Here is a 143,993-nt window from a genome sequence, read left to right as displayed (position 1 = left end):
AAAAAAGTAAAAGTATAAGAAGTAAAAGTATATCCAAAACCAATAACAATATGATCTAGTATAGTATGTTGATTTTTTTTAAAAAAAGGTCATATTGTAGTATTCCCCAAAATGCTTAAAAATGTCATTGATACATATAATCCAAAAATACCCTCAGAAAAACAGCATATTATAGTGTGTCACAAAACTGAAAAACCCCTGCACAGTATATTGTGCCCAAAAATGTCATAGTATGGTATGCCAAAGTGTTGTAGCGCTGGTGTGGTTAATAAAAACATGCATGGTAGAAGGTGAGAACCAGTTGATGGTTTATTTGCTTGAATAATAGAAAACAATTCGAGATGCTGTTGCTCATTTTTTTCACTTTATTAAGAATGGAATACAACAGCAGGACAAAAAGTCATAAGAACACCAAAAAAGTGGATGACCGATCAAATATCAAAGGGACCAAAGACAAAAAAATGTGACATTCTACCCATCATGTAAATATAGCCGTGCAAAGATTCAAAGTATTTCAGCAATTCTGATACAATCAAGTGGTTATCTCAAGAAAGTATTGTATATATCCCATCCACGCTGTCTGTATCAATGGGACATAATCATTAGCTGAGAGTGCTTATGGGGATGGGATCTATTTGATTAGACTAGGTCCAGCTATTGATCAGGGATCAGCCAATAACAAACACCACAATATTTACAGTACAGAGATTAGAGGCAATCAAATGATTAGTTTAGTTTATTGTTGATTGTTGGACTTATATAGTGGTATAGAAAAATGATGTTACATCGGCTCTCTGAAGTATAAGTAAAAAAGAAAGCATATTCACTAGCAAATGATTCATAATAAATAGTAACATAACGCAAAAACATAGCAAATATTAGAAAAAAGCATGTCAGTAGAATAAAACAGACCAGCTATTTGAATGCTCTATGGAAAAAGTAACAGCTACGGTACACATACAAAAAGCTCAGGGTCACCGGGGACTGAATGCTATCTTGCATCATTTACATCTGTGCTTTGTAAACAGAATACTAGGATGAGTCATTTTTCATGTAGAACAAGCAAACCTCTGCAAAACAAAGTGACTCTGCACTTTTTCTAAGTTTCTCTCTTACATGCACACGCTCACACGCGCTAACACACTGCTGTCAGTCCGACAGACAGACAGACAGACGGAGGGAGGGAGGGTTTGAGTTCATAGACAGGAGGAGGATTCACTGCACTGTGATGTTAGGGAGGGACGGGGTTAATAAGAGTTAGTGTTATAGTTAGTGTTCGCATGGACCTCGGTTAAAGGAAGCAGGGCGAAAACAAAGAGAAGCATCAAAAAACACCCAAACTCATGGATAGAGGTTATGTTAGAGTAAGAAAACCTTATTCGTCAGGAGGAACAAAGCCAAACGGAGCATGGTTAGAAGCAGGAAAGGAAATGGGGGTGATGTGAACTACTGTCTTTCTTTATGGGCCATAGTTAGCACCCAGGCGTTGCAGATGTTATATTATTTGGTTCAGTAGTAGCTGTGTGCGTCCTCTCTGGCCTTGTGTCCCTCTCCTCCGTGTCTCCTGTGGCCGTGGCGTTCGTTGTGCTGATTGTGGTGGTGGCGTCGGTACCGGTGTGACCGCCGGGCTGAAAGTGGAGGAAACAGATGGGTTTCATGTGGTACTTATACTGTAAGAAATACACAATATTATCTATTTCTATCTGTCTTTAACTGTTTTTACTCTGTTCATTTAGGAAGATTTTAAGGAACCATACATTTGTACTATGGACTTTTGAAGCTGAACAACAAATTGACACTTTTTTTTTAACGTAAACTCTAAAATTATTATTTTTTAAGGATCCATTAAATTTGTGGCCAATATGTATTGATAAACTATGTAATGGTGACACTGTTTTCTGTACAGTGGTGGAAGGAGTATTCTGATCCCGTATTTAAGTTAAAGTACTAATACCACACTGCAGAATTACTCCATTACAAGTAAAAGTACTGCATTAAAAACTTACTGAAGTAAAAGTACAAAAGTATCAGCATCAAAATGTATTTAAAGTAACAAAAGTATTCGCTATCCAGAATTGCCCCACTTCGATTGTCCAAATATATTATTATTTTTTATGCATTTATGTGAGCTTTAATTTACTGTTGTCAAGATAGGGCTCACATTAACTACTTAATATACTTTTATGTGTTGTAATATTATTGTTGTTGTTGTTATTATTATATTATGTGCTGTATTTTATACAGTCTATGGTTGTAATTAATAAAAATGTGTAATAATTTTTAAATTGATTATGTTTTTATGTTAAATTTTCACCTGAAAAGTAACTAAAGCTGTCAGTCAAATGTAGTGAAGTAAAAAGTACAATTTTTGCCTAAATGTAGTGGAGTAGAAGTATAAAGTTACATAAAATGGAAATACTCAAGTAAAGTACAAGTACCTCAAAATTGTACTTATGTACAGTACTTGAGTAAATCTACTTAGTTACATTTCACCACTGTTTCTATATGACCTCAAACATATCTTGTTATTTTTGCCCTGCAATTTTGTGTTGTCAGTCAGCCGACCTATACGTAATAAATACATCTATAATAAACAGTGTTGCCTGAATAAAGACACTGAGACCCTTAAGGAGAAAAATGCCCCCATTAAAAGTCATTAAAACCCAATTATTATTATGAAATCATGCATTCTATTATATCAGGCTCTTCATCTAGAGCCTAGGCTTAAAACTCAGAAAATTAATAAATATTTGGTAGTTATCATCGTTCATTATAAGAAGGTGAAAAATAACAATCTATAATTTTATGCCGTTTTTTCTTTACACAGACATTTTTGTCGTCTGAGGACATCAGGTCTGAGCAGAACTTTTTTTTAAGTGACACACGAGTTGAAATAAACACTGAGGACTCACACTTTGTGCAGATAATCCTGGGTCTCTCCCAGCTCCCGTCGGCCCGGCAACGAGCAGTGGGGATGTGACGCTGGAAGAAGCCTTCAGAGCACTGGTAGCGAACCACTGCATGGATGTCATAGTGTGACCTCCGCCGACCTATCAAATGGGCGTTCTCCACTGCGGGCGGGGTCCCACACAACACTGCAGAATAAAATTAAACCATATAAATCATAACGATAAAGGTTGTAATCTTTCGGATGAATTTTAGCTTCAGATGCTAAAAGTTTGACGCTCCATGATGAAACACTCAGTATAATAGTTTCCCTTATTATAGATCTGTAGTAAATACAAGTTCTTCAGCAAATTTTAGTACACTTTCTATCAGTGGTGGGAAAAGTATTCAGATCTTTTACTTAAATAAAAATATTAATACCACACTGTGAAATTACTCCACGACAAGCAAAAGTCCTGCAGTCAAAAATGTAAAAGTACAAAAGTATCAGCATCAAAATGTACTTAAAGTACAAAAGTAAAGGTACATGTTATGCAGAATGGAACCACTCAGCTTGTTATATATATTTCAAATATATATTCAAAATTTCACAAGAACTATCTCCTACTGAACACCTCAAAGACTAAGGAAATGATCATAGATTTCTGCAGGTTCAAGCCCCCTCTTCTGCCAGTGAATACCTGTGGGGTGGACATGGAGGTGGTGCCAAGTTATAAGTACTGTATCTAGGAGTATACCTGGATAATAAGTTGGACTGGTCCCTAAACACTGAGGCTCTCAAAAAGGGACATCTTAAGGAAGCTCAGATCTCTTGACATCTGTAGTAAGATGCTGCAGATGTTTTATCAGTCTGTGGTGGTAGTGTGTTGTTTTATGCTGCAGTCTGCTGGGGAGGCAGCATCAGACACAGAGATGAAGGCTGTTGGACAGACTGGTCTAAAGAGCTGGTTCTGAGGTTGGAGCCAGGTTGGACACACTGGAGGAGGTGGTGGAGAGATGCACTGTCAAGATTTTCGAGGCCATCCTGAAATACCCAGATCATCTGCTGCACAACACTTTTATGGACCAAAAAACAGCAGTGGACGGCTCCTCTCTCTCCGTTGCAGGACGGAGAGATACAAAAGATCCTTCGCTCCTACAGACATCAGGCTGTCTAATTTTTCAAGAGCTAACAGACAAACTGAATTTCCCCTCAAGACTAAATAAAGTAATTTTGTTTTGATTGATTTTAATTTGATTTGATTTGATTTGAGATTATTTGCAATGATGCATTTTTGTAAGCAGCATTTTACTGCTGTCCAGGCAGGGTTCATTTTAACTACTTCATATGTTCTTATGTGGTTTAATTAATAAAAATGCATAGTCATTTTGTATTGATCACAAATGAATGTTTTTCCTGTTAAATCTTGACCTGATTTAACTGAAGCCGGCAGCTGAATGTAGTGGAGTAAAAAGTACAACATTTGCCTCAAAATGTAGTGAAGTGGAAGTAGAAAGTTACATAAGATGGAAATACTCAAGTAAAGTAACTCAAAAATGTACTTAAGTACAGTATTTGAGTAAATGTACTTAGTTACATTCCACCACTGCTTTCTATAGTATTGCAGGTGTGTTTGCCTCTAGGTGGCAGCCTTGTTGCTGAGTATGACGTGTGGAGAGGCCAGAAGGAGGTAATGGGTCTCTGCAGCAGACAGGGAGAAGAGCCAAACCACAGAGCCATGAGACCACAGCCAGACAAACAAACACTCCTAAACTACTTAATCCTTTTCTCCATGTCCTCCACCATCTTTATCCACCCTTTTCTAACTCCTCCTGACCATCCTCTGTTCCTCCAGTGTGTCCCAGTCTTTAGCTTTCCCTGCATCCTACAAGCTCAGGATGCATTTGTATTCTGGTCGGGTCACAAAGGGAAGGTGTGGGAGAGTGTTGGAAATCCTGGCGAACCTGGCTCAGAGGAATCTTATATTTGTGAACAAGGCAGTAATTGGCAATAACTGCATCTAACATTTCTGCTGTCTGGACAAGTGTAAGTGAGCCCCGAGGAGAGGGAGGCGGCAATAAGAGGAAGATTGAGATTGATATTGCTCTCGAAAATCAATACAGGCTTGAGACTGAATCGCAATCTTCACTTAAGTTTGTGTTTCTCGTCAATTTTTTGGAGCATCTGCCACTGTGACCTTTAATGGAGAAAAAGTGCAAGTGATGCGAAACGGATTCTGAAGTCTGAATCACAAGAAGTGATGATGAGCAGTGATGACTAACAGGCGGCCAGCTGGTCGGCGATAACACACAAGCAACCACATTGTATGAAGAGAAATCACTGCTAATGACTAGATTAAGCTTTGATTTGATGAGATAGTCACACGGAACCTGAATATTTGCACATTTTGTGTGTTTTTGGTCACATTGAGTCCAGTACCTGTGCCTTTCTTGCAGATGTAGGGCAGGTTGTAGTTGCAGGGCACGTCGTTCCACTTGCCGTCCTCATGGGCAATTGTCACCACACAGTCCTCCCCACCCGCAAAGAAGTTATCTGGCTGGCTCTCCCTCCAGTTCTCATAAACCTGTACACATTAAAACAAGCTGCTTTCATCTGTCTTTCAGAGACTCCAATCTTCTCCAAATGAACACTTTCGGATGAATACCATTTGTAGGATTACACATGAGATCTTGCACATAAAAAGGGGACAGAGTTTTAATTTAAATGCTAAGAAATAAAATTCTTTGAAGGTCTTGAAAACAAATGTTCTCTGTCAGTTCCTTTACGATGAGTAATTGGTCCTTTGTGAATACAAAACTTTCTGCCAGTGTTAGATCAGTTTTGGCTGGTTAACAAGAGATTTATTTACTTGTGTTTTTCTCTGCACTCTGGTTTGAAGAACGTCTGCCCAGCTCAGGATCTAACAACATTTAAATCATAAATCCTTCTGCTGATGTTGGAAGGCCGCTGTCTATCAAATCTGATCGATTGGTTTGAGTGTTACACTTTCAGTCAATAATAACTGAGGTTGTTTTTTCAATGCTTATTAAATCTCACAGGGATAGTTTGGATTTATTGAAATGGGGTTGTATGAGGTACTATAGTCAGTGTAATACCTGCAGTAGATGCTGTTCGTTGCACCCCAGTTCGGAGAAGCAGACAAGAGTATTAGCACAGAAGCTAAGCAATGTACTACTGTGGAGAGGGGCAGCAGCTAAATGGATTTAACCCACCTCAAAAAACAAATACTAGTTAAAGATTACACTATTACACTGGAATATTTTCCCTCCTATACTATTCTTTTTACAGCCCCTTTGGATGGGAAACTAAGGCTGTCGTATCCATGATCTATGCTCTTTTCAAGCCACCAGACTCCATTGATACAAACAGTAATTTTACCTCACAGAACACAAAGGTTGCTGGTCTACCACTGCGTCAACTTGTTAGTTTGTTTGTGTTACTGTGAGACTCTGGTCATAAAGGTTAACTTTCACCAAAGTCACACAATAGTACACACAAACAAAACTAATTGAGGGAGTGGTGGGCCAGCAACCTTCGTGTTCTGTGAGGTAAAATGACTATTTTTATCAAAGGAGTCTGGTGTATTTGACGAGAGCATAGAACAGCTTCAGTTTCCCCGTGACCTTAAACAGATCTCTTTTTTTTTTACAGTGAAGTAAAGTGGTAAAAATCTGATGTTGCTTTTTTTAGGTGGCTTATATACATTTTGCTGCTGCCCCCATTCACAGCTGTACATTACTTTGCTTCTGTGGCTGCCCTCCATACTGGGGGCATGCCGACTGCCATCTACTGTAACAATACTATAACTGTGTGTAAGTACCTCATTCAAACCCACTTCACTATCCCTGCAAGATTTTTTTAGGGGCCTTAAAACTGGATATTCTCACAAAATGGCACGACTCAAAACCGATCACTCACCAGATCGTTGCTGTCAGTCCACTGAAAGTCTTCCTCCACCGTGCGATCATTCAGACCAATCCAGGCATTGTCATGACCCAAACCTGTAAAAGAATAATACGATTGTCACTTAATCACTAAAACTTGGATATCCACACAAACTTAAACATGCTCTGGTCTCAAATCTGCTCGTTCTTGTTTATTCCACCATCTTTTTCTTTATCATTTCATTTGTGCATCCTTTAATTTGTAGCTTCCTTTCTATTATTGCTTTGTTTTCCTGCTCGTCCTGCAGCAATTAAGGAATCAGGAAGACTATGGAAGTAACTTAAACAAACTTTTAGTGAGTGTGTTAATTGTACATTTTTAGGACAGAAACACACACATACCATTGATAAACTCCTGCTCAGTGGCTGAGATGATGCTGCTGAGGTGGGCACTGTGCTCTCTGCAGTCCTTCTCTGCATCCTCCCAGGTGTGTCTGTGGGTGAAGTACCTGTGGGATCACACAGTATAAGTGGATATGAAAATACATATTTCACACATTAGGCAGCCTGACAAGTTTAAATGGTACAGAGTGCTGTGGTAAGTATATCACGGATAACTCCAGGGTATAAAACGGTAATGCAGACAGATGAGGCACCTGTGGTGGTTGCAGGTAAATATATTTATTTTAACAGCACAGCCCGTTTTTCATCATTTCTACCTGTAGCAGTGGCCGTGGAACTTCCTCCAACCGTGCTCGCAGCCTTCCACGTCTGCAAAGATGAAGAGAAAAGAGGAGGGGAAGTGAGAGAAGCCACAATAATTTCTTGAAGGGCACGTAAAAGTGCAGTTAAGTGCAGGAACCCGAAGTAAGATAAAACGGTCTGTGTAAGATGGGAGGAGAGAGGAAGCCTTCTTTTACCGCGTGTTGCATCCCATTTAGCAAATAAAGACTAAAATATATGACTCTAGCAACTAAAGAGGCTAAATACGCAAACTGTAATTACACGGGCTCGTTTTCAATTCACAGCACATGTGGCCCTCTCTCTGCACGATTAGTATTCATTAATAACACCAGAGCCTGTGGAATCATTTAGAACCGCAAAGGTTAGATATTCATTCATTCTCATTACTACTAGAGCACGACACACACACACACACACACACACACACACACACACACGGAGGACAGATCTGCAGCTGGAGGTGGCTGAAACTAGTGAGGTAATGAATCAGCGTTTGTGTGTACCTTGGTGTGAGCATGTGGTATGGGGGGGGGGGGGGGGTTATTAGTGGAACCTACCACACAGACACACTTGCAAGTTTTGCTTCATGCTCATGAGACTCGATTGCCTCCTTGTTGTTGTATTATGAGCTGTTGGCACCGTAGTGGTGGGTTGATTGCCGCCAAAGGCCTCTTTCATTACCTCACACTAATCCCAGATTTGCTGACTTTGATATCAGCTCGCCTGCATCATACTGTTTTACACGCAGCCAGTTTGACAACTTTAAGCTGTAAGTCCTATTTTTTTTATACATTTACTATAGTTTTGGAGGTTTTGTACACACTGTTCAGTCAGTACCATCTTTGCTTACGAGCTGTTCTGCATTCACTTGCCACAATCTGTCTTCAAAGTATGCATCTCTGTATTCTTTGTTTATTTGTCATAAAGTGCTTTGTGCAAGTGAATCAAATGATAAATGAATCAGATTATGACAATGTGGATGTATGGTGGCTCTGAATGGCCAAACAACTTAAATTTCAGTGTGTAAATGTCAGATCCTATTTATTTTGAAAGGTGCAACAGTGTCATATGAAAAATAGAGACTTTCCGTGCAAAGGCCTTTCATGTTTCATATCTTAGACTCAATGTGTGCATGTATGTAGGACACTGTGCAATCTGTGAAAATACTGACTGATGCTTGGAAAACAGTGTGTATATTGTTGTGCCTGCAGAAGTTTCAGTCAGTATCTGTCACCCTGCAGCCCTGTGACACACACACAGATACACTGTGTCTGCTAGCTGCTGAGAGATGCATCTTTGTGATATTGTGTTATGACATGCTGCGGCAACAGACGCTGCACACTGATCAGGATGTTCCCACCAGCACATTTTGCAACAAACCTTTCACTGCAAGTATCGGATGACCGGTGAATCTTTACAAGTTCACTGCTGTGGTTGCAGACGCGGCGATGCACAGAATGTGTTGATGCGGTATTCTCACTCTCACCTTTCTCACACGTGTCCCCTCCATAGCTGGGCAGACAGAGGCAGAGGAATGAATCAATCTTGTCGATGCAAGTGCCTCCATTTTCACATGGCTCCGACTGGCAGTCATCAACATCTATGAGGAGGAAGAAAAACAAGCTTGTGTCATTAGAGTTCAGTTTAAATGGATGTGTTCTGTTGAAGACATGTTGTTCGTTAAGAAAGAAAAACTGTGTGTGGGCGTTCTGTGTGCCATTCAAATGCGGACACAAGACAAGCTGGTCATTAGTCCTGGTTCAAACAGGGAAATGTTGGTGAGTACAGTGTCATAATTCAAACAGGGTGTGAGGAGAATACAGGCAGTCTTATCCCCTGTACAGTCCCTATTTGTCCTCATTCTCTCACAGAAGAAGACACTCTAAAAGCCTTTCAAGTGTTATTACATCCTCCTTTATGCATTTACAGATCATGAGGTTGACTTGATTTACGTCTAATCTCTTCTTTTGTTTCTCCTCCATTGTCTCCATTTACAAAAAGGCTGCATGAGGAAGAAATAGCATTAGCGTTCCATTGCTTTCCCTTTAAAGCAGTTATTGACATACATTTGGTGGGAGAGACAGCAGAGAAGAGGAGCCTGACCAGAGGATCAGGGTTCAAGCCCCCGTTTTGGCAGCTTCGCCCTGCTGAAGACGCCTGAAGCAACAACAGATCCAGCAGCTCCAGGGCTGCTGCGCTACGGCGCTCTCTAACCTCTCAGTGGAAAGAAATGCGAGCAAAAGGAACATTTCTCCACAGGGATCAATAAAAGATTGCTTTATCATTGTAAATGGAGAGGATGTAATCTTCTTGCAGCACTGTGGGGGGTTTCGGACCCAGAATAACAGATACACCCCAGGACTGCAGAAATCTATTAAAACTCACAGCGAGAGAGCAAAAAAAAAAGCTCCTTATAAGTTTCAGCTCACCTCGAAGTATTTCTGCACATTTCAGCAGCTACATAGTTTAAAGAAAAGAGCTGAAAACACTGAAAACGGTCAGTGGCTGTAAAGAGCCTAATGTGTCAGCCAGATCAAACTAGAATGACCTTTAGACGTTCATTTCAGACTCTTCTTGCTAAACCGCAGAGTTGGTTAGAACAGCACGGATGAATTGGTTTAACTAAGTAAGATTGATTTTAAATCTTCTCTAAAATCCAATTTTCTCTTTCACTTTAAGCTCTTACATCAGTTTATAGCTTCAAAATGTTTAAGGTTTGATTTAACTTTAATCTGACAGCAGAAACCGTCTGTCTGTTTATAAAAATGGCGAAGAGGCTGTTTTTTTGAGGACAGATACGGGAACTGAAACCAGAGATTTATGCTAATGCATTTCTCTCCAACAGGCTCCAAGTTGTACGATCGATCAAACAATGTCGCTTGCAAGATCAGATAGCAAATAAGAGCATAAGTAGCAGGAGAGTTTTTCAAATGTCCTTTTTCTTATTGCAGAAATAGACTTGTTTGCTAGCTTAGTTCATTGGTTTAAAACACTAAAAGCCACCCAGTAAAAGGAACGACACTGTGACAATTTTTTATCAATCTCAGATTTACCAAACTGTGGTAAAATTGTTGGAAACTGGTAAACAACTCTGATAACTTAAATCAAGGATTTGGTGTTTCAAATGTAGTTGTACCAACTATTTGATCAGAAATTAAATGGAAACCGTGTCTGTGCAACTCAGCTTTGATTCAAGTTATGAGATAATCTCTAAATGTTTCAGCAAGGGAAAAATTACTCTGAAAATCACACAGTGTGTGTGTTCAACCAGTAAGTGCAAATGTTGGAGTTTTTTTTGTTTTTGTTTTTTTCCAATCGCTGAAGAAAACAGGGACATGTAGTTACTCAGGCATCAAATTACATAGTTTGCTGTTGGGCTGCATGAATATTTTTTTATCAGTTCTGTAACCAAAACAAATTGTTGCCATTTCTTGCATACAAAAAATATAATCTAACTATATGGACTTAAGCAACATTAATTAAACACCAACATGATAAACAACATTTCTCCAGATAAAAAAACAAACAATTGCTATATCTATCTACCTGTCCACATACATCCCATCAACCCACAGTAGGACAGTTTTAAATAATTTGTGTCATAAATAGAATATCATATAGGATCCTGCAATGGGCTGCTCACAGGACTGTATATATGCATTCATGTGTGCTACTTCTGCCAATAAAACTTTAACATTACAATAAGCAATCTAATATTTACAGCTTACATTAAAGGCAACACACATCGATATACACTGTTATCATCAGCACACCCCGTCAGAATAATATGTTCGCTAAAATGTTGCTGACGGTCAAGTTTATAGCCCATAACTATAGTTTAATGAGGTTGTCCACACAGCCAGACCAGTGGCAGAGGCAGATTTGAAAAAATATATAAGGCAACAGCTACATACAGTGTGGCAGCAGTGCACAAAGAGTTGCCCAGCATGTAGGGCACATTTTTTATTCTAATTCTCTTAACCCCTTGGTGTTTCGATGTACCGCCCTCAGTACAATGGACTCATTAGCACAAATTTTCAAATTGGTCCTCTGACCTCTCCGAATGCCAAAAATACAGAAATCTTTCTTCAGTTTTTTAAACCAAATCACAGCATGGATTTTTCTATGGTGTTCCAAAGGTCTTGGTGTATTGATGTAATATTCTTGAGGGATTTCTGACCACTTTTATCCATTCTCAACATATATACAGTGGGTACGGAAAGTATTCAGACCCCCTTAAATTTTTCACTCTTTGTTTCATTGCAGCCATTTGCTAATTTTTTTTCTCATTAATGTACACTCAGCACCCCATCTTGACAGAAAAAAACATACATGTAGAAATTTTTGCAAATTTATTAAAAAAGAAAAACTGAAATATCATATAGTCATAAGTATTCAGACAGACCCTTTGCTCAGTATTGAGTAAAAGCACCTTTTTGAGCTAGTACAGCCATGAGTCTTCTTGGGAATGATGCAACAAGTTTTTCACACCTGGATTTGGGGATTATCTGCCATTCTTCCTTGCAGATCATCTCCAGTTCTGTCAGGTTGGATGGTGAACGTTGGTGGACAGACATCTTCAGGTCTCTCCAGAGATGCTCAATTGGGTTTAGGTCAGGGCTCTGGCTGGGCCATTCAAGAATGGCCAGAGTTGTTACGAAGCCACTCCTTTGTTATTTTAGCAGTGTGCTTGGGGTCATTGTCTTGTTGGAAGGTGAACCTTCGGCCCAGTCTGAGGTCCTGAGCACTCTGGAAAAGGTTTTCTTCCAGAATATCTCTGTACTTGGCCGCATTCATCTTTCCTTCAATTGCAACCAGTCGCCCTGTCCCTGCAGCTGAAAAACACCCCCACAGCATGATGCTGCCACCACCATGCTTCACTGTTGGGATGGTATTGGGCAGGTGATGAGCAGTGCCTGGTTTTCTCCACACATACCGCTTAGCATTAAGGCATAGCATAGCATAAGTTCAATCTTGGTCTCATCAGACCAGAGAATCTTATTTCTCATAGTCTGGGAGTCCTTCATGTGTTTTTTTTGGCAAACTCTATGCAGGCTTTCATATGTCTTGCACTGAGGAGAGGCTTCTGTCAGGCCACTCTTCCATGAAGCCCCGATTGGTGGAGGGCTGCAGTGATAGTTGACTTTCTGGAACTTTCTCCCACCTCCCTACGGAATCTCTGGAGCTCAGCTACAGTGATCTTTGGGTTCTTCTTTACCTCTCTCACCTCTTCTTCCACGTTTGCTCAGTTTGGCTGGACGGCCAGGTCTAGGAAGAGTTCTGGTCGTCCCAAACTTCTTCCATTGAAGGATTATGGAGGACACTGTGCTCTTAGGAACCTTGAGTGCTGCAGAAATTCTTTTGTAACCTTGGCCAGATCTGTGCCTTGCCACAATTCTGTCTCTGAGCTCTTTGGTCAGTTCCTTCAACCTCATGATTCCCATTTGCTCTGACATGCACTGTGACCTGTAAGGTCTTATACGTGCCTTTCCTAATCAAGTCCAATCAGTTTAATTAAACACAACTGGACTCCAAAGAAGGAGTAGAACCATCTCAAGGAGCATCAGAAGAAATGGACAGCACATGAGTTAAATATATGAGTGTCACAGCAAAGGGTCTGAACTTATGACCATGTGATATTTCAGTTTTTTAAAACATTTGCAAAAAATTCTACATTTCTGTTTTTTTCTGTCAAGATGGGGTGCTGAGTGTACATTAATGAGAAAAAAAAATGAACTTAAATGATTTTAGCAAATGGCTGCAATGAAACAAAGAGTGATATTTTATATATATGTATTCCACCAAATGTGTGGAATAAATGGTATCAACCCAAAAACAAGTTATGAGACATAGTTGAACATGGACTTCAGAAAGCCATACTTTAATGTTCTGAACCCACATACACCTTAAACGGTTTATTTATTAACTAATTAAGTCTTTTTTATTAGAGATGTATGACCAGAACAACTTGACACATTGTGTTGAAATTGCTACATTTTAACCTTCAGATGCTGTACACCACCTCTATATGGTATTTTTTGTTGACCTACTATCTCCCCCTAAAAATCGACTTCACCTCAACCCCCAACTCTCAATAAAAGGGGGGAAATGATAAGGGTTAATTAAAGGCCTCCCTACATGGCACTTCATCATGTTTCTTCCACTGGAAGGACATCCAAATGTAAGATGAATAGATCCAAAGATATTCTATGTATAATAATAATGATAATAATAATAATAACATACATTTACAGTAACTATTACGCTTGGTGCATGTTAGAAAAGCTACAGGCTAGGCTTGTGTCCACCTCCCACGTAGCTGAGATCAAAGACACTCTTTGCAGCGACCCAGTCTGACCACACTGTGAGTATTTGTGGCTAATGTGATTGATTGAGTGTCAGCAAAGTGGTATGTTCAGGAAGAATGTGTCAGGCCTTGAGGTGTTTGAGCTCGCTGCAGCACGGAAAGAGCACTCTTTCTAAATATGCAACACAAGTATGCCAGAATAGTTTTTCACCAATGAGACTGCGTACATGCCTGAATCGAGATTGTGATCTTTTAATGCTCAATCCTTCAGCCCTAGTTTGTATAATACCAAAACCTAACATGTAATTTGAAAAACTGTCGTACAACTATGAATGCCCCCCGAGCTAATTATGACCTTGAGTGACCTCTCGATGTGTTAGTTAACAATAAACACACACCACCAACTCTCTGTCCATTAAAATCCGCCCAGCTCTTTGTTGTTCAACATAAAAAGTCTGATCCTCTCGTCCCTCTCATCCATTATGCAGAGGGGAAGCTGCTCCTCAGAGAGATAATACTGCAAAATCTGCAAATCCATAACAAAGCCCTCCAGCATACCCACGCATCAGCTGCTGGCTGTCAGCGTGACTGTCTATCCGTCCGTCTTTCTCTGAACAGACTAAACTTGGCACTCAGTGAGTATAAAGGTGTTCACAGCCTGACACAGATAAGTATGTTACTGTATGTGGTTTCACTTGGTCATAAAGTCACCTCTTCCTCAAGGAATTGCTGCCTTACACTCTGAGCATGTGTTCAGGAACAAATTAGGACTCTCAAGGCAGATTTATACCTCCATGTCCAAGAGTCACAGTCACAGGCTCTGTGCACGTGTCCCCGTAGAGACTCAGGAGCTCAAAGTGTCTCTGTATTAGGGGCACAGTTTGGTTTTAAAGCTGGAGCTAGGTATGCATGGATACAATCTTCAATCATGTAATCATCTGTAAGTAATGTCTTAAATACCCAGAAAAACAAGCTATATATCACATTAATTAATTAATTATTAATAAGATCCTATTTAAAGCAGCATTGATTTACAACACAGCACAGAAACTAAAGATGCTCTAACTTTCATCTCACTGCGATTTTAAAGGCCCTGCACACCCAGAAAGGTGATTTCATTTATTTTGATGCAACTTCTACTCAAGTGGAAGTTGGGCAGAGATGTTAATAACACGATGTCAGCAAACTACATGCACCAATAATAACGATTGTAAATTGTACCACACAGCTTGTGCAAAATAAGAATGAGGGATAAGTCAAAATAAGCCCTTTCAACAGTCACTGTAGTCGAAGCACCAAAAACATCAACAATGTTTCAAAAGAAAGATTCTTTTTTTTTTTTTAAACAGATATGGTTTTGATTTATTTATGTTTTTGGTGAAGTCAAGGGAATATCAGTGAAACTGTTGTTCAGTTGTTTCAATGAGATCTCAAACTTTTTAAATTTGCCTAAATCATGTTTTTTTTTTTATTTTGCACTCAAGGGAAAATCATTCAAAAGGATACTGGTTTATATAATTTTAAGGCTGGCTTTCATCTGTTTTTGCAAATAAACTCTTCGAGGCTTTAGATCAAGGCCGATGATACAGTGGGAACAGACTGACAGCATGTGGGTGAGTTTTGTGTGTGGATTTCGCTGCAGTCCATGGCTGCTTTTCATTTGGCCACTTGTTACATGGTGGCACTCAAATGGTGAGTGCACTGGTTGCCAATTGTTTAAGGTGCAAACCATAAAAATGCCAACGTCTGTTAAAAACACTCAACACTCTCTCTCTCCTGTCATTTCCTGTCTGGCTCTACATTACTACCAACAAAAGGTAAGAATGCAACAAAAAAAGCAGCTCGTGAGGCAACAGTGAATCTATACAAGCTGGTCAAACTGCAGTGAGTAGTTGAGATGCCGTGTAAAACTTATATTTAATCGTTTTTATAGACAGTACATCACCTTTTCCATTTCAGCTAAAATATCCACATTGTTTAATAGTCTGTTTTGTTTACAGTGCTGTTGGTATAAATTTTATTTACATGCTGCATAAAGCCATCGCTTAAAGACAGCATAAGCAGCATCTGCGGCACAATTGGAGTGCACACAGTAACCACAGTGTCAGCTGGTCGTCTGCAGATGTTTATCCCTACCTTGGAAACACAGGATCACATCTGGCTCCCTGACACCATTATAACATAATAGAGTCACACCTCAGACATGACCTTACCATGCTACAGATAGGAAAAACAAAAGAGGAATCAGCACAGAGACACAGACAGCGAAAGGTAGAGGAAATTGCATGTAGATAAAGAAGAATTGATCTGGAAGATTTTGAATCTAGATTCTGTCAGTCGCTCTTTGTCTTGTATTCCATGCAGGTCACAAATGGTTACGTGCAACATAGCAGCCTCTTGGCCCCGGCCTCCTGTAGCAAAATGTTTTAATCTGCTCTGAAGGTGTAATCACAAACAGTGATCAGCACCTCTCAGCCGTCTCTACACCTGCACGAGGATGTTATTAGCTCCTTCTGTCAGCAGCATATCATCAAACTCTATGAAGTCCGTTGGGCATAAAGGCCTTCAGGTGAGGAACAATTGATTGGTTTCTGGTGCTGATACGAATCTGGGATTTCCGCCATTCAATGATTTTTCTTTTCCAATGACAAAACTAAGAGAGGCCTTGACTTGATTCCAAAGCCTTTAGGTGTTCTTGCAGGGACAAGAAATCAATTCAGCTCAACCTTTCAACTGACTGTCAGGAGATCTTGTTCTTTCCTCCACTATATGAAACTACTACTGTGGGAATTTTGTTGAAAAAAAACAAAAAACTCGGCAGTGAAAGCTACCAATATTTTGACCTTGAAGGGCCAATATCATCACCCTACTCTGATCCTAACCTTTGACCCCAGCCTTCAGTCAACCTCCTCCCTCAAAGTGACGGACAGCTCCACCTTTGACCTGCCAGTTGGATAGCCTTACATCAATATGTACTAAGGCCAATATGTGGGTACATTCATGTGTGTGTGTTTGTGTGGGATGTGTGCAATGATCACTCACCAATCTCACAGTTCTCCCCTGTGTATCCTTGTGGGCAGTAGCAGCTGTAGCCCGTTCCCTGAGGAAGGCACTTTCCTCCATGCAGACACGGGTTTGTCACGCAGGGCTCCACCTCGTCTACAAAAGACAGACGGATGGGGGGTGGAGGGGGAATGTTGGGATTCAAAATGAGGGAATTAATTAGTCATACTGTAAAGAAGATTGCCTTTTCTGTTGGTAAACCTAATTTATTTTGGCGAGACAAGTGTATCTAAGCTCATCAGCTGATTAGAGCTTAAACGGACAGTTCACCCCAAAATCAAAATACATATTTTTCCTCTTAACTCTAGCTATTTATCAATGTGGATGGTTTTAGTGAGAGTTGCAGAGTGTTGGATATATAAGCTGTAGACACGTCTGCCTTCTCTCAAATATAATGGAACTACATGAAACCTGGGATGGACATTTGAAGCAAAAATACTATACAATATTGACCTGAAACTATTCTGCCGTTCTTCAAAGATCCGGCAAGTGAAAAATGAATGTGATGTTTTATGTCACATTATCTGAAAATAAACTGTTTTCTGTATAGTTGAAGTGGAGCTTTTCCAGATGAGCAGCGTGAGTCTGTCACAGACAGACAGGACTGATAAGAAACATGTGACATACTGGACACTGGCCAAGCTCAAAATGTTGTATACAATATAAAGTTACTAACAGTAATTATTTCTGAATGCTGCATATAAGAGACTCACTTTTTTGCCCAGAAGCTAACAGTTTGATGGATGGTTTGAGTGTGACGACCAATCAGAGGCAGTATTTCTGACTACATGGCAGCTCTGATCTCAAACGCACTGTGCATTGGCCTATGTTTTACATTTAGACAAGTAAGTTTTCCTATCAAGCTAACATCTCAGTAGCATCTCGCCCATCTCACAGCACTGTAGCAAATTATATACTTCCTTTGTTCAGAAAAGGGCTAAACTGAATGTGCCACACAGACATGACGATGATCACATAAACTATTGGATGTTTATAGTCTTATGACCATTCAAAAATCATGACCCATTCCTACTCACTGTCTTGCTTACAATCTTGAAATAATTTCAGAAAACATTGGATATTGAGTTTTTCAACGTTTTTTTGTTTTTTTTCCAGCACACCAAGCCAAGTGCCATTTTGTTCCAAGGCAGACATCTCTATGGCTGATATCTCCAACACTCAACTCACACCAAAACAACCTAAACTGATAAATTACAGCGTGACTGCTAAGTGTTAAAATATGTATTTCTGATTTTAGGGTGAACTGTCCCTTTTAGTATAGTTTATGCCATGGTGACCCTCTAAACACAATTTCCCTCACCACTGCCGGGGGTTTTGAATAAAAATAAAATAAATGCGTGACTCATAAAAAAAACATGCCTGCCTAATTTTCCATCATTGCAGCTCAGCCAGAACCAGCGGTTACAACACATGCATATCCATTTCACACTCTGTCTCTTTTCAAAGAGATCAGAAGCCAGAGAGCCTCAACCTCGCCATCCACTCACAGCCGCAGTTGTCATGGTTACCATATGGAAAGCGAGGCCTAGGCTCACTCCAGCGAGCGTAGTGGGCAGCGTGAGAACTTCAGACATTAGCCACCCTCAACAGAAATGAGCAGACCTCCCGCTGTGCGCCTCGGCCCCTTTATTCACCCCCTAAATGTGTGCGTGTGTGTGGTCTCCTTCCACAATTACAGATTTCCATATCAATTGACACACCACCACGTGTTTCTCCCCTGGGCCGCTCATTATAGCAACTTAAGGTCTTTGAAAACCACCACTCGTTCATCCCGGCCACAAAAGCTCGGCTGTGGGAGTCTTTGTTCTGCCAGCTCTCTCTGACACTGAGGACTGCTTAGGAGGGGGTGGTGTGTGAGGTTGACGTTGTGTGTGTGTGTGTAGGTTTGTGTTTACACAGTACGATGAGCGAAAATCAATACCATGGCTATGATTAGCCTTGAAGCCGATCCTGTCCAATATCTAGCCAGAGGCAGACATCTCAAGCTCACATCCTCTGAATTATCAAGATGCCGACTGCTGTGTTAGGCAAAATAAATATGATTAAAAATAAAAGATTGGGGGTTTTCAATCACAAGAACAAGATTTCTCAAAAGCGCCAGCTCCATAGATTTATATTAAGTTTTGCGAGCTAATCCTCTGCTCGTGGTGCGAATTCTGCTGAAGTCAGGTACTAAAACCAGCCATGCATTTCATTTAATGTACATCAGTCCAGGTCGAAACGCACTCGCACCCTCTGCATCAGTCAAGGTCATGGCACTGCTTGACAAATACCAACTGTTATGACAAGAAGCAGATTTACTACAGCATGTGTGTGTGTCCATGTGTGTGTGAAAGATAAACCTTGTGCGATTGGCCGTTCATTAAAGCGAGTGGTGCAGAAAAATCAATAGTCTGTAGAAGGAGCTGACAGAGTGGACTGTCCCTAGCTCTGCCGACACCACCGGCACAAACAACAACAATAATCTGGCAACAGCAGAATCCAACTAATACGTTTACAGAAATGGGACAGTAAGGGGATAATACGAGCCGAGGCAACACGGATACCTCAAAGTATTACTCCACACATCAAACATAGCCTTTGCTTCGAGTAATAACAGCCTCGGACACAGTGGAAATATGGTTTACATTGGAAATATGATTTTCAGATAAGCGCTTTCACAGGTGGCGTTGGCATTTCTGCGAGGGCAAGAGAGCACGAAGAGGAAAGTGGAAACAGAGAAACCATCTGTAACTTATATAATAGAGAAATAAGTGAAAAAAATCTGTTTAAAGTCACAACCCCTGGGCCTGAAAAGGGAAGCCAATGCTAAAGTGCATAAAACCTGTATTCGTTCCAATAGCCAGCAGGGGGCGACTGCACTGGTTGCAAAAATAAGTCAAATTGCATAGAAGTCTATGAGAAAATTACTTCTCATTTGATTTATTACCTCAGTAAACATGAGTTTATGGTCTCTATCACTTGTTTTGCGTCTTCTTTCATGCAGCATGATATCCCTTTTAGAGTAAAATAGACAATAAAACAGGGTAAACTTTGGGGCCAAGTGTGTTTCTGTTCATGAAAGGTAATTGTTACATTTTGGGTCGCTTAAAAATATCTCTTTTGTACTAAAACTACTCTTAAGGAGTCAGCTATTCATATTGAACAATGACGTTAATTTAGCGTCCTTCCAGGTGCTGCTGCTGCTGCTCTGGTTGCATAAAACCAAGATCGTTCCAGGCTTCAAAACCCAAAGTCCACAAACCAATGGGTGATGTAACTGTGTCTATGTCAATTAATTTGATACAGTCTTTGTTTCTTGCACCGTGTGTCTGCATGCATGCGTTCATGTTAGAGAGCAATGTGCTCGTCTACTGAAGGTCTTTAGACTTTAACCTGAGGCTTCTCTTTTTTTCCTCTCCTCTTTCATTGATTGAAGTGATTGATGAAGTGCTCTCCGTGATCCAGTCAGGAAAGAAAACACTGACCACCACCATGAAACCAACCACAAGGGATGGCGCTGGAGCTGAGAGAGGGAAAGAGAGATGAAGGCCAAATATTCTGGTCTTCTTCTGTTTGTGTAGCAAAGATATCTCTGTATGTGTTGTGTGTTTATGGCCTTCTGCCTGCATGGCTCCAGGGTGTCAGTCAATCAATCAACCCTCATACTGTACACCAGAAGCCTGGGTGGTTGCCCTCGGCTTCTTGTCAATACAGTTTACAGCTGTTTTCCATCTGCAGACTCCTCACACCCCGAGCAGGCACATGAGCCGCTTTCAAAGGAAGCAAAATAAATCACCATAGAAATGTGTGATAGCATGATGCCTGCAGGGCTCTCAAACGCTGGGTGATAGGATGTTCCCCGTATGAACTCTCATTATCAAGCGAAAAATAAGTAAACCAGGTGGCCAGCCAGGAGCTTTGCTGAGATATACCGTGCTGCAGACTTAATCAACAGATTGTGTATGGTGGCAGGAATGCGGTCTGGTGGGAATAAAAGGTGTGTAGCCGAGGGAGTACACACTGAGCTTTTTGAATAAATATGCCAGTGGCGATGTCAGGGGAGGAAAGGAAAAGGCAATCTTTAAGGCGAGTTCTATTTATTTACAACTTGGGTGTTTTTTTCATCGGCCTTCACTCCTATCGGTTATGATAACAGGGGACCAACTGAAGAGCAAAAAACACAAACAAGTCGGACGATCAGTCAGACTTAACAGAAGAAATACTGTTACAATTCTTGTCATATTACTTTCTATTTTGAGTAAAGGTTTATAAAAACTTTTACACAACTCCTTATGCCTTATAAGGGTTATATGCCAAACTATTTCTTGGCAGAAAGTGGTAAATTCCTGCTGGATGCCTTTTAACTGATGCCAGTTATAGTCCAGCACAAAGTCCTTGTAAAACAATAAACTGTTGTATTTACACTTTGGCTTTTAGATACATGATAATTAGTGCGCTTAAGGACTACTGTTAGGCAGATCCAGGCTAGCTGTTTGTGCTAAGCTAAGCTAACTAGCTACTTGCTCTAGCTACAAATGTGTTGGACAGACATGACAGCAGTAATGATCATGTCATGGCAAAAAAAGCAAACAAATGTATATATTTACTTTCCTTTATCAAGCAGCTCGGCTCTGATTTGAGAGGTATTTTGACCATCGACGACTAGCTTAGCGCCAGTGATTGTAAGCGCAGTCTTCACAGTGAAACAGTGTGGTTCCTATCTTCTTACTGTTGCCAACAAATGATGTTCAAATCTAGGTTGTATGAGGTTCTTATCCACAGTCAGCACTTCCCCAGTTTGTAGAAGCAGGAAGGAGTACTCCCTGTGTTCTTTGAGGTAAAATGACTGTTTTTGTCTATGGAATCTGGTTGCAGCAACGTAAAGAGGTGGACTATGGATAAGTACACCATAAAACCCTACTTCAACTGTCCCTTTAAGGCTGGCAAACCAAAATAGTACTTTTTTCAAATAATAATTTTCTTTTGAATAAAGCCTGCCAACAGGATGACAAAACATCTGAAAAAGCCATACAATGCTGACCTGTCGGGCTGAGAGTTATGGTGCTGATGTTGACTCCCCCTCTGTTGCTCTCCTCCTCCATATTGCCAGGTAACAGGGCCCCTGACCCTACAGCGTGAGACCAAGCAGACTCCTCCACGTCCGCTGGTACCGGCAGTAATGCAGGAGGATAATCCAGAGAGCTGTTCACAACGGCTTTTTCCAGTGGGACCCAGTTCAGGTGGTTAGTGGAGCTGTCCTGGTCAAAGTGAGGAGACGGAGACGGGTCTCCTGATCCAGAGGTTTGAAAAGGGGAACGGGGTGAGGATGGTGAGGTCGAGAGGGAAGGGGTTTGGGAAGTGGATGGAGCGGGGGAGGAGGGAGGTGGAAGAGACGGAGATGGGGAGGGAGACTTGGGTTGAAACAGGGACTGAGATGGGGATGGAGATTGGGATGGGGATGCAGTAACAGACGTTGATGGTGGAGATACGGAGAGGGGATCTGGTGAGCTTGATGGGGACAGGGTTTCTGCTGGTGAGGTGGACGGGGATTCAGATGTAGATAAGTCAGTTGTGGTCATCACATCGAGCTCCAGAGCATTAGCAGTAATAGTGGTGGTCATGGTGGTGGTGGACTGCCCCCTCCTGTGACCCCTCTCTCTGGACCTTTCTCTGGATCTTTCTCTTGGTTTGCTTGTCCCAACTGGTCGACGTGAAACTTGTATCTCCCCTTTTGCTTCCGCTCCAGTGATTTCTCCACTCCCCTCATCCTCTCCTTTCCCCTTTTCCTCTCCTCTCCCCTTCTCCTCTCCTCTGCTCCTGTCCTCTCCTCGGTTTTTCTTCCCCCTTCCTCTGCCTCCTCTACCGCTGCCTCTGGAGGTCACCGTCTCCTCCCTCTTGTCGCCCGGCTGGGTCGTGGTCTCCGATTCAACACGGATCCAAGTTTCTACGCTGGATGAGGCGCTTCCGGGTGCAGAACTGGAGGTGGTGGAGGTGTGTGTCTCTGAAGTCTCCCGGCTCTTGATGCTCTCTGTAGTCATAGAGCTACTGGAGGCGGCCAAAGTAGATGCCAGACGAGTGGGAGAGTCTTCACTGGCTGGCGTAGAGTTTTCCCTCGTGGGACCGCCGAACCATGAACTTCCCCATGAAAACAAACCTGCAGAGGGCACAAAACAAACAAAAAACAAAAGAACGATAGAAGTCAGGGGTGCAATTATTGCAGACAGAGAGAAAAGAGCAAAAAGAGAAAGCCAAGAGTGACGAACAAAGCAAAAATCATCTTATGGATTCTCTCTGCTTTGCCAAGGGAGACAAAACAAACACATCTAAGCTGTCTGAGCTGTCCGTCAGCTGTTTTTTTTCTATCACTGCGCTCGCACCGTCTACACTTCAATATGATCAACGTCAGCAAGCCAACCTCTGTGGACACTGTGAAGAAAAACATTTAAAGAAAAGCTCTGAACATTTGCCTCTGCAGTATATTAAACATCATTGTCACAGGGATAAATATAACCAGAAAACACTGGATGGATAAACAAAGGTGAGCTGCATTGAATTGTTTGCCAATTAGCAGAAGCTGCTTGTTTGAAAGGTTGAACATTCAGCACTGAGTCTAAGTGTGAGCTTTCAAAGCAAGAATTACACCGCATGTCATATCAGGGTTGTGTTACCGACCAGTTTCTGACTTGTAAATGTTGTTACGTCAACATCGAAGTCACAATTACAGCTAATTAAGTTCCCTCTGAAAGCTCGCATATGTTCGACTTGAGGCTTTACTTTATGCAACTGTTCATTTAAACAGCCACTGTTGTCTACAACAAATAAATAAATAAAGATAGCGTTTTTCTCTCTTAAAAGATTATGTCTCTTAAAAGATTTAGGTCTACTACAAAGATGCTGCTACAGTCAGCACAATTTGTTGTTTCTTTTCTTGTTGGTTCTTTGCAATGGGAAATTGCAAATATGTTGGCAAATGTCGTCTTCTTTCTGACACATGTCCTCCATCTGTTACTGCAAATAAAAGTTAATGAAAGTAATTTAATGTTGTTTCTTTAATTTTTGGATCATCACAAATAGGCTGTGTTCTAAAAGTAGAGAGTAGTTACACTGAGAAAAAATAATGTATAGAAATAACATAAACATGTTTACAGTTGATGAAAATATGTTTTGCTAATCATATAATTGCATCATAGCCCGCTGGATCAGAGTCGATTTGGATCGTGAGGTGCCTAGAGACTCACAGCTCTACTGGACACATAAAGACACACACACACACACACACACACACACACACAGTCATGCCAAACAGAATGAAACTAAACTACCATCCCAGCCTCAGATTGAATCAACAACTTAACAAACACTGACTGGAGATGCCTGCCATTTTGACAGCACTTTTGTCCACATAAAACAAATAAAGACTCGTAAACCTGCTGAGACACGGGAGAGCAGAGTGCAGGTTAACAATTTGAATTTCAATCTTTTTCCATCATCGGCGTGTTGAGAAGAAGCCTGATGTTTTCAACCTTGCACACCTTTGCCTCAGTGTTAATAATTGCAATCCAGTTTAAGACGGATATGGCTTCTCTGCATGGATACAACAGTATCTCATTACATATGCATATGTCTTATACAGAGACATTGATAAATGATGATTTGTTTAGCTATTACTTGTAGCTTTGGCATGAAATCTGCTCTGCTTTTAGTATTTCATGTTATCCTTTATATTTTTAATTAGAATATAATTTGCTTTTTGTAATTTTCCACAGATTTTTAACTATTCACATTGTATCCCGTTGCGATGGAAATCACAGCTGGAGCTCGTCAGCAGCCACACCTGGTTTCGATCACAGCATGTTGGTGCCCTCCAGGAGCGCCAGTCTGAGACACAGTGAGACTTCAACACAGTTTTTGCAGAAGACAGAGTTGATGCAGGACAGACTCCCTCTTTTCTCTCCACAGCATGCCGGGGGTGCAAGGCCTCTGCTCTCCCAATTACCCCTTATTAATTCTGTGTTTCTCTAATGAACTTCATTCCTGGGGCTTCTTTGTAGTGTAATTAATGTTCCATCCTGTTGTGTTGCCCAACTGATGTTTCCGCAACATCACAGACCCGAGCCAATTAGTGTCCCTCAACAGAAATATGTTCAGAATATAAACACACACTGATATCAAGCCTTCTGGATGCTTGATAACTGAAATCTGCGGCTTTGACTCCATTCCAGAAAGATACATTTTTATTAAATAAACCCAAACATATATATTTTGCTTTCCCTTCTGTGAGTTTTGCATTTTTTCCAAAAGCTCTTAACCCAGATAATAGGCAGTATAAATCCACTCACTTGGTGATGCTGCCCTGGATGGATTTGATCCCTCATCTGTCTTTTTTGCTGTTGTCTCCTCCTCCACTGTCTGTCCACTTGGTGCTTGGGTTCCTTCTACATCTTCGGTCCCCGCCAGGTAATTCCAAGGCTTCCAAATGGACTTGACGATCTTTGAGATCACCTAATGAAGGGAAGTGAGTTGGTTTAGTGAGTTTAGTGGGGCTGCTTCAAATCTGAAAATGAAAGCAGCAAGCTCGGGTATTTTTTGGTCTCCATAATAACCTTACAGCATTTAATATAATATGTAATTCAAGCGGTCTGAAAGAAAAACCAGACTTCTGCCCCTCCTCCTGGCTTTGTTTTCAGGGTCTAAAAAACCTAGTCCCTGATGGGAGACTTTGTCCAATCACAGGTAGTGTTCAGGTAGTATTTTAGAGTGATGGCGTTTCTATTGGTTGTTCTACCTAATGCAGATGTGTGTGACTCCTTTAGATCAGGGGTAGGCAACCTGCGGCTCCGGAGCCACATGTGGCTCTTTAGGCCAGCTGCAGTGGCTCCCTGCAGCTGTGATAAAAAAAAATCATACGACGTGAACAGTTATTTCAGTTTTCCCTATAAACGGTATTAAAACTTCTACAGCCTGGCACCTTAACATCTATATTTTGCCAACTTCAAGTCCAGTTTTGAGTTTCCCTAGCTAGACGAGCTTTCAATTCCAAATCTCCTGAGATATTTCTTTGGTGTCCAGCCTCTCATTTGCACTTGGCTCCTCGCTGCATTCTGACAAAATCATATTAATAAATGTTAATTATTACTTATTAGTAATGTTGGTAGGCTAATTTAGAGGACTTAGAACTTAGTAGGCTGTTACATCTTCATTGTGAGGCTCAAAATAAGGTTTGCGACTCCGTTCTGACATTATTTCTCTTTTTTTCCCAACAATTGCTCTTTTGTAAGTAAAGGTTGCCGACCCCTGCTTGTCACTGCAAAAACACCCAAAAAAGGAAGACATGCAAGACACATTATCAAAAAGGGAGTCTGACAAGAAAAATAATAATACACGTCAATATCGTATTGAAGAAAGAATATTTTTAATACTTAAGCCTTCTGTTAACCGTAGCGAAGGCCTCTCAACTGCAGCTAATTCAAGTTCATGATTATTTAGCTAGCTAGAGCATGAAGGGCTTTACAGGCCACAAATTTGCAAAGAAAACAGGACGTTCATTCTCATAGAACTGCTGCTATATTATGACATTGGGATTACAATCATGATTGAGATAATTGAAATCAATGACTCATATAGGTTACTGTATGAAGCATGTGCATGTGTCTAGTGGGAGTCTTCGGACAGAGATACAGGAGGAGGGTTGCATTTACAAATTTAATTTTTTTTGCCTTTAATCTCAGACTAACCTTCTTCTCAGCGGGGGTAGGGTGGACCGGCGGTCGGAGAAACTGCTCTGAGTCGGGGCCAGGCTCCAGTGGTTCTCCCCAGTCTACGAGGGTCTGTCCTGGGATTAGCTGGAGGGTCACAAATGACCCTGAAGACTCTGAGGACCAGGGGTCGGAGGCTGACGACACAATCAGTTGGATTTTTATCACCATCATCATTCTTCATTGATCAATACACATCATTAATACAGCAGCCTTACAAGTATTGGGGCTGTGAAGGGAGGCCTCCTCTTCTAGGTCAACCAATCCTGTCCAGTTTGAAGGTGAAACATCTGAGGATCCTGCAAGGACATGTTTAAAAAATAAAATATTTTATTCTTGGTCAGTCTTACTGTATTTGTGATCTTCTGTTTAATTAGATGGTTCATGTTCACAGATCTGCTAATCTCAGACAAATGTCAAACCTCTGGTAGTGGAGGTTTTCTGTATCGTCTCGTCGGGACTTCCTGTCCCTGCGGAGTCAGAATCACTTGAACCTGCGAGGTAGCTCCAGGGCTTCCACAGGGAGGTGTAGATCTGAGATATAGAGCCCGAATTCTTCACTTTACCTGCGAAACAAGTTAAACAGATTTGCTGTTCACATGGCTATCACTGAAGGATTTTACTCAAAGCTTTGCTGTGTTTTCATTTCTGCAGAAAAATGGCCAATATCAGTCAACAAAAACATCAAGATATCTGAGTTCAGCACATCCTGTTCCTGTTTTCTATCCCTCCCACTGCTGCTGTCAATTCAGCAGTTTCACAGATAGATGTCGGTGGGATAGATAATGTGAGTCAGAATTCATTGTTGCCATAGCTACAATAGTGGCAATGACAGTTATTGTTAATGTGACTACAATAATAGCACTCAAGGGTTTCACAGTAACATAAATATCGGTGTTAGGAGAGAGATGGAAGCATTATCAATGTGTAATTATTAGTTTTTTGTTGTAATTTTTCTTCTTCACATTTCGATTTCATCTTTATATGAATCATTAAATCATATGATTATGAAAAATTATTGAGATTATGCTGTTTCACTGTATTCTTCTTTAGTAATGGTTTATCCATTCGTAATGACTGAATTGAACTAATTTTCCATTAACAACATGGATTTACTCTAATGGTACCATACCTCTGTAGCAGTAAGCATCATACAGCGCCGTGGTGTTGTCAGTGGTGCTGTTCGGTGGGACGATGCGGACTCCCGGGTGGTTCCCTCCACAGTCGGGGCGAAGCCAGGTCACCGGGTAGCGGACGCTGCCATCAGACAACCAGCCCGGGGCGCAGCTGTCCAGGCCGGCCTTCCAGGCCAGATAAAGCTGCCCCACTGTGGCCAGCTGGCCCCCAAGGGACACACAGCGGTCCGAGGCAGAGGACAGAGACAGTCTGCCTGGGACTGAGGAGTGAAATACTTCACCTGGAGGTCAGAGACATGAGACAAGTTGTCAAGAAGCAGTTGACACCTGAGTTGGACACTAAAACTATATTTCTAGGCTTTGAAATCAAACACATTACTGTAAATATATAATGGTACTTAAGGGATAAGGCTTCTGGAATTCTATAAACCCCATGAAAAGACCAAAACCAACAACATAGTTCCCTACTCTGTGTGTGGCCTAAAGCCCATTGGTTGTAACTGAAGACATACATCCTTAAAAACAAAATGAACAAATGCATCTTTTCATTTTTTAAATTAAATTACCACATTGTGGTTGTATGCCTCCGCCAACCAGCAAAGATGCAGTTTACATCCATCTGTGTCCAGACTCACAAATGACAGCAGACAGTGCTTCAAATATAGATCTTGTTGCAAAAAAAACTACACATTCTAAAACATGGATACTTCACACATATTTCCAACCTAGCAGCAGAAAATCCATACAACCATCACAGTTTCAAGGTGGGCAAAATAAATGTGTAATGTGGTCAGTCTGCCCTTCTGCTCCTGAGTTATGGTGTCAAATAATAATCCATAAGAGTTTTTCCCAACATTATTATGTCAATGTAAAGTTGACCTTTGACCATCATAAATTTATGCTATTGGACATTCACGCGAAGTTTTGTCATAACCGGCATATAAATTCTAGAGTTGTGGCAAAAAAAAATATTTTGTGAGGTCACAGTGACCTTTGACCACCAAATCCTGTGGACGTTTGTGCCAAATTTCAAGAAATTACCTCAAAGTCTTCCTGAAATAACATGTTCAGGAGAATGGGACAGACAACCTGACTATAAAATGCCTCGGAGGAATAAAAAGGCTCAGTAATTTGCTAACACAGCTGGACGCTGCAGGTTTCGGCAAAGGTTACTCACAGGTGTAATTGGTGCATTTGTCTGGGACTACTTACAGGTGTGGATAAATACACATTCATTATTTATTTTATTTTCTCTGGATTTAGAAAGAAAATAATATCGCCTGTCATTTGAGATTGTAGCAGAAGATGATGCAAACATCAGTGTTAAAGCCAAATGCTGTGTGTGTGTGTGTGTGTGTGTGTGTGTGTGTGTGTGTGTGTGTGTGTGTGTGCGTGTGTGTGTACGTACCATCCAGTTCCTTTGCAAAACAGTACACATCAAAAAGCTCTTTCGGGTCCCTTTTCCCATAATTCCTCACTCCGGCTGAGTACTCCTTGTGTCCATAGCAACCAAGCTCTGGCGATTGGACAGAGTAGCTGTGGAGACGAGCGATGTGTGAGTCGTAAATGGAAATAAACCTCTGTTTTACTAATCACATATGAAATAACTGGCAATGACTTGTGGGCAGTTTACTATATGAATTATTATTTCAGCTCACTTTTATAATGGTTATTCTCATGAAGACTTTAGATGTCAGTTAAGAATAAATTATTATTTGTATTCCCTTTCAAAGGTCGAGAGATTAGAATAAATTAAAATACAATTAGCGATGAAGAAAAAACAGTGGTAAAAAGAAGAATACAAAGGACAAGCAGATGAAGTTAAAACACAGAAGAACTGCATATTAATGAGGTGACAGAGGACCCAAAAAGAGAGGGGACAAACTGTACATTAAACAAATGTCTTTATATTGAAGAATAGCATAAAAAAAACATATAGCATTGTTTACAACTTCTTTACGGATTAATCATTTAAACAAAAGTTATTTGGGTTTTGTTGTTGACAGTTGAGTTAGAAGATTAATTCTACGCTCATGCCTACTGCACCTTTTACCTTCGCATAAAGACTGGAAACAGGTCGCCATTCTCTATCTAAAGATAACAAAATCTGACTACCAGCACCTTTACAGCTCACTAACACATTACATCCTTTAGGGCTGAGCGATATGGCCCACATCTTTTATCCCAATGTGGTTATTTCACATCCCAATGATGATATATATATATATCACAATATAGCATTTTTTCTGGTTATTCAGTCAATAAATAGTAAATGGATTGACCACTAGTTTTTTGATATTGCGATAGAAACCATATAGAAAAATATATGGCAGGAGCAAAGGATGAAGTCAGGTGTTGTATAAAGAGTGACAAAGTCAGCAAGGTGAGGAGGTGAAAGGATGCCCAAAAAACACAGGATTTTGTCCCGTGAGAAACCAAAACGATGACATGTAACTGGTCACATACATAAATAACAGATAAAAATGATTTTAACCCAAACCATGATCTTTTTCAAAACCTAACTAAACTGCAACCATTTCACAATGTGAACCATGTGTTTAAAACTGTTACGTTTCAGTATAAGTATGTGTAGCCATGGGTAGGAGCCCTAATTTATGTAACTCTAAAGAAATCTGTCGTCTCTCTATCTGTCCTGTTTGATAGCAAATAATGATCTTTGGGGTTTGGACTGGAAATCCAGCAAAGCAAGCCATTTAAAATGTAAAAACCTGGATTAATCAGTTAATTGAGAAAATAATCTGCTGATGAATCAATAATATATACATCCTTTATTTAACCAGGTAATAGCCTCATTGAGATTAAAAAAATATATATCTTTTTCAAGAGAGACCTGGCCAAGAAGGCAGCATAAAAAAGAGACAAGTTACAACATTAAACACAGTTATCACAAACATTAAATACAAAAAAATAAAGCCATCACAACAACACTGAGTGAGCATTATAAATATCATTCTTAGTAGCAGCCCTGCTTCAAAGGAGAGCCAGTCTCTGCGGCTAGTGAGCAACAGTACAAAGGCAGGACAAGCAGAAGAAAGTGAGTGAACGTCTCCTCACCGGACAGTCTGATCATCCAACCAGCCGGCTGCACAGCTGGCAAAGCCGTCATAGTACGCTGCCCACAGCTGGGCCGGTGTGGCCATCTGAGCGGAGTTTTCCTGACAGGCCCGCTGGGCATCGGCAAATGAGAGGGCGTACCGGGTGCTCGGAGCCTGGTAGTGAAACACCACACCTACACAGGTAGACACGGGGACAGGTGGTGAGGCGTTTGTGAATCGATTTGAGAGATTCAACAACACAGCCATTTTAAAATCAATCTAACACTATGTGAGGTTCGGCTGAATTTTCACAGATGGGCACACAGAAAAATTACCACTGGTATTCAGTCCAAACTCTTTAATTAAAAGAATTACACAATTAGTCAAGTGGAAAGCCAGATAACAAAAACAACACAGACAGAGAGCGGTAAGCTACATTAATTAAGTCAGTCATTATGATACTGATATGGCGAATCAATGTTATTAATGTTTAATTAAATAAAAAAGCTGGAAAGGGTTGGCAGGGCTGCTGTTTCCGAGCTGCCATTATCTATCTTACACTATAGCACAACAAGCCCGGAACGCTATAAAACACAAAAATCAATTAAGTTAGAAGGAGAATTTTAAAGCCTTTGAGTTGATGCTGCTCAGTCCATCAGCAGAGTTTCAGAGTTTAAATGTGTCCTCTGGGGAGCTGTGGTACTAAAGTTTTCTCACAATGAAATCTCCCTTCAGTAGCTGCTGCACTTACCAGAGACCACCAGGGGCACAGCGTCTCTCTCATAGTCGTTACCCATGACAACCTGACAGAGGTAAGTGCCTGAGTCGTTGGTACGGAGACTAGAGATCTCCATGGTAGCATTCAGAGGATTGGCAGTGTATCCTGGCAGCGCGATGCGGCCGCTGAAAGCCTTATTCACCTTGATTACATCACCTTTGGCACACAGAGAGAGGTTTCTTTATTATCAGTCCTGCAGATTTTGGATACATAAATTCAGTGGCGGAAGAAGTATTCAGTTCCCTTATTAAAGTAAAAGTACTAATACCACACTGTGAAATATCTCCACTACAAGTTAAAGTCCTGCATTCAAAACTTAGTACAAACTTATCAGCATTAAAATGTACTTAAAGTATCAAAAGTAAAAGTATTCGTTATGCAGAATGGCCCCACTCATATTGTTTTATATATATTGCAAAATATATTATTGAATTATTATTATTGATGCATTTTAAGCAGCATTTTCAAGCTGTCTACATAGTATATGTATATATTAATGTTCCTTAAGTTTTTTTGATTTTAGTTTAGTTTAAATTGTTAATAATTTTATATTTCTACTTGTTTATATTGTCAATTGTTAATGCCTTATTATATTTTTGACTTGTTTATTTGCCTATATTTCTAGTTTATACTGCTGTTTACTATTTATTGTTTTTTGCTATCCACTTTGCTGCTGTAACACTTGAAATTTCCCCATTGTAGGAAATCCTAATCTTAATTTTATTGCGTATAAGGTAGGGCTCATTTTACCCAGTTAATATTGTTATATTATAATTTAATTTAAATAAATGTCTAATCACTTTCAATTTAGCACATTTTTATGTTAAATCTTGATCTGAAAAGTACAAAGTATATAGTTACATAAAATGGATATACTCAACTTAAGTACAAGTTCCTCAAACTTGTACTAAAGTACAGTACTTGAATAATGAATGTTAACATACAAATGTCTGCCAACCACACTTTAGGATAATTTCCATGAATGACATTTGTTGTTGTCTTTATTTTTCTCAATTGGAAATCAAGATTCAGCAACACAAAGCAGATCAGCTCTCTTGTTTTCATGAGTTAAATTAGTTGTTTTTTTCTTACTCTACTTTTAATTGTTCCTTTTTTTAAGCATTCACATTTGACGCAATGGAGGAAAGAAAATTAAAAGTTTTCAGTAATTATGTTTAGTTTGAGTGGTTCAGTTTAAAGTAATGAACTGCAATCTAACTTGCCCTTACAATTGTAACTTCTTAGAGCTTGTAGAAGCCTGAACTGAGAAGTAAGTTTAACATACCCTTGATATCTAACAGTAAAGCAAAACAGTAAAGGAGCATTTATAAGTACAGTGGAAAACCTCTACTTAAAGGGTTTATCATCTTTTAATTCCAGTAGCTGCTGTGGTCAGCTTGTTAAGGTCTTAATCACCATTTCGCGTTAGATTAATTCATTAAATATCTCAAGCTGAGGAGAGCTGCAGAGACTAGCTTGTAATTGTCTGTGAACATACACACATTCATTTGATCCACTATAATTATGAAAATATTGTTGAGAGCACTTTTAAGTGCACTTTCTCTGCACTTGAAAATGTTTTAGAGTGGAGTCATGAATCAGCAGCTGAACCAGATCATCTTGTCTTTGTTTCACCTTTAGCCGAAAGCACAATCTGCTCCACAGAAGCGTCCTCTCCTTCTCCTTCTGCCGGTACCCTCATACGAGTCCACAGGAGGTGGGGAGGCTGGCTGGAAGAGCTGGTCTGGAGGGTGAAGACACAGGGGAGGACAGCTTTGCCTGCCAGCGTTTGTTGCACCGTAGGATGGGTGATCCTACGCATGTTCACGATGGAGGAGGCTGCACCTAGAGAGGACGAACGAGAGAACAAGACATAATTACATGATGCATTTAAATATGTTGTTTTGCTGACAAGGGAAGAACACAATGCATAATATATTGCATATTTCTGCTTTTTGACAGACATGAATAGGTGTGGTGTTTGATTATAGGGTAAATGCTGCACTAAGCAGTAGAGGAGATGTGCAAAAGTGTAGGCTGAGGTATCTGCTACAGTAACAAGACCTCAGGGATTCATTAGCAATTTCACACTCATGTTTCCACACGAGAACCAGGAACTGGTTTTTATCGCTCCAGCAAAGAATCATAATGCCAACCTGCACCAAGGATCCCAACCACTCACACACAATTAGCACATACACAAACAAGAGTGGAAAAACACACACTAGTGACCACAGCAACAGCCTTCAACTTAATTATGTCCTTTAATCTCTAACCGAGTTTTCTTCACATAAATGACTCAAACGTCACTCAAACTAATTAATTTAAAGCATCAATGTAAAGCCAATGTCACTGTGAGAGGTGGTTCATCGTTCTGCTGATTGATATCAGCGACTTCATCTGGTTGCCATGACATATGGTCCAATGTAACCATGACAACAGGATCACCTGTACAGAGATTATCCGTAACCAAACATTTCCTGCCTCTTTATGGCTTCATCCTCTGTGCACCTCTTCTATTTTATTTTTTAAATAAATTTGAAATATAATTATTAAATTATTTATTTTTTTAAATAGTTCTTACATAAAATAATATTTATGGATACAAAAAAATGTATTTATTATATATTTGTATTTTATTATTTATTTTTAATTTTTGAGGGCTGATACTATAACTGATTTTGACTGATTATCGATATGGTGGCTGACATAAGTGATTTTTTAAAACTGGAATGAAAATGGACCTTTCCTATGCAATCAGATGGCTGCATTTTATTAAAGAATATTAACATGATTCATTATCATATATATATGAATATAATATATTATATGCATTCAGTATCAAATAAATAATTATCAAATAAAAATAGTTTGTTATTGTGTTATTAGTCACTTGCTTGCCATTTAAGTAAAAAACAGCTAAATTAACATTATTGTGACTTTATGACTCAGTTGCTGACCATTTAAATCAAGAATAAATTAGAATAAAATAAATAGCTACATGAAACCATAAATCACCCCAAGCATATTTTTTTCTGCATTATATGTGTAAGGTTTTCATATCAGCAGATATCTGACAACATGTAAGCTGACACTGACATGTTGAAATCTTCATAAACGGCTATAAAAAGGACCTTGAGTTCTATTTATTTATTTGTTGTTGTTCAGTTTTATTTATTTTGCAAAAATATGATTAAAAAAAACAACAACTGCTATATACTTATTAATAATCCATAGGAGAAAGTTTGAGAGCTTTTTCTGCTCACAAAAATCAAAGCCTTACATGGACTGTGAGGCGAGGGAGTCTCTGGCAACAGAACAACAAAAAGACTGAAGACATAATTACAAAGCTTTAACAAGCTTAAAGCAAATTTGCTCAAGGATTTTTCCTTTGTTTTCTTTTCTGGTCGTCTTCATTCAAATTCACACCATTAGACTGATGCACCAATTTGTAGAAAACTAATATGAGCGTAACAAGAGAACCTATGTGTAAGAAAACACAACCAAAGCCTTATTTGGAATATTGCACATGGTGGAATTAAATCCCCGAAAGATATTTCCATCTGCATTTAGATTGGACAGCTTTCACAAGCTGAACCCCCCGAGAGCATCTCTCTGTGCTGAAAAAAAGCCTGCGCTGCCTTCCCCCCAAATCAGATGTAATCACAGAATCACAAATACCAGGGAAAAACATGAGAGCCAGAACAAGGCAGGCAGCAGGAACGAGAGAAGGATGAAGTGAAAGGCAGGAAAAAGCAGAGATGAAGATGGAGGAAGGAGTCTAAGAAACTGATTTGAGAAAATTGAGAGACTTTGGATGACAAGTGCACCCTGTAGCATGGCGGTGACAGATGGGACAAAAGAAAAACAGCCTAAAAAGAGGGAGAGAGAGCTGGAAGTGACATGAAAGGACACTCTCTATCATTAACAGATGCCGTCTCTTATTCCTGTCAGTCCTCTTCTACAGTCCAGTGAGCTGTCCAACGAGGTAAAGAGGCTTTCAAGGCCGATATCAATGGTTCTTAAACTGAATTGACTGTGTTGCACACAAGTATATACTAACAAATACTGCAGCAACATAAAGCTCTGTATAACTATGGATAAATAATCATGATAAAAATCATAATTAAAGGACTTCTTACTAGCTTTTTCTGGTCCTTTTACCTTCATCTTATAGTCTTCCTTAGCTTGCTCAGTTGTCCAATTGTTGAAAAGCACAGGCAAAACAAATATTTTTTCCTCCTGTAGAATAAACAATATTGTTTCACCTTGTAGTTGGTTCAAAGCTCTATAAAAAGCTAGTAAGTGGACAGTTGATTATAGGGTGGGAGTCACCCATTTGTCCACCTGAATCTTTATGCTAAGCTAAGCTAAGCTAAGCTAACTGTTTGATGGCAGTAGTTTCAGACCTGGGCCTGAAAAATGAGGCCAACACGGAAAGTGGCAAAAGCTGCATTTCTTCAACTGGCCACTTGAGGTTACCTCCGAAAGTGAGTAATTCCCCATAGACCCCCATCTCATATGCCCAACTTTACAGCAGAAATAAATATGTTTTCAGTAGTGGAATGTACTTAAGTACATTTACCTAAATACTCTACTTAAGTACAATTTTGAGGTACTTGTACGTTACTTTAGTATTCCCACATTTGTAACTTTATAGTTCTTCTTCACTACATTTTAAGGGCAAATGTTGTACTTATTACTCCACTACATTAAGCTGACAGCTTTAGTTACTTTTCTGGTAGAGATTTAACATAAAAACATGATCAATTTGAAGAGATTACACATGTTTATAAATTAAACCGCATAAAAGTATATTAAATAGTTAAAATGAACCCTACATTGACAGCAGTAAAATGCTGCTTACATAAATGCATCAATAATAATAATAATCTAATAATCTTTAGAACATAGAGTACAGTACTTTTACTTTTGATACTTTAAGTACATTTTGATGCTGATATTTTGTGCTTTTACTTAAGTAAGTTTCGAAAGCAGGACTTTTACTTGTTGTGGAGTAATTTCATAGTGTTGTATTGGTACCTTTACTTAAGTAAGGGATTGGAATACTTCTTCCACCACTGCATGTTTTACGGTTTGATAATAAAAAAATAGTAATGTTTAAATGCTGTATTACTAATTTGTCTGTTCATGACAGTTGTAGGGAGTACATTTTATTGTTACTCACCAGTTTAAATTCTAGTCTATTGTACAGGCATGAGAGTGGTATCATTGTTCATCATCAACCTCTGTAAGAAAGCACATAAAACTGTTTCCTACTCCCTCAGGAAGAAATACATTATCAGGCTTATAATGTGATCCCATGACTTACATGCCATCCCAGCTAGTAAAACAAAGAACAGAGACGCTTTGATTAGCATTAGACCTGGTACTGTAGTGTGCAGCTCTATCGTTACAACCTAAACACTGAGCTGTCCGTGTTTGGTATATTGTGGTACTTTATTGACTGCTTAAGGGTAACTTTGTGGTGAACCTGAAAATCACTGACTCAAAAGAGAAATAACTCAGAAAATAAAGGTTTTAACAGCTTTTACAACAACATAAAACACTGGGAGTAACAGCATGTTCCAATCCTGTTTTTTGTTATATTTTATTAGTAGGTAGGTCCTTTGTTTACTTTTGTGCAACAAACACGGAAGGAAAAAGAAAAGAAATGTGGAGTAATACTTTTCTGCTGTCTGAAAATAATTACCAGCAAGGTAATGTTTTAATTTTGGAACCAAGTGATGCAGTTTTTTTTTATTTTAAATCCAGGCTGACCAGCAACCATCGTGCATGCCAATTGCAGGAAAAGTAATTAAGGAGGGAAACTTATCTTTACTACAGGCAGTCAGCAGGCTGCATGTGGGACCTCAAACCTGCGATACTATCCACCAGGGACCTGCAGCTCTGAGATGTTTTGTCTTTTTGTTCCATAATTGTGAATTTTATGCATAGTTGTAATGGAACAGATGGTCGGCTAAACTTGCAGAAATGGGTTTGGAGGTGTTCCAGCTCAGTCCCAGCGAGCATGTCTGCAAACATCCTCAACATGTCAGCTCTCTCTTACAGCACTCAAATTAGTGCAGACCTGTCTTGTGTATTCATGTCTATGGTAAAAATTAATGCAGGAATGGATGGTTTTTTTTCTGAATTCTGGTCTGGCGCCTCCTTCTCTCTTTCTGTCACTGAACCCACTTGTGTGTCAACAGTATCTGTTATTAGATCACAAACTGCTGTTTATTTTAGCAGCACCTGATGCAGTAGTTTCATGGAAACGAGCGGAGGTGAGAGACAGACGACTCACCTGAGCCTAAATGGAGCAGCAGCGTCAGAGCAAAGAGGATCTGCGGCCCAGCTGCACATATAGTGAGCGCCATCCTGATCCTGCAGAGAGAGAGAAGGGTAGAAGTTAACAGGAGGCAGAAATGGAGAAGGAAAACAGTAGAGGTGGGACAAAAAATCGATACAGCATAGTATTGCAATATTTTGCGTGGCAATATTATGTCGTTTCATGACTGCCAAGTACCGATATTTTCACAGTATTTTTATCTTTTTTTTCCGGAGGCTGTCGCGGCCTCACTTTAAGGAATATACTGGAGATACTAGGTATCATATAAAACTAGAAGATCTAAGGAATCTATAGGCACAATGTGCGTCATGTACATATTTTTTTATGTTTCATGGTGAATTTTATTTTGTAGACACAAAATGCAGTTAAACAGTTAAATTACAATATATTGTATCGCAATACTCACCATATCGCAAAATGCTTAAAATCGCAATAATATCGTATTGTGACTCAAGTATCGGGATAAAATCGTATCGTGGGGCGTCTGCTGATTCACACCTCTAGAAAACAGAGTAGGTAGAGGCTTAAACTAAAGGTAATGTTTTATATACTATTTTAAAAGACCAGTGTTTGTTTCCCCATTAAAACCAAAAATCAGCATTATTTTAAATTGGGTGTAACTCCAATTCCAGATAAAATGTGAATGAAACAAAATGCGATAATTTGCTAATCCTTTGTGACACTGATGCAATGGAAAACTGTACAAAGACAAGACAAATATATGATATAAAATACAAAACTTCAGGATGAAACACTTAAAGTTACAGTTTCATTGAACCCTAAAGTGGCCCCAGTGGATTCACCCGTGCTTTGCATTGTAGCTTGCTGCCATTGATCTGTGAGTGTGTGTATGGATTGGTGAATGTGAGGCAAATTGTATACAATTACAACGCAATCCAGTTTTCTGTCAGGTAAAGCAGTTTGGTAATTCTCATGTTTGAACAGACGATGGGCAGCTGGCTCCTGTGTGTGCTGAAAAAAGCTCTGCAGCTGTTTGGTTTACAAAAACCTTTTTCAAAACTAATTAGTCCAACTAAAATCCAAAGCACCAGCCTCTTCTAACTCTGTCGGTGATGTTCAAACACACACACACACACACACACACACACACACACACACACACACACACACATACACACACCAATACATGTCACTCATCTGGAAGAGCTGCCTAAAAGGAAAGCAGCTTTCAGATAGCCACCATCTACAGGTGTTAAAGCCGCAGCATGAAATCTCACTGACACAAAAACAAATGCTGTTCAAATTCTCATCTACTGTAAGTCATTGCACTGTGGCCACACCTGTAAAACAAAATACCCCAAAATGGCCTTGAACACTGAATACTTGAAAAGTAATTCTCGGGTAAATGAGGTAATTTAGCAGCGAGCACACAGAATCACAGACAGGGACTGATAATGTATCACATCCATTTTATTTATAGGTGTTATAATATCTTAAGAAATAAACAATATTGCATCTGTAAGGGTGCTTAGATAACCAGACACAGTTCACTGGCTTGTATTCAGTGCTTTTACATTTACATCTTTCACACTCACTACCACCTGAGCTACAGCTGTCTATTTAACCGACACCGATAGTGTCATCCAGTTTTCTACCTGGTTTAAACATGACTATTGGCTCTGATTTCAGAGACACATCTAAAGAGGAAAACATGATTGCATCTTATGACAACCACTTCAATATTAAAAGATTGGATGAAGTTTTAGTGCACTGCAGTGAAGAGGTGATTCTGGTGCATTTCTACTGCACAACATAGAGGAAATCCTACCACACATCAGAAATGAGATGCTGACTTTGCCAGAGGATTTGGCTTGGGGCCCGAAGCTTCTCAGCTCAATGGAGAGACAGCTGAGACAGAGCTTTATTGCCCCGTACTGATATTAAAATGAAGACGAAAAGGAGTGCATGCCATTTGAAGAAAACAAGAGTTGAGCAACACAAATAACTTTGAATTATCATTCACAAAATACTGGTTTAGACAGGCATTATTAACAGAGGCTGACAATAGATTAGGGCTGGGCGATATGGCTGAAATCTTCTATCCTGACACAGGTCATTTCATATCTTGATAATCAAATATCACTTTATAGCATGTCTGGTAATTCAATAAATCATTAATCCAAATGAGATAACAACATGGTAAAGCCTTTTTTTACACACCATACTCCATGTTGAAGAGAATCTTTACAAAAACAAGTTTACCAGCAACAAGTTTATCAGTTTGAATATAAAAATATCCTGTATAAGGATTAGCAAAGTATCACACCACGTCCCAAGTTTTTTGGAATCGGGGATGTAAAAAATGTATATGTGACACATTTTTATACTGTTAGGTAATATATTAGATATATTAGATCAAACCGCCTAGCCCTTCTATAGACCGTGTGAACATTTTTAAATAGTTTGAGTCAAAATTTGTCCAACGTGTTTGGACTATCTAGATTGCAGTTACATAAAGTAAATAATTTATCCAGGAGACCAAAAGACCTCTTAGCATTCACCAAGGTAACAGCAACTTGTCCCACCAGCATCCCTGATGCTCAGAAAGAAGATTATGCAACACCAGTTCAGCCCTTTATAAATTACAGGAATAATGGTCGCTCTCTTCTCTGACCATGTGAAAGAGCAGTAAAACCTTCAACCGTATAAAACTGGAGCGTGTGAGGCAAAGAGAAACATTCCTCTGGGATAAGTAAAGCGCTCTGTGACACCTGCCAAACTATACTGTCATTAAACAACAATTAGTTGGTCGATTTTTAATGGTGGGCTACCAAGTTGGTGTCTGGACTCTTGTAAAAAAGGGGTATCCTGGTGTGGGTGAGACCCCGCTGTGCCACACACTTTGAGGCATCCCATCTCTGAAGATGGGTTAGGACCTTGTGATGGGCTGTGACAGATTGGGGTCGAGCCATTGGACTCCTTGCATGTTGAAGGCCTGAACCATTGGTGGAGCTAGCTGGGTGGGTGACAAGAGATTTCTAAAGGCTTGGAGAGGGTCATGACACCAGCGAGGTTGCCCAGTCTTGTAAGCGGAGAGCGTTAGAGTGTGTTGTGTTGGAGGGCCTGGGACTGGCAGCGGCCCAGCAGCCACTATCCACAGCCACAGAATACAGAGTTCAGCCTATGGACATCTCTATGGATGCCATACAACATACGACACTGAGCTCTATAGACACCAGCCTTTCAAAGTTTTACCAGAGGGGATTTACAACATACAGTGCACTGGCCATGCAATCACACCAGCCGCATACTAACCAGCACCACCTTTTGTTAAGGAGGAGACATCAGATGTCGTGGACGCCTCCCTCTAAATCGCCCCTCTTCACTTTCACAGGCACAGCTGTGTCTTGAGGAGAAAAGAGCCAGAAGTCTCTAAAATGCTTCAGTGGACTTCAATGTGGATGTCCATCCGACACATTTTCACGATGTTGTCTGAATAGAACGTATTCTCGGCTCATTGTAGGAGCCGACGAGCGGAGTGACAGAGATCCAAAGAGAGCTAACAGACAAGGCTGGCAGACCTACATCACGGCTCAGCACTAAGCTGTCAATCTGCTGAAGCAAGAGACCAACTGGCCTCATGTTCATCATGACGCAGGCAAGACGGGCCCCTCGACCCAAATCTCCTTCAGTTCTGCAGTTGGTGGGAAAATTGCTTGAACAGAGAAAAAAAACCTGAAAAGTGCGGAACACATCATGTCAGCTGCTGCTGTGGTGATACGATAAATCGTGTTTGTGATCACAGCAGGACAGCTTTATGCTTACAATGCTGCCATCATGCTACACTGAAGTGTGTGTGCCTGTGTGTGTGTGTGTTCAGACTGCAGGTTTACTTAATCAGGCCAGGTTGGGTCCCATGTTGATTCATGACACACACACACACACTGCTGTAATGGTACAGCTACTATAAAGCGCCACATCAAACCCCAGCCAATGCACAAGGTACAGTGGGTCACTGAATCTCAACTTCTGCATTCATGTGCACAAAGCATGAACACAAACACTGCATTACACTACACAAAGACACACACTGACAGCTGGCTCGCTGTTAAAGACAACTGATAAAAATAAACTTCATGTTGTAGTGAATTGACTCACATTAATGCAGTTTACAAAGATCACAGAGCAAATTTAATAAAAATAATAGTTTTTTTAATGGGTCCTGGATTTCAGACAGAAGTACTTCACAATAACTGTCGATTTTGCTACTTTTGCATTTTATAAGCTAACTTTTCTAGTTAATTACCTCCATGAGTTGGGTTCTCCAGCTGACTTTTTAATCTTTCCAGCTGGTTCACTTTAAACAATAATTGTCCTATTATGCATTTGATAGATACAGTACATGCACGTTATGCTCAAAGCAGTCTTTTAGCATCATAAAGCTACATGTTTCTGGCAAAAACCCAGCATCCTCACCAGCTGACGATCCATGAAACTAATAAAATGGAAGCACTGGTCTGCAGGGTAGAGCTAGTTAACCCTAAAGAAAAATTAAAATCAAACCGTGATAACCGTGATAAAATAACCCAGTTTGGACGCTTACCCTCAACAAGGTGTTACTGTCATTATTTAAGTTATCCAATCATGCTAAAGATCGCAGCTTATGTTAGAGCATATAAACCACATAAAATTAAGACTGTAGCATGTGCTTTAGGCTACATCTGCATTTTTACCGGACTGTACTAAACTAATGACAGGACCATGGAAAACAGCCACATGACCGTTCTTCTGACAAAAACACTTTGTTCAAGCCCATTTGCATCTTTTTTGTTTGTTTTGGAACAGAGATCATATCTCATATCTCTGAGATCTTTTTTATATGCAATATTTTTCTTTTTCCAGTCTATAAAAAAAGAAACCATAATATTTTCTGTTTCTGCTTGGCAATTGACAGAATGTTGTTCTCCACCCAACAGAAAGGAGCTCAAGCTCTTGTCGCCCCTTGGGAAAATGAATTTCTGACGGAGGAAAAAAAATTTCAAGAGCTTCTTTTGTATTTTCATAGGAAGTTTCAAACCCTTTCTTGGGCAACAGCACAATGACAAGAGGAAGTAGCAGAATTAATGTCTAAAAATATAACGTAGCTTAAGAGGAGAGGCTGAGGACTTCAGATAAATCTGTACTATTAGACTTCAGGACACAAACAGAGCCAGTTCTACTGTAAGGAGTCAAACCGTCAGTCTTGTATCCCCCTCCTGGGACCTGACAGGAGAAGGTGATTTCTCTCCTTCCCTTTTTCTTTAATCATGTCTCACAAAACTATTACCTCCAGAGAGCGGCGGAATGAACAGCAGAATAACAGCCCTGGATGAGTGACAGACAAAGTGGTGAGCTGGAGGAGGAAGAAGATGAAGGAAGGAAAATGAAAGGAAGGTCATTTTATCACCATCGTGACAATACGACTCTGCCATGATAAAGGCTCTACAGAAGCGCCATAATTTGTCTTAATGTGCTTTTTTTTTGCGAGAAAAACGCTGCATCCCAAATAGATTTGTGTCTGATATTTACACTTCTGTGCATTTACAGGCGCAATCCACTTTAATGAATTGTAAAGACAGAAGAAAATACAGTGGTGGTATGTTGCAGTAGCGATTTGGGACCATAAAGGAGATGTTAAACCAGAGTGCAAGAACATTAATTGCTTAAGAAATAAAAAACAGAAAAAGAGGAACGTGAATCAGGTATTAACTTCCTGCTCCCTTTATGCATCATGCACACACACACACACACACACACACAAACAACCACACAGACACTTATTGTGTACTGTGTGGTGACTAATCACACTCAAAGCAACTAATGACTCATGCAGCTCTGGCCTTGGCTTCAGATGGAGAGAGGACTCTGGAAAGCTGGTCTCTCCGATTCAAGATTACACACTCCTTCCTCTCACACTGACACCATTGATCTCACTGGGCATGGAGACAGAGGTTATTTAAACTGGCTCGCTTAGGAGAAGCCAAGTTAAGATTTGGCTGTATATGTGTGTGCAGTAAAGCGCAGAGAGGATTCAGATCGCTCTGAAGGATTCTTAACAGACAAGTTGAATAAAAAAGAGACAGAGACTTAAGCTTGTAGAAACTGTAGTTACAACTTTTCTGTTCTTTACGTTAATTATTCAGCACTTAAAAGCCACCTAGGAGGGAATATACTTAATGCATGTCTCACCATTCGGTACGTACCTGTGTGAGATTGACAGCTCTTATAACATCCATCTGTTAGCGAGCTTCCTGTAGAGCTGTTAAGCTGCTATGGAGCGACACTCTACAGACCTGCAGCAGATGATCTCAGATATGCTCATTTTCTCTCTCCACCTTTTCATTCCCAGGCTCTTTCTGGCACCGACGGATGTGTGTTTTTGTTGCATGTGCAAAAGGTGTAGGTGTAGGTATATGTCTGTTAGCCAACTGCAAGTTGGACAACAAAAAAAAATCAATTTAAATGCATTTGATTAACATATGAGAGAGCCGCACTATTTATAAGTGAGCACATAAATATGTGAGAAGCATTGTAACAGCTTTTAGAGGAAATAGAAACCAGCGAGCGACCTCTGCGGAATCAATCATGGTTTTTTTCTGTAGTGCATCAAAAAGGATCAAATCACGTATCAATTAATTTTTTTATTTATTCATCTTTTTTACCAGTGAAGCCTTTACTAGAAAATTATTTTTTTTATCTTGATTCACTTAAAGGACTTCAGAGGGAAAAAAACAAGCCAATTTGTTTTCTATAAAGGTCGTAAAGAATTTGTCCTTGGAGTGATTTTATTCTAAGATAGGCCATTTCTACCTTGAAAGATCAAAAAACTGGTGAAAAGCAAATGTTCATAGAAAAAGAACCCTCATACTATGAAATTATTAAATACATTTTGAGACATTATATTTTTAATTCCAGAGATGCTTTTTCATTCCATTTTATAGTATTTATTGTGCAGTACTTTGCACAGGAATGCAAAAAAAAGTATGAGAGTATGAAAATGTCTTTTAAACCTGCATTAATTCAATAATGGCTTTATTTAAGTTGATATGGCAAATGTATTTATATAGCATACATATTAGTATCAACATCTAAGTTTTTTTTATATGTGCAAAAATAAAAACAGAACATTTCCAGAACACATAATGCAGAAAACGATGCTTGGGATGATTAAAATGGTGTTTGTCAGTTGTTTGCAAAAAAGGAGACATATCAAGTGCAAAATACGGTCATTTTCTCATAGACTTCTATACAATCAGTGTTCTTTTTGCAGCCAGTGGAGTCACTCCCTGCTGGTCATTACAAAGAATGCAGGTTTTATTGCATTTCCGCACTGACTTCACTTTCAAATACCATTTCAATCATTTGATCCTTTTGTATTATAGAAAAAAATCATCAGAGCAGCTTAAAATAATGATGAAGTGCACATGTGCTGTAAGTAAAATGTTTGTTTAAGTAAATAGAAATATTGAAGGGAATAATGATTTTAGGGTTAGAGGTCAGCTATACATAGCCCTGGACTTTCTAAGTGGCCTGTAGACCAGCTGTGTGATAAAGACAGCAGAGGTCAGAGGTGAAGGTTCTGAGGTTAGCGCTTTGTAGCAAAATCAATAAAGGATCAGGTGCATGAGACACAGCTATCATCTTGAGTATATCACACACACACACACACACACACACACACACACACACACACACACACAGGCCACAAACAACCACATTTTCATCCACAGGGAGAGGTGGTCGGAAAAACGAGTAGCTGTGAAATTACATGAAATAATAGACACAAAGTTAGACGTGGTGGTGGTGGTGGTGGTGGTGGTGGTGGCGGGACTTGGTCCAAGAATTCCTCATCTTTAATGATGTGCTGAGTCTGTGGAATATAAACTACTGTAGGTGAGGTGAGAGAAAAACAGAGAGCTCTGTCCTTCAAGTGTTAATCAGCAGCGCCAATGGCCAGAGAGGCAGAAACCATGTCCTCATTCTCACATCAGCATTTAACAGAACAGGAAAAAGGTGCTGAGTGTTTCAAACAGTGTGAGGAAAAAAACATATCAATAAACAACTCAGCTGCAATGACTATTAACTACCTTTTTTAAACTACTAATCATTGTAATCTTCTGTATTGCAGAGGTGGATAAAACTTTGGTGCTGCATTAGAGAGCTTCTTCTCAGCCAACTGTGAAGCCAAACATTTGTCTTCCACCAGTCAGTACCTTAGAGAAGAGCCTCTGGCCAAAGACAAAGAGAGGGACCTTTCTCTTTGTGTGGGTGAGCTGTTCAGCCATGGTCTCATCTACGCTTGTAATGATTGGCCTGGTGGGCTGCTTTAGTCCCTCCCAGGCTAAAGACTGGAGTTGATTGATGGATTGGTTTGTCCAATCCCTTTTGGGTTTTGGCGGCTGGGGATCACTCGGGTTTCAATATTCCAGGGAGAGAAGGAGACATTACGTTTCTTTCCAGCAGCTCAAAACACAACTATTCACTGCTCTTTTTCCATTTGACAAATGTTTGTGGTCGGACCATTGGGCTCTGAATTTTGGGAGCTGTCCAGTGCTGAAAACGTGGACAGTTTTTAGCTCTAGTCACTGTGAAGTCATTGTTAGTCTAAAGCCCATTCCCCTTCTGGCTGTAAACGGACCACAAAGTTCAAAGAGATCATAAAATTCCCACTTTAGTTCACAGTCTGGTTCACAGTTGGATCTGTTTATGAACTACTGCGAGGACACACTGCAACAAAGAAGTCTTGAACATTTTTTGCTGCATTTTTACATCACTACCCATCACATTCTGAGTCAAATAAAATCAACACATTTTTGGAACAGCATAAAGCAACAAGCCTGTGGCAGACTCAGAGGTGAAGCGTATTTTGATCGTCACTATAAGCGAGCGATGGGGCTTATTAGCATTTTTATGGCACTATTCTGTTAGCTATTAATGCCGTATTAGAGAGGAGCAGACCCCATAATCACCTGAGTGACATATTCCTTTGAGCACTGTTATACCGTAGAGAATCATTTCAAACCCTGGCTGATGAAATACCTTCATTCTACCGAAAATACACATTCAGTAAGACTTGTGACTCACTTATGACTAGGAGGGATAAACACCTTATTTTCTTTTAATGAGGCAAAAAGGCTAATATCGATAAAGATATATTACTAATCTGCAGATTATTTTTTCAGTTGTAGTTAATAAAATGTCATAAAATTGTCAAAAATTAGTGGTGAAGGAAAAATCTCTACCTCATAATATCACAGTATTTTGCTTGGCAATATTGTATCAATTCACACCAATATTATATATTTTAAATTATATATATTTTTGATATTGCAAATAAACTTTCTGTACTAAACTTGTGAAAATAATCACTCTTTTAGTCCACTAGATGGTGCTAAATTGAGATGTTTTATTTAGTTTCAAATAAATAATTAAAATAAAGTAATAATTTTGCATTGATACCTGTACAATAGTCCACATGTTTGCATTCAGTTACGTTGGACAATGTAGACTGTAGTACAAACAGTTCAGCTTGTCAGTTGCATGTACAGTTTACTACATGTTTTATGACAGTGTTGGTCAGTCTGAAAACTTTCTCTTATGATGCAATAATATCATATCATGGGGTCTCTGGTGATTCCTATACTATACAATGTCTCTATAATACGCTACTATGAAAAAATCCACCACAATTTTCTAAGACTAGATGTGATGTCTAAAGATTAATTTGTTTTGATCGTCAGACAAACGAAAAAACAAAGATATTCAATATAAAATTATAGAAAAGCAGCAGATCAGCACATTTGAGAAGCTTCTTTTACAGATATCCAAACAGTTGCTGCAGTTTGTTTATTTATTGTATATATAGTGACAAGAATATTGCAATACAATATGTATTGACAGAGGTTACAATGCAATAAATTGCAATTTGTTAATCTAGTTTTAAGAAAACTGTCCTGGTATAAAGAACACACCATCATATGCATAAAAAATGAGAGAACGAAGTCACAAGAGCAGGATCTGCATTTGCATTCAGTGCAGTAACTGTAATATTATCGCACTCATTTTTGTGCTCTCTCTCTGCCTGGAATCTTTGGATGAAACTATTAATATACATTGTTTTGAGAATTGGTACCACAACACATACGCCCCTATTTATTATGCTGAATAAAATGCTTGCAAACTTCTTTCGTCCAACCAAATCCCAAAATGATCAGTATACTATCCAATAAACCAAATAAAAGCTTCAAATCTTGACAAATTCAAAGAGAAACAAGGGGAATGTTGAGCATCTTTGCTCGAACAATGACTCAAAATAGTTCTGTTCGTTTTTCTGTCGATCAACTAATCGGCAAATGGACTCATGGTTCACTTCTACAGTATTTCATCTATCTGAAAGCATCTAAAATTACTTCTTTTCCCATCTTGAACTGATGCAAAGTGACTCCTGGAATTGCAGACGTCTCCGAGGCAGACATGATAAACAACACAGAGGCTGATTGAGTGCAAAGTGTGCAGCAACAGACAGCGAGGCAGCCGAACTGAGCTCGTACTCTATTTTCGTCAGACCTTTTTCTTCCCCAGAACACCGCTCTCTGATCCCGCTGAGTGCAGTCATCTACATACACACACAACTCTACTGTATGCGTGCCGGGGCTTGTGGATGCCCTTTCAGATACACACTTGCACACATCCGGACAGAATGAAAAATGCATGCTGTAAACTTTCAGCTGGGTCTCTTCACCTTGTTCCTCACTATTCTCCTCTCTCATCATCCCACAGGCACTACATCCCTGTTATCTCTCACACGCATACATTTCCTGTATATTGTGGTGTTGCCTGGGTATTCACGAACCTGCTTTATGGGACTGACACACAGCTGGGGGTGGGTGCACTAACAAGGCCGGAGAAGAAAAAGACTTGGAGTTGCTGAATAGAAACAGAATGGGCTTTATTGGGCTGCAGGGGCTCTCATATTCTCAGACAATACAGCTCATTTGTCAAGGTGACCCAAAGTGTTCTGCTCCTTCACTGTGATTTGTACATGCCAGTGTTTGTTTACAGAGCAGCCAGTCATCAATACAAGACTTTCAAAGACCCGTTCACCTGCTTGGCACCAGATAATCACTCATTCTACTATGTGCTCGCTTTTTGGATCATGTTACATTTCCAGAGTTACTTCACAAGACAGAGACTTTAATATAAAGATAAAACACTGTGTGATCACTGATAATTCAGTTTCCATACATGGAAGCATCTTTGATGTCATGCCCAGGTGGGAGCAATATAGGATCTGATTTTGGCAGTTGTTCAACACATGTTGTTTGCTCACCAAAGCACTCTGATTTACATAATAGATTTCACAAACACCTGTTCAAGTGTTCAGATCTGCTTCCTCAATTGCACCACTCAGCAGAAGGCGCTCTCCCCTCTGATTTATTTCGATTTTTAAAAGATGTATATGTGCATGTAAAGTTCTTTTATATGAAGACATCTCCTGAGATGTAAAGGACACTCTAACAAGGTTACTTGGTGAGTTGATGATTTATGCATGTCTCTACATGGGTTGTAAATATAGACGAATATTAAAAGCTTTGACCTGTAAATAATTAAAGATATCCCAAACTGGTGCGATGTGTGTGATCGTGCGAGAGGAAAGGCGTTGATTGGATGTACAATGCATGTGCACATGATTATATTGCATGCACGAGGAATGTGGAAAAAAACTCCATAAATTGCAAGCTCTGTTGTTGAAAGTGCGTTTTTATATTGTAACCGAGACATGAACCCACTTTAAATCCTCCTCCAGCAGCTGAGCGGTCTCAGGCGCCTCCAGCCACCCGGTGACTTGAGATATCACACAGTGACCAAATGATTGATTTCATAAAGAATGCATGCGAAGCAAATTATTTCCACGCTTACCTTTTCTGGCAAAAAACACCGAGACGCGTCTCAATGGTGCAATCCTCAGGAATGTGAGCCTTGCGCCTCAGTGCAGGTGCTCTCCAAAACCTCCCCTTAGGGTGCAGAGACGGCAAAAACGACGGAACAAGGGTGAAACAGCACTTTGCAGAGGCAGGAGAGACCGGGGGTGAGTGTGTGGACTTTTCACTCCCTCTTCTCCAACGTTATCCTCTCCTCGCTCGCGGAGCTGCAGCCTTATGCGCCGTTCATGCTCTCACATTGATATCTGCCAGATCGGAATAGATGCACACACACATATACACACACACATACACACACACACAGCAAGCAAGGTGCTGCCTCCGACCCCCTCCTCGCCAGCAGCAACGCTGAGGGAGAGAAGCAAGATCAGTTTGAACAAAGAGGCAAGCGGTGACAGGCAGACGGCTCCAGCGCCCCCATTCAAAGAGGGGGAAACAGAGGGTGGCGGTGGTGGTGGTGTGGGTGGGAGAGGGAGGGTGGGGGGTGCAAGAGAGAGAGAGAGAGAGAGAGAGAGAGAGAAGGGGGTGCACTTTATATGACCATAATCCGATTCCTACATAAATCTCAAAGGTTGATCCGGTGTCTGTGAATTAATTCAAATGTACCCCTGAGCTTACAATGAGTCTGACCATCAGCTTATATCCTCATCCTCTGTTTCCTCACACACACCTTTAAATCCACTGTGTAATCACACATAACCTGCAGCCTTTCTGTTCTAATGAGACAAAAAATAAAGATCATACTGCATCTTCATGTGTTCAGGAGTAACATTTTGACTGATGCTGAGCTGAATATACTGTGACAGCTGCTGAGTGAAAACACAGCTGCATCTCACAACCCTGGCAACAGCCAACATCTCATCACTGCAGCGGGGTCAATACACACCAAACAGTCAGTCTTCATTAGCACATTATGAAGAAAGAAGCTTGTTTGTTGCTGGTGGCGTCTCGTCTGACCGCAGGTTCAGCTCCGAAACCGATTTCTCTCAGTGACAGAGTGAGCAGAAGAAGTAGGTGCAGTCTGTTGCTCAAGATGGTTTTGAATTATGCATCTTCCCTTGTGAAATGGAGGTAGGAGTTCTTAATGGAGCCACTAATCACAGTAATCACAGTGAATCCTAAACTAAAACCTCTATTTGAGGGTAATGCCTCATTTCACACATTCAAATAGTTTGTTTGTTTGAGGGCTTTCAGAGAGAATAAAGGTGGATTTTTCTTTTTAGTTGAGACACTAAAGGCAAAACAACATGTCCTCCAAACCATATGACTACACTGAAATTAGTGCAAACACGGCCTCATAGCTAAATGCAACATTTGCCGTTTCAAAGACGTTATTAACATTGCAAAACAGTTTCAGTCTTGTTATTATTAGGCAACAAAACCACTTCTTTAAGGTTAGGTAAAAAGGTACATGGTTAGGTTAAAATAGAGGGTCAAAAATGTCAAATAAAATGGACATAACTATGGAAACTAAGGAACTTGGTACACTGATGATGTAGACCGTGATAAAGCAGTAAATGTCAAATAGCAATGTTGAGTTTTCCAACATTTTATTCCTAAAAACATGACGATTTTGTTTATTATTTACGGCTGTTGACAGTGTTTTGGAGTGATAAATAAAAGATGTCTAAAATTCCCTCTGACTCTGACCTTTGACTCTAATATGCCAACAGAATGAAATGATTTTTGAAGCTGGCTTTATTCAATGCTCAGATTTCTGTTCTTAATTTTTTTGGAAATTAACATACATTTAAAAATTTCTAATTGGCATGTTTCAAAAAATAAAACATATTAACCTGCAGTGTCTCCCCATAAATTCAAGATTTCTCAGTATTGAAGAAATAAAGTCAAGACAAGTGTTGAAGCGTTGTTGTTTTATTTGCAACATTATTTTAATTTAATAATTTCACTCTAACTCAACTCAACTGCCTTTGGATCAGTCATCAGAAAATCAGTACAGCCAAACTTTTTTAAGCTCTATTCCAAATTCTAGTGGAAATATTTTCCACGGGCTGAATTTTCAGTAATGTGGAAAAAAAGAAAGAAAGATGCACAAGGCATTTAGAATACATTTAGAATACTATGAATACTCAGGCGCAGGCATAAATATGGGCTGTTTTGTTCAGGTAGAGCTCCCTGCAGCAGCTCCCTGAGGCCTTTGCAGTAAAACTTTCAGAGTTTAGTTCTTCTGCATCTTCTTCCGGTCCTCCGCCTGTTGTGTTCAGAGGGAATCAGAGACGCAGTGAGAGCCGGATGAATCCCCCACTGCCCTGTTTGTCTGTTTTTCCCATCACTCTCACAGCACCAATGAGGGCCCCGTCAACAAACTCGCCTGTAAATGTGTCTGCTTGTAAAACAGACGCACTGACTGGATCAGGAGCACCAGTGGCAGACCTTAAACGCTGCGAGTGTTTCTGAAAGTTTCTGTGACTTCAATTTGCATATATTTTCTCCTTCTGTCTCACAAAAGTATTACAAACGATTGTTTTTGGATGCCAATAAAAGCGAAGCCAAGAACTAACGGTTGCAACGGGATAAGAGGCAAACACAACTGTGTTTACAGACTAAATACGATTAAATATGACTAAAATATTTCCTCTGAGACATCAAGCAGCTTTGTTTAATCTGAATTTCTGCATTTGAAATGGAGATTTTAGGAGGATTCTTTTTTTTTCTTGTATTTTGTGCAACAAAGAATAACACAACCACCAAGGAATCATGATGAGGTATTTAGACGGTTGACTGAACTAACATTTGCCTTGAAGATGTTTCGCCGGCTCAGGCCTTGTTGTCACAAATAGTGTGTCTCGTCGAGTCACTCAGCACTGCACCCACCATTCTGAAGATTTATGTGTTGACGGGAAGAAAAAGCTTTTGTGTTAACCAGAGGTGCAGTTATTCATATTTGTTCTTTGTCAGCTCTGCAGGCTAGAACAGAGAAGGAGACAATGTCCATCAATCTCTGGAATATTTATGTCACAGGACCCCAAACTGTAAGTCTACACCATTCAATAACAGTAATGGACTGGATCAATACTTGTTATTGGAAACTCCCATACCTCTGTGGACTGAAAACAGATCGGTGCCAATGTGGGAAGACAGCCTGTCCTCAGCTTCAATTCCACTGGATCAATTTCCGGCTGAATTATAACAAGTCTTTCCCTCGTACAGTCGACCTTGTTTATCTACTCTCTCCTCAGTTGGCTCTGAATTCCTCAGAGATAGAACTACGAATATCCAGAAACAAACACTATAAAGATGTGTCATATTTATACCGGTGTCTTTACTTTGTGTGAAGTGTCTCCACTTCCTCAGTTTGTAAAAGAACTGCTGCATCACATTGCAGTGTTTCAGCACAGCTTCAATGCCTTCAGTCGTCTCAAAACATTGCAGTCTTCACACAAACAACACTGTCACTGTATTATAAAGATTTACATTAATGTTTTATCGCCTAACATCCATTTTTTATCCCGTTTAAGCTGCTCTTATTAATTTATATCAACATTGAATGAAGAAAATTGTCTAATTTCCCACAGATATATAACTCTGCAGTTCTGCTCAGCTTTTCAGATTTTTCAACAAGATCTCCAACCCAAACAACAGAATAGACCATTTGTCAATAACACCCATAACGCGCGGCTCACGATACCGTGGCACGTTCTAAAAATAGCATACAGTTCATTATACATACATGTATGGTTCGCGGTTGCAGTTATAGTGAATTTAGGCTACAAAACCACTGACCTAGGTTTAGGGCAGAAAACTTCCTAGTAAGACGTTATAAAAGAGTGTTTTAACAGTAAATAAATGTATATAAATGCTGGAAGTAAAGTAGTTACTAGTGTGACGTGAGCCACAGAAGTTAGGTAAAAAACAAAGATACGTTAAAAGTAATTTACTTTTTTTTCCGCCAGGACATGTTCTCCTGGGTGAAGTCTGCCGTATGTTGAATCCATCCAGCTCACGACCCAGTGCAACATTTAAACTCCGCATCACTACTACGTAGCATTATCACTACTACGACATCAGCAAGATGGTAGCAGAGGACAGTCTAAAACTTAAATGGGAGTCTTATTTTGCTGCCTGTTTAAACATCCTATATTGATGTTTTTGAGGGGAGTTTTGGTTTTGGTTTTTACAGCATGCAATTCAAGTTTGGCATTTTGGCCAACAAGTCTGGTTTTTTGAAAGACAGAAGTGACTATATTTGGATGAGAAGGTGGAGCTGGAGAGGATACACAGGATACCAGCCCAGCAGGCCCAGGTATCGTTAGCATAGCAAATGCTAAGTTACCAACTAGCGCTAGTGCTAGATAGCTAGCATGGTTAGCAAGGTGCAAAAAAATTCACATTAACTCTGATATTAATTGGGATTCTAATTTTGGTTACCAAAAATTGGCTAGTGTCTTTAAGTACAACCCAAGGAAAGACAAGTTCATGGGTATTTAAAGGTACACAGTGCCATGGGATTGTTAAGCCGTAGTTGTTGTCCTCACACAAGAATAACTATAGAAAAATAGCCAATCCATTCGCTGATAGTCTTTTTTTGCTTATGTAGGTCATATAGGCACCACTATTAAATTGAGACTCCATAACCAGTTAAAAACTCAGCTGCTTCAAGGTCAGAAATGTATGTTGTTTCACACTGTATGGCAGTACTGTATATATTTTGTTGTGCATCATTTTGCTACAGTTCTTTATTGAAGCTGTATGTTTGAGAGAAATATTCAAAGCTGCAGCAGAGAAGATACAAGATATTCTAAATTCTGAAAATTAAACACATATTTCACTGTTGGAAGTGAAAGTGGATGTCTGAGCATGTTTATGCTCAACATATATGAGATTTAACTTTAAATTACAGTGCTTTACAGAGTATACTGCACATGCACAATGCTCATAGTCACTAATTCATGCTCTCTCACTCTCACACACACACACACACTCATGCAAGGCGGCTTGGCTCAGCCTTAATGCGAGCTGTGACTTTTAGAAATGTCAGGCGGCTCGCCAAAGAGACAAACAATGTCAATCACTCTCCAGCAAGGGAGCAGCCATCCACACACAATGGAGAACACACAATGCACAGGGGAGGCAGGATGACGACGATGACACAAAAATGACTTCTGGATCTGTAGAGCTATTATAGCATCTTAACGGGAGCAAAATAAGAAAGCCAAGTAACACGCTGGCCTTGGTAGGAAACAGAGAGTGTAATGAGGCTTTCAGTAGCAACATGATTTCTTCACTCTGATAGAGATGTGTGCTATGTTTCGGCTCCGGTGTTTGCTTATAATTTGCTGGGGAGACTCCTTCGTCATGGGCTGGCTTTTATGGTGATGCTGTTAATGTGGAGAGATCAAACAAGCCAGTAACCGAGCCACATAAAACGGGAGGAAACAGGAAATCTCCCAGTAGACAAGTCTAAACTAAACTGGATTTTTATAAACTCAGCAGTTGTTCAGACCCGGTTTGGCTATCATGCTGTGTTTAAGTGTTTGTGAGCCAAGAGGCACCATCTGTGTGGCAGCAGAGCAGTTAGGGAGGAAGTTGGGGAGACATGGCGGGCATAACCACATGGGATACCTCCGCACTGTCTAACCACAGGCCGACTAGTTAATGTTTGCTTTGGCCTCATTTTTAAGATTCATGGAAGCATGTAGATTGTCATTACCATCATGGTTTCATAATTGGCAGTAGAAGTTGTGAGATTTTCCCTTCAATGTTTCTTTAGAGGTTTTTATTTCAGTGAATAGGCAGAATGTTTATTCTGAAACTTTACTCTGAGAGTTTGATGCTGTAGTCAGACAAAAAACACTTAACTCAAGGTCCACTTAAAGGTACAGCAATTCCAATACAGTACACCTTCTGTTAAATTCAGTGAATTTCTGCTCAGTGTCTGCCAGCTGTGTGTCATGTGTGCACGCTGAAAAAATATACACAGGCGTGGTTCTGTAAATGGGCAACAATGTGGGTCAGACTGGACCACACAACAGTATTACAGCCAAACACCGTCCGACTTTAGTTTTGTTCCCAATAGGCTTCGCTTTTACTATGAAATCGATATTGCAGAGATGACACCGCTGCTATATAAGACATGCCAACATTGGGGAAAGGATATTTTTAATTTCTGCCTAATTTCAGATCACTTTCCTGCTTGAACATTTATGAATGTGTAGTTTTTGTTTTGGCTCGGTTACTGGCTTGTTTGATCTCTCTTCACATTAACAGCATCACCATAAAAGCCAGCCCATGACGAAGGAGTCTCCCCAGCAAATTATAAGCAAACACCGGAGTCGAAACATAGCACACATCTCTATCAGAGTGAAGAAATCATGTTGCTACTTTTCATGGCAGAAAGTGCTGCTACAGTGCCTTTTACAGTCATTAGATCGGACAAAATGACAAATGATACAAATAAGGCACAGATGCAGAAGACCTGGAAACACTGACCAATAAGAGGAGACTGGGTTTTCTTCGGGGGTGGGGCTTACTGGGAATCCTCACTGGGAGCGAGACATGAGCGATGTGTTCTTTGGTGCAATCCACATGGACTCGGTCTTCTGACACACAAAGTGAATCGTAATCTGCCAGGCTGAATGACAGCAGAAATTTACTGATTTACTTACTTTTCATGTCTTCTTCATGAAAAGAAATCAATAACGTTTGTATGTATTGATTGATTAATAGATTTTTTTCCCCCGCCCACTGCAGCGAATAGTAGTGAGCATGTATGAATCAATGTGGATGTGGTTAAGAAGTTTAAAACATATCTACAGCAGGATATTTGTGCAATTCAAACAACTGTCTATGCAAAAAAAAAAAGATTCACTATCTCACTAAAAACGTGATCGGCCTTTAAACAGACAGGGGCTATAATGGAGCGTTTCAGACAGACGGTGAAGGTGCAGCAGCCATGGACTGCATGAGAAAGTTCTAGTTGAAACAGAAAATACAAGTATGGGCCTGCATAATATGTCCCCTTTAATAAGCAGACTGTTTATTGGCCATTACATTCATTCAAGTTAGAAGTGAAATCATTATAAAAATTCTGTAGTTCTGCTATTAGCTGATTCCTTTCACTAGTGGATGCCGACTCAGTTTTCAGTTAAACACTAAACCCTGACCTCATGTTACTTAATGTTTCCTAACAGAAAGAAAATATCCAAATTATGACAACTGCACCATCTCCATGACAACTGAGCAAACTGCTTTTGCTGATGAAATTTGAAAGCCCAAGAAAAAGCTGGTAAGTTACATCAGGTGCTCTGTTTTACTGCTTGTTACAGTAAGATTTGATGGAGCATGTCACTGAGCCTGAGGCCTAAATGTAGCTTCATAAGTTAAAGAAGAAAACCATAAGTCAGGTATCAAAGAGGAATAGAGGCTCGGCAGCCTGGAAGAGATGAGAAATAAAGACAGAAAAAGAGATCATAAACAGCAGTGGAGGGACTATTAGCAAACAAGGGAACAGAGAGTTTGGGGGAGGAGAGAACAAAAGAAGCTACAAACTCCCAAATCAAAAGTGTTTCTTACAGTGATAATACAAATGTTTGAGCTCCACGCTTCTGGGACAGAACGAGACTATTTTTTGGTGAGGATTTTTTTTTTTGTTATTATTTTTTGATCTTTTGAAGTGTATTGTTCTTTGAGTTTTTGTTCGTATGCATCTCAGCTTGTCTTACAGTTTGGCTGATGTGTGAGGGCTTTTAATTCAGACTGGATGACAGCTTTACCACCCCCAGCCCCCAACAAACACACACATGCAGACAGGCACACACACTGAGAAAAAAAAAAACAACCTTTTACATGCACAATTAAGCGCTGATCTACCTTGACAGTTAAAATTCAGGTCATGTGTGAAGGAGCAGCTGTGTGTGTGTTGATGCTTGTGCACATGTGTCTTTGTGTACATTCACTGGCATGATCAGCGTGTGTAGCTATGACTGAAATTATGTATTTGTGTGTGTGTGTGTGTGTGTGTGTGTGTGTGTGTGTGTCTCTAATGAGCTCTCCTGTGCAGCATCTGTGGTCTGTGTCGCACTCAGTCTCCGTCCTTCTCCTCCTCCTGCTTTCATCAGGTATCTGTGGCAGTCGTTCTCTTCACAGCAGCAGATAAAAACCACAGAGAAGCTCTGCTGTCAGAGCTTTCGCCTTTTAAGCTAACCTGTACACACACACACACACACATACACAGAGAAACAAACACACAAACACACACAGGTTTATTATGTTCATTAACATCGCCCCAGATAGACGACAAAAATACTCCAAGAGAAAACATCATCATATACGCTCATATTGTCGACTCTGCCTCTGCTCTGCTGTAACTCTTCCTTGTTCTACTGGAACAGTACTCAGCTGTACTTCTCCACTTTACAGTAGTAACTATTTTAACTTTACTCCATCCTGTTATGTTCTACTCTTTGCAACTATAAGCTGCTTATGAAGCCACTTTTTTTTCTTCTACAGTACTTTGGACACCATTACGTTTGTTGATCTCCTGACACTGGTTGGGGCGTTAATTCAAGAAACACTCCTGTGGGTTGTGTTAGAGGGTAGGAAGAGATGACCTATGTGGTCGTATGTGGGTCAAGGATTTGTTACTTTGCTGAAAACACTACTTTAATCTACTACTCCACACGTTGCTTTATAAGAGATAGTTGATGATTTTTGGACATTAAGTTGTATGACATACTTGCCAGTAGTGCAGTGGATGCAAAGCTATTAGCTTACCTGCTGAGCTCTGGTGTCGAAGTTGTGGCTGTTTTAGTTTTACTCTACAAAACTATGTGTACATTAAAAGGTCACCCATTCCACCATAAAAAAGAGGTTCTCATGCACCAACTTCACTTGGCACTATTATTTACAGCTAATCACACATATTATTCACAAGTGAGAAAATAAAGGAAAAAATTCCTACCCAAACTAGTATCATAAACCTGCATCACAGCCAGGCGGCACCCTCCAGGTCTGAGCAGGGAGGCAAACCAGGAAGTGCCTTAAGCCTGCATTCTACCGAAAATTCCAGCAGGGGGTGCTAAGTTTGGCTGCAAAAACATTTCTGTCCATTGTCCAATGCAAAATGAGAAAACTTCTCACTTAATTTATTACCTCAGTTTTTTTTTTTAGTTCAACGCTATAGTCTCAGTCGTTAGTAAAAAAATCTTCTTCACGACAATTTGATGTTAAAAAATCAAATAATGCCCCCTTTTAGAAAAAAACAGAAGATAAAGGATCGTATGATTTGGGACGTGTCTACCTTTGACTGACAGGTGGCTAACAAAGTGAGCCGTCATCAGGAGAGAAGCAGAATAATGTGGAACACTGTATCAATAAAGTTTTAAATAACGTTATATAGATATAAAAAAGGGCGTTTGCCGGTTTGGTCTCATAACTTTGACCCTTTCACACTGTATTTTTACTTAATTACAGTTCATTTGAATGTTTTGTTCATAAAAAAAAAATGTTTTGTTAAACATTTGGTTGGACTAACTGGGGATGTCCACCTGCCGCGGAACGGCTGCGCCGCGGTTTTGCTCTGTCCTCTGCCAGGCGTCAATTCACACCGGGCGCGTATACAGCTGGCTCACCACGCTGCCGTTACACGAGATAACGAGAACACTCGATAATCCTGAACGTACAGGAGACCGCGAGATCCCATGATAAACTAAATCAAGTAAAAAACAACAACCAACAGCTTACTTTGCTTCTCTGACGTGGAAGATCTGTTGATCTGACCCTATCCTTATAAAAAGAATGTGTAATGTCATAAATGATTGTATGATGTTCCACTTCAACATTCAGACTCTCGTCGTCCGTGTCGCCGACCCTCTGATACCCTTTGATTGATTGATTGATTGCTGATCTGGTGCCCCCAGTCAAGACGTAATGTTGATGTGAAGTAGTTTTAGGCTACATGAACTGCGTATTGTGTTTTATTTTGAAGGGGGGCGGAAGTGTATTATGTTGATTCTGCGTCGGATTTCCTGTCTGGTGCTATCTGCTCTGTTGAGCTTGATGCAGTTTAGCTACGGCTTGCGGCAAAAATAGAAATGCTACGGAATGTTCGCACTGCAGAGCGGAGAGCTGCGGCTGGGACGCTGCGGAGACGTTCCCCGGCGCGCCCGGTGGAAATGATCTCATTGACTAGAGTAGCAGCGATCAGCAACGGTGACCGCGGCGCAGCCGTTCCGCGCCTGGTGGAAATCAGGCTTAACAGACACTCCAAGGAGTTGCTGTCCATTTTTCTGAGGTAAGTAACATACATTTTGGTTTTGTTTTTTGCTAGCCAAAATGAACAACCCTGTTTATGCTCCAGTTAATGCTTACATGAATGAGTCAGGTTGAGGTGTAGAGAGGCGTGTAGTCAGTGTCGTCATATCCCTCTCGCTCCTCCACAGTCCAAATATGGTCTGCTCCCCGTATCAGAAACAAGATGCCGTTGCAAGATGGCGACGAGTGTAACGCTGAACTCGATGCTTCCAACGGGCAGTCCACAAACCAATGGGTGACGTCACGGTCACTACATCCATTACTTATACAGTCTTTACACAATCTTTAAACCCAAAGTAAATAAAAACTATTTGGGCTTATAACAGAAGATCTGTAAGACCAAAATGCATTGGCCTAAACATCTATTAAGGGCACTGGGGTGCAGCTCCTCCTGCAATTTCAGTTGTGAATTACATATTTTAATTTATTTTTTTTCTTTTGTTGTGTTGTGTGTGTATTCATTCCAGGCATACATAAATTACAGACACATGCGATAACTAATACAAAAGCGTAGCCTTCAGGCTTTGTCTGTGTGCCAAAGTGTGCATTTTTCTCCCACCAACAGCAGCATGTGTAAAAGGTTCAGATTTTTTCTGGTGGCCCCTGCCTTGTTGACACAGCATGCTGGAAATAACTGGATTGGGGGCAGAAAATATGTATGCCTAAGAAATGTTGCAAGATTTGGCAATTATTCTGTGCTATTGGACGGCTTACAGACAGATTATGTCGGTAAAAAATTAGCTTGGAGCAGTTGACAAACGTTTTGCCTGGTTTGTCATAATGTTGATATATTTTTCTGGCTAATAATTACGCCAGACGGCTACACCAGGCTTGCCCGCTCCTATCTGCTCAGACCAGATAACGTTAGGAGCAACAGCAGACAAGATTACAAGAATGTCTTGTACTATCACACATATTCCTCACAAAGATATCTACCTTGAGGTCCTATAATTAGCCAGAATTAGGGGTAAAGAAGGAGTCCTGTCCCACAAAGTACAATCTAAAGAGCCATAAAGAGCTAATTATTAGACCCTGAAAAGGTACATACAGTAAATGTCCCCAAGCTATAACAAAGGGTACAACTTTGCTGAATCTTCGTCAAATTCAGCACATTATTTCTGACAGTGTAACTATCATGTGGAAAAAATGGTGGAGTACCCCTTTAACTCCAGTCCGCTTCTAGTAAACATTATTTTATTCAGCTGTAACTCCACTCTGCTTTATTCAGCTCTAGTCTTCTCTGCTATAACTCTATTTTATCCCACTCTCCTTCACTATATTCTCCTCCACTCATCATTACTCCTCTCTCCTGTAACTCAGCTGTATTTCATCCTAACTCCACACACCGATGGAAACTGTAACATAATGAAAGAGTGTAACCAGTGGGTGAGCTCTTTATTTCCTCATCGCTGCAGGTAAGACTTGCCCTAGTTGGCCTGATAATAGAGTGTGTTTCAGTCTTATTGCCTCACTCTGCCTCCCTGACACTGAGGGGAATCTGACTAAATGATCACATAGATCTGCACACTCACTCCTTACCCTACTTTACTCCAGTTTTAACCCCGTTTCATCACCCAGGTCTTCAATCTGGATTTTTTTTCCCCAGCCTCATTCTGTTTGAAAACAAGTTGCCAAAAAACATGCTCCACTTTCTCTGTGTGTCGACCAATGACGTCGCAGAGTGTTCAAGGACCATATTTCATAACAGAGTAAACACCTCTCATGAAGCCTTTCATAATGTCCTTTCCCTGACTGTTACCAGCTCTGTCTCTCCTGCTTCCTATTGAAATGGAAAACATGGACCTTTGCAATTTGCAATTACAGCAAACACAGGATGCTTTGCGCAGAAATGCATGTAATTCACTGCTTAGGTGAGGGGGTGTTCGCTTTTGCCCACAAGTGAAAAAGCGAATCAGATCAAATTATTATGATAAAGGCCATAACAGATTGCTTCTAGAGGCTAAACTCTCCTGCACTGCAGACCTACTGGCATGGGGATTAATGCTGAAATAAATTGGATATAAAGGACAATTTCACAGTATTTAGTACTGCGAAATAAGGCACTTTCTATAAAAATGTTTTGAAATAACAAAAAACCTTCACAGAGAAGCTTTAAAACTGTTCTTGTTGATTAGATTTTTTTTTCTTTTAACAGAAGCAGCAAATTAACTCTGAAAACTTAAATTACCTCCCTCTCCCTCGTTCTCTCTCTCTCCTTCACACACACACACACACACACACACACACCCACGTTTAAAAGCCTCTAATGAAAATGCCCATCTGTTTGTTTTTTCTAATTACACCACATTTGGCTTGTCAGAACATTAACACAGCGTTAATCCAACATATTTTTTAAAGCACATAATTCCAGTGGAAATATTGTGCATATTGAAGGGACATGGCTGCGAAAGTGCCAATTAGTGCTATAAAATCCCACATCGGCTCCAACTGCATGGTCATGTTGGCGTAACAGGCGGTGTGGTGCACCTTCACGCTACACAAGAGATAGCTCAAAGTTCAGTTCACACAGATTAAAATAAAATTATTCATGTTTCCAAAATATGAACCAATTCATGTTCATTTCTTTCGGGGTTTTTTTAATGCTTCAGATCAACGTGCCATTTCAAATTCTGCAGATGTGGCTGTAGATGTTTTTTTCAGAGCAGGCGGGTACAATTTGCATAAAAATGTAAGATTGACTGACCCTGTTAACTGCTGACTTTAAGTCCAAAATGTCCCTGGTTGCTTGTGATAACTTACATTAATGCTTGATATTAAACACAAATGAGTGTGTGTTTCAAATTGATTATAGTCAAATTAAAGGTTTTTACAAAGACGCTCACATGTTCTGTTTGTGTTTTTAACAGCTGCCATCAGCTCAGCAGCTCTTAACAGGAGGAAACTATGACTGGATGTCTGTATGTTACCAATCACAGCATGAGCATCGTTAACTGCTTTCATTCCTGGTGACAGGAAGTGTCAGAGTTTCCTTGAAGGAGTAATTAGTTATAACATTTTGGGAAATAATGATAATTTGCTGTTTGACCTCCTGAAGAGAAAAAACAGGATCAGTGGTTTCAGGAATCTGCCCCAAACAACATGTTTATGTTTGTAGGAATTATGATGAGAGCAAAGAAGGAAGTCAGGTCTTGAAGAGCGCCAACAGACGGGGAGTACTGAAGGATTTAAAAGGATTCAAAATATCCTTAATTGGCCGTCTTCCAAATATACAGTTTATAATGTGTTTATTTAGTGATCTTCAGAGATGCTAGCAGGTGGGTATTATTTTCCCTGTCTGCAGTCCTTGTGCAAAGCTTAGCTAACTGACTTTGACCAATAAACTGGTGCATCTCATTAAATTAGAATATCACAGAAAAGTTTATGTCAGTAATTCAATTCAAAAAGTGGAAATAACACATTATATAGATCCATTACACAGAGAATCAAACATTTCATTTATTTAATTTCTTCTAATTATAATGATTATGGCTTTCATTTAATGAAGACCTAAAAATCAGTGTCTCAAAAAAATTGAATATTACAAAAGTCCAATTTAAAAAAGGATGTTTTATGTCAAAATGTTGGCCTGAAAGTATGCCCATCTATATGGACTCAATACTTGGTTGGGGCTATTTGACTTGAACTAATGGAAATTTTCCATGATATTCTAATGTATTGAGATGCACCTGTACATCTTTTAATCACATTTAGTCAAGTAGGCTCCTAACTTATATACTATATAGTATAGATACTTAACTTGTACTGTACCTGAGTCATTTCTTTTCATTTTTCATGTCACTTTCTACTTCTATTTCACTCCATTTCAGAGAGAAATATAGTTTTTTTTACCCCACTTCATTTATCTCACCATTTTAGTTACTAATTTCTTTATAAATTAAGACTTTTGCATGGAAATAATTTTAAAAAATACCTCAAGTGTGAATATTTTCTCATCATTAGTCACAGTAACAGTCACAGGGGACATTTTCTGCATTGAGTACTTTTACTTTAGTTGTTATAGTTTGAGTGCAGTTTCAGTATTTTTACTGTAACTTTTACTTTTAACAGTATTTTCACATTAAATAAAGGCTTTGAATGCCTGCTCCACCAAGGATCAAGATCATTAACCAACTTTAATTTCATCTCTGTCAAAGCTTCTCTTTGTATGCACATTTTGTGCATTACTGTTACTTGCTACTTTTCTAATGGCAAATGATTGACGGGTGACTAGACCGGTGACAGATAATGACAGCAGCTGTAGTTATGTGTGATATCCTGCAGAAATGACAGCACCGCCCCAGAATGCTCTGCGGTTCCCATTCCCGATACAGCCTTATATTTAACGGAGAGACATTAAAAAAACATCATAGCAAAGAGTGTTTGTCTGTGAATAATGTTAGTTATACGGCTTCTTGCAGATGAATAGCTGAGGATGAGTGATTAGATAATAAGCACTGCTGTTACTCAAATCCTGTCTCTCTCACTCACTCACTCACACCCTTCATGCTTCATTGTCATTCTGAGGAACCTGATCGTCCTTCATTTGCCCACTAGACTCTCTACATGCTTCTGCTCAGTCTCTGTTGTGTTGTTGCTGTCTGTCTGGTGAGGTGAGGGGGACGTGTTGTGTGAGGAGGATTACGCAGTCAGGCCTGTAAATCCTTCAGTAGCAGAAATATTCATGCTCCACGCTGCTGTAAATCACAGCATCATCGTCCTTGACTGAACGCTCTGGCACCTTACAGGAAACGAAACAGTGCACATTTATTTTGCCACAAATTTGATTGATTTTAAAGTGTATACGCACACACATGCACACACACAACTGGTCAGCTGGCTAGCAATCCCATTGATCACTGGTCTTTAACCTTCAGGGTAAAAAAAAAAGGGTCAGTCTAATTGAAACCTCAGCAGCCTCAGGAGAGCTGAACTGTGACTTTCACCGAGTCCTGATTTCAGGTCGCCTCCTTTCGCCCTCCGTCTCCTCCCTGTGCCGCTAATGGTCTCATCACTGCAATGCAACCAACTGCTCCTCACATCCGCAGCTCCCTTTCCTGCTCTCTGCCATCACTTCTGTGTTAATAAATGTTTGGAGGAACTTTCTTGAAGGACACCAAGTTGCTGCTGCTGCTGCTGCTGCTGCTGCTTGTCCTCGAGTGCTCCAGTAAATTACACCTTAGGGCAAAAGTGGCACAAAGTGATGATGAGCGAGGCTCCTGAAACTTTTGTAACACCTCTGACACTGAAGACGACGCAGTGTCACTGGGCAGACTGGAATAAATGTGTGATATAAACCTTGTGGGATTCCTGGTCTGCTGTCCAACTGGTAAATACTTTTGTTGTTGCTGTGTGTTTTCTTTTATGTCCTCTTTGTCCCTTGACACAGCAGAAGTGATTTCATGTATTTCATCTTTCACACAAAAGAACAAGGGGAGAAAATTCAGGATGGTGCTACAGCAGCTCTGATTGTGATGTTTTAGGGCCATCTAGTGGAGAGAATCGGTGTCACATGATACTCGATAGCCCAAGCAAGCAAACCTGTATACACAGCACTTTTCATAATAGAAGTTAGAAAGAGGAAAATGAGATAAGAAGATACCACAATATTATGTAAAATGAGAAATAACAATGAATAAATAAATAACTAAATTGAGAAAAGGCCACAGAAAACAAATGCCCTTTCCCTTCTTTTATTCCCCTAAGCAGACCTACACATTCAAGTATTTCTGTGATCACTTGTAATTATCAACTTTGATTGTGTCAAAAAAACACACACACACACACACACACACACAAGATTAGAAAAAACAAAAACTATAATCGATATTTCTATATGAAGTCAGCAGTGAGTGAATGTAACTAAGTACATTTACTCAAGTACTGTACTTAAGTGCAATTTTGAGTTACATGTACTTTACTTGAGTATTTCCATTTTATGTAACTTTATACTTGTACTTCACTATATTTTGAGGCAAATATTGTACTTTTAACTACACTACATTTAGCTGACAACTTTTACTTTTAGGTTTAACATGAAAAACATGATCAATTTAAAGTGATTCAGCATTTTTATAAATTAAACATAACATAACATAACAGTATATTCAGCAGTTAAAATGAGCCCTGTCTTTATAAAATTAAAACACTGCTTACATAAATAATCTAATACTATATTTAGAAAATACAAATTTCCTTAGTGAAGGTGTTCAGTAAAGAGTTGGTCTTCAGTCTCTTCTTAAAGATTGAGAAGGACTCAGCAGAACGGATGGAGTTTGGATGTTGGTTCCATCAACTATAGGGGCTCTACAGAGGAGAAGAGTCTGGTTTGAGACGTAGAGGCCTTCAGAGGTGGAGGAGCCAGACGTCTTTCACTAGAAGAGCGTAGTGGACGGGAAGGTTTGTGGACCTAAACAAAGGAGTTCAGATAAGAAGGGGCTGTGCCCGTTGCTATTTTCTAGGCAAGAGACAAGGCTTTGAATTTGTTTCGAGCTGTGACCAGGAGCCAGAGAGAGAGATGAGGAGTGACATATGCTCTCCTGGACTGGTTGAAGATGTTCTGGATCATCTCCAGAGGCTTGGTGGTGCAGCAGGAAGAGTTGTGTACAGGGAGAATCAACAAGATCTGGCAATTGAGGACACATGAACCTTGAAGGTCAGTTGGTCATCAGTCATGACACCCAAGTCTCAGGTAGAACTTGTGGGCACAAGTTGAGTTGATCTGAGAGGTTGAGCTATAGGTGGTGTTCTGTCCTCCATGTAGACATATCAGCAAGGCACGCAGAGATATGAGGTATACGTCAGCGTAACATCAGCGTGAGAAACCATGATTTTGGATGATTGCGCCGATGTAAACTCAAAAGAGAGAGGGCCTAGCACTGACCCTTGGGGTACCCCTGTGGATAAGATGTGCTGTTTGGACACTTCCCCCTTCCAAGATACTTTCAAAGTTGTCCCTGCATGAGGCAGTGGAGGACAGATCCTGAGATACCAAGCTCAGTGAGTGTAGAGACGAGGATTGGTGGTTAACAGTGCCAAAGGAAGCAGACAGATCCAGTAGAATTAGAGCTGATTATTGACCAGCTGCTAAATAAACACTTTTTTAATATACATGTCCATATATCCATACATATGTTTCGTCACTTTGTCATCAGGCGGCTGTCACTGTAAGATGTAACCAGTAGGATGTTTGGTGTTAAGTGAAGCTGACCTGAATAAATAAAGGCTACAAATAAATATATAGCAATAAAACTTTTTTCTAGCTTAAATCATGCAGAAGTAGTTGTGCCAAGTGCCAACAAAAAACAATGCTTAATCAGCATTCACGCAATGTTTCCTGCTGAAAATGCGTGGGAATGCTGGGAGCTAAAATGAATCACAAAGCAGAGCTGAAAATGCAGAAAAACTTGTTATTTGTTTTATTATTTGTAGCTGAACTGCATTACTTAGTGCAGAGTTAAATGAAGGCAGGGATTTCCTTTAAGACCAAAATATTTTGATATAGGTAAAAGATTTTTGTAGCTTGAAGTTTGCAGAAGTAGTGGATCCAAAAGTGTATGGGAGAAGTTTATTTAGCTTCAGAGTGATGAACCAATCAGAGACGGAGAGAAACTGATGGAGATCTTGATCGTACTCATAGCTACGACACGTAACAAGCCACAACTTAGTTGAGGGGCAGGTTTATCTTGCTGCTACTTCTTTTATGTTTCCTGTTTCAAAGCTGCCGGACTCACAGATAAATAAGTGAAGTGAAGATTTGGATCATTTGGCAATAAGTTCCTTCATGTCTCAAGATGTCTACAGACATTCAAGCAGCAGGTTTGAGTTTGAATGTGAGAGACAAAACCAATGGAGAAAAAGACGAGATCCAGGTGGAGATCTACGAGAATGCAGACACTCTGAAACAAAGTCGAACTGATCCAAGGTCCCGTAGAGTCAGTAAGAACGAAACTCAACTAAATATTGCATATACAGTAAATATTGATATGTTTGACTAAATCCTGAACAATGAACATTTTTTTCTTTTTAATACACAATACATACACCAAATGTATGTAGACTGCTCTGTACAAAAACAGGCTATTTTCTAGAAATGTACTGGTTTATTTTAAAAGGTTTTTCTTGTTTTTTTGTACATTAACCACATTTTTAAAAAATATATTACTTAATATAATGGGACACTGGTTTCACTGCTCATTGTTTCTGTAGGACCACTCACTCTGAAGAACTGTTCAGCATCCAAAAGAAATCCTTTTGGAGTTAATGAAGTTGTTCTTGGAGTGCTGCTGCTTCTGATATTGGCTGTGACCTGCATGCGCTGTGAGGTTTAATTTCACATTTTATTTAGAAATATATGTCTTGTTTTATGCTTCATATATCATTGTCGTCGTCCTTATACATAAGCTGATTTGGACTTTTCATGAACATTAATGTTGAAAGTGTCAAAATGCACAATGCAGGTTGATGGAAATTAGCTGCAAAAAAAGGTTCTAGGCAGCAAGTCACAAAGCAATGACTTTAATCTGTATGGTTTTTATGATGCTAATCAACTTTTTATTTTCTTTCTGCTGCCACCAGATGTTTTAACCACCTTGGACAAACAGAACCTGGTGACAGAAAGAGACCAGCTGAATATCACTCTGAACCAGGCACAAATCAGGATCATGAATCTCACTGAAGAGGGAAAGGAGCTGCAGAGAAGATATGACGAACTGCAGACCAGATATGACGAGCTGCAGACCAGATATGACGAGCTGCAGACCAGATATGATGATCTGAACAAGTTGTACAACGTTTTAAAGACTGAACGAGGTAAGTTGCAGAGGAGGGGGACCTATCGAAATGGTATATATGGTGAGTGGTTGTTAAAAAATGTGATATTTTGTGTCCCTCAATATTGTCATATATTATCAGTCTGGCATTATCTTGACTTTTTCTTTTATTTTTTCTCCCAATTTGGAATCACCTGATTCTCCTTCACAGACCGGGAAGACTATCAACGCTGTCTTCTTCGTTTTAGGGGCAAATCATGCCGTCGCCCCCTCATCCCGTGGTGAGCCTTGGTTGGCTTTAATAAATAACATCTTGGGATCTGATCTGTAAAAAAAAGTACTGTGTGTGTGTGTGTGTGTGTGTGTGTGTGTGCGTGTGTGGTACTGATTTGATTATGCTACTATTGCCCCATGACATCAAAGCTGTGATGTTTTTGAATGTTTAACATTTAAAAGCAAAGTGATAATATTTCAGCCCAGTGGTTCCTGTCCCGCCCCCCCTAGACCTCGGCTCCCTTCATGCTTATGCCCACCCCACAGTAACCAAACTGGCTGTGAATATGGAAAGTGAATTTAAAATGGACAAACACATAAACTCTTTTGTGAAATCTAGCTTTTTCCAGCTGAAGCAACTGTCTAAGGTCAAGACTTTTCTTTCTGTTAAAAACGTTTCAACTTTCTATTGTTATTTTTCTTTCTCTGCTTTGTACCATTTCTCTATAGTGATGTAAAACACTTTGGTTAATTCTGCTGTTTTAAAATGTGCTCTATAAATAAAGTTGGATTGGATTGGTGCCGCCTGTCTTTCCTTTATGTCTGTGACACAATCAGATCATCATCAGAACAAAGTCTAATAATAATAACTAGAAAATGTCCTCTGGGGAAATTCTGAAAGGGCAACGGGTGCTACTGCCAGTGTGTGTACACTATGATGAGATTCTTCAGAGATTACAACCAATGCCTTTTAACCTCATAATGTGTGTGTGTGTGTGTGTGTGTGAAACGTGTATCTGGAGGAGTGTTCGCGCTTCCGTGCGCATTTGTGTGTGTAGCGAAAATCGCATAAAGTGTGTGTGTGTGTGTGTGTGTGTGTGTGTGTGTAATTAAAATCACATAAAGTTACCTGTGTGTGTGTGTGTGCATTGTAGCGATGCTGTCATACTTCCGAGAACGCCCCAGACTCAAGCCAGCCTCTGTTCAGCAAATCACAAAAATGCCGGTATGGGGAATTCAAGATGGCGGCCCGCGGCTACTGAGGAGGAAGAGGTCTAGTCCGTCCAGTGTCTGCTCCGTTAGCCTGCCAATCCCTGGCAGCGGGTTTTCAGTCCATGTTGTATTTTGTAGTGTTCGCTTCTCACCATTGGATTAATCTACTTGCTCCAAAACTCCTGGCTTCAACCCGATGGTCCTTCTCCCACGTCTGCCGGCAACCGGGAGGTAAAGCCGCGGTCAAAGTTGGATTATTTGACGCCGGAGGCGGCACTTAGTTTGGGTTTAGGTTGACCAACTTTTATTTAAAAAAAACGGACTATTTTGTTTATTTATTGGGTACCTGAAGAGGACTATTTTTGGTTGAAAGAAAGAGACTATTTTTGGTGTTTTGGCTGTGTGATTTATGGATTGTATTTGGGGGCACTGAATTGTAAAATACACTGTGTTGAATTGCAAATTCTTGTGTGTGTGTGTGTGTTTTGTATTTAATGGGTCGCCTTTGGAAAAAGTTGCTTAATTTCTGGTTGTTATTAGGGTCCATGCATGGGTAGGCATGGGTCCTGTGTAAATTTGACGAATCAAAAATACAAAAGAAAATTGTCAGATTAGCTCTGACTGGCACCCAGGCACTGTCAAACCGCTACAGTGTGTGTGTGTTTGAAGCATGTGTATGCATGTGTGAGGAGTGTGCGCGCTTACGCACATGTGTGTGTGCGTGTATCTGTAACTGTAATCACATCAAAGGCAATCAGAGCAGAGCAATCAACAGAATTAACTGCCACCAACTGTCAATGTCCCGGAACAATGACAGCAGCCAGAGGTGGACAGACTGGAATTTCTGGCCTCGAACAGAAAGCATTTTTGGCCAAACCATACCTATCATTGATCCGACTTCCTTTTGAGCGTCCTGAGTTCTTCCTGAACATATACATATGTTTTTTTTTAAAGAAAAATGACAAAATAGCTTTGTTAGAGCAATCTAAAAAAAAAAAACTGTTACATCTCCATTTTTCAGAAATCTTCCTGTGTTTTTAATATGGGAGCCAATGAGGCTGTTGGTGCATGTTGGTGCATCCTACGCCCAAACTATAACTCTGACAGCTTTACCAGAGGATTGTGAGTGACTGGGGATTTCCACCGGGCGCGTTACAGCAGCAGCACGTCAGCTTAGCGAGCCGGTCGTATACACGCAAGATAACGAGATCACGCGATAATCCTGACCATACGGGAGACCGCAAGATCCTGTGATAAACTCTAAACTCTATTTATACAGTCTATGGATAAACTGTGTGTATAAAGTAAACAACAACAACAACAACAACCAACTTACTTTGCTTCTCTGACGTGAAAGATCTGTTGATCTGACCATCTATCCTTATAAAAACAATATGTTATGTCATAAATGATTGTATATGTTCCACTTCAACAATCAGTCTCTTGTCGTCCGTGTCGCCAATCCTCTGAGACCCTTTGATTGATTGATTGCTGATCTGGTGCCCCTGTCATAACATAATGTTGATGTGAAGTAGTTTTAGGCTGCATGAACTGCGTATTGTGTTTTATTTTGAAAGGGACGGAAGTGTTTTACGCTGATTCTGAGTCGGACTTCCTGTCTGGTGCAATCTGCTCTGTTGAGATTCACGTGATTTGGCAGCGTCTCGCGGAGAAATAGAAGTCATACCTAATGCTCGCGTAGAGACGCTGACGTGACGCTGCTGTAACGTTACGCAGCGCGCCCGGTGGAAATGCCCTCATTGATTAGAGTGTTACCTATTTGCAACGGCATACGCGACGCTGACGTGACGCTGCAGTAACGTGCCCGGTGGAAATCAGGCTTGAGAAGACAAATTTTCCTACGTATAAATTATTTCTGTAGAGTGGAATTTGCGGCCTGGAGCGCAGTTTTCAAATTTATTTTTTCGACAATTTTTTCTCTCCCTCTACACTCTGGCGATGATGTCACACACTGTAATCTCACCCATTATAATCTCAGAATTTCTCCAAAAATGATCATGGTCATTGAACAGGGATTGATAAAAAACTATATGACCTATCGAAACGTGGATTAATACACCAATACACAAGACTTGTGTCTACTGTTTAAAGTTCAAATGGAGTCTCTAGGTGAAATTATGCCGGAGAAGTAGATGTTTAAAAATCTCCAATTATTGTTCTTTTTCGCTCATTTTTTTCGGCCGTCCCATTCACTTCAATGCAAGGTTTTGGGCAGTTTCGTATTCCGTGGAGAAAAGTAATAGCACACGATCCCGATCAAACCGCAAGTTTTGATATATAATTTGTCCTGCAACTCTTCAAGTTGTAGGAATAGTCTCGGGACGAAATTGCGTCCGGAAGAGGAAGAAGAAAAGATCCATAGTATAACAATAGTGCTTGGTGCGATTGCCCCATGGCCCTAAATATAACTGAATGGGTCCATTCTGCATAACAAATACTTTTGATACTTTAGGTACATTTTAATGCACGTACTTTTACTTCAGTAAGTTTTGAATGCAGGACTTTTATCGTAGTGGAGTTATTTCACAGTGTGGTATTAGTACTTTTACTTAAGTAAGGGATCTGAATACTTTTTCCACCACTGGAAATCAGCTGTTACTTTTGCAAGCGAGCAAAAAAAGTCTGATTAAACAACAGTTGATTAAAGTAATGTGCGAATGCTCAGAAGTAGCTCGATTAATTAATACAGTTCCAAAAGCGAACTGAAAGTAATGGGAAAAATGTCTGAAAGAGTTGGACAGTAGTAAATGTAGAAGCAGTACTCACCATGTTCAAGATGTGCTTGACCTCAAGAGTTTACATATCATATGTCACTTTTTCTGCCGTGATCTCGGAATTAACAATATAGTAACCGCCTGGAGCGTTGCCATGTTTGTTATTTACATCTTGTAAATCCGGTATTTATATACGATGTGACTCCTCTGGTGCACCCTCTGGTGGACACCTCCAGTAACACGCGTTGCAATTGAACAAGATGTCTCCCTGTTAAAATAATCGCCTAAATCATTTTTTCACAGTTTCAAGTTCAAGTTTTGCAGGAAACACAAAAAAATTCACCAAAAGTGTGACATATGACATTTATTGATCATTTCACTGAAAAAGGGTGTAACAAAGGATGACTATTGGCATAGTAATAACACTATGTGTAAATTATGTAACTTAAGAGAAATAAATTACTTAGGCAATTTTTTTAACATGCCTTTGTGACTTAAGCGAGATATGGTAACACTTTATTTTGAAGGTGTCTACATAAGAGTCACACAAGCCTGTCAGAAACATGAAAAGTATCATGAGCATTAATGTGACTTCAAAGTGTCATTAATGTTCATGACACATCCCATGTCACGTTTATGACACGCTCATGTCACTCTTATGTAGACACCTTAGGGTAAAGTGTATCCAATATTAGTGTCAACAATAAAACACTGATAAACTAAACTGATAACTTAACAATCTCCCTCTAGCTCTTCTTTGCTGGGTTCTTATCTGATGCCTATGAATGTGGCAAATTGTCAAAGAAGTGATGATCTTAAAGGGGTAAAATCACATCACATGATCTGATCAACTGAGGATGTAGGCGATTTTACCATAGGTGGCCAGCTTCATGAGGACATGATTTAGGCAAAAAAAAAAAAAAAAAATTGACAAAAAATGACTTAGGCGATTATTTTAACAGTGTGACGAAGAGTAGATGAGTTCAAGTGATGCGGTTGTACGCCCTAAAATAAAGTTAGGAAACCCCTGCTCTAAACTGTCTCTATCTTCACCAACTACAAAAACAATCATATGCTGCCTGTATATTAATGCATCAGCAAAATTATTAGAATAATATAGTCTAACTTTTTTTAAGTAAGTAGCACTTTCAATATTATATTATAATATGACTTCTAATTTATACAGTGTGGTATTGCTGCTTTTACTCAGTGGTGGAATCTATTAAGTGCATTTAAGTACTGTTTTATGATAATCATATTCTATTTGAATATTTAAATGTTTTGCTGCTTTATACTTCCTCAACTACCTTCTTTGACACCAGTTTACTTTTTACTCTACTACATCTATTTGATAACGTAAATAACTTTACTAATTATTTTTTATTAGTACAAATCTAAATCAACAAATTAATTATGTATTAGTATGTCTTAAGCTACCTGGTAGAATTTATTAAAATTAGCTGCACCTTTACCAGCTGCAACATTTGTGATGCTTACACCTTAATGCAATTACAATCAAAATATATTATAACACATATTATTGTGCATAGTAGTACATAGTGCTTTGACTTATTTGCTTTTACTAAAGTAAGATTTTACTACATGACTTGTACTTTTAACAAAGTATGTTTTCCCCACTGTAGTAATGCAACTTTTAGACATCTGAATACTTCTTTCAGCACTGGTGGAGAATACATATTACTAGCTAACAATTTAGTAAGCCAATCTTTTTTCCTTTTTTTCTTTTTTTTTTACAACTTCTGTCTATTTGGCTCCTGCATTAGTATTATAAGGCTACTTTACGTTACTTCTTCCACCACTGCTTTTATATTTTATTTTTCTAGTGTCTGTAAATACATACATTCTATACTATATTCTAATCACATTACATGTCTGAAAGTCACAAATAAAAGCTCCAGATATCAGTTAAAGTTTAAGACATGATGAAGATAGTTTTCTCTACAGTTCACATGTTGTCCAGCAGGGGGCAGCCGCTTCCTCCGAGGCTCTCTTCATGTGGGCCTCTCCCCCTGTGATGGAGCTGCAGTCCGCCTCCCATTCATCAATCTTCTTTTATTCATAGTGACAAAAGAGACATCAAATAGGGAGGTGTGGGAAAACACAACAATGCATTTCAGAACACAGACACTTCGCTAATATATGCAAAGTGGGAATAAAGCCAGTCCAGACGCTCAGTGTGTGTTTTTGCGTGCGTGCGTGCGTGCGTGCGTTTGTGTGTGTGTGTGTGTGTAAATGAATGTTAGTATTTATAATTTACTTGCTTTTTTTCTAGCATTTTTGTATCTGTGTAAATTTAATGCAAACTAATCATTTCACTAAGTTAAAATCAACATAGTAAATCTAAACATATATATTTTTATAACTATGCTCCAACACAGACATATGGGATTGATGAAACAGGGGCTCGAACTCACTATGCAGTGATACAGTATTATTGCACACAAAAAAGTGATTTTGCTCCCTTGCTATTCTTGACAGTCTCACAGAATCAGCACCCACAGTCCACAAAATGAACCTGAAATGATCTGTCTCTCTCCTGGCTGACTGCTCGCTGTTTCCCACCCAAATCAAAAGGGGCGAGTCGTGGGGGGTCATGTCTGGCCACCCCTCAGGAGAATAACGGGGTCTCTGTCTGCCCCCCAAACCACCAACGGTTCTCCACTGTCCCTATGGCAACAGCCAAGGACCCTGGAAGACCCCCAGACTGGGGCGTCCAAGCAGATGCCCATAATTAACGTTGCTATACTGAGGTGTCAGTCCTGCCAGTCTGCCTTACATAGAGGCAGACCCTCTCCCAGACCTGTCAGAGGCCCATAGGGCTGGGTGAAAAATGACTGCCCTGCGGTGTGTGTCTGTGAGTGTCTGTGAGTGTGAGTGTGTGTGGTGGGTTGGGGGTGGGTAATGACTGCCCACCAGTATCTGCCCGGTCCTGTTTACGACTGACCATCCTGCAGTGGCAAAATATAAAAAGGATTTTGACCTCAAGACCGTCTTTATCAACAACAAATATCTGAAAGTTGTGTCATTTATGCAAAATTCAGACTGAAACAAAACATAATTTCATCATTGAAGCTCACATGAAATCATAAGTACATATATTAAATTATTTTTTAAAGCCATCTTTGTGTATTCCATTGAATTTAAATGTCAGTGTTGATTGGGGACGTGCTGTCCTGACACTGACGGACTGGGTGTCTGGCTTACACGGTTGGCTGAGGATGAGATTGTGTCCCATACATCCAACCTAAAGATTTGGAGGCCATATCAGGGATCTCCATAAGCACTGAAACGACCAGACCGAGGTAAAACATGCCAGACATTAATCCCCCAGCATTTTGACCCATTTGATTCATTATTGCACCGTGAAGAAAAGAAAAAAAAACACTTATTTTAATCAGTTGTATTTGCCATTTATTAACATCATATGAAATATTAATAAAAGGTTTATAACAGTGTAGCTTTGCGTTCCTACAAGGTCATTTTTAAGTGTATATAAATGCATTGTTAACAACTATAACTCTTCTATCTGAGCATCAGTAACATATATGTTAACCGATAATGAGTGACCTACATTCAATGCAGTTGTAATCATTTATTTATCTATAAATACCTTTTCACTCTCCGGGACAACTGAACATACGGCTTTTTGGAAAAGCAGGGTTGTTGACACTTTGTTTTAACCCCACATATTAGGCATTTATAAGCATCTATCAACAAAAATATTTATAATAGGCTACAGTGTAGTTATAAGTAATTACATATATATTTATAGTCTTACAAAGGGGGTGTATTTGTTAACAACTGTAATTTATTTGAGGTATCATTAACTGGTGTATAAACAGAGAAGTGATCAACAATATAATTCAGTTGTAATCCAGTAAAATGTGCCTTTATATGTATTTATGAATAATTATTTACCCTCATGGACAGCTGAACAAACTCCATGTGCTCATGGAGTTCATGGCATGTGACTGAAAGCTCTGGAAGACATCTAGAAAGTGGACCTTCAGTCAAGATATTTTTTGTGTGTACAAAAAGAACAATTATACTTAGTGGGTGAGGTGCTGGGGTGGGAGACACACATTATTTACACCAGTGGTGAAATGTAACTAACTTTGAGGTACCTGTACTTTACTTGAACATTTTTATGTACCTTTATACTTTTTACTCCACTACATTTAACTGGCAGCTTTAGTTACTTTTCAGTTCAAGATTTAACATAAAGAACATGATCAATTTAAAGTGATTAGTCTTTTTTTAAATAAAATCTTAACAGTATATTAAGCATTTATAATTAGCCATATCTTGACACAATTAAAACACTGCTTACATAATTGCATCAGTAACAAAAAATAAACAATATATTTGGAATATATAAAACAAGGTGAGTGTCTGAACCCATTCTGTATAACAAGAACTTTTACTTTTATACTTTGAGTACATTTTGTTGCTGATACTTTTGTACTTTTACTCTAGTAAATTCTGTACCACAGAATACCACAGCTATCATAAATAATTGTGTATCATGACACTCCTAACACAGATGTTGTATATATTTTATTTATATTATTTATTATGTCACAGTGCTGGAAAGGACTACAGAGCATATCAATAAACAATTCAGAGATATGTTGGAAATAAACACTTTGGATTATAATATGTTATTTATAAAATAGCATATACTGTCACAGTATGTTCTAAGTGATTATAGAAAGAAAAATGTTCAGTTGTTGTTGGGTTTTTTGTGTTGTGGTCGAGCTTTGATCAGAGTCAATGATCCACTGAAAGGACGTCGTCCACAGGTCAACTGATCAGTGCTGATCGGGTTAAAGACACATCCGTCTGCTGTCCGGCAAATGACACCGAAGGTCACCAAATACACTGTCCCCGAGTCTATCATGGGCCCTGTGGTCACCGGCACACTCCGCGGGCTGGCAGGGGGTCAGGGGTTCAGGTGACCTCTGACCTGGCCAGTCCTCGCTGTCGTCATTACATAATAAGATGTTTCCCTCCACATTGATGAATCTGTTTCTTTTTGCAGGACCACTGAGAGTTGCAAGTAAAATAAATGTTTAATGGGGTTGTTCAGACTTTAGAGCTGAATGAAGGAGGTCTGTAAAAATGGGGCTAGTGAAAAGCTATACGGGCTCATAAAAGTGGAACAACAGCAAAGCTGCACACTGCTTCAGATGGATGTTTTATTTTGTTTTTGTTATTAGCTGTAGGATTGTGATGACCACAGCTTCAACTGCAGATGTGAAAATCTATTCTATTTAATTGTATTTACTGGAGTAAGTTGTGAATGCAGGACATTATTATCAAATGTATGCTATTGGAATTATATCAATTTTACATTTTTTTAATATCACAGTCATCATGAATAACGGTATATCGTGACACTCCTAACACAAATGTTGTATTTATTATATTTGTATCATTTATTATTATCACCGTGCTGTAAAGGAATACAAAGCATATCAATAAACAATGCAGAGATACAAATGATGACAAATTATATTACACAAAGTAGAAAAAGTACTTTGATAAGTAGGTGAACTGATGGTGGAAAAACTTTCTGACAGTGTTAAACTCTCCACTTCATGATCACAGACAGAACTGCTTCATCCAAATTGTGAGTGAGGGGTTTATTCCCTCGGGGGTCGTGGGATCAGCGAGCCAGACACCGTTTTATGGGACCTCAAATGCAGGAACATGGGGAGGTGGGACAGGGCTGTCTGGGACTGAGCCAGCCAATTATACTCTGGCTAGACGCATCAAACTTACATACATGTGGGAATCTTCTGCCTGAGATCCTGCTCACACAATGTCATTTGAATGGTGCAAAAGAGAAATACATAAATAGTGAACACATTTGCAGATATACAAAGATTTGTGAGCAGTTTACACTACGACAAACACATGATATTTCCTGTATGTTTTCTGCATACAGGACAATATATTAGCCTGCCTCACTGAAATATGTCTATTTTTTTTAGTTTTTGAAGGAAAAATGTGACACTTACATAAGCCTGGACCTTTTGAAGATAAATAAAACCGTTTATATTAGCTGTTTTTGTGCCTGTGAATGAACTTATAATCATTGTAATTCAAGTATCATATATAAATGTAGAAGTTTTGTATCCAGTATCCAATAGCCCCTGACTGTAAGTACTGTCAGTATTCAATAGCTACTATCCTGATAACACTTGCATCACTCTAATAATAAATATATCAAAATGAGTATTCACAGATGGTGTTCCTGCCTTCTACAAACAAAACTCTTCAAATTTTATCTTCACTGTCCTCAAAGGGAAGCATATCTTGCAACAATGAAACAAAAACACACACCAACTTGAACTATGATGATTAATATATATATATATAATAAAACATGTACAGTGTGCAGCAGGTATGAAAAAAATGAAAAATAAGAATGCTTATAGTTTCTTTTCTTTTTTTATCAATTAACAAAATGCAAAGTGAGTGAACAAAAGAACAATCTAAATCAAATCAATATTTGGTGTGACCACCCTTTGCCTTCAAACCAGCATCAGTTCTTCTTCTAGGCATTTCTTCACAGCTGCCTAAGACTTTTGCAGAGTACTGTAAAATATATTAAACCACAGCAGCTCACAAAGAATATAACATATAATACTGTATTTTTCTTGTCACTATCTGTGAAAGCAAATGTACCATAGACTGTATAAATAAATGTACCCATAAATGATGTCAATCAAACACGTTGCTGAACATGATATATTTTTATAAACACATTTGTTACATTATCTGTCCATAGTACTGCAGGAATGAATTGCCCAAAAAGAGTCTGTTCTTGCTCCCCCAGTCCTTATAAGACACTTTTCAGGAATTTGTTTCCTTGTGAATAAAACAAAACCAGTGTTAATAGGCTGAATCTTATAGTTTGTGCCAAAATATACAAAATTAACAGTAACTTAACTTAACTTAACTGTTAATTACTTAACAGTAATTAACAGTATTCATTGTTTCATGTAATTTGCTGTTTGTTTTTAAGGCCTATATGCTGTTTGTTTTATTTATTTTTCATTTTTTGCTGTTTTGTTTTAAGTGTGTGTTTGTGCTGCTGTCTTGGACAGGAGGAGCTGAGGGCGTTGGACCACCTGCCCCTTTTGCCCAAAGTGCCCTTTCAACGAGTTGACTTTCTTTTTTACTCAAGTATTGTACTAACGTACAGTTTTGAGGTATTTGTACTTTACTTGAGTATTTCATTTCATTTCACATTTGTGACTTTATATTTCTACTTCACTACATTTTAAGGGCAAATCTACTACATTTAGCTGACAGATTTAGTACTTTTCAGGTCAAGATTTAACATAAAAACATGATCAATTCAAGGTGATTATGCATTTTTTAGATTTAACCACATAGAAGTATATTAAATAGTTAAAATGAGTCCTACATTGAAAGCAGTAGAACACTGCTTATATAAATGCATCAATTATAGTAACAATATACAATATATTTAGAATACATAAAACAATCTGTGTAGGGCCATTCTGCATAACGTGTACTTTTACTTTTGATACTTTAAGTACATTTTGATTCTAATACTTTTGTACCTTTACGTAAGTTTTGAATGTAGGACTTTTACTTGTAGGCTAGTGGAGAAATTTCACAGTGTGGTATCAGTACCAGTAAGTAAGTGATCTGAATACAATATTAACAATTTAGCTATAAACAAATTGACCTGGCAACCATGAGTGAGTTTACGTCACGTGACGACCTGCGGCAGGTGAAAGGTCATCATGTGACGTAGCCTCTGTTTTGCTAAGGTGCAGCGGAAACGTTTAAATGGTGAGTTTCGTGTGATCGATTGTCACGTTTTGATTTATTGTCTCAGCGTTACGTTCACATCGCGCGTTATGCAACATAATATTGGTCCTGACTGCTGGTTGTGCCGATTAATAATTCACCTGTATCTAACTCCTCGCTGTGCAGTGGTTGGTGTTATGGAGGTCACTTTATGTTTTGGGCTTGGTTAAAGCTGCTGAGTTACTGTTACAGACAGAAACTGAATTCTGCATGAATTGTATTTTCTTCCTTTTTGCATTGGTAGTTGTTCAGTGTTGATTTGTGTGAGTTGAATGAGTCTGTGCAGGTCAGCTAGTAGCTTTGAGGACTTTCCTGGATTTGTGCAGTATAATGAGTCATTAGCCTTTAATAAGACCATGTGTTTGATGCATGCATTAAAACTTTTTGATGTGAAAGGAACTTTAAATCTTTTTGTGTTCAGTCTTTTCTGAGCCTTGCAGTACTATATATTTCTGTATACTTAAGATTAGTAAGATAAGATTAATAAGAAGGATGGAAGTCTGATATGTGACATGATGACATGTTTTCCCTCACTGTTGTCAAACTTTTTTTTCACATTTGTTTATGACCAAAGAGAATCCAGTCTTCTATATCCAAGATCAAGGTTTTAGATTTGCAATATAATTTAAATCGAATTCTTCCCATTTTAGCAGCGCCTCTTTAACTAAGTTGAGTTTAGGGTCTATTATCTAGTGCAGGGAGATAAAGTGTGACTTTGCTGCTGTACTGTGTATGATCTCTAATTCTATCAAACTTACTAATATTTTGGGTTATTGCATATCGGACATGCTGCATCATTTATGTCACAAGCGGACAGAATAGTAAACAGGATGTGCTGGTTTTGGTTTTCTGTTAACTTATGATATTATGACATATTTTACTTTGGTTATTTTCATAATCAATGATGGTGATTTGACTGGAATTGGAGAAAATTAAAGTTTTTACAATATAAATAATTTTTAACACTAAAAGTCGTACCACTAAAGCAGGAGTTTGACATTTTTGGAAAGTTTCAAAATATTGTTCCATGCGCCTTTTTTCTTTTTTACTCCTTTTTACTCTGAGCACCTGCCCCTCTAAATTTCTCTGCACGGCCCTGCTGCCTTGTAAAAGAGATTCTGAATCTCATTGGGAATTTTCCTGCTAAAATAAAGGTTAAATGAATAAAAAATATATATTAAAGTATCACAATTATTCTATACATTTTCTTAATGTTTTCTGTAAACATTTTTGTTGTAATTATTAACCTATTATAATTATTTGCAGGCAGAAGTAATTTCTGTAAAAGTTTGACATTATTAATGGCTGCAATGAGTCACCATCTAAAGAAGAAAAAACAATTAATATGAACATGTTGTGAATGTCTTTCTAGCTCATATTTGGGCCTACTATAGAATGAGTGAATCTACTCCAAAAAAGTTTTACAATTAAGGTTATAACATTATGAAATTGTGCTAAAAGACATCTTGAAATGGAGCCACAATGAGATACATTATTGTAGTTATTTGAGAAACATTGTTATTTTTATTTGAGTAAACAATTAAAAGAATGTGTTTGGAAGTGTTGTGTGTGTTTGTGTGAGTGTGGATGACAGCCTCACAGTGGGCCTATCTATCTCTCTGCTGCTGCTTTTCAATAAGAGGTGACCAACTCTCCCACGACGGGGAGCGCGCGCCTTTCTGGAATTAGCCACGCGGCACGCCTCGCATAGTAATGGTGGCTCGCGCTTTGAGCTTGAACTTGACCGGAGGAATGCGGCTCGTGGGAACGCAGGCTCGAGGGTGCCCTCCTCTATTCACGCGCACAGGTCGGTGTCAGCTCTGATTATCATAAAACCCAGCCGGCTTCAAATTAAGACACGAGGGCTCCGGCTCGCGCTCTCTCTTTCACTTCAGACACAGGAGGAACTCACAGGTCTCTGCACGAGCCTGCTCTGGTAACTACACTTTACTTAAATTATACAGAAAACCAAAGCTGACTCTTTATTATACGGCACCTGTCCTCTCTAACGCTGCTGAAACATTAATACAAAATGTCTCATTTGACGGTGTGGAATATGTAACGTTGTGTTTGTTGGCAGCAGAAAGTTAACAGTGACTTGGTTTATTTTAAAATCACTGCAGGGACATATCGGCTACTAGCTAATAGTTTTCCAGTTCCACCATGATGGGCTTCATTTTACATCACGACATTTCTTCCTTTATTTTTTAAATGACTTTTTGTTGTTTTTGTTTGCGTGTGTTTCCTACGTTTAAGTGTCAGATTCAGAATCAGTTTTATTGCCAAGTAGGTTTTCACATAGGCTACAAGGACTTTGCTGTGATGTATGGTGAAATATAAAAGGAGATTAAAATAAGAAAGATGGAAAAAGTCAACATACAGAAAACAGTAGAAGAAATATGTACAAATATTATGTTTTACAGTATTAATAGCTATTTTGTAATGTGCAAGATAAGGTCAGATGCTGGGTCAGAATTAACCTTAGATTTTATTTTGAAAAATGAGTTTAAAGATTCATTAAATAAACTGGCTTGTGCAGATAACATACTATACGAATACACACTATTAAGCTATTTGGGTCAATTTATAGTGTAAATGTGATCATATTGGTCTCAACCTTACAGGCCATAACTTATTTCTTTGAATATATTTCTCAGTTTTGCCATTGCACAAAATTGTGTATTATAATAGAATAATAATTATTTTACCAATACATTTTATTATTGTTAATTGTAAACAGTAAGGCTGTGTTCAGAAATGTCTTAATTTTGTATTTACCAAGTTCCCTTCTTTTAAAAATCGAACAGTTAAAAAATCTTATTGACTTGAAAATTAAATTGTTAGCTAAACTGTCTTCATTATAGCATTCTACAACACAGTCTATAGTAAATTTACAAACAGAATTTTAATCTGAAAATGCCAGTAGCCTAAAATTAAAAATAGAGCAATCATTTCAGAAATGTAGAAATGACACAATCATGTGTATTTCTCAGAAGACTTAATTCTGCAGGCCAGACTTGAGCCTGGTGCTGGATCTTGAGTTAAGTCTTTCAGTCTTACATGAGGCCTGCAGCTGCAACATGAGATATTGAATATTATTTACAGAGAGTCCATAAAAGGGACGCATCCTGTAAGAACATAAAGGAGTAAAACATTAATATATTTCTATCACAGATTGTTCTTTTTTGTTTTGTTATATCTAATTCAAACAGCTTACAAACCGTGATAAAAATATCAAGATAATGATGAGTGAAAAATGAATATGGTGCTTAATATTTTCACAATTAAGGCAGCACTGTTCAAAACAGTGTTTTTAAACAACCATCACATTTATCTCACATATTTATAAGTTGGGAAATACATTATCTTTACATACATTTTGCTTTATTTCTTTGCAAGTTGAAATCATGAAGAAAAAAATTGGAAAATATTGTTTTCTCATCATGAATCAGCTCTGCACAATCCTACAACTTCATAAATTAATTGAATACATTACCTGAGTTCAAAATATTCAAACATGCAAAAGTGTTTTAATGCACATATATACACTGTCAGATAATTCTTATATATTTTCTTCTGATCCAAATAACAAGGTGTTATTATAAGTGTGGAGAACCTATGTGATCCTGTATCAGGGATAAAGTTTATAATAAAATCTAAAAGAACATTAAATCAGAACACAATTTATAAAGAAATCTGCTAGAAAACGTGTAACATGAAATCCCGGCAATTATTGTCAATGTATGTTAAAGACATCAAAATAAGGTGAAATGTATAAACTAATCATTCAAACATACCAGCATACATTATCTAACTACTGTTAATTTACAGTGTCAGCTGAATGACCACGGTTTGCTGTTTTACAGGCGGTGTGTTCAGTACGAGCAAACCTTCAATTCAGACAAATTGTCACTGAAATTTACCAAAAGATACTAAAGGACATGTAACAACATTTTGTTATAGTAGAAAATTGCACATTAAAAAAATTACATGTAAAGAATAGAAATAATCTAAAATAACACTGCGTCAGTCTCACAGGCATTAGAAATAAATAACTGATTATATTAATTCAGTTTTAAATAATAAGCAAGTACATACTTGTGGTTATCTGCTGTGTTAATAATGACAAGAAAGAATATTTTTGTGAAAATGTATTTTTTGTAGTTATTTGAATAAAGCATCATCACACTCCAAGTTTTCTCAGCCTGCAGCCTGTTATCAGCTCAGATGATAATAGTCATAATAATAATAATAACAATAATAATAATAATAATAACGACAATACAAATTCTATTAACAACAATGAGGGATTTATAATCTAAAGTTTTTTTCAACCTCTGTTACAGTAAAACTTTTAACCTTTCAAGCTTGTATTTTTAGTTTCACCTCCAACAGGTTATTCTCCGATTAAACTAAAATATAGACTCAAATATTTAATAATTCATTTAAAAATAATCTAAAGCTATCCAACACTATTCTCCCACATTATAACATAGACTAATAGTTTCTTTTATTAATATAGTGAATCTGGTTTCTAATTATGGCTTTTATCTCTCAACATGATAGTTTTCATAATGGTTTAATAAACTTTAGAATAAAGTGACATTTTCTTACTTTAATTATGAATATTTGTATTCCATGGAGGAGATGATTGGCTACTCTTGTCTTGAATAAAACACGTTTTCACTTAAATTATGTAAACATTATCTGCACCAGAATATAAATCTGAATTTTAGGTTTCCTAATTTCTGTCTTTTATTTTCTTTATTTTCATCTCGTGCACACACAAAAAAACTTGAAGCAATGCCTAAATATTTCCATAAAACAACATTATAGTTTCCCTGTACTGTAAACAGTCGTGTTCCTTCTCACCGACGTGTGTCGCTGTTTCGTCCTGTAGACGCATTTTTACTGTAAACTGTATTTCTTTACAGCTTGTGCCTTTTAGAAACGAGGTTTGCGGATGATCGTTTATTTTTTAAGACCTAAACCGTTAAAATTCATTTCTCAACCACAATATGTTGCTGCGCAGGTGAGAAGAGACCAATAATATACGTGCATTTATTAGTCTCTCTGTAAATAACAGGCCTGTCAGTTACAGGTCGATCATAAACAGGCTGTAAACACCTGCAGCATGCATTGTTGTAAAGTGGCTGCAGACAGTTTATCATAAACTGCTGGATTATTTTCTGCTGTATTTGTGTCATAAGTATGTTTGTCTCATGTAACACTGAAACAAGCCAACAACAATCTGTAATGTGAAGCATTTACTCACCTTGCAGAAATAAAACGATTGATCCTGACTAACAGGGAATATTAGCCCAAATTAAGAGTGGCTTATTATATATAATTCCTATTGTACAGCATGTTAATTGGACAAAAGCATACATGTTAAAGTTGTGTTTTAAAAAAGGAAAAAAATAAATTTACAAAAATATTTTCAAAAGAGGCCTAACAGATTATAGTAATAATTTTCTAAAGAAAATACGATCAGGTTTTAAACCAGAGGGTTTTTTTCCCCATAATGCTGACCTTAATTGGCTATAATATTATTATTATTATTATTATTATTATTACTTCTACTATAGCGTGGAACAGCGTGTTTTTTTCTCGATGTGATTCTGATATCTATTTCAAAACAAAAGCATCAGCAACCTATTTTCAGCCTCTTTTATATTCCCCCCAAATATCATAAGGCCTGTTTGACACATTTGATAGGCCCTGAGCTGGCTCTGCTCCCTCCTCCTCCTCCTCCTCCTCCTCATCCTCCTCCTCATCCTCCTCCCTCCTCTCGTCTCTGTCGCTGCTGCAGCCGCTGTTCTCACACTCCTGTCTGACCCGCTTTATCCGGTAAGAGAGGATTTTTCTACATAATATGGAGGCAGCTCTGCATTAATGCAGGTAAAACACATTTAACATTTAAAGGAATATTTCTTAGAGGAACAGGCTTTGTGGTGCACTTTAGTCACACAGGAGAGGAGGTACAGCTCTCTCTCTCTCTCTCTCTCTCTCTCTCTCTCTCTCTCTCTCTCTCTCTCTCTCTCTCTCTCTGAATATCGAGGCCAGTTTGAGTGGACTGCACAGAGGATGCATATTGGGACAAATTATAATTCACTAAATTATGTATTTTCAAACTCTACAGTCTATAAGGACATACTTTTTGGATTGAAGTCATTTTAATTGTAAGTATATTTTGACACAGTATAGTGCGACCTGTTAATTTATTTTAGTGTGTGTGTGTTACCTCACTGGAGGGAAAGCTATGAGAATATATTTTTCTCTTTTTTAGCAAAGCCTAATAATACGTTAAAATATACTTCTTGTAATTATTTGTGTCACTGATATATTGCTGCTATAGAAAAATTGTAAATGTATTTTATAGTGACATAATAATAATTTTAAAAATAGCCTACCATAATGTACGATAAAGGCTTTTAATCACTTCAAATCGCCATCCAAATGACATTAAAACAATTTTAAAAGCACATTTTTCTCATCAGCATGTCAATTAGCCTGCATTAAAGTTTATGCAAACTCCGGAATATTTAACGAGACTCTCCGCTACCATGTGCTCATGTGAGAAGTATTCATGTAGTAGTAGAGGTGGAGGAGGAGGTGGGGTGCGGGAGGAGGAGGCCCCAGGCAGCGCTGCAGTGCAGAGTTCAGCAGGGAGATATTGTTGTGAGCCTGGGAAAGTGTAGCGGGGCTGACGCCAGACTCTGGTGTGAAGGGAGGGGGGACCTCGAGGATCCCAGACCGGATTGTCATGTTAATTTCTCTCCGGCACGTTGTTGAACTTGATGTTGACTTCTTTCTTTTATTTTTATTTTTGGGGGGGTGATAAAGGGGGGAGGCGGGGGGTTAAATTTTCCCTGTCACTTGTTTGTGGGAAAATCTATCTGAGGAGACACACACACACACACACACACACACACACACACACACACACACACACACAATGACACCTCGTTCAACAGATTTTTAAAAAACCTTCAATGTTGGCTGATTATCTTTTTTTTATACTATATTTGTATGTATATGATTGGCAAACTAGTTTTATTTTTATTCAAAACTAAAAGTCTTCTAATATCTTTCATGGCAGGTCTGCTCTGGAGTGCAAAGATTTTACTTAAATAATAATGATGATAACTGTTTGTATAGCAGCTTTCATACATATAATACAGCTCTAAGTGCTTCACAGTATGGTATTAAAAACGCAAAACAATTAAGGCTATACGATTTAAAAAAAACAATCAAATAGGCTATGAGATTTAAAAAAATGCAATATGCTATTAAGTCCAATGTCTTATATTTTTAAATATAATTTTAAATTTTAATAAAACTGATGTGGAAGTGGCGCTTTGCAGGAACATTTATTGTCTGACTTTATTGATAATTGCAGTGAATATTAGGTGCTATGATAGCTTGTGAGCAACAATATAAAGATGCACGTGTACTCTAACGCCCTGGTTGCGCATGCCCATCAGCAACGAGCATTGTGGATCCAATCAAAATCATGCTAATGTAGCAACAATGATTTTTTTTAAATTTCTTTTTTTTTAAAATTGTGTGGGCCTTCCTGCTCTTCTTAAACCGTGCATGGCAACAACAGCACACTGTGGTGTAAGTTCAATTACAGGCTGACAGCAGCAGAGGCCACAGCTGATTACATCTGCTTATAAATGATGCAGAGTAGAATAGGATTCATACAGTACAGAGCCGGACCTGCAGCAGCAGCAGCCTGACAGCAGAGCTGCACCTCCATGATACTAACAGATTGCCCATGCGCAATAATCAGATATGTAACTGTTATCTGATGCAAGCTTCGTTTGGAAACCCACACTGTAGCTGGCTGCTCTTTTATTGGTTTACCTGCACACACACACGCACACACACTGATACACACAAACTGATCCCAGAACCTTTTTTTTAAAATATCCTTTCAAACTTTTGAGAGATATTGCAAGTTGCTATTCGGCTCTTGTCTCTGCCACTGGCTTCTTCTTTTATCAAAGGTGTGATTGTTATCGCGCGCATTATCTCATCTCCTCAGCCCAGATATCACTCATATCACAATATCACAATCGATAAGGCTGCATATTGTCTGAATATGCTATCAGGGCTTTGACTATAGGCGTGGGCCCTTTTCTGCACCACCAAGGACAGAAAGCCGGAATTCCTCTGCAGCGACTTTTCAAAATAAAAAAACACTTTGTCGTCCTTTACAGAGTCTCTTTATCCTGGAAACAGCATTTATTATGAGATACACTTTAAGCTTGTATTGTTAAATGCTCTAACAAGGCTGCTGAAGGTATAATTGATCTCATAATTTCACAATCATGGCAAAAAAATATTCTTTCAGTCTTAATCAGGTTACATGGAGAAGTAAAGAAAAGCTAATTAGGCTTACTTCGCCACTGTTCCCATAAAATGCATTTAATCACGATTCACAACACGTGCACGACAGTTTAGAGCTCAGCACAGACGGACTAAAAAATAGAAATAAATCCTATAGCCTAATTAAAGACTTTTTTAAGTGTCTATGAGCTGTGCTTTTTGCGTTGATTCTTTAAATTATAAAATGAATTACTAAAAGAAAAGTATAGATCATATGGCTTAATGATTTATAACTAATATCATTGAACAGATAATCAAAATATTATAAGATTTGTTGTTGAGGAATTTTGTTAAGAATTAAATGATTTGATGAAGTCTGTGCTCCTCTTAGATAGTCTATATACAAGCTTATTTTAAACAAATGTGGCAGTGGAAGAAAAGCATATAGAGCTGAAATTTTCAAAAAAAAATCTAAACGTTTATCTAAGAAACGTCTAATTAATTTATCAAAAAACACGTTGCTGACTAAATATCGTGCTCCAGCTGCATTCGCGAAAGATTTTTGCTGCGCACTCTTCGGTGTTTTACGGCTAATGACTTATGAGGATAACTGGGGAAATAAAGCCCTGATTGACACACACCTGCATTCCTTTTTTTCAAATTGGCTTTAATGATTTCAGATTCCCGCCTCTCTCTCTCTCTCTCTCTCTCTCTCTCTCTCTCTCTCTCTCTCTCTCTCTCTCTCTCTCTCTGAGGCGGAGTTTATCCCTTCTGCTCACCGTGTGGACTCTGCACTTGTCAGTCGCAGCTCGCGTGTGTGGGGAGAGGACACATGCAGGTCCATAGAGACACATAGGACACTTTATAGCTTAAATACTTTACTTGTTTTTTTACACTATTGTCTCTCATCGGGTGCGATCAGACCCCAGGCTCTGATCACGCGGTGGCGGAATTAGAAATTGTTGGAGGATACTGAGTGGAGTGGAGAGTTAGCCTGATGTGCAAGTAAGTAGGATGCTGGCTTTGTATGACTGTGGAAATAACCTTAATTCTATTGATCGCTGTTATGTATCTCATCTCTCTGATTGTGGCTTTGCAGAAATGTAAACTATAGCTGTGACATTATTGGAGGCTGTTTTGATTGGAACTTTGCTCCTCTGTGAGGCCTGATGCGGTACAATAAAGGCAGTGTGAACCCACAGTGTTCACCAGATGTAAACCAGACTATTTATATGTTACTAAATGTGTTTTGACGGGGTTGCAAAAGGTGGAGGTTGTGTGCACGGGCCTCTGGCTACATGCACGTGTGATGCTGTGTGAAACAAAATGCTGATTTAGCACCAAAGTATTCCTGATTATGCTCATGCAGCATCACTGTGTTTAATTGTGGTGAAGACAGTGAAGCAAAGTTGGATTGGATGGACCAAATGGGCTCCAATCAACTGTCTGTGTGTGTGTGTGTGTGTGTGTGTGTCATGGAAGCCAATGCAGCCTGCATGTTTAAACTTAAATTCACCTCCATATCATGATAACAGTTTATAAAAAAAGATATCATATTTTTATTTTTATAATAATAAATATTATTATTATGCTGAGTATAGCTTTGCTGCTCTCTCTCTCTCTCTCTCTCTCTCACTCTCTCTCTCCCTGTGTGTGTGTGTGTGTGTGTGTGTGTGTGTGTGCGTGTGTGTGAGGGGCTCTCATTGCAATGTGACCACAGGCAGGCTTTCTCTCTCTATCCTATCTCTTCTCCTCTCTCTGTTTGTATATCGGAGAGGCGGCCCCTTTAAGAAACGACGGGTTAGTTTGTGTCTTTGGTTATCTAGCTGTATGAGTTTTAATTTCATAAAGCTAGAGAACCGAAAGTACGAACTGACGCCGAGCACTTCAGAGCCCGGGGGGCCGGCTTCCTCTCCTTTCGCTTCGGCATGGAGGAGGAGATGATGCCGGGGCGGCCAGCAGCAGCAGGAGGAAGCAGGAGGGACGGATGCTGAGGGAGGCTGCACGCCGCGGCTGCTGATGGAGGAGGAGTGATGGTGGTGTTTGGGGAGGAGGGGAGGGACTCCGCTGAGCCAGAAAGCAACAATTTTAGTGCTGCTTGTCCACCTCTTCTGGACAGGTGTTGGCACGTTCACAGGAGCCACCTGCGTGTGTGTGAGGGCGTGAATGTTGTTCGTGTTTTGGGCATCGCGGCGTCGCGGGGGCCTGTTGAGGAGCAATAAAACGGGCTGCTCGCTCAACTTTAGGACACATGGATGTGGGGAAACATGCTTAAAAAACCACAGCGCGTGCGGTTGTGTAGTTGTCATAACTGTGTGGGTGTTATAACATTAATATCTTGAGGGGTTAGACAGAAATAGTTAAAGGATCCTTGCGATTGGTCCATCCAGGACTCACGTGATGATGCTGGCAGCAGCATCACATCGCTTTTAAGATCTCACATGTTGGTTATGGAGATTTTTACAGGCCTAGTAGTTGCAGTAATTACTCTGTATGAATTTATCTTGCAGAGCTGCATCCACTGCATGTGCAGACTCCCTGACTCCTCTGATACTGAGTGTATTTCCTTTATGAGTGGTGTAGGCTAAGTGATGTCCCCTGGCTGTAATTTACTTGACATTAGGAGTGTGATGTATAATTGGATGCACATGTACATCACTTGGTGGAAGCTGAAGCCTTATTAGAGCTCACAGGGCTGGACTTGCATGCTATAACTTGCCCTGATAACAACAGCGTGTTTTTTGCACAATTTCAGTGTCGACCAGTGTGGGTTGTTTGGTTCTTCACTACCCAACCATGAACCTGCAGGGTACAGCACATCAAAATCATATTGCATCAGTCATTTAGAGCAAAGAGACAGTGTATACAATCATCCTCGGCCTTTTTTCCAACATGCTTTCATCACTGAATCCGAGTCAGACATGGCAGATATGTTCAAATTTGTGTTTCGCCGGGTGGATTATTTTTTGCGTTTGCCTGCTAGATAAGAACAAAATAGGGCATCGGCTCGGAGTTTGATCTATTCTTAGAGCAGAATCAGCAAGCCTTGGAGATGACTGAATATCCCTGAAGTCCCAGCATGCTCTATTTAGACCATGACTGACAATATTTGATGTGCGCTGTTAAACAAGAGAGCTTGGATCATGTGTGACTGTGTGTGTTGTCGAAGTTTGAATATGAGAGCTGGTGTACAGTTTGAGCCACAATTTGACCTCCATGTCCTCCATCTTGTACTGATACAAAGTAAATCAGTGATACAAATATTATGATTATGTAAGCTTTACGTTTGATTCCACAGTCATAGTGATGATTAACAGAATTTACTTTATGTTGTTCACAACATTTTTCATGCTCAATTGTGTATCGTGTTCAGTAGCTTAGCAACTGAGATGCTGCCTAGATGAAGCATGCGCCATGCTATTGCTTGTGTTATAGTTTTCCACTTTGTATGCCTTTTCCATCACATTTTACAATTTTGGCTTTTCGCAAACACTTTTATCAAGCTTCACTTATTGTTCATGCAACAGAAAATGTTTTTAACCTTGCAAAGAGGCAAAATAATGAGAAGTGCACGGGAAAAACACCAGACAAGTTTGGTGGAGAGCTGTTAGCTGCAAGGTCAACAAATCTGCATTTATTTCCCCCCTTTATATTTCCTCCACTGCTTTGCAAGCTGCTTATTTATTCCTAAAATATGTGGTTTTGCTATAAATGAGACAAAGTGAGATTTCTCTCACACTGATTATCTTTTCTTTTGTCTTAAAAGGAAAATGGCGACAACCTCAGCCCTGAAGTTTGCATCAACTCAAGACAAACTGCCTCCAGACAGGATGAAGAGAAAGGTAAATATTTTACAGCAACACATACATGTAGACAAGTGTTTCAGCTGTCATTTCCACATGAGCAACAGTCCAGGATGTTGCCAAATCCAATTCCTTATTCCGCCTTACATATTTTGTGTGTAACTGTTAGGAGGCAGGTTCAGGTCAAACTTTAAGATGCTGGAGGCTTGCACATAGTTTCGATGGTGCAGCAATGCTGCTGGTTGATTGTTGTCCATATTTTGTGGAGCTGTGAGGATGGTTGTGTGTGTGTGGGTGTGAAAAAGACAGAGAAGGCTGAAGCCTGAATTTTGAAATATTGAGGATTTTGCATCAAGAATTATTTTTAAAGTGTGCAGCACTGTAGCAATTCTCACTGTCTTATTCAAACAGAAAGGGGCATTAGGAGGGACATTTACTGCCCGTTTTATTTGCGCACAGTGTAAATGTCAGTTTTATATCATTCATGTATATATCAGAATATATGTATACAGTGTGGAGCTGCAGTAGCCTACAGCAACAGAGTGTAAACGCTGCGATTTGAGCGAGTGAAGTAAGACGTCCATGTTGAATTCCATCATCCCTTTGAAGTATTAACATTTTTTACATTGCACATCACCCCCCATCCTCCTAATACACACACACACACACACACACTCTCTCTCTCTCTCTCTCTCTCTCTCTCTCTCTCTCTCTCTCTCTCTCTCTCTCTCTCTCTCTCATTCACATACATTCAGCGTTTTATCCCTTTAAACACTATGATCCTATTTGTCAGGTAGAGTGTGTGGTAGGTGCAGGGGAGGTGGCCGTGTAATCTTTGCTGCGGTTCTTTATCCCGTTAGGAGAGCGCAGGCGAGGTTTGGACCTGCTCATGTGGAAAGAGCGTTTGGGTGGCTCTGTCCTTTTCGGCCCTAATGCCTTGACGAGCCTCCCTCCCCTTGTCCAGATTCTCTTCATTATTGTGGGCAAAGTAGCCATTTGCATAAAGGTATAGCACATGCATAACAGAGCAACGGCAGCATTAAGTCAAAACGCTTGGAAACACCATAAACTGCAAAGGAAACCTATTGTACGATCAGTGCGGTGAAGCGTTTTTTGTTAAAATGAATATTCCAAACTTGAAGGCATCTAATAAATAAAAACTGTAGCTAGGAGCATGTAATTTCATTTATTTCACAAGATCTAAACATTCCCAGCTTTAAGCTCGTCCGTATGGTCCCTCCAATTCCTCCTTTAATAGTTGAGCATTAGGAATTAAACAATAAGTACACATTGTTAGCAAGGTCAAATCTTCATGGTTCCACAACCTTGAAGCTCAATATAACGTTCAGTTATTCAAATTTCGTGTGGAGTTCTTTGAGTTGCCCAGATTTTCCCAAGCTTTATATTAGCATATGCAAGGGCCGGCCTGTGCTGCTGTTTTCTAAAGTGGATGTAAATTATAACCTCACTATTATACAGGCTGATAGGAGATAAATCTCTGCAGTAATGCATTGCAGCGAATGGGGGTGGGGTGGGGGGGTTGAAGAGTGTGTGTGTGTGTGTGTGTGTGTGTGTGTGTGTGTGTGTGTGTGTGTGTGTGTGTGTGTGTGTGAGGTACTGTACAATAGCCGGTGGCAGATGGAATACAGCCTAGCAAAGCACTTGCTAATATGCTAAACTCTCTTTTCACTGGTTTTAGTTTCGGCAGATTTTTTTGTTGCATTTCTAGAAAAAAAGGGGGAATTTTGAAAGGGAGATGCATACATATACAAATTTTAAGACAGTCGCAGTATTGGTTTAATAGTTTTGCAAGTGTGCACACATCTTTTTAAAACAAATATTAACACAGGGAGATTACTAAGTCGAAATTTGCACTTGTGCGGTCCAAAAGGCTGAGGGGCTTCAGGCCTCACGAGCAGAGTGGAGATCTCTTTGGAATCCCTATGCAAACTAGGGCTTGAATAATGAGATGTATTTATGAAGGGCTGGGAAGGGGGTCCTGCTTTTGAAAGCCAGTAGGCCGGAGCCTGAATGGAAGAAGAAGGAGGAGGAGGAGGAGGAGGAGGGGGTTGTGGGGGGGATTCGGACAAGGGGGAACGGGGGTGTGTGTGTAGAGGGGGTACAGGGGCCCCCAGCAGCCCAGGCCTCGGCCGAGGCAGCTGTGAAAAGGGGTCCCGTCTTTTTCCCACGCCCAGCAAGACGCGAAACACTGCCGCAGCTCGCTAGGGTCAAGTCCCATCGCTAATATATACACACACATACATACACATGCATGCACACACACATAGAGGGAGAGATGTGTGTGTAAAAGTTGTGCAAATTAACAAGCTGTCTGGGAAGCTCTGTGACATGGGGGACACCTGCTATTCTCCCAGAATGCTTTGCACTCTCATCAGGGGCCACTGGGCTTGATGGGACAACAATTAGGTCATAACTTCAACTTGAACTTAAAATTTTTGCTGAGCATTATAAAGAGGCTGGATTATATTTTTTTTACTCCTCTTCTGTGCATTTTGTATACAAATAGTTTACATAAAGCATTCTGTTCTTGTTACATTTTTTTAAAAAAAAGATAATCTTTAAAATAAGTTATTTAAAACATTTTGGAGCATACAAATTATTAATTTTTTATGCTTTGATGCAAAAAAAATTGAGGCAGTTTTTTGAGAAATGGTGCAATATTTATTTTTTACGTCTGCAACTGTCCATTCACTCAGTCTGTGGAGACAAACTTGGCCTTGTGCTTGATCCCAGACCCTAACTGTCAACTTGGCATTGTTTGCCTACACACACACACACACACACACAGCGTGCTTCAAGAACACACAAAAGAAAAATTTGAACATGAAATGGAGGAGGGTTGGAGGAAGATATGGCAACTATGGAGGAATGCTTTTGGAGCATGACCTTCTGTCCTCTAAATAAGGAGCTAAAGACAAGTGTGATGTTGCTTCAATCAAATAAAAAACAGTTCCTTGCAACAATCATTAGCATGAAAAGAAAAAGCAAAGAAAGAAACCACGTCACACGTTTATTTAGTTCCTTTGCTGCCAGCCGAGGGTTAATCTGTATCTCATTGTTTTATATTTAGCTTGTTCCAGTTTGTGTAACCACTCGTCCAGCTGCTCTTTTGCCACCTTCCCCATGAAGCCAGTGTCACACCCATTCCTTCCCTCTATCTCTCTCCAGATACTGGCACACCAATCAAATGGGTGCAGCACTCAGTTCCCTCCCCGTTCCCCGCTGCACCAGAGCGGTGTCACACTAATTCAGGTCCCCCTGCCTGCCCGAGCTCCTTGCTTTAATTCCACCCTATGAAATAAAGACGCGCCTGCTATCTCTTTGACTACATTAGCAAGCATCCTCTCTTCTTTCTCGCTCCCTTTCTCCTCTTCGTCCCTCCTTCTCTATCTCCTTCTCCCCTCCTCGTTATCATCTTACCTCCTATTCAGATGAGTTTGAAATAGAGAGGGGGACCCTTCTAATAAGCTCTGTAAAGATGCTTTGTCGCGGTCAGTGTGGCCACCAGTGTGTGTATTGAGAGGGGATGTGTGACAGCTAGTGTTAGCATTGAGAAAGAGTGTATGGGCCCTTAATGAGGTTTGTTAGCTGAGTGTGTATCCTGCTGTTTGAATACATCCTCGGCAGCCTTTGAAGGAACAGAGATGAAGAGAGCAAGGAGGAGAGAGAGGAGTCTTTCAGCGTGGCAGGTTGCAGAATGCAGATGATGCATTATGCTCAGTGTGGTTTCCATTTGAACAGCACATGAGAGGAGAATAATGCTTTACTTGCGAGTTGTCCGTGTAAACTCTGGGAAATATATGGGGGTCATCGTGCTCATCAGACGCCGGACTCCAATAAAACCTCTGTGGATTAGTTTTCAACAGAGGCCAATCTGGAGGTAGAAAATGCTGTTTTCGAGGAAATATTTGCTCAAAATGCATCTACTGGTTTAGCATAAAAGACAGTGACACCTTTAGGAACTAACTATTTTATTACTTCATCAAAGTAATGTAACATAATTCTTTTTGATTTTTGGTTCAAACAAATGTTTTAAACTGGACTTTTGAGATTGACCACTTCTATGTTGACAGCATTTTTACTGCTGGGATACAAGCTAAAGTAAGAAGTAAGAGTCATTTTCTGATTTCAGAAGGAAACACTGTTGAATTTATAGCATTGAAAGGTGATCTTTTCAAAATTTGACCGCAAACTGCCAAAGAATAGAGCCTGTCTGAACAAAGATGCAGCTCCTTGTAAGCCTTCCCTTTGCAACATATACTCTTTATAATATCCTATGAAATAACTGTGGCTGTTTTAAACATGTTGGTAACATTGTAATACAGAGCTACTTAGTTAGGTTTGGGCACTGAAATTACTTGTTTCAGGTTAGGAAAAATTCTACACATTTAACTACTTACATATAGAAATACTGGACTGGACGCATTAACGTCAGTAATGTAGAACACGAGTAAAGAAGTTTCCAACGAGACATGAACAGTCGAATAGTCTCCTGGGTCAAAGTCCTGGATTTGTTTGTACCATCCAGCTCCCCTCAGACCACCTTTTATGTTTCCATGGTGTAGTTACAAAAACAGACATCATTGTGTGGGATAGCCACGACATTCAGTGCATTACTTTTCTTAGGATTGCCTGTGGACCATTCATTATAGCAGCCCGTCCCTTTATGCTGTTGCACTCAAAATTTTCCCTGCAGTTTTGCTTTTTACTAAAAGAAAATGTAAATTATTTACATATACATCTGGATGTAACCCCTTTACTGTAAATATCAAACTAACTATCAAATGTATTGTCCAATTTAATTACATAACCTCATTACAAGTAACTAGTTATTCCTCAACACTGAGGCAACCTAATACTTGCTACAGTCCAAAAAATAGAGGATTTTTTAAACTGATAACCACACAGATTTTTAGTTTTTTTTTTAAATCACTGCCTACAGATATGGTGCCCAATATCATGAATGTTTTAGCTGGAAAGAAAATAGACCTTTTTCATAGATTGTGCACCAGTGATGAAGCAAATATAAGTTAATGTTATCAAATAATATTAAACAATATTATACATTATACATACAATATTACATAAAACCAATTCTAGAAATGGAAAAAATTAATTTAATAAGGATTATATAAAAATATCAGAAATAGCTTAATAAAAAGCAGCAATACATGTTCTATATCAGTCAATTGCTGACCATTTAAATAAAGAATAAAAATCCAATAGTCAGCCTCTAGTTACAATAATTAGTGATCAACAGTGAGAGCAAACATATTTTAAAATGTAGACAAAATGCAGAGGGGAGGTGGTGCTGCTGGAGATTAGAGATGGCTGGAAACAGATGAGAGCCAGAGGTGGAGGGTAGACGGAAAGAGAGAGAAAAAAATGAGAAATGAGGGATTGTATGGAGCCAAAGAGCCGACCTGCTGGGCCTGCCTGCTGCCTCAGAGATTGTAAACTGTCACTCAGGATGCAGACAGACAAGCAAGACAGACATCATTTCCCCATATTACCCTCTACTACAGAAACTGTCGTCCATGCAGACCCTTCTGCTCCCCTTCTTTTTCCATCCTTCACTCCACTTTCAGGTGATTTTTTTTTTTTGCCCGTGCACAGGCATGGATATGAACTGCCTGATCTATTTCCTCTATCTTCTTCTTCTTATCGCAGCTCCTGCACTACTTTCTCTCTCTCTCTTTTTTCCGTTGATGAAATGAGTCAGCTTGCAGTATACTCTCCCCTCTCATTGTTCGATGGTTCGTTGCCTCTCCATAGGAGGTAGAGAGTGTTTGGGCTCTTTCCCCTGTTTTACCAGTTTACCAGTGTAATCCTTTACACTGGCACAATGAGCTCTCACTCCAGCCACAGGATTCTATTAGGCTCCCAGAGAGACACAGGATCTCCATAAACATTTTCCAGCTAACCCCCCTCCCTTCGCCACCTATACCACCTCATGGCCTCAAACACAGTCAAACTGATGGCTTCCTTTATACATTTTAAGCAGAACTCCCCTTTTGTTTTAGCCAGAGAAGATTTTACCTGTCTGGAAAAGGAAGGTGGAATACAATCTTATACACTTACATTACCAACAGCTTGTTAACGCTGCCAGCTTTACTCCCAAACCGGCTCCCAAAACACCGTTCCTTTACAACCGCAGAGTATATAACAAGCGACCGCCAACAAGCAAATGCTTGTTATATGGTCTTTGGAGGAACGCTTAAGATGTTTTTAAAAATGCTGAAGTCATTGGAGAATGTTATTCCTACTCTCTGCTGCAAACATGATGCCATTAAAGAGTGCAGATAAACTCCCTGATCTGTCATTTCATTCAGAGTGTTTCACAACTGGGTCTGTTTTTCAGTGAAACCTTTGAAACATACAAAAGAAGACATGTTTTTTAGCACTTAATTTCAAAGAGTACTTCACCTTTAAGAGGAAAAGTTGTTCATCATTTTAGAGTGACTGTGGTAACAAAATGCTACTGCTTTTACAAACGCTACATGTTTACTGCAGTCAGCAGAACATGCAGCATTATTTTTTTTATTTTTTTATTTTTTACCTTGTTTTAATGGATTGTGCAAAAAAACTTTTTTAAGCTAGCTTGAGGTGGTTTTTCCCTTCGTCGAAACATGGTTGATAAGGGCTGAATTGGATATGGAAACGCTTTTGCAGAATAAGTTCTGACGTAGGGAAACATTTAACTCACATTACTGATCAGCTGTTTCCACTGACAAGATAAGACATAACCAATACTAGCTGACATACACCTATAGTTTATTTACTCCAAACCAGCTGAAAATGCAGTTTACTTTGCATTTCTTGTCTTTTTTTGTGTCAAAAGTTTGCTTAAAAATTTGATTGACCATTGACCATTTGTTGTAAACCCAACTAATGTCAGAAACGGACAGACACGTATGTGAAAGAGAGCAGGGTATCATGTAACAAAGGTCAGTGATCAAAGTCAACATTGCAGTTATATGTAAGCATTTTAATTGGTACTCAGTAATGTTTGTTATTTAATTAAATATGGCATGTTAGTTTTCACAGTAAAGGTGTATTAACAGATCGCTGCATGACATTGACAGTGTAGACAAACTCTGTCTTTCCTAAGTTTTATCTGAAAATCTGATATACTGTATGGTCTGTGAGTGGCTACGTCTATTTCTTGAAAATGCTCACTCCAGCTATCGAGCCCAAGCATATAGTAAAGACGTGCTTCAATCAAACCATGGAGGAGCTGTTTTGCTCACATGGAGAATATAAAATAGACTGAGCATGTGTTTATTTCATACAGACTGTTTATTGAATTGCCAAATGTTATATTAGTCTATGATGTATAACAGGATAGAAGCTTTTGGTTACAGCCCCATAAAGGATCTGAATACCTCTTCCACCACTGGATTTACTGCTAATTCATATTGTTGGGGGTGTCTGGATTAATCTTATTTTCTTTCTTTCTTTAATACATCACTGAATATGCCAGTTTAAGCAAAATCTACAAATGTAAAAACAAGCATAGAGGAAGCAGAATAATGATACAGAATATTACAAATTATTCTTTAAAGTTTCGTAAGGCCGCAGAATTCTGATCCCGCTGCGATGTGTTTGTCTCTGTTTTGTCCCTCAAGTCCAAAGCCATGGGTCACAGGGCCCCTCGTCATACACAAACATCTCCCTCTATCTCCCGTCCATCCGTCCCTCTCCTCCTCCGCCCCCCATCCATCCTTCCCTCTCCTTCCATCTTGATAATGCAGCTCTTTTTCTTTCTCGCTGGGTGGAGGGCTGCCCTGAACCAACATTGTCCCCTACGCCGACTCTAGTGGGGGGCCCTATTGTGTGTGAAGGAATGGGGAGTTAACACCCATGTCTGAACCCTCTCAATGGGGGCATTGTGTCTGAATCTTCCTCCGGCTCACCCAATCTCACCCCACGTCACTCCCCTGCACAGGCCAAGCCAGGGGGCTACTCCGGGTGCTCCCCCATTATATGATGAAAACATGCACATAACAGCGAAACTCAAAATTCACGAACAAGCCATCCCATAACTGACCTTGTTATTCTGTGTCCTATTAATTTTCCAGCAAACCACACTGGGCTGAATGTTTCTTTGCTGCTGGGGCCAGTGGGTGCACGGTTACTGAAGGAGGCCCCTGCAATTCGTTTTTCTTATAGAAAAGAACAAAGCGACACATAAAGGACTATGTTGTATTAGCATGATAACAGCATTCAGAATGCTTTCAGAAAATTTCAAGATGCACTGCAGTGAAGGAATGCATGCAGATTATTCGTTTAGTATCAAAACCGTTATCTTTGTTTTATTTATGCCAGTCATAAGACATGGTCAAAAATGACTAAACATAATGAATGTCAATAGTATTTCCTAACAATGTGCAATGATTTTAATGTGAATGATTTATATTTATGGAAAAAACATTTTAAAATATGAAGAGCGATGGATGTGTCTGTGTTTCATACAGTATGCTGAGCATTTTTATTTGTTTCTGTATAGCAGCGAGCGCCTTGGGGCAGGTTACAAAAGAGCAAGTTGGCGTTTTCTTCCCACATATTTTTAATCAAAGTGTTAGTGTTTACATTTGCATTTGCATTGAGCAGAGGGATGCTGAATGCCAAAGGTGAGATTTTGAAAAACACTCTATTTTCCCTTTTTCAGATGGAAACAAGGGTGGGTGGTTGGAAGGCTGGATAAAGGCTGCTAGATGACTGAACTCAGAGACCCGGTGCAGCTCATCATCATTGCCATGGGCTTTCGTCTTCCTCCTCTCCTCCTGTGGCCCGTACCTCCATCCAGGGGTCCAGCAGAGCCAGCGCAGCCCAGGCGGGGAGCTAGTGAGTGGGCTGGGAAGGATGGAGAAAGTCCCTGAAGGCTCGAAGCACCTCTGGAGCTACCGGCATGCAGGAGAAATCGATATGAAACACAGAGCCTGCACAGCTCTGAGTGGGGTTTCCTGTGTTAGTCTGTGGCCTAGGGGCCCGCAGACCTCCAAAGGACAGGCCCTGCGTGGCCCTCTCAGCTGCAGCCCTGGCTCCTCACACTGGACCTGATCTCCACTGGCTGTGTGTGGTTCTGCTGAAGGGGATCTCTCCCCAAATAATACCCAGAATGCAGAGAGACCGCCGACAGGGATATTCCTATCTCTTGATTTTTTCCCCCCTTCATAAGATTGACATATCCCCCACCTTCTGCCTCTGGCTGTTTTAAAAACCAGTTTGGGAGTTCTGCTTTTGACTCACTCTCCATCCTCGACCCGCCCGTTGTTTATTCCCCAACCAGTTTTTACATTTGACAAAGAGACAGTACGATCTTTATTTTCTCCTCCACTCTTGGCTTGCTGTTACTATGGTGAGCTGTAGACATGTGTCTGTTAAAACCAGAAACACTGGCACATAAAGTATGATCGACTTTTCTTTTTTTTTTTTCCATGATGCCTCTTATTCCATTCCTGACCGTTTAAAATAAAACTGACTGAACATTAAAGGAGATCACAGAGAGACCTTCCCACCGTGTAGTGGAGATGGTAAAAAGGCAAGTATCGCTTTAGCACTCCACATTTTCCCCTCTGTGAACAACTCTCTACGTGCTGTCATTACCTCATACATTACAACTGTGTGTGTGTGTGTGTGTGTGTGTGTGCGTGTGTGTGTGCGTGCGCGTGCATGCACGTTCGTGTGTATGGAACTTTTAGGTTTTTGATCACAGCTGTAAAAGATGTTTCTCTAACTCTACATGATGTTTGGAAGTTTAAAGATAATTAAGATGCTTTTGTAAAGCTTTATCGAATTATAAGATGCCACTTAATATATCTATACATTTCGCACATCAGAGACCTCAGCCTCTGTTGTGTGTATGAACGGACTGTATCTGCTCGGCCTTGAAAGCCAGCGAGTGGCAGCAGCAGCGTGCACCCACAGCTCCCAAACTGCCGTTGTCACAGCGATGCAGCGTGGTTGTTTCCATCCAGATGGGCACAGCTTCAGACAAAATGGCCGCCAGTCTCTCCCTCTGCCAAAGATGGCGGGCGCATCTCTGTTGTCTGCCATCTGTGCATCCGTTAGCTGTTGTCGAATGCAAATCGAGGCTAATTGCATTTGCATAACCTCCAAACATCATGTCGTTGGCGTGTGCTGATAACGCGGCATGATGGCGAGCGAGCAGCAGCGGAGTGATGTTTTAAAGTGTGTTTGGTGCCGTTTGTTTTCCTCCTGCGAGTATTCGCACTCTGAAAATGTGTTTGATAGGTGTTTGGCGCACGTGAGATCAAGAGTCTGGTTCTACTGTGCCATATGGTGTTTGCATTTGATTCCCTCGCATGCAAATGTGACACTGTACAAAAGATTAAGTCGAGCGGGTTTTTTTAAAAGCAGATATCGCCCTGTCACACATGCACAGAGTTTTTTTTTAACACACGGACATACATAATGCACCGATGAAAGCATTAAGCAAACAGAGAAGCTCAGACATGCACACAGACTCTAATTAAAAAGGGATCCATAGGCCCAACGAACTCCAGACAGACAGACCATAATAGTCTCATTTTCATGCACATGGGTGTCTGGTTACCATGGCACTGAGCAAATCATGGGGTGACTGATTTTGCTGGAAGAGGGCTGCATATGAAACATATAAATAGGCGGTGTAACCAAAAAAAAAATGTCGCCTGAAGAAGACTGTTTGAAGTATCATATCTGTGCTATTTCCCAAGAATGCACCAGTTAGAGGAAAATGAGAGACTGCCTGTCATCTTTGAAATAACCTGAATAATATTGAACACGCAGTCCTCATAACTCGGCGTAATAACATTCAGAGGATTGGGGATCGTGTATAAATGAATATATCTCACGTTTCTGCATTTCGGCAGTGCATCGTTTTGTGGTCGCATTTGTTTAGCAGGTCTTGTTTTTTTGGGGAGGGGGGGGTGCGTTAATTCATGCGATGAGAGTCGTCTGAGCGGCTGAGTAACAAAGCAGCGTTCGTATTTGCATTCGCCCATCAAGGCAGCTGCTGTGCTGTACAGTTAGGTCTACTGTGGGCAGCAAAATGGCGGTCACGCGAATCATAGGGTCTGTCTGCTGGTCGTGGGAGCTGAGGAGAGGAGAGTGAGGAGGGAGGGGGGGGGGGGGGGGTTTGGGGCGTTTGGTTGGAGAGAGAGGGTTGCAGGGTCTAGACTATGGGGTGGGGGGTCGCTCATAAGGGGAAGATGGAGTAGGGGGTGTTAGTGGAGAGGGTATTATTTGAGAGGGGGGGGACGTCTGTTTTTTAGGAGGAACAATTAATGAGGGACTGGAGGGGAGGGGGGTAGTTTGTCTGCATTTGTGAACATGTGTCTGTGTCTCGGCCATTTGCATAGAGCGATCAGGGCGTCCATATGCTGTGCGGCGAGGCAAATTCAGTCACAGTCTTTTGCACGCCTCTCAAGGTCTCTCTCACATGATCTGAACAGAAAAACCCGCCGAGTGTCGCACCCCTCCACATCTGACAGTCACATAATCTGTCGGGGAGCAGGAACACGCTCTACCCCATTTCTCACAATAACACTTAAACACCCCTTCTGTACTGAAGCCTCATGTTAGACGCATCACTGTTTCTGTCTGGCCAATGAGGAGGTGTGGAGCTGCTTTTTAGCCAATGACAAACAGTCAAGAATCAGGAAGAGGAAGGAGAAGGCGAGGAGAGTCATGAGTTTACCCTTGATGTGCCGGGAAAAAAGAATCAACAACACAGCCGTGGAAGAGAGGGAAGCAAAGGATAGTGGGAAGAGGAGGGATGGCATTGCGTAGCCGACGTAGCTTCCCAAACACAAAGCACAAAAATTGGGAATAAAGCAGCTCATTAGAAGCAAAAATGATGACTGTGTTATGTTTTTCTTTGTGCGCCAATCAGACATGTGCTCGTAGAAAATATTTACATATCAATTTGAAGGGGAAGAAGGGAAAGAAAAGCCTCCCTTCTTGTGAAAAGTCATGAGGACAGGGTGGTCGTCATGAGGCCCAAAAGAGTCAGACTGCCAGACACAGACACAATGCAGATCTCCATAATGTGCTATATGAATACTGCCACACGTTTAAAGTGTGATCGTCTCTCGAGTTGGAGGTCTTAGCTCGGAGCGTGGGAATGTCAGGAGAACATATGCAGAACAGTCGGGCACTGGCGAGACAGCCCCGCCAGCATGAATGCTGATGTAGCAGGTGAAAGAGGACCCTAGAGTTCATGGGTCAAGGCCAGTGAAGGGGTTGTCTGGTTCATGTGTGTGTGTGTGTGTGTGTGTGTGTGTGTGTGTGTGTTGGGTCACTTTCGTCTGGGTCTTGTCGGATGCTAATGAAGTTGCCAGGCTGTTTGATAAGCACGGCTGTCTATTGTTAGCTCAGTCTGGTTTGTTCACAGAGGCCTAGACTGGGTGTAGGCTCGGACAAGAGCTCCTTCATCATCTTGTAGTCACAGCAGCAGCAGAGTAGCAGACAGGCAGATAGACAGGCAGCCTAAAGTCAGACCTCCCCTGCTGAAAGTGTGATTGTGTTGTCTGGAAGCCTTTTCTCCCCACATCTCTGCTTTCTGTGACATTTCTTCTCTGAGTGACACGGTAGTCTCGGGCTCTCCAGCGTGGTGCCTGTCTTTGTTTCTCTCCGGATTGATAGCAGCTTTGTACCATGACTACACATTTACATGATGAAGGGAATCGTCAAGAGTGCACTGTTTTCTAGCGTGTATTCAGATGCCGGATTCAAAGTTTTAGCCGCTGTGATTTCTGTGACATCAAACGTAAAAAATTTCATTAATGGTTCTTTGAAAATCTCTTTCATCTTAAAGCATAAATCCGATGATATATTATGTTTAACTCACGTCAACAAATCCCACAAAAATACCATAAGCAACAATTAATTGATCCTAATAACAAGTATGACCAAACAGAGTCGCACTGTTACAGTTAAGTATTCGGATCTTCTACTTAAAGCCCTGCATTCAAATTCTTACTTAAGTTAAAGTACAGAAGTATTAGTATCAAAATGTATGTAAAGTTCCAAAAGTAAAAGTGCTCATTTTGCAGAATGGCTCATTTCAGAGGATTATAATGATTGGTGCATTAATAGGAAGATGAAGCTAATTTGTATTACTTTATATACTAATGGGTAATAATGTATTATTCATTGATTTATATTTTGTATAATTCATCTGAATCTGCAAAGTAACTAAATGTATTTCATTTATGTAGTGAAGTAAAAAAGTACTTAATATTTGCCTCTGAAATATAGTGCAGTAAAAATATAAAGTAGCATTAAATGGTAACATTCAACTGAAGTTCAAGTACTTCAGAATTGTACTTAAGTAAAGTACTTGAGTAAATGTACTTAGTTACATTCCACCACCTCCTTCTTTGCCCTGAACATGGGCACTGTAGTATCAATCTGCAGCAGAAAATAGTCCCCCCACAAATGCACTGTTTAGTCCTGTTTGAGTAATAGGTGTTAAAAACTCCAGTGCCCAGCTGTTTTAGGGGATCATTATTGTTTAATCAAACAAAATATTTATATCTCATTTTTAAAGACTAGCATTTTTAGGATGAAGAAATAGATGAAAACTGCAAACCTACTAACATACAGTTGTTTTGGGTCTTTTCTAGGGGTGTGAGGGCATATCAGTACACTTGAGTATACAATTTACAATACAATAATATGTTTTTTTAAACTGTACTGCATAATGTATCATTTTTTTCATTAATAGTGACATGAAATAAAATTGTGTTTTAAAAGAAAAACCCTCACATGTGACGCATATGCTGGTGCGTTCTCAAAGGTGATAAAAATCAAAATTGATCCCCTTGCGTATTGTATCGCAATAATTTTGATCATACCCATTGTAACATGATAGGTATTCTATCACCAGATTCATGCCAATGCACAGCTCCAGTCTTTTTATGCCATTTATTCACAATAAGGAAACTATACTACAATTCCAGCCTTATGCATTAAACATATTTAAACAGTTGTTTTTTTTTTTGGGGGGGGGGGGGGTTATCAGGCTGAAGAAAGATTTATTTTTTTCCTGTCATCAGATAATATCCATTTTCCTGAGCAGGATCGTGCATGGCAACAATTTCTTTTTGACATCTCCCGTAGTCGCAAAGAGCTGCATGCGTAAAAGGTGCATTACTTATGGTGTCCCTTTAAGGGAGAAAGCATTACCTCATCAGGAGCTGTGTAAAGGAAGGAAGTGGGTGAATGGGTGAAGGAGCGCAGTGCTAACTCTCTCCACTCCTTTATGCCTGTGGGTGCAGGCTTCATTAGCTCTACAGAAAGGGACAGCTCCCTCCCAGTCCCCTCAATAGACCCATAGACCTGTCTCACTGGCACAGGCTCTGGCTCAGTGGGGTGTGTGTGTGTGTGTGTGTGTGTGTGTGTGTGTGTGTGTGTGTGTGTGTGTGTGTGTGTGTGTGCGTGTGCGTGTGCATGTGCGTGCGTGCACGTTTGCATGTGTGTTCCCAAACCATTCACACACCACCAGGCCTCATAGTTTCTCACTCATGCCTAAAGGAAGCCTGGCATTGACACTTTTTTGAGACTCACATCTCTCTCGCACTCTCTTTGTCCCTTTTTCTCGTTTTCATGCTTTCCATTATTCTTTATTTTACAATTTTTTTCTCATTGTGTTTTCTCTCTCAGTCGCTTTATCTCTTTATGTCTCAGATCTCTCACACAACTGGACATTCAGTAAAGGACCATATGCTGTACAGGACTCAGAGTGTTGTACTCTGCAGCAGATCTGTTTTTAGATTAATTTTCCTGCTTTTATCTTGACTTATGTCACTTAACATTAACTTTACCCGTTTAAATACAACTCAGCCTGTATTTGAGATGAACAGGCTTTATTTTAGGAAAACATTGCACCTTTTACCGTTATTTAAACAGCCATTTTTGCACAATAACTGACCATAACTGCATTTGCAATGATCACTCCTAAAGAGCACTGGACTCACAGTGTCCAAGTTTGAAGATGTTACTCTGAGGACATCATTTTAGTACATACTGTTATATCCTCTATTAAATAGGTTCTAAGTTCTCTAAGTTATATCAACAGGGTCTGAGGTGATTCTTCATAGCCAGGACTCCCTTGAAAAGAGATTTTTAACCTCAATGGGACCTTTCCTGGTTAAATAAAGGTTTATTAATAAAAATATTGAGAATGTATCTTAAAAACATAATCTGTAAGCAAAACAAAGCTGCAACTATTATTCAACAAAGTGATTAATTGATGGACATACAAACAACCCCCAACTATTTTTGATGAATTTATTGATGCAAAAATGGTAGAAAATGCTGTTTTTCAGCCTCTCAAATATAGATATTTTCTGCTTTTCTTTATTTTATATCATATTAAATTGAGTATCTTTTGGTTTTGGACTGACCAAAGACATTTAAAGGACATCACCTTGGACATTTTTCACTATTTTCCGACATTTTTATAGAGCTTAACAATGAATCATAGTGAGAATAATCATCAGTTAAAGACACATCCATATCCTAAGCTTGTTAGAATTAACTATCTGTCATTTAGCCATGATGGAGACAGAGAGCAATTCACTATAAAATATTTTTGCTTCCATTACAACCCTTTCTGATAGTCCACAATGCTCAAAAGCTTGACTCGCTCTTAACAAAATAGAAGCCATAAAGATCCCACGGAGAGGATGGGAGAGTGCTGTGGCGCCTCAGTTTCCATCAGGCACTGTGCAGGGGCAGCCATTCGGGGGTCCTCGTCTAGCAAGGGGGGGAGGAGACACTTATATAGGTGCTGGAAGGTGGCGGGCTAGCAGAGATGATTAGCATGGGCAGCCGCCATCGCAATGCTCTGCTCATTGTTGCAGTGCTGCATTAATGAGCCCAGTGTGCATCGGACAATCTGTTCATGATACACACATACACACACACACTCACATATGCTTTTCAGTCTACACACAGAGAAATATAGAGCGGGAGAATAAAACACACACTGCATGAGTTGCCCTTTTATTCAGATCACTCACCAGTCAGCACTTGTTCTTTTGTAATTGTACAATTATTTTGTGTAATTAGGACAAAGTGAAAGATAAACTGGGATATTTAGGGGACAGTTCAAAAGGTCAGTTCAAAAATATTTCCTCTTACTTGCAGTGCAATATATCAATTTAGATTGTTTTGGTGTGAGTTTGCGGAGTGTTTCCAGATATCGGCATTAAAGACGTCTGCCCTCTCTTGATTATAATGGAAATAAATGGTAATTTATCAAACTCAACAGCAATATTTCTTTCCAGAAATCATGACCAGTTACTTAAGATAATCCACAGACGTTGTTGTGAGCAGTTTAATGTAAGAACTATTTTCTTTCTAGTATAGCTAAAGGAGGCTGATATAACAACTCTAGATTCATAAATGGCACTACAGGTTAGAGGGAAAATATCTATTTTTGATTTTGAGGTGCACTGTCCCTTTAACATACCCGCTGGTGAATTAGTTATTCTTTTAATTATTGATTTCCAGTCGAGTCCGGGTCGTATCTCTGGAGGTTCAAAACTTGGGTGAAAGTAGAGTGAGGAAAAGTTTGTTGTACCCGGAGAGAAATGCAGCTTTGACTCAGAAAATAGAAGCCTTGATAGTGAGAAAGAGAGAGAGAGACATAGAGGCAGAGAGAGAGAGAGAGAGAGAGAGAGAGAGAGAGAGAGAGAGAGAGAGAGAGAGAGAGAGAGAGAGAGAGAGAGAGAGAGAGAGAGAGAGAGAGAGAGAGAGAGAGAGAGAGAGAGAGAGAGAGAGAGAGAGAGAGAGAGAGAGAGAGAGAGAGAGAGTCTGACAGAGAAGGAGGAATGAGAGTACAATACTGTGGCCCTTGGTTTGTGGTTCCAGAGGGATAGAGACACTTTCGCATTTCCCCTGCAAAATGAGATAGGATGAGCTCTTTTAACACACACTCACAGATATGCACACACACACACACACACACGCACACACACACACCACACACACACACACACACACACACACACACAAATATACATGCACACACACACACTCACACACACACCTTGTTCCCTCCTTCTAAGTGAGCCAGGACTAGATTCATGCAGCTTTGTTGTTGAGGCAGCAGGAAACTTATTGCCCCAGATTTAAGCAAACCTGCTTCACACATGCAGCAGTTACCACACTTCAACTCCAAACTATTTAAATCATAATTTCATCCTTTTTTTTCTCTTTCCTGCCTCACTTCTTATCGCGAGTATCCAGTAAGCTGCGTGTGTGCGTGTATACATGTGTATGTACAGACAGTCTGACCTCTGACCTTACCCTGCTGTGAAGCTTTCATTCCCATAGGCTGGGGGCTGTGGTCATGTCTGCATACACACACACACACACACACACACATAAACAGTGTTGGCTCTATTGGTATAGCTGTCGCTCGGCCACCCATTCAGGGCTCAGTCACGGCCACTTAGAGCGCAGCAGACTCAGGGATTCAGACGAGCTGTGATCCAATGACATGTATTTATAATGAGGGGGCTGTGGGGACGTCTTTGTTGGATGGACACAATGTCAGCATAAAAGTGTGTGTGTGTGTGTGTGTGTGTGTGTGTGTGTGTGTGTGTGTTGGGGGGGGTTAAAGTCCGGTAGACCCCTCCACACACACACACATTCTCCTCATGGAAACAAATTCAAGTTTTTTCCTCCTCCATTTACACCTCTCCTACCTCTAAACTCTTTCACACACTTTCTCTGTCTTGCCTTCTTGATCCGTAGAAAAAGATTTACCTAGTTACCATGACAATGTCGTCTAAAGACTGACCTTGTTGAGCCAAAGACGGGGAGAATTTGGCGGACAGTGTGTTGCAGAATAGTTCAAATCAGAGCAGTTTGGGACAAGAAAGTCCCGACAAAGCAAAGTCCATGCTTAAAAAAAAACTGTTAGGTCCCTGTGTGTTTTTCAGGTTTCTTACTGCTGACTATTAAAATGACACGGCGTTTGAGCATTTTTCTCTCAAACCTGTCAAAACTTTAGACTTTGATACTCTCGTTTGGATGTTTCAAGATTTAGTCAAGTGTCAGTGAAGTTAAAATCTTCAGTCTCCAGCTTTCATTGATTGTAACTCTTAGATGAATCAAGGACAATATGTTGTGTAACTCCACAGCACACAATCATGGTTTACACACTAATGTTTTTAGCTGTCTCGCCCATCAGAGAGACTTCTGTCCTTATATACAGTTCATTAGTCAATCATGTGACTTGAATACTAAGTATACAATACGACACTACCGGCATGTTTTTAAATGCACAATAGGTCATCTTCTGCCGCTCTCTCAATAAAAAAAATAAGAGATGGAGTTTGGTGACATTGTGAAATAGTGTGGGATCATGAGAGTTGTTGTCTTCACCACCATTGCTGTCGTTTGCAACTTCACCCAGTAAGAATTCCTTCAGTGTTTCATCGTTCAGAAAGGTTTTATACCAGGAGCCCAAATATCTGTAGAGGTCTCCTCCTCCCCAAAACAAGCAGACCCAGTGATTAAAACACTGAATAAAGACATATTGTTTATATCAGCTGCGAGCCGAGCTGCCACTAACGTTTGCTCAGCTTGTTTCTCTGATAACTTCAGATCCAGAAGTCTGAAGACTAAAATCACAACCATGAGCTAGAAAATGTATTATAAAAATGTGGCTTTAAACTACATAAAAAGTCAACATATGACAGCTTCTGACAGACAACCACAACACTGACACACATTATGACGCATTGTTATTCTGTTGAAATTATGGATTTCTCTGGAAATTGTCGGAAACATTCGGCATTATGTAAGCAACTCAACAAAACATATATCATAGGTCTAGACATTTTTAGACATTTTAAGGCAGAAAAGTTGCATATTTTGCTTCTTTCTTTTAATTTAAATCTCTTTTACCGAAGGCAAGACAGCTGGACATTTTTGCTGAATAAAGCACTGATAAAAGTTTTCTCTTTCTCTTCGGAGTGTGTTAGAAATGGATAAATTAGCGGACAACAAATATTTTTTGTTGTGGAGGAGACAAAGATCTCTTTTTCTCGCAAAGACCTGAGTTATTTTAGGACGATATGACGCTGTACAGAGGAGGCAGAGAAGGAAAAATATGCTAACATAAGTCATGTTTGGAAACAGTCCCATCCACATCTGACCTCCTGTAAATCTGATATTTGTATTTTTGTCTCCTTTGCTGTTACATCATTTCAGGGGTCACAGTCATCTTGTTACGGCTCCAACCTTCAACCCTCTTACGTTTGCTTTTATTAAAATAGGAGTCAAAATATTACACTCCGAGTTACTCCGTGTGTGCTAAAGAGTGTGTGTGTGTGTGTGGTGTGGAGACAGGACTGCAGTCTCGCCTCTGCATACATTAGCAGGTTGTTGGGACAGCGTGGGCAGAAGAGGAGCCCTGGAGAGCCCTTCAGGCTCGGGAAGGCCCCTCATAATTGCCCAATGTCTGAAACACTGCTATCTATCAGGGGACTGTAGTCCAGCTCTGATCTCCTCAATCATAGCTAACCCTCTTCCATCTCCTCACAACCCACACACACCTTGTTTTTACTGTCTATCAGTCTGTACTGTTGGAGCATTTGTAGAAATAAGAAACTGGCATTGAAAACCTTCAATCCTGAAGTTGTTGTAGCTTTTAGAGAAATCCAGTTTGTCCGATTTTTTTGGCTGTTTTTGTATTTATAATCCTGATGAAAGTCTGGACAAATTAGGATTAAATCCCTTATCTATGATGAAGGGATCCTTATCTTATTCAGCCATGACGTTGCAAAACCAGACAGTGGAAGTGTGTGTGTGTGTGTGTGTGTGTGTGTGTGTGTGTGTGTGTGTGTGTGTGTGTGTGTGTGTGTGTGTGTGTGTGTGTGTGTGTGTGTGTGTGTGTGTGTGTGTGTGTGTGTGTGTGTGTGTGTGCGTGCACGTGTGTGTGTCTTTTCTCTCGGGTGCAATTGTGGGGTTCCCTGCTGACTGTGTGTCCTCTTGACGCTGCAGACTTTAGAGGTCAGAGGTGGACGGGTGTAGACTCAAACACAGACAGATATTGGTAGTCATGAGGAGGGAGTCCCTTCTGTATTTCTACTTCCCCCTGCAACCCCACCTTTTTTTCTATCTGACTCTAAAACTGCAGTGTCAGTCCTGTGACGTGACACATATTCATCATCATTCACTATGAATGCTCAAGTGTAGATACACTTCTAACCATTTCACCAGCCTCTGTCAGCCTGGCTGTTAAAAAATATGACAGTTTTGCTATGTTTATGAAAAACATATTTGTATTCATTATCTGATACTTATGAGCTCTGTCTTCTTGTTTCTCTGCAGATTGGTGATGGTGGGAGATCACTGATTGGCTGAACAACAAGATTCTGGGCCCTGATTGGATCGTCCAATTAAATCATTTTTTTATCTGCTGCTGTATAATTAAAGCTTCGTACCAGAAACATTTTGTAATGGAATATCCTACTTTGCCACACACACACACACACACACACAAGCGCTAAGATGAACCACAAGCATTTTCCCCCACTAGCTGTAAAAGGTGTGTTTTTACTGGTTAAAAACATGTGAGTTTTGTGGGTTAATATCTTGAATTGTTTGAATAATTTTACTGAAAAAATATAAACAATTTTAATAATCAGAATTAAAGTGATTTTATTTTTGTAACACATTTTCCACTTTTCCATCCAAGTTTAACTGCTGTAATTAATCCTGATGTGTGTTCTGTAAAAGTCATTGAAATTGTTTTTATTTTAATTATTATTATAATATTTTTCCACACTGTTTCATCTGAATCATTGGAGCTGTAAAACTTTGTGTGTGTGTGTGTGTGTGTGTAAATATAAACCATATGTGTTCAATAAAGAGAACATTGACTATGACATTTTTCTCCAATGGATTTCTTTAGTTTTCATAATGAATGTATTTTAACATTAACTATTAACTTTGACATAATGCTGTCACATTTATATATTTAAAGAACAAAACATATTTATAATTTACACAAGTTGTTTCTGTTAAAGTCATTTAGCTCTGGCAGTCATTTAGTGGTGGAAATTGTAAAAGGTTGACATATTTAATTATGAAATGCTTATATAGTGTAACACAAGAGAATTCGATGGATTTTCTTCTTCACTTTTTGTGATTTGAGGTTTTATTTATTAAAAGAAAAGAAGTGATTATCAATTAGTCCATAGGCCCAACAGAGGCTAACAAGCTAAGGTGTACAGGCCGAAATCCTCAAAGAAGGCTAATTAATATGCTCACCCTGTTCCAAGTTTTATTATTGAATATACTATTATAAAATAGCTAAAACTGCATTAAAAACTCTGCTCAGATTTTCCTGTTTTTTTACATGAGCTTTTAATTTAAAACAAATGCAGCATTTTTGTTTTTGAAGCTTAACTGGAGGAACAAATTAAGGCCTACATGAAACAATCCACAGGCCTGGGGTACAATTTTATATATTTTAATTAAAGAAAAGAGAGAAATTGTTGTTGTTTTTTAAAAAGCAATAATCTGATTTTACAGCTTTCAACTTCAAAATAAAATAAAATCCAATACGGCAAAAAAAGCCTTTTGTTGTTCTGATCAAAGAAAATATTGTTTTGTGCCACAATCACAATACCACATTTTTTTTTTCATCAAGTTAAAACGGGTAAATATTTTGAAACCGTTTTCACTGGGTTTTGCATGAAAATTAAATGGAAACTGAGTTTGACTGAGTGCATTTGAAATGGAAGAAATGGGTGTTTTGCTGCTTTTAGAGAGAGGGAGAGGGAGAAAGAGAGGGGAGAGAAAGAAAAGAGAGAGAGAGAGAGAGAGAGAGAGAGAGAGAGCAGTCATCATCTGAATAAATGCAAATTGGTTCTGCCTCCACCTGGCATCATGCCAAGTATCTATAGCAACCACATCCTGTGACAGCCTCCGTCCATCCCTCCCTCCTTCACTCTCTAATTAGTCCTCTATCTTCCCTATAGCTCTTTTCTTCTGGGGCTTTTTTTCTCCCACGTTCCCAGAAATCTGTGCACAAAGAGCCTGCGCCCAGTTCCCCGTCCGGTTAATGGAGTAAACTGGAGCAAAACAAATATTTCGCCTCATTTTAATAGCTGCTCCGTGACTCAGTAAAATACAGTTAAAAAAGAACCTCTTCAAAAAAAAATATAGGCCTATCTTCCATCTAAATCATGATACATCTCAATATGATGTCAAACACCGTCTACATGTATTAATAAAACATATTTCACTCGTTTCAATAATTAGGACTGTTTTCTCACACATGGGCTCATATGTTGCCGTGTTGCGTTCACGGTCAAGTTCAAAGCCTCAGCTCGGCCTCAGGCAGAGACGAGGCAGCACCGTCTGACCCGACCAAGCACACACCACCTCAGCTGCCAGCGCCGGGCTGCACCGCCACCCAGCGGCCAACCGAGGAACTGCAGCCGGAGGAGCTCACCCTTTCATGTGGATGGAGCGCCCTCCAGTGGTCAAGAGATGCCATTACACACCTATGTCCAGCAAGAAAGAAAGAAAGAAAGAGAGAAAGATAGATAGATAGATAGATAGATAGATAGATAGATAGATAGATAGATAGATAGATAGATAGATAGATAGATAGATAGATAGATAGATAGATAGATAGATAATTTTATTGTACCGATTGATTTCTGTATATATTTATTTTTTATTTACTTACTAGTATATCATTATTCATTTCCAAATAACTTATTTATTTAAATATACATTTTCAATGTTTTTCCACATTTTTATTACAATTCATGTTTTTGTATATTGTTCATATTATTATTAATTTATGTATCTGTTACCTGGGTACTAAATAAGCGTATTATTAATAGGAAATGTGTACATAATTATAATGCTTCAGGTATTGTTTTAACAATCTGAGTTAGTCACTTTATTTCTGTAATGTTTTAAGTTCAAGTTTTCAAGTTTTTCTCTTTCTTTTCTTTCAAGTATGCAACAATTAGTTGTAAAAACTTAGATCTCAGGCACCCTCCAACAATTAATTTTATTTCTATTGAAAGCTTATTAAATATCTATAATTTAAAAAAGGAAAGTATTATAAATTGAAAAACTGAATCTAAGACATACATTTTCCAAGTTCAAATATAAGGCTAGAATATAAACATAACATTAAATAAAGTGTTAATTTAAAATGAATTAAATTAATGAATGCATTTTACTTTTTTCTGTATTAGATCTTACTATTTTGTAATTGACATTTAAGGCTCAATATTACAAGAATCTATGTGTTTATATGAAATGAATGACGTAATGGCTTGGTCTTGGTGTTGTGTTCATGTTAAGTGTCCATGAAGGCCACACTGAACTAACACACTGGTATATCAACTTTAGATTGAAGAGTTTGAATCCATCGGTCAGGAGCAGGATAAAAACTGTGAAACAACAAACAAACGTCAATCATAACATCCAGTTTTATTTGCGAATTGGATATTTCAAAATTTTCCTACAGATACACCATCATCACTACAGACTGGACACAGGTTGTGGTATTAGTAGGTACGTTTACATTCAGTTGGCACAAATCACTAGGATTTACAAAACAGCTGTCACTGCTGCACTGAAACAAAAACAACACAAGGTGATCTGTTGGAACATGCAAACACAGTAGCATCGTATGTCTGCACGTCTATGTAGAATTACCCATAAATAGGGTTAAAACGATTACATTTGCTTTTTCAAGAGCAAATAAAAATCACATTTTTTACCATTTTCTTTCATTGTAGTGTTTCAGTCTTCCTCATCATTAAGCCACTGTCAGGTTCTCAACAAAAAATGTACTTTTAAAACTTTTTGGCATTTCATGATTGTCTTGTTGTCAACTCTCCCGATCAAAGTGTATTTCATCATGATCAATCTCTTTCAATTGAAATCAGAGTAAAAATCATTAATTTTAAATGTCCTTTAAATTAGTTGTAGACTGGTTGGAATGGATTGGTCGAGTCTGATAGTGAGCTAAAGATCATGCATCTCACCCTAGACAGTAAAACACTGCAAGGCAGTTTATGTTTTTACAAAATTCACATACAAAAACTGGACCTGAAGTAATACATTCAGTCACAGAGCGGTCTAACAATCGCCAAACTTCAAATCATCTGCTGCCCCTTAAATATCCGTAACTTCAAGACCGAAGCAAAGGCTAGAAAATGGAAGCAACCTTTAAAAAGGTTAATAGAAGTAGCTCAGTCATAGTAAAACGTTACTATTCCTTGCTAGGCACTTAAGAGTCAGTAACTACCCTTCAGTCGGCTTTCAGTTACTGTATTCTTTCTGCTGTGCAGCATTATGCAGCTCTGAATGTGCAGGTTTCAAACTGTCACTGATCAAAACTCAGCTACAAGTATTTTTCCACCTACTTACGAAGGCAAGATGACACACTGATATTAAAAGACGACACTCGCATCTGCTGTTAACACAAATGCATCACCAGTGTTTGCTGATTAGAAGAATGTCTGACTGTGTTCAGGTGTCGCATCAGAGCTCTGCTACAATTCTCCTGATTCACTGAACAATGAAAAGAACAACAACAACAATCACAACATAAACAAACGGACAGATAAAATGCTGATGGTGAGACGGGAAGGTCAGGGGAGAGTTGAGCTTAGTAAATGGGGGTAAAGCAACCCGTTCTCATTCCCAGCTTGCACAGACAGACGCTTGGCTACGGCCACTTGGCTTCACTTTTTAAGCACACTTGGTTAACGTAAGCCGTGTTTCCATTAAAGTCGAAGCAAATTTTGAAGCATGGAAATGTTGCATTAAAGAAAATGCAAATTCAGGACGTTTCCATCAACTGGTTTAGAGCGAATAAACAAAGCTGCATAAACTTGGCTGTACTTTGGTCAGAAGATGGCAGTGTAATGTATTGCTGTAGGCTAATCCATCAGTAAACAGTAGAAGAGATTGCGCGAGAGAAAAAACAAAAACAAAAAAAGGTTGTGCTAATCTGACAACTTTGGCCACCTACGAGAGAAAATGGAGAAAACTCTTTAGGAATTAGATTCAACTGGGCAATTTATAATTATTCTTTCATGTCAGCTCGTCATGACCGACAGAGCGGAAACAGCTTATCAATCATGTTTGCTACATCAGAATTTATTCTGAAAAATTTAAACAAAACTACATGGTTATGTTTAGGCAACAAAACTACTTGGTTAAAGTCATGAAAAAGATCAGTTGGGCTTAAAGTAAATAAGTTGTTACACAAGTAGTCTATGTAAATAACTCAACTTTGACAAACAGGACACAAACAGTGGTCTTAAAGTCATTTTTGTTTGATCAATCCAAATATCCGGTTCTCCTCTCTTCTTGCTCACAATACTACGTCACAGGACTTCCCGAGCACTTGCTATGAGCATCAAATATTGCTGTGGATGTGTTTATATAGTTTGTTTAAAGACTCATACAGACACGAACGGGCTGTGACAAAGCATCAGTATTTTCTCACTGGGAATAAGAACGGTTCTAGGTAAAGTGTAGCAGCCTACTAGATAGGACTGGGCATCCAAACTCAAGTTATTTGGTACTGACCAATATGTTCATCTGCTGATTAGATACTTTCCTAGACTACTTCATTCAGACAAAGTTTGTGTATGCCGCTTGTGTTTGATATTAGAGAAGTTTGTGGAATGAAAAAAACCTTCCGTTGAAAAATGTTTGTATTCCTTAAAGGCAGAATAAGCAGTAGCAGCAGAGCAGAGCCCCGGGGGAGGAGAGGCCGAGGAGTGACAGCTGGAGGAAGATCAGGGAATAGTGAAACACCTAGAAATACAGAATCCTACTCATTGTGCCTCCCGAGTTACATATTTTAAAAGTATTGTTGTGGTATTGGTGTAAAAACGAACGAATGCCATCATAATTAGCATAAAAAGACTTATTTTGATATCAAGTACTGGAAAAAATGTATTACTTCCAATTTGATAATAAAAGCAGGACTCTTTTGGTTTGTTTGCAGTTATCTAGGACTGTATGATAATTCAAAATGTTTATTTAAATCAATATTATTTTAACGAAGCCCTGTGAATATAACATGACAATATTGGGTTGTTTTTTTTTTTAGTTCTTAGTTATGGAGATTGTTACAGAGAAAACCTCTTGCTTTATTCTGGTAAAGATGACTCTTTCCTGCCCTCTGCTCCACCTGGCTCTGTCCCCCAGCTGCTGCCTCGGCATGTGCGGTCTAAGTATAGAAACTATTGACTCTCTTCAACGACTGTGAGCCTGCATCAATACTGTTAAAACTGTCAACATATAGTCAAATGAAAACCGAGCACCTAGTTCCGTGTCTCACATTACTCGACAATAACACAGATATGTGGAGAAATGCATGAATGTATAATTACGTGCTGAGGTAAAGTACAATACTGAGAACACTAAAAATGTATTAAATTATGCCTGTAACAGAGAAATGGTCTCTTCATTAGGTGTGTGCATATTTCCATTAGCTAGCTTATTAGCAAATACTGCTACTGCTCCTAAACTTGTGATAAACAAAACCATCTGCAGCTGCCAAACCTACAGCAAATGGAAGACAACATATGTATACCGTATATGTGACTCTGTGTGCATTTGTTACCAGTGACATACCAGCTCTAAACAGAATATTAGAAATGCCTCTCAATATACTGAAATCCAAAATCATAGACTTCATAAAGGTAGTAATCATTGCAGGGCTGTTGTATCGGGTTACATTAGACTGTACGTATGTTCTACTAAAGTGTTAAATCAGTATATATGATTTCACATTTGTAAAATGATCTAACTGCTTTCTCTGTGTTACATGAGACTGTATATCAATATGAGGTTATTTTTAGCCAGTATTCCCAAACTGCACAGAAATCTGTCTAATCATTTGTCATCATTTAATAATTCAAACAACCAAAAACTGCCTGTCACAATTGAAAATATTTTAAAAAGCGCATTATATGATCACAGTGAAAACAAACAAAATCATACGGGCACTCTTTATATTTCATATATCGGTTGGCACTGGCTCAAAGTCTAACTCATCTGTATTCTGTCAGCTAAACTACAAATAAAAGTAAATTCTTACTTATACTTCAATCTTTAGGAGTGCCACTTAAAAGATACTGGACTCTGTAATTTGGATATAATAAACTCAAACAAAAACTGACCATATGACGGCAGTAACCAAACCATTACTTCTGTGCTGGGCAAGATTTGTGCTTCAACGAACAACAAACATCATATAATCTGCAACTAGCTCATATACTATCCTTTGGTATAATTCCTTAAAAACAAACACAACAAAGCTAATCTCAAAGGGGCATATTTTCCTGTTATTAAATCAAATTCTTCTTAAAAAGTTAATAATAATTGGGTGGCAACCTGCATTGCATTGTAAGGTGTCAGTTATAAGCAGACACACAAGGCAGTTGGGAGACTTTAGTGTGTGTGTGTGTGTGTGTGGACCTCTAAACTTCTCAAATTGACACTCACAGGCCTGGTCCACAAGGGCAGGAGTGTTATAATTTACACAAACACAGAAATCACTGAGGATATTGCACTTAGCTGTACATGATAACAGTGTGTACTCGTACCATCCAACTATTCATGCCTACAGGGACTGTACATCCCCCGCTGCACACAGGTAAAGCGAGAGAACACGTTATTATCACTCATCCTGAGCCGGCGTGTTCGCTTCTATGCAGCACTCATCACTCTCACTTCCTGTCTCTTCAGAGGGTGTATGGGGGAACTTGTCATCACACTAACCCCATTATCCTCGCTCTGTATCGCTATTATCGAGCCGTGTAGCCCATCTGATGCAGCTTCCTCAGGAGAATCTGAGTAAGGTCAAAGGTGGTGAAGCTGATCCCCACCGCGATGGGCCCTTTGACCCAGTTCATACTGAGACCTTTGTAGAGTCCACGGATGGCCCCTTCCTCCGACACGATGTCCTTCATCGTGCCCAGGATGGTGCCGTACGTGTGACCGGTGACTCCTGCAGTCTGCATGCGCCGCCGTACCACATCCAGAGGGTACGACGCCGACTGGCCAATGAGTCCTGCGCAGGCTCCAAACGCCAGGCGTTCATACGAGTAGGGCTGCAGGCGTCCACTGCGTTCTACATGGGGGAAGACAATGTCAAGAAATGCCATTTTATACAAAGAACATTAATAATAGGTGTGAAACATAGGAGCTGTGGAGAAGTGCACAATTCCATCTAGACATGACAGTGGTTGTGCATTACCTGCGTGTTGTTTCTTCAGTGTCTCATAGGTAAAGAAGCTGAGACCTGCATAGGGAATAACGCCCAGCATGGTGGGAGTAAAGCCTCGATACAATGTCTTCAGGCCTTCTTCTCGGGATATCCGCACAAACACATGCAGGATGTTACTGTACCTAAACAGTGGAGAGAAACAAAAAATATGAGAATAAACTGGATGGGAAGTCGTGCTTCAGAAAGCTCCTGTCTTCGAAGAATTTCTATAATAGCGTTATAGTTTTATTATGGTCATACAGATGTAAATTATGGTGCCATTAAATTGTTGATGCACTGCCTGGTAATACAGGTGCACGGCTCCAGTTATTGGCAGCAAACAGGAGAGCATTTTTTGAATGGAGTGTAAATGAAACAAAATATTTCCTTTGATAAAAACATATTGTGAATGTTGGACGTGACTGAAAATTTGCAATGATCAGGAAATTGGAAATATTTGGATCATGAGCCGACAACAATCCTACGCAGCCATCCCTGGAATCTGATTCTACTTATTTGTTACAGCTAGTTTAGAAGCACTATGTAAAGTTAATTCAAGGCTAAACAGGAACACAAAGAACCTTAGATACCTGGTGGAGATCGGTATCCATTGAAAAATGTTTGAGTTACACTCATTCTGGTCGGTCAGCCCACTTAATGTTTTTTCTCTTACTGGAAATTTTAAAGACAACCTATCAAGTGCTATAAAAATGAATGTTTGCTAATAATTTGCGCCTTTAACGGGTGTCAAGAACAGTAGCATCAGCCCCAACAGTTCTGATACCTGATGTTTTTGAAGTTGTACAATACCAGTTTTATCTGTGTATTGTCAGTGTGTATACAGTATGTGCTAAAAATTGAATCATAACTGTACTGGCAGTTAAAGATGAACTTACATTTCTTTGGGCGTTACAGCCATCCTCGCTCGCACCATGTCCAGAGGATAGGTCAGCATGGCTGCCGTGGTCCCAGCCATAGACCCAGCCAGTAACCTTGGAACTGGAGGCAGGGCTCTAAAACAGAGAAAAACCTTTCTATGAATATAATTCTGGTGGAGATAACAAACATAACTGTCAAACAACAGATCTGAGTGGTAGTTCTACCAGTATAAAGGGACACTTACTTCCCCTGAAAACCATAGTAGCCTCCCAGCAGCCCCTTGTACTGCTCGTGTGCACAGAACTGGATGGCGGCGTATGGGATGACTCGCACCATGGTGGCAGAGTTCCCCCTCCACAGACTGAAGAAGCCATCCTTCAGGTAGGTGCGGTAGATCAACCTATAGGCCTCCTGTGATGTGGTGTGCACACAGAAACGCATAGATGCTCATGGCTGATTGATACAAATCTATTCTGGTTACATTTTTACTAACTAGTATGATAATTGATAACTTGTATATACTAACATTAACTAATCTGTGCAAATTGGACCTTCTCTAGAAATCATGTGCAATAATTACATTTGTTACTGTTATTACATATATTTGTACATATCTCTATTGCAAATGTCTTTCTTTATTTCATATTTCTATTTTCATATCTATTTGCCCATGTCTATATTGCTTGTTGCATTTGGATTTTATATTGTTGAATTTTTAGAGAAGCAGTTTTTTGTTTTTGTTTTTTTTAAATCTATCTAACAAAAGCAATTACCTCCCCGGGGATCAATGAAGTATTTCTGATTAAAAATGAAGGAATTAAGTTTTGTTGTTTGTTCATTTTTTGGCCATTTTTCAGCTCATATTTGACAGTGAGAGATACAGAGTGAAAGGGGGAGACAGAGGGGAAGACAGGAAAGAGCTCCGAACCAGATTCGAACCCGCTTACTAGGACTAAACCACTGTGGTACGCCCTCTACCTGTGAATTAAAATCTAAACGTGTGACAATTGTTCTGCCAAGAAACTGACATTAAATATGTGATCAAACTTACCTTGGCAGAGAATCTTGCTGAAGAAACTAAAAAACAAAACATATGTGCAGTATAAATAACATACCCAGTCTTGCTGTAAGTCATCGCACATTTTGTAATATTCTCATTGATATGAATAGAAGAGCAGTGCAGTCAAATCAAAACATTAGTTCTAAATATAGTTCCATGCTTTCCATGTGGGTCATTTTCTAATTTAAAAACAGTTTCTACTTTTAGGTCAGCATAGAATCCAGCTTGCCTTGGAAGATGATTTTAGTCCTGTCCAACGGGGCGACAGCTGTCTTGGCCACAGCCCCTGCTAAAGCCCCCGAGAAGAGCGAGTTGAGGATAGACCGAGTGTGCTTCAGGCCCTGCACAGTGATAGAGGAATCAAATTAGGGTCACAGACACACAACACAGTGAATCCTGTAAAATCTGCCTCCTTATGTGAACTAAGTTGATCATTAAACCGGAGTTATGCAAGGATACTAGAGCACATCTGACTAACCCATTTCACAAAACAATACAAATGGGTGCAGGTGTCCTTAAATGAACCGGAGATAGAGAGGAGGCCACAAAGCTTCTAATCTGAGTTCAGCAGAGAGGATTTCCTTCAATGAAGACACTGAAATAACAATCACATGCCACTATAATACTGCATATTTATATTACCAAATAATTACATATATTCTCCTTATTCTACATATTCATAAAGTCATTGCTGACATTTAACATTTGTCAAGTTTCTTAAACCCTGATTTAAAAAAAACTGGGGCACCAAACTCAGAGTGTATATTTACAAAAAACTAAGTTAATCAGCTTGAATATTGACTATCTTTTCATACTGTATTCAGTTTTATGTAGGTTGAAAATTATTTGAAAATCATTGCATTGTGTTTTTATTACAACCCCAACTCCTCCGGGATCAGGGTTGCAGTACGTTTTCTCTACATGAGCAAATTAGTCAAATTAAACAAAAAAACAACTTTGTTTTTGGGTAGATGTTCTCCTTTAAGCATTGAAGAAAGAAAGTTAACGGCCTATAAAATCTCCCCTCATAGCTCACCTCTGACTGACTGGAGGAAGCCAGCGGTGTGAGTGATGCCCGTTGTTCCTGGACTCCATTCCCCATCCCCGAGGACTAGGCACGGCTATCACTGAGCGTGCTCATGAATTCAACCACTGCAGGAGGGCAGCAACACCAGGCACTGAGAGGTACAGAGGGGAGGGAGAGGTCAGGGAGAGAGAAACTGAGGTTTTAGGTTAGACTAAATATAAAACAATTGTCAAGATATTTTGGTGGCTATGATTCTGTATCAAGTGACATGCATGTCATGCCAAGCAATTGCAAAATTTGCGTGGGGTGGGGGTCTGGGATTTTTCAGAAGGCAGTATGGAGGATCATGCAACAGGGCTGCATTTGGAAAGTGAAGAGGTGAATAAATGAGTACAGAATGAAGAAAATTAAAACCAACATAAACTATCTTAGTATGGTGTCAGGCCATCACAAGCCTCCAGAACTGCTTCAATGGAGGGATGAACACCAGATGGATATTTATATTATATAATTTTGCCTTATACAGATGGTGATTCTGTGTGAAATTGAAAAACACGACTCTAGTTTATAATAAATGCATGTTTTGATAATCGTCTTGCTTTATGGTTGTAGGGCAGATATCTGGGCACTTTTAGTTCAAATTTGAATTAGATCTAAGCAATAGGTTAAAAAAAAAATACATGAGATTAAGTAGGAACCATTCAATTCTAGCCCCGGAATAAAGTTTTAGTTTTGTTATTTCTGCTTTTATGACATAGAAAAGAAGATAATTAAACACCATTAAAGTTCCAATCCATCCAGGTAATTGGTTAATTTAGTGATTGACTGCTTAATTAGTACTTTATTTGCACACCCCCTGCTGAGTAAGTAAGTGTCATCATGTCAGCATGTGATGACTGACAAAGAGTAAACAGTACTCTGGGGGAATAATCCAGTTACCTTAACTGACTGCCACACCTTTGTTGGTTATATAAAGATACTGAGCAAATTATAGAACTACAGTAAGTTACACCTAAAAATATCTCTTTAAGAACAGAGTTGAGGACTTGTAGGTGAAAGGTGTCTGATTGAGCAAAATTTTAAAAAACAAAAACACCATTAAAGCCCTGTTCCCTGCCAACATATCAGATGACAGTCAGACTGCATCAACATTTTTGCCTATGTAGTCAATGGAAAATTACATGAGATGAAGTTTCAAGGAAGAACATTATCTGGGGCAATCTCACTGCCTTAACAAACAAAGATGGCTGCATGTTATACGATGAGCTAATCATTCTACCGAATAAATCACCTATTCATGCAACTTCAACCCCCAATCCTCAACAGGCTCACTAGTCTATTATTACATACTGAACACAGTGTTGACAATGTGATTTAAAAGTGAAGTCAAGGGTTGTTCAAGTTCACTTTTCGCAGTCACAATTCAAAAGTTGTCAATATATAAAGTTGAACTGTGGGAGAATGTGTATAAAGTTGGCATGTGTGTTTTTGCAGGGCTGCAATTATTATTCTTGTGACTAATTTACTTCCTGTTTACTTCATTAATTAATCACATTCTAACATACATTTAGCAAGACAACAGCAAAATAGGGTCCGATTTCTATATTTTACATACTGAGGTTGATGTTTATTTCCACAGAGTTAATATTGTCTCTTTTTTCCCCTGGATGTGATTTCTCCAATTCAGTTTTTTTCAAGTGCAGCTTTGAAAAGATGACAGCTTTAGTTTTAATATCCCACTGATTATGAGGTTGATCCAACTTCAAAGCAAGGGTCAGAAGAAATACATACTGAATATTTGGTAACATATTTTGGGGGGAAATCCACTTGGAAACATGCGTAGAGGGTTTAATGAGTTTAGCAACAGTGAGGATAATCAAGCAAAACAAGATGGAGAAAGAAAACCATGAGACAAGAGAGCAAACAGAGGGCAGCCTAAAATGCTGGGTAGTCATGGGCAACTGGGATTGGCATCAGTACAACAGGGCTCCAAGCCAGATCCACAAATGAGCACTTAGACCTCAATGCGTCCCCTTTCACCTTACCCACTGTCCTTACTTAGGGGACGTCCCTCAGCCCTCCCAGCAGCCTCCTTCCCTATGCAGATCATTTTACAGCTCCTTGTTTCTGACTGCTGGCTATGCCCGTTTGCTGCTGCAGGATTATTCCTACTTGTTATCTATGATCCTATATATAAATAACCCTTGCAATACACTCATAGAGCTGCCCCTGTGAATACCAATGTTTATTATATACACAGCAGTGTCTTCTTGTTTTTCTGAGATGTTTTAGTGAGAAACCTATGTGAACAACCTGTTCTACATGATCATCAGTGAAATATAAACGTGTCAGTAATTGATGACAAAATGTCAGAAAATAGTGCGCACAAATAGCTTTGCATTGTTAGTTTTGTTTTGTAATCCAACGATATTCCATTAGCTCTGATATAAAATTTTTAAAAAATAGGAGGCAAATGAACACTTTCAGATGTGTTTTTAGATGTAGCAGCTCTAAAAGTAAACTAATCAAATTGCTTTTAATGATGTTATATGTTGGTTATGCTGTTTTAGGGGGATTAATAAAGCCTTCTAATCCAATCTAATCCTTACAATATGCTTAATCAATGACTTTAATGATCAATCAATTATCACAATTGCTGTTTGTTCTCTGGAGATTGACCAGTTAATTAATCAACTAAGTGTTTCAGCTCTAAATTTGTTGTTGTTTTAATAATCCTGAGTTTATGTTGTTTCTCCTTTTTTATGAGGCGTTATTTTGTCTGCCACACAGTAGTTTGACCTTTTTGTTTCATTAGTCAGTCATCAGTCATTAATATTGTTTTCAAATTATATGTGAACACTTACACTGGATATCTACAAATAGTGTATGGGCACGGTTCATAAACATTGGCCTTAAATGAGATATTCATTCATGAAATAAATGTTTCTCCGTCTGTGTCACTGGCTTGTGCACTCAGCAGTCTCGTCGAAACTTGCCCACTAACAAAACACAGCCACCTTATGCAGCCAGCTATCTGTCAGTAGTCACAAAAACAACATTTCTTACCTTACAAATTTGACACCGGCAGGATTATTTCTTACGCTTCTATATCCCTCACTTGGTTCGTTGTTTCGAGCTTCTCGCAGTTTCTTCGGAAGCTTTTCCAAGTTAGCTGAATTCGAGGTTAAGTAACGTTAGCTAGCTGTTAGCTTAGTGCTAGTTACATGAACGTTAATGTTAACCTGGTCGACAGCGTTGTTGTAACAATAATGTTACGCTTGAGTCTTCATAATAATGTCTCCTGGTGTTGAAGGCACTGTCTTCCACGCACTTCTCATATGCATCAGCTCTGCAGTGACTTCAAGTAAGTGGCATCGTCCATGCTGTGTTATTTCTGCCTTTACTACTCCTGTCAACCCGAGGCAGTTAACGTTAGCTCGACCACAGAGCGGTTTGACAAGGACGAGCCCAGAGGCATGCTGGGAGATGAAGTCTGAATGAGGAGGGGCATGCTTGGATAGGTCGGTTAGAGGGGCGTGAACAGAAAACATACTTGGCAACGAGCTGGCTCACTTTCACAGAATTTACCCATCTACGTTTTTTTACAACGATTTAAGGAAGACAAGATATTTGTAACTTGATTTCTTTTTTCGATTGAACCTCATCTGTCCCTGTGCTTTGAAAATATACTGTTTGGTTTCACTGACTTTCCTTTTGCAAAAGAAAAACAATACTATATCATCAATCTCATGATACAGTTAGCCAAATGGCATATCCATAAATGTTACGTTAATCAAAAACCTCTTTCTTGTCTTTGAAAATGAAACCAAACGCTATATTATGTCTATTAAGAAATCTACCAACATGAAAGCTATAAAAACTTTGAATTTATGTACACTTTACAATGTTTTTGTATGAAAGCTTACCTCTGTATTGTTGAAACCCCCTGACGGCGTTTTATTAAAGCACCATGTTGCTTTAATAAAGTTTTTTTTAAAACGAGCTGGCTCACTTTTTTCAGTTTCTCCTGATTTTCTTTCTTGTCCCTGAAGTACTCACTCTTAACAAGCACAGTGTGATGATCAGACACAACATAAAGGTGAAGGTGAATTTTATCATAATCATGCATAATGTGGTAGGTCTTAGTTTCAGGAATTTTGGTTTTGCACTACATTAATGCACACACTGACTAAAGAAAATCATAAAAAAGGAAATAGACATACATTATACATAGTAAGAGTATAAGGCATTCAATACATGTTAAAATCTGGCTCTGCCAACACGGAAAAAGGAATCTGCACGAAACAGTGCAGTTAAAGGGATACACCAGCTGAACTCAAATAGGTTATTTCCATGGCCTATTAAAATCCAATCAATATTTGTGAACATTACCAACTCTCTCTCAAAGCCAGAAACCAGATAAGTCTCAAACTAGAGAAAACATCAAAAATGCTGCTATCGTCTAGATGGATTTTGTGGAAATTTACCTTTATACTCAGAACATTCCCCAAGGACCAGGACCAAGGACTCCGGGGTACCATGAGGGATTTCCATACCCAAAAAGGGGGCAAGTTGTTGTTTATTATTATTATTATTATTATTATTTAATTCACTACCAAATTAAGGGCAATCGGAGTAAGAGTGAGAAGAGGAGTTTCCCTTCCTTCAGGGTTACCTCCTCAACTTTAGGATTCTGGTCTTAATGTTACCAATAATCAAAATATTTTTGGATGGAGACCCCTGAAGTGAAATGTGAGTTTTAGCACTCTAGTGGATTTGGTAGAGACTTGTTAATTTTTACAAATATTCTTAGACTGTAGAAATCATGTATAAATTTTTAAAATGGGCAAAGTTCCCCTTTAAACTATTTGCATTGCAGCAAATACAATTAATTATATTTATCCTGGGCACAAAACAAACAAATTAAAGTCCAGTTTCCTTTCTTTCTTCAATGCTTAATCTCATTAACATAAATGTGATACCGATATAAAATTGGGCATCAGAACAATTTCCAAAATATTAAAAGCAAACAAAACATGTACAACATGACTACAATGTTTCTGTTTAATAAACAGAAAAAAAGGAGTGGAAAACATATTAAACCTTTCAAAGGCATTGTGTGGGAATGGAATTTTAACATATATGTTTTGATGGGTAGGTGCATCCATCTGCTTGGCTATGTATACCATCATACTGTAACATTTCATCTAGCTTAAAGTTGCATTTCAGGCAAACTCGTGTTAAGTGTGCACAGTGATGCTTTCAGTGTGTGAGGCTGCCATGTTTGCCAGTCCACAGCTCTCGGAGCTCCACTTTGCATCCCAGATCTCTGAGGGCTGCTTTACCCACGTCACCACAGTCTTGGTGGGTCTGCAGTGCCTGGGTTATCAAGGCCTCGGCTCCCAACTCCAGGATTGGTTGGCTTAAGTTACTCATACGTGAAACCAGGTTTCTCATCAGCATACACGCCTGTTTCTGTTTATAAAGAAAGGAAACAGGGACGTAGAGAGTTGACAGACTGTCACATGGACTGTCTATTTAAATAAGCATATTAATTATCATTAATGACATCATATTACCTGCACATTGACAGCATTAGCATGTGTCTTCATAGCCTGCACCGCAGCCAAGGCACCTCCATTTTCCATGATGACTTTGCAGTTGTTGGGTTTACGTAAAGCGAGAACAGAGAGGCATGCACAGCCCTGCTCACACACCTACAGCAGAGCATGAAAATGATCTTAGATTTTACAGAATTTATTTACAACTCCAATGTATTTTTATCCAACAAACGAACAATGTATAATAACATTTATATGCTAAAATATTAGAAAGGACATTTAACTCACAGCACAGTTGCTCATGTGTCTGTTCATAGCGATGACAATGAGCTGGACTCCACCTGCATTAACAACTGCATCCTTCACGTCATCATTTCCTGCTATGGCTCGTATTGCACTGAGGACCTGCCGAACCAACTCCTGCAAGGAGGAAAACCAGTTCAGTGTGGATAACAAACATAACTTTTACTCTTGACTCTTTGTATCTAAATCCCTTGTTTTTGTTTCTTACCGGTGACTCATAACTGTCCGCTAGCAGCGTCATGATGAGTTTCAATCCTCCCAGATCACAGATGTCTTGACAAAACTCATTCCTTACAGCCAGACGGGACAAAGTTGCACACAGCTCACTCAGAACAGAAGTATTATCAAGGTGAGCTGTGGGGGAGGAACAATAACATTAATTCAATCAGAATCTAATGTAAAAAACTAGCTTTTATGCTAAAAAGAACGTATCCGTTACCTTTCGCAGCCTCAACTAAAACCTTCAGTCCATTTTGCTCAAGAACAATCATCTTGGCGTGTTCATGAGCATGCCCAAACGTAACTCGGACATCATCATCAAAGGTCATGAACCTGAGAGCTGCAGAGGCCTCCTTCACCAGCTCAGCACGTGCACTGTGCTGTGTCATGGCACCAGTCAGCAGAGGCAGGATGCCACCTTTTACCAAATCCTGCCTGTTCTGTTCATGTTTCAAACAGCAGCGACGGACAGCGCAGATGGCTACACATGTCACAGAGGGATCTGCCTTGTACTTCTTAAGGACATTTAAAAGGAACTGCTGGCCTTCTGCATCCAACAAATCTGGTTGTCCATCCGTAAGAGCAGCCAGGGCAGACACGGCGGTAAACACAGCTTCCTGCTCCTCCATGCTCTTTTTGCAGTAAGCGAGGATGACGGGGTAGGCGTCTTTTTGGGCAGCCAGGTACCTCTGGGCAAATCCAAGCGAGCAATGCTCAGTGAAGCTTTTCATGTCTGCCGTCACTTCCATAACACTGGCAGAGTCTTTTCCAATGCGGAGGGAATCCAAAGCCTGTGATTGAAAAAAAGATGTGAGATGTTGACACTTTTACAGTCAGCAATTCCTTTTCATAAAAGAGGACTTACCTGTAAGACCTCATGTGTTTGTTCTTCTTGTTTTTCATTGGATGATGCAGCTGGTACAGCTTTTACTATACAGCTGAGGTCCACACCTGCAGCCACATGACAAAACATCAAGTACAAAAGACAAAAGAGCAATAAACATAATTCAGGAGGCATGCAAAATTAACTTAAGCAGCCATGCAGTTGTGAATAAATGGATGTTTTAAGCAATAAGTCACAGTGCAACCTAACTTTGAATTAAGAGTTGAAGGACATGTACTTTTTACAGAGATGTTTATATGTGACAGTTTGAAAGGCCACTGAAAGCATTTTAATTGATCCAAGTGTTCATGAGAAAACTATTTTCATTTTGGAATACAAGGAAAATGAAAAGTGATAAGATTTCCAAAGCACATGTCACTTTATATCCTACCTACCTTATTTTGACTACGTCCACCTTTCTGCATAAATACCCTTCTCTTACTGTTGGTTACTGTTTATTTCACTTTACATTTATTCTCATTTAACTCTATCTGCATTTACATTTACACTGCTTGTATTTATATTTTTCTATATATATTTCATTGACTACATAATATGTTTGTACCGTATCTTGTATGTTTTTGTATTGCACCGGGACCAGGGAAACACAATCCAGTTCCTTTATGTTATGTACTGCACTGTATATAGATGGATGACAATAAAGTATCTTTATCATGAGACCTAATTGCTCCAAACTTTCTCTGCTATGATAAATAAATTAGTACGTTTTAGTGTCTGAAGCATCTGCAGTTCGATCGATGATCTCACTTCTCTTAATGCACAGATACTGATCATTCATTCTGATGATGTTTGTATAGCTCATAACAGACTATAGAGTAAATACACACGCTAACCATCAACATTAATCACCTACCAGTCATTGCCCTTTCTTGCTACATTACCTTGAGACTCAAACTGCTCCACAGCCTCCCTCAAAGCTTCATCAGGGTCCATCTCAAACTCCTCCATGTTTTCCCTGACAGCAGCATCGAAGGTTTCCTGTGTGATTCTCCGCTTCGCCATTGTATCCCCTCTCTGAAATGGAGCGTGATAACGACGATATCAAAAGATGACCAACATCAATCGCGTGGATTCAGTTTGATCAAAGATAGCTAGTAATAGCTATTGTAGCTAATAGTGTGTTTCTGCTCTTAATTGCAACTACGGCTGTTGATATTTACAAAGCTACCGTTACATAAAGCTGTTATTAACGCTGTGTTTTCCCCACTTGAGAAAACAAGATCACTTAACTGATACCACCGCCCAGTAAGAGACAACCTGCTGAACTGTTATGAATGGACCGACCACCGCTGTCGATTTACGCACTTTCCGTAGTGGTTGTTCTCTCTCCTGTCAGCTCTCAGCAAGGCGGGCGGGGCGTCAATTTTGCGGAATAACGTTAGTGAATAGTAAACTCCGCAGACGGTCCCACTCATACATATTCTCGGCTGGGACATAGACTACACTCAATTAGTTCCACTACCAGACCGACGATTTAATAACTTTTATTTTATCACGGTAAAGGGGAAAAATATAAATAGGGTAGCTAGCATGTTTTCATATCGTCACCCTGTTAAAATAACCGCCTAGCTCATTTTTTCAAGTTTTGCAGGAAACACAAAAAACTTCACCAAAAGTGTAACATATGACATTTATTGATCATTTCACTCAAAAAGGATGTAACAAAGGATGGCTATATTGGCATAGTAATAACACTGTGTGTAAATTATGTAACTTAAGAGAAATAAATGACAATAGGCAATTTTTTTGAACATGCCTTTGTGACTTAAGCAAGATATGGTAACACTTTAATTTGAAGGTGTCTACATAAGAGTCACACAAGCCTGTCAGAAACATGACATGACAAGTATCATGAGCATTGATGTTACTTCAAAGTGTCATTTATGTTCATGACACATCACATGTCACGTTTATGACACGCTCATATCACTCTTATGTACACCTTCAAAAGTCACAAAGGCATGTTCAAAAATTGCCTAAGTCACATTTCATTTTTGACTTAGGCATAATAAATCCGCTTAAGCCACACACTTGACATAGGCCATTATCTTGAAGGTAAAATCACATGATCTGATCAACTGAGGACATAGGCGATTTTACCATAGGTGACCGGCGTCATGAGGAGATGATTTAGGCAAAAAAAAAAAAAATCAACAATTTTGACAAAAAATGACTTATGCGATTATTTTAACAGTGTGACGATATTAAAACAAATGGGATCGCTCCGTTGCATGTATCGGTCATGAGGAACAACAATTTACATACAGTCTATGGGAACAACCGGTCACTTTTAAGCGAAAGTTTTATTTTGACGATTCTCCCTTCAGAATAAAAGAGACATTTTAGTAATTGATTATATTCCTTTGACAAACTGCCACGTGTATTGGAAATATATCGTGAAAAGCCTGTTCGGGGTAAATACTAATTTTTTGCTGCTGTTCTAACGGATGTTTGTATTTAGCTTGCTAGGTAGCTTGACGCTAGTAAATTGATTGGGGAAGATGACACGAGAAGCCTACTTTAGCTGGGTGGTCCCAAATATAAATTATTTATTTATATTCTGTCTTCGCAAGGCTCCAGATGGCAGCGAGCACAAAGGCCCCGGAGCCCTGGTACCTAGCCCTGCTGGGCTTTGCAGAACATTTCCGCACGTCTAGTCCTCCAAAGATCCGTCTGTGCGTCCAGTGTCTGCAGGCAGTGCTTAAATTCAAGCCGCCTCCGAGGGTCGAGGCCGGGACTCACCTTCAGATGGGCTCGGTGCTGTATCGACATACAAAGAACAGCGAGCTGGCCCAGACTCACCTGGAGAAAGCGGTGAGCAGAAACCAGTGTCTAATAAACATGTCCATCAATGTGTGGTGATGCTTTTTTTTTTCATTAATTGCACCATCTTAGAATCAAAACCCATGCACAGTGTGATGCTGACACTAATATTTTGCTTTTTTATTTTTCCATTCAGTGGTTCATATCCCAACAAGTATCCTTTTTGTGTAGAACATGAAATTGCACAAAAACTGAGGCAAGGTGTGTTACCCCAACATCCATGCAACTCCTCAAAATCACATATACGTGTTTTATAAAGAGAGTCATCTTTGTTGGCACTAATTTATCTGATGATGGGACAATAAAATACCTTCATGATTTATATCAGATATATCTCCCAGTTTGAAGATGTGAAGTTTGAAGCATCAAGTATTCTATCAGAGTTCTACTGTCAGCAGGTAGGTGCATGAACCATCCTATCATGATAGTATAATATGAAGAATAGTGGTTTTGAAACTTTAGTATCATGTTTAATTACATTAAAATGTCTATTAGGCTATACTAGTTTATATGTAAATGAGTAAATTAATACACTTTCATGTTTCATATATTTCTTGATTGTTTTGCTCTGTCTTAGTAATTCACATATTGGCTTCCATTTTCAAGAACTTGGTTGATTCTGCAAAACCAGTGAAGGCCATTCAGATTTCTCAGCAAATTCCCTACTGGCACTGCAGACTACTTTTCCAGCTGGCAGTAAGAAGATACCATGTGTTACGCACATATTTATATTTGATGAGTTGATTTAAAGCATTATTTTTATGTGTGGAATGCTCTCTCTAAGCAACTACATGCATTAGAGAAGGACTTGGTGTCTGCCTGTGACCTCCTAGGAGTCGGAGCAGAGTATGCAAGAGTCATGGGCTCAGAGTACACAAGGTAAATGGATGAGATTAATGTTTGAACACACACTGAGAGTTTATTCTGTTGTTTGGTTAGATTAGATTAGATTTTAGATTCAACTTTATTGTCATTGCACACAAGTACAAAGCAACGAAATGCAGATAATCTCATATTAAGTCTGTTCTTTTCTTTTCCTGCAGAGCTCTGTTTTTACTCAGCAAAGGAATGGTAAGATTAGATTATCTTCTGTAAATTAAAGGCACTTTACATAATATTGGTGTTGTTTTGTCACAGATCAATCCTGTAAACTGAAAATGCATTTGTGGCTCTGCAGCTGCTGCTGATGGAGCAGAAGCTGAGTGAGGTGCACCCTCTGCTGACGCTATGTGGGAACATTGTAGAAAACTGGCAGGGAAACCCCATTCAGAAGGAGTCCCTCAGGGGTTTTTTTCCTGGTGCTGCAGGTTACACACTACCTGGATGCTGGACAAGTACAGCTGTATCCACATGTCTCACTGCTGGAAAATCAGTAATATCGCACAACAGGAGCTGCATGTAAAAGTATGCATTTTTCACACAAACATTTGGGAATTTTATAGAGAGAAAGACTTATTCAGTGGATGTTTTTTGCACTATAACCTTAGTTAGTAGTTTGTGTTTGTTGCTTGTGTTGTTGAGTCGATCAATGGATTATAATGTAACCTGGTGCCTGCTGATGCCTTAAATGGATAGTTGGATTATTTGAAGTAGGGTTGTTAGAGCTACTTATCCAGAGTCATTGTATTACCTACAGTAGATTGATGACACAGGCAGCAGCACCAGCACAGAAGCTAAGCAATGTACTGCTGTGGGCGGGGGCAGCAGCAAAATGTATTTTAGCCATCGAAATAAAGTACTGCATTAAATTTATATCAGTTTAATTGTGCACTTAAAACTATTTTCACCACTTTACCTTTAGGTCAGACAGCCTTTTTCAAAGATACATCTCCTTCTATGCTCTTTTCAAGGCCACCAGACTCCTTTGACAAAAACAGTCATTTTAAGTCGGCAGAATACAAACCATATGTTATAGGTAATACACTGACTATGGATAAGTACCTCATACAGCCCACTACAAAAACTCAGAACTATCCCTGTAGTCAGTAAATGTAGGGCAATGGTAACTAATGCTTAATATGCTTGTTTTATACTAAGTGTCATGTTTAATGTATGAAAGTACAAACATTCTTGATAAGATATGGTGCTCAAAATAACAAAGTCACAATCTCTGTCAACATGTTGGGTTAAGGTGAAGAGCGTGAAGCCGTGTCTGAAACAGCTTCAGCAGTGTATTCAGACCATCTCCACTCTTCACGATGATGAGATCCTTCCCACTAATCCAGCAGCTCTTTTCCACTGGCTGCCCAAGGAGCAAATGTGTGTGCTTGTGTACCTGGTAAGATTTTGTAACCCTTAAAATATGATCATAAACTCTGAAAGAACATTTTTTTTTGTCTGGTGCAGCTGTGACATGATTTCCCTTGTTTTTTTTGTTTTGTTTTTTTCTGTACAAAAGGTGACGGTGATGCACTCCATGCAGGCAGGCTACTTGGAGAAGGCACAGAAGTACACAGACAAAGCTCTAATGCAGCTGGAGAAGCTGAAGAGTAAGTTTAATGAACTACACTCACGGCTTATTTCCCCCTTGATGACAACTCATCTCTGATCCATCTGTGTGTGTTTTAAAGTGCTGGACAGCAATCCCATCCTGTCCACGTTCCAAGGCATCCTGCTGGAGCACATCATCATGTGCCGGCTGGTCACTGGACACAAGGCTGCAGCTTTACAAGAGGTACATCATCTGCAGTAGCAGTTCATCTGTGTGTTGCCAGACTGGTGCTGATGATTAATTAAAGCACATATTCTGTTACACTAGGGTTGTCAAAAGTATCGATACTCAAAAAAGTATAGCTACTAAAACGTTGTATCCGGATACAATACTCATTTTCAAAAGTATCGAGTATCTGAAGATTGTTATCATAGTTGCAGTTTCTTTTTGCACAACTGTTTTTTATTATAAATATTTAACCTGTGGTTCTGTTCATTTTTTACATGTTGCATTTTTCTTGTTAATAAAAATATTTCTGTTAAATTTTGGGGTCTTTGATTTTATCCTTGTGGTATCAAAAATGGTATCGAGTATCGAATATTTTCCTGAGTATCGATATAGAGTTGAAAATTTTAGTATCGTGACAACCCTATGTTACACCAGTTTACTCTCTGGGTATAGTGATGGTTTCTCTCGTGTTTAGATTTCTCAGGTTTGTCAGCTTTGCCAGCAGTCTCCCAGGCTGTTCACAAATCATGCTGCCCAGCTTCACACACTACTGATAGGTCTACATGCAGAGAAAACACACTTTTACGAAAACACAGAAATGCTCATGCTCATGAGGAATTGGAGAAAATTAATTTATAAGCTTTACAAGATGTTTCTGTGATCTAGTCACATGTGTTTCCTCTTTGTCTGTGTGAGGGTCTGTCCTGTATATCTGTGAACTGCATGGATAATGCTGAGGCTCAGTTCACTGCTGCTCTACAGGTGAGGTTTCGTACCGTCAATATTGGATCACAAGGTCCCTGTGGAAGACAATAGCTTGGTATATAAAAGCCCTGACTATGTGATGCTTAGATGCCCCAGTGTCTCTGTTTTTTCTTCTTATGTTAGTTGACAACACACCAGGAATTGTGGATGTTTATTGTGACCAACCTGGCCAGTGTCTACATCTGGGAGGGCAACAGACATCAAGAGGTCAGGAAGCTTCTCCTTCCTCCAGCATTTAAACAATTTATATATTTTTTTAATTAAACTTTTTTTTTTTTTTAAATCAATAGGTGTACAGCCTTCTAGAGAGGATTAATCCTGATCACAACTTTCCTATCAGGTAGCTATACATCATGACAACATCATGTAAATGTGTTTCCTGCTCTTTGCTCAGATTTAAAATAATAATAATAATTAACTTTAACTTCTTCCGCTCTCATTGTCTACGAGCTGCAGTGTTACTTGATTCCTATGGTCTATGTCTAGTACCATCAGGTTGAATGCACTTATTGTAAGTCGCTTTGGACAAAAGCGTCTGCTAAATGACATGTAATGTAATGTAATGTTTTACATCAGTGGGCTCCTGTCTTTCTTCCAGGGACGTTACAACGAGGCCAAGTAAGAACTTACTTTTAATTTTAATTTGTGCTCTGTAAACATTAACGTTTAGACTTCTATTCTGTACATTTAGAGCAAGAGAGTTTAACATGTAAACTTGCATCAACATAAGATTTCTAAGAGAGACCCTGAAGATGTCTAATGCTGAGGATCTCAACAGGCTGACTGCCTGCTCTCTTGTCCTGCTGGGTCACATCTTCGTTGTCCTGGGTAACCACAAGGTGAGTCTACATATCACCACATGTCCTCGCCATAAGACCCTACAGTGTACTGCTGGTAAATTAGGATTGCAAATGTGATCTTGACTGCCCGTCTGGTTCCATTTTTTCTTCAGGAAAGTAACAACATGGTGGTTCCTGCCGTGCAGCTGGCCAGCAAGATCCCAGACATGTCTGTGCAGCTCTGGTCCTCCGCACTCCACAAAGGTGCAGCTACACTGTCTTAATTCACTGTGAGCTTTTATATGAATATAATATTACAGGAAATATTTTCTTGCTAAAGAATATATCCTAAAAATGTAAACTTATTCTGTATCATATATAATACAGAATAAGTTTACATTTTGGCCTGAAGGGGGCACCAAAGGAACTCATGGAGTGTCCCAACAAGAAGTGTCTTCAACAATACATGAACGTGTTCAGTGAATTTAACACAGTTAATACAGTTTGCCCATTAAATTTAGATTATTGTGTTCCAATGAGCACTTAGGACTCATGTTTGCATATGTGTATGTATTAGGATTAATCTTCACGTTATGATCAATAACCACATCCAGTTTCATATATATTGAGCACCAAAGTGTTCAATATTAAATAAATTGTTATATAATTCTAAAATAAATAAGTACATTAAAAATTTAGAGATAAAAAAAATGGTATCATTTAAGAAATGTATTAAATATAACCCATTATTAATCATTTATATTTCATCAATCTTATATTCATAATACATTTTTTGAATGCTTATTTTAGTTTCATAATAAAATGTATAACCATTTTCAAAAGTCTTATATTTAATATTGACATTTTTTGTTTAATAATATTACTTTTCATGACACTGGTGTTGTAAGTGCAGTTTCACCTTTCAGCCAATCATATGTCCCCTAACTTTTATGGTTAAGCTTAACAACTGTGAGCAGAATTACCTGTTGGCTAGATCAACAACAATGTCACAGTGAGTCTGAATCAACTATCAGGCTGCTGCTGCAAGTGACACAGAAACAAACATCTTTTGTTTATTTAGCTGAGTTTGTTTACAGCAGCAGTTGATTCAGAAGTACTTTTACATGGTTGTTGCTCTTGTTAACTGCAGATAAGCAGCTAAGTCTGATAGCAGTTGTTCAGATTGCTAGCAAGAGGAGGCAGAGGTACCATTCCTCAGCCAGTAATAGCATCAATGCACCGCAGAGTAATTAAGCCACAGCTGAATTAGAACTGGACATGGCATAGAGTGGCTGAGGTAATACTTCATCACTCTGATGAATAACTTCATCAGTCTGAGCATATTCAAAGGTGAATGTAACATTCAGATCCAGATTTGTTAACTATGAAACTTCAGCTGTGGTCATCAGTATTTACATTTCCCCAGCAGATCTGAACAGGGCTTGTGGAAACACCATGGATGCCCACGAAGCAGCTCAGATGCACTTTTCCCAGCAGCTCCTGCAAGACCACATCGCTGCCTGCAGCCTCCCTGAACACAACCTCATCAGCGTAAGCACAACATTAATCAGTTTAACACAAAAAAGGTGAGTTAATCCACCCTGCATGGATTTTTAAAGAAGCTGTAATGTGTTGTGTTCCAGTGGACAGACGGCCTCCCCCCTGTGCAGTTTCAGCCTCAGAATGGACCTGTGACCAGCCTGGCCAGCCTGCTATGAGAACAATGTCCCACCCAGACTGGGAAAAGGAGACACAAGGGAGCAATTGCAGGGAGAATGACAGAAAAAAGATGAACATATAAAAATAGGAGCTGTGATAGAAGGGTAAGAGGAAAATGAGGCAGAATAATGAAATGTGGTCATTTGGCAGGTTTCCATTCATTCATTACCATTAACCGATTATCCGCAATCAGGTCGCTGGAGCCTATCCCAGCTGTCATTGGGCGAGAGGCGGGGTACACCCTGGACAGGACGCCCGACTATCGCAGGGCTGACACATAGAGACAGACAATCACACTCTCATTCACACCTGCGGGCAATTTAGAGTCCCCAATTAAACCTAAGTGCATGTTTTTGGACTGTGGGAGGAAGCCGGAGTACCCGGTGAGAACCCACGCATGCAAACTCCACACAGAAGAGCCGCAGGCGGGAGGCAAACCGGCGACCCTCTAGCTGTGAGGCGAGAGCGCTAACCACTACACCACCGTGTAGCCCAGTTTCCATTCAATGCATTCTTATTCCTATTTGGGGCACTGGGCCATCATGACTGGATTTTAAGAAATTGAAGTTTCAGGAAAGTATTGGGTGTCAAAGGCACATTTTTTTTAATCAAACACTCTGGAGTGGTGGGAACAGTTTGTTCTAACTGACTAAAACATGTAGAAGGAAGAGTTAGATAAGATCTGTGAAAATGAAGCTACCACCAGCAGTCAGTCAGCTTAGTTTACCACGAAGACTAAGGCTAAGTGAGCCAACTGCCTGTCTCATATAGGCAGACACATCTCCACAGTGAAGTCTCAACGCTGGAGACTGGCCTTACTGCAACTATTAGCATTCTGGGACGTGGGGGGAAAAACTCCACAGCTTGTTTGTATTCTTTAAACCAATTACAGTTGTCCTGGACTGTGCTAAGCCTAGGATGTGAAGGGCCGAAGGGGAGAAAACCGTGATATATATGACATATAGGCTTATCCCAACAGTCAACATCCAGTGAATCCAACTATTCAACTGCCGGCAGAAGCTTCATATTTAATTCTCATCTAACTCTTGGCAAGAAAGCATATGTGAAACTTTCCATTAAAGGTGCCCTGCGCAGTTTCTTTACAAGAAAATTTGCATTATGCTGATATGAGCAAGAAGGTCAAAGTTCAAGATGCTACATTATGACGAGGTAGTATGTCTCAAGTCAAATTGAATGGTAAGCGGATAATTATTACCAAAATGTTTTTTTGTTTATTTATTACATGATAAAGGAACAGACAGCTTTACATCGCTTGGCATTATTAATCCACTGGACTAGTGTGGCCTCAACCACAGGTGCTTTCTCCATTCATCTTTTCTGTGTCATCACAAGCAGCAGACGCTGTTTTCTTGAATCGACTTAACATAGTTATAAGTTTTGTCCCCAGTATGTTATAATGTAGAGACCTAAAATAAACACTACAAGCGTACTGCTTGTTTACTTTAAGTAAATTATAGTATAGAAAGGATTCTGTCCTGAGCTCTAAGTGGTTGATCACTTTTAACTGCTTCCACTGTAAAAGGAAAAATTCTGTGATTTGGAATTCATCATGTTCACTAGTTTGCAGTTTTGGCGTGTTACCGTCACCTTTTTACACCATTGGTAGGACTGTGTGTCACTATGCATGCTGCATGCATAAGATACTACTACACTACTAGAGGTTAAACTCAGCTGATTTGTGCCACATTTGAGCGCATCTCTTCACTCTTTCTTTTTATGGCTGAAGAAAAATAGATTAACATTAAATAAGCTTAGTATTAGTATTGCATTTTTCAACTAATGGCCAAACAGACAGTCTGTTGCTGTGCATGAACTCAATATCTCTCCAAACACTGGTTGGCTAGCTCTGATACACAGTATAAGATCAATACATGTGGATATACAGTACTATATATCTGTAGTCATCGTAATGTAGTGTAGTGATGTGCTTGGGGTGTTAATTCACTGAAGAAGAACAAATGTGAGAATTTATAAAACAATTAAAGATTGTAATAATTAAACTAGAGCCTGGAACCAGCTGACCATTTTATACAAAGGCAAACACTGGCTTGCTTCACATCCAGTAGCATTTATTAGTGTTCTGAAGGTATGAAAAGTGTTATTTGGATAATTGTAGAACTGCAATTCTGTGACATTTCTGCCTGACCTTTAGATTTATGCCCTCTCGCCGTGCTGTATCTTTAGATGCTGTTCACAACCGATAATAATAAGATAATAATAATAATGATAAAATTGGATGTTACTTGTTAGCACACGTGGTTTCATGAAGAAACAAACATTTTTTTCTTTTCTATGTAAGCATTTTGGACACTTTTCCTGTTATACTCGTGTCTTCCAGATGATGGCAGTATAGCTCTGTATTTAAATACCTGATTTATTTTGCTTTTCATTACACCAGATGCAGTTGTTATCTGCCATTAATGCTAATTACCATTTGATATATTATCAAATAACTGGTAGGACCGTTTAATTAGTTATGCTAATGTAGGACTTGGGCATTATTAGTGTTATCTATTAAAGACATTTGTTATACAGGTTTGTGCACTGGTAGTTTCAAAATAAACTACTGAGTTTGGTTTGCAAAATGCACATGATTGATGCCTTTTATTGCCCTGGCAAGTTTACATAAGAACATAAGAAGATACATTACATTTACATAAGAAGAAGGTGGAAGAATGTTTTGTTTGTGTTTTCTCCATTGGCATTTTAACTGTGCTCTCCTTTGACACATATGACTTTTTATAAATAAAAATTGAAAAATAGTAATGCTTGATTATTTTCTAACAATAACTAAAATCTAAGTGCTGAAAGAACCATACTGGGTTTTTTCGTGTTATATCCCACTTAGTAAAACACACACACAGTACACTTTACATCACAGCCAATCATTTTACAGCTGTATTTCTGTAATTTACACATTTCCATTTATTTCCATACATTACATGACTTAAAACCTGTAAGCAGACTTTTGATACTTAAAAGTTGCCACTGTGACATCTGCATGAATTTATGTCGAGCTTCTGTATCATCTGAAGATAACTCCTGTGTAGGCTTTTTAAATCCATCTGCACCTACACTGCATTATTACACAGCGATGGATTGCACAACAGTCAGATTGTTGTCCAGAATGAGGTGGCTGACCTCTAAGGAACAACTGAGTAAACTGTCAAGGACACAACCTTTGAGTCAAATGCAAAGGCCATCAAGTCCACGAGGGAGACGAGGATGTTTAGAAAAAGGTCATCAAAAGGCCCAAATGTGTCCGATCATAACCACTGGATTTTAAATGTTTATGGATTTTTCCAACCTTTAAAAATAGTGAGTGAAACACATTCACATAAATGCAGCACATTAGGTGAAAAGGATGGATTGTATGTTGCTAACTGTAAAATATTCACACCTCAGTATTATCAACGGAAACAAGCGGTTTGCTGTTTGAATACAAGATAACCCATCAGGCCAAAGTACAGTATGCTGATCATTCAGTGTGATATATTTGCCTGTCTATAACACACAGTGATGTAAGAAGTATTTAGATCTTTTACTTTCGTAAAAAGCACTAAAAACACTGTTACAAGTCAAAGTCATGCAGAAAATGTGAAGTATAGAAGTACTCACTTAACAGCCAAATGGGCTCTTTAGTCGTTCCATTAATATATTATTATTTTAAGTATTATCATTATTGATGTAGCAACATGTAAGATGAATTTGTACTGACTGTATATTCTCATTGTAGCTTTTTTGATTCTAAGTCAACAAATAAATGTAGATAAGTTAGAGAAGTACAGCACTCGAGCAAATAAAACTAACTTAATTTCCACCACAGAGTGCTACAGGCCTAAATCTAAAAACGGACCACACATTAAAAAGAATATTACATAAGCATTTAAGATAATTTATCTAGTCGTCTTAATTTGAGTATAGTCTATCCTTGCATTGTTTGAAACGGGTATTATTTTTCCTTTATAAGTATGATAGTTTTTTCTTATCATTGGATTAGTTGTTCATGATAACACCTCTTATAATACAATT

The 143,993-nt window shown here is 39.4% G+C and overlaps 4 protein-coding genes and 1 long non-coding RNA gene across 6 annotated transcripts; 2 read left to right on the top strand and 3 right to left on the bottom strand.

Moving 5' to 3' along the window:
* Positions 1–342: 342 nt before the first annotated feature.
* On the bottom strand, positions 343–50,235 carry LOC131980036 (neurocan core protein-like). The gene is made up of 20 exons (XM_059344170.1): positions 49,906–50,235; positions 37,942–38,021; positions 33,270–33,479; positions 31,608–31,790; positions 30,876–31,050; positions 29,209–29,336; positions 27,797–28,081; positions 27,087–27,230; positions 26,883–26,963; positions 26,644–26,801; positions 25,249–25,411; positions 21,951–23,063; positions 16,886–17,002; positions 9,023–9,136; positions 7,512–7,563; positions 7,195–7,301; positions 6,827–6,909; positions 5,327–5,471; positions 2,913–3,095; positions 343–1,628 (listed from the first exon to the last, which is right to left on the bottom strand). Exons 2-20 carry the CDS (start codon positions 38,012–38,014, stop codon positions 1,510–1,512), a joined length of 3,633 nt encoding a protein of 1,210 aa, XP_059200153.1. The 5' UTR covers positions 38,015–38,021; positions 49,906–50,235; the 3' UTR covers positions 343–1,509.
* A 32,434-nt stretch (positions 50,236–82,669) lies between these two features.
* On the top strand, positions 82,670–102,438 carry LOC131980046 (uncharacterized). The gene is made up of 3 exons (XR_009395173.1): positions 82,670–82,717; positions 92,885–92,960; positions 101,614–102,438. It is a non-coding gene; the product is annotated as an uncharacterized LOC131980046 (long non-coding RNA).
* Positions 102,439–117,665: 15,227 nt separating this feature from the next.
* slc25a42 (solute carrier family 25 member 42) lies at positions 117,666–127,644 on the bottom strand. Its single transcript, XM_059344182.1, has 8 exons — positions 127,275–127,644; positions 124,218–124,359; positions 123,411–123,522; positions 123,173–123,198; positions 122,366–122,532; positions 122,139–122,255; positions 121,234–121,385; positions 117,666–121,107 (listed from the first exon to the last, which is right to left on the bottom strand). The coding sequence occupies exons 2-8, from the start codon at positions 124,281–124,283 to the stop codon at positions 120,782–120,784; spliced, it is 966 nt and encodes a 321-aa protein (XP_059200165.1). The 5' UTR covers positions 124,284–124,359; positions 127,275–127,644; the 3' UTR covers positions 117,666–120,781.
* A 658-nt stretch (positions 127,645–128,302) lies between these two features.
* armc6 (armadillo repeat containing 6) lies at positions 128,303–132,488 on the bottom strand. Of its 2 annotated transcripts, XM_059344180.1 has the most exons (8): positions 132,426–132,488; positions 132,077–132,209; positions 131,157–131,242; positions 130,512–131,082; positions 130,281–130,426; positions 130,058–130,189; positions 129,788–129,925; positions 128,303–129,683 (listed from the first exon to the last, which is right to left on the bottom strand). In XM_059344180.1, exons 2-8 carry the CDS (start codon positions 132,195–132,197, stop codon positions 129,471–129,473), a joined length of 1,407 nt encoding a protein of 468 aa, XP_059200163.1. In that variant the 5' UTR covers positions 132,198–132,209; positions 132,426–132,488; the 3' UTR covers positions 128,303–129,470. The 2 variants fall into 2 exon arrangements, with proteins under 2 accessions (XP_059200163.1, XP_059200162.1); XM_059344179.1 differs by having other exon boundaries at positions 132,077–132,467.
* Positions 132,489–133,218: 730 nt separating this feature from the next.
* Positions 133,219–139,939, top strand: mau2 (MAU2 sister chromatid cohesion factor). The gene is given in 22 exon segments (XM_059344480.1): positions 133,219–133,609; positions 133,769–134,009; positions 134,155–134,183; positions 134,347–134,416; positions 134,625–134,714; positions 134,803–134,897; positions 135,062–135,089; positions 135,196–135,303; positions 135,305–135,352; positions 136,150–136,296; positions 136,417–136,507; positions 136,589–136,692; positions 137,153–137,242; positions 137,374–137,439; positions 137,566–137,649; positions 137,733–137,781; positions 137,875–137,898; positions 138,006–138,060; positions 138,173–138,281; positions 138,395–138,485; positions 139,651–139,772; positions 139,865–139,939. Coding segments are annotated over 21 exon segments (1,809 nt in total). The 5' UTR covers positions 133,219–133,609; positions 133,769–133,775.
* Positions 139,940–143,993: the final 4,054 nt, after the last annotated feature.

This window comes from Centropristis striata, chromosome 11 (genome assembly GCF_030273125.1).
Source record: "Centropristis striata isolate RG_2023a ecotype Rhode Island chromosome 11, C.striata_1.0, whole genome shotgun sequence".
NCBI lineage: Eukaryota > Metazoa > Chordata > Actinopteri > Perciformes > Serranidae > Centropristis > Centropristis striata.
Note: the sequence above shows the minus strand (reverse complement) of the source record. Positions and strands in the feature narration are given on the sequence as shown.

Coding starts and splice junctions, on each gene's coding strand:
- LOC131980036 (XM_059344170.1), bottom strand. CDS start 38,014: ATGGCGCTCACTATATGTGCAGCTGGGCCGCAGATCCTCTTTGCTCTG. Junction 31,051..31,607: donor TGTGCCCCTGGTGGTCTCTG/GTAAGTGCAGCA, acceptor CTACCTGTGTAG/GTGTGGTGTTTCACTACCAG. Junction 26,802..26,882: donor CCTTCACAGCCCCAATACTT/GTAAGGCTGCTG, acceptor TTGTGTCGTCAG/CCTCCGACCCCTGGTCCTCA.
- armc6 (XM_059344180.1), bottom strand. CDS start 132,197: ATGGCGAAGCGGAGAATCACACAGGAAACCTTCGATGCTGCTGTCAGG. Junction 131,083..131,156: donor AAACACATGAGGTCTTACAG/GTAAGTCCTCTT, acceptor TTTCAATCACAG/GCTTTGGATTCCCTCCGCAT. Junction 129,926..130,057: donor GACACATGAGCAACTGTGCT/GTGAGTTAAATG, acceptor GCTCTGCTGTAG/GTGTGTGAGCAGGGCTGTGC.
- slc25a42 (XM_059344182.1), bottom strand. CDS start 124,283: ATGGGGAATGGAGTCCAGGAACAACGGGCATCACTCACACCGCTGGCT. Junction 123,199..123,410: donor GACTAAAATCATCTTCCAAG/GCAAGCTGGATT, acceptor TTTGTTTTTTAG/TTTCTTCAGCAAGATTCTCT. Junction 122,256..122,365: donor TACTATGGTTTTCAGGGGAA/GTAAGTGTCCCT, acceptor TCTCTGTTTTAG/AGCCCTGCCTCCAGTTCCAA.